The sequence below is a fragment of the Caretta caretta genome, chromosome 14, assembly GCF_965140235.1.
Source record: "Caretta caretta isolate rCarCar2 chromosome 14, rCarCar1.hap1, whole genome shotgun sequence".
NCBI classification, from domain to species: Eukaryota; Metazoa; Chordata; order Testudines; family Cheloniidae; genus Caretta; species Caretta caretta.
Genome location: NC_134219.1, coordinates 30440569 through 30582884, shown reverse-complemented (window position 1 = coordinate 30582884; position 142316 = coordinate 30440569). Strand labels below are relative to the sequence as shown.

The 142316-nt window shown below is 50.2% G+C and overlaps 2 protein-coding genes, 1 long non-coding RNA gene and 1 pseudogene across 7 annotated transcripts; 2 read left to right on the top strand and 2 right to left on the bottom strand.

Annotated features, from left to right (window-relative positions):
- Nucleotides 1-5211: 5211 nt before the first annotated feature.
- Nucleotides 5212-13075, bottom strand: LOC125621799 (zinc finger protein RFP-like; annotated as a pseudogene).
- A 54230-nt stretch (nt 13076-67305) lies between these two features.
- Nucleotides 67306-91423, bottom strand: LOC125621785 (E3 ubiquitin-protein ligase TRIM39). 4 transcript variants are annotated; one of them, XM_048819088.2, is made up of 9 exons: nt 91298-91423; nt 88692-88879; nt 86338-87015; nt 82341-82436; nt 75532-75762; nt 75278-75300; nt 74394-74509; nt 71839-71910; nt 67306-70475 (listed from the first exon to the last, which is right to left on the bottom strand). In XM_048819088.2, the coding sequence occupies exons 3-9, from the start codon at nt 86752-86754 to the stop codon at nt 69958-69960; spliced, it is 1473 nt and encodes a 490-aa protein (XP_048675045.1). In that variant the 5' UTR covers nt 86755-87015; nt 88692-88879; nt 91298-91423; the 3' UTR covers nt 67306-69957. The 4 variants fall into 4 exon arrangements, with proteins under 4 accessions (XP_048675045.1, XP_048675047.1, XP_048675046.1 ...); XM_048819090.2 differs by lacking the exon at nt 71839-71910; XM_048819089.2 differs by lacking the exon at nt 88692-88879.
- Nucleotides 91424-91997: 574 nt separating this feature from the next.
- LOC142069201 (maestro heat-like repeat-containing protein family member 7) lies at nt 91998-124344 on the top strand. The gene is made up of 7 exons (XM_075119715.1): nt 91998-92078; nt 121117-121239; nt 121735-121814; nt 122254-122359; nt 122817-122912; nt 123670-123774; nt 124165-124344. Exons 1-7 carry the CDS (start codon nt 91998-92000, stop codon nt 124342-124344), a joined length of 771 nt encoding a protein of 256 aa, XP_074975816.1.
- A 2356-nt stretch (nt 124345-126700) lies between these two features.
- Nucleotides 126701-130540, top strand: LOC142069232 (uncharacterized). Of its 2 annotated transcripts, none has more exons than XR_012665031.1 (4): nt 126701-126919; nt 127778-128370; nt 129036-129224; nt 129329-130540. It is a non-coding gene; the product is annotated as an uncharacterized LOC142069232 (long non-coding RNA). The 2 variants fall into 2 exon arrangements; XR_012665030.1 differs by lacking the exon at nt 126701-126919 and adding an exon at nt 127397-127498.
- The last annotated feature ends 11776 nt before the right edge of the window (nt 130541-142316 follow it).

Genomic DNA, 142316 nt, shown 5'->3' with positions numbered 1-142316 from the left:
TACTATGGTCATATCTTAATCATATAATGTCACAATTGGTCAGAGCTATGAAATATTTCACATCCTGTGCAATGTAGTTAGGTCGATCTAACCCCTGATGTAGGTGCAACTAGGTCAATAGAAGAATTCTTTGTCAACCTAACTACTGTGTTTTGCAGAGGTGGATTAACTACATTAACAGAGAAACCCCATCTATCGATGTAGGAAGTGTCTATGCTTGCCATTCATTTCTAGTGCATTTTAGGATGAATGCATAAAATAGATATGATTTGGTAACATTTTATTACTCACCACTGCACAATGGAGCCAGGAAGAGAACCCTGGACCTCTGATCCCTAATATTCTAATATGTCTAGTAAGCAATTGTGTACCTGCTGGCAGGGTGTGTCAAGCCCCCCTCCAGTGATTGGACTAAAAAATAATGACAATTCCTCCTGAAGTTCACAAGGTAGGGACGTATGCTGGGGACCTGGGAAGCCATGCTACAAAACCTGTTGCTATGGGAGTGGGAATTTGATGTACATTTTAATTTTCTTTTTTTAAGAATTTGTTTAAATCACATGATAGTTAAAACTGTTATAATATGTTGACTGTGGGGCAATGCGCCATAAAATTCAGGTTTGCCGGACTGCAAACATCAGTTACACATTTTGATTGCTGGCATCACACACTGGTAGGTTTGGAAGTTGAGAAGTAAAGTGACCCAACCAGCTCTCTCCAGAGCGCAGCTGAACAATTCCTGATGTACATGTTTATATAAAGTGCAGGACACAGAATGCAGGCTGGATAGTAACATATTACAGTAAGGTCCAGGCTATCATCATAGTGACATGCATATTTATCCTCACTGGTGCTAGGTTGACACAACTAATTTAGGGGGGGGAAAATTCCCATGTCTGCCTTCAAAAATCACAGCTAGGAAATTAAAGGGAAATAGACAAGAAGAATGTTTTATGTGTTCATTTACCTTAAGTAAATGTCAGGCTTAAAAGGATTGGAGAGGGAACTTTCATAACCAGAACACATGGTAAAAACATCCGCAAATTTGAAGTGTTCTGAAAAGTTACCAAACCATAGTCCATTAACTATGGGATTTGAATTAATGTTACAGTCTCACTTTCAGAAACATTTTATAGATCTCCCTCTCATGTTCTCTTTCCTTCATCTTTTTCTTTCATTTCGTCCAGTTTTACATATTATTTTCTCTAGCACTCATTTTCCATCTGTTTAGTTCTCTGAGTGTCCCTAATTATTCTCTAATCCATGTCACAGATCATTCCAACTCAGGTTCCCAGTTTTCGCCACAGAATTTATCCCCTTCCCTCTGAATGCCCAATAAACTTTCCCCTTCTTAGGATTGTTTTGCTTTCACTCTGTTTATTTCAGCTTACCCCCACTTTCCCCAAGCTTCTTTCCTTACTCTTGTTTTACTTTATTTTCACTATTTCCCATTTCATTTCTTCTCTCCCTTCTGGTTAAACCTGCCCCATACCTGACTCTCCATTCTGCACAGCCACCTCACCTTCATCCCAATGACATATCCCCCTCCCCCCGAACTCCTTCCCACAGCAGCATCCCTTCCCTGGTGCCCTGGAGGCCCCAATCCCCAGTCTCTGGGTCTCCCTCTCCCAGGCTCCCGGCTGGTATGGAGCCTCCAGCTTCTCCCCAAAACCCCAAATCCTAATTAATTAATTCTGTGTCCCTGCCACCCTACATCTACCTGTTCTCCAGCCCAGCCCAGCTGTTAATTCTAGCTCCTGCCCAGCCCCCACATATTCCCCTCAGGGCTTGTCAAGGTTCCTCCCCCACGCTGAACTCTAGGGTACAGATGTGGGGACCTGCATGAAAAACCTCCGAAGCTTATCTTTACCAGCTTAGGTCAAAACTTCCCCAAGGTACAAAATATTCCACCTTTGTCCTTGGATTGGCCGCTACCACCACCAAACTAATACTGGTTACTGGGGAAGAGTTGTTTGGACACGTCTTTCCCCCCAAAATACTTCCCAAAACCTTGCACCCCACTTCCTGGACAAGGTTTGGTAAAAAGCCTCACCAATTTGCCTAGGTGACTACAGACCCAGACCCTTGGATCTTAAGAACAATGAACAATCCTCCCAACACTTGCACCCCCCCTTTCCTGGGAAATGTTGGATAAAAAGCCTCACCAATTTGCATAGGTGACCACAAACCCAAACCCTTGGATCTGAGAACAATGAAAAAGCATTCAGTTTTCTTACAAGAAATCTTTTAATAAAAATAGAAGTAAATAGAAATAAAGAAATCCCCCCTGTAAAATCAGGATGGGAGATACTTTACAGGGTAATTAGATTCAAAAACATAGAGAACCCCTCTAGGCAAAACCTTAAGTTACAAAAAGGATACACAGACAGAAATAGTTATTTTATTCAGCACAGTTCTTTTCTCAGCCATTTAAAGAAATCATAATCTAACACGTACCTAGCTAGATTACTTACTAAAAGTCCTAAGACTCCATTCCTGGTCTATCCCCGGCAAAGACAGAATATAGACAGACACACAGACCCTTTGTTTCTCTCCCTCCTCCCAGCTTTTGAAAGTATCTTGTCTCCTCATTGGTCATTTTGGTCAGGTGCCAGCGAGGTTACCTTCAGCTTCTTAACCCTTTACAGGTGAGAGGAGCTTTCCCCTGGCCAGGAGGGATTTCAAAGGGGTTTACCCTTCCCTTTATATTTATGACAGGGCCCCTCTGCTCCTCCTGCCACTCTAGGAGTTCTTCACCTCCTCCCCCGATCCCTGGTGGTGCATAGATTGGGCTGGGGAGATGCTTCCAGGGGCCACAGAGATTATATATAGGGGGCTGGGTAGACAGGGGTACTCCAGGGGCATAAAGATGAGCCAGAATTCTGGGTAGATGGGAATCCTCCTGGTCATAGGGGCTACGACGACTGTGACTAGAGGAGCCCATTTTTTCATTTCCAGAGGGCTATTCCCCCCATATCTCAGTGACACTGTCTGACCCAGGATCCTGAGAGTCCTCCTGGCTCACAGAGGACAGTGGCAAACAGGCTGCACAGTCCCTGGGGCAATGAGATTAGCTTCTCTACCTTGATCATTCAATGCTCTCTACGGATTGTCAATCCAGACTTGAGACCCGAAGCAATCTCCAGGGTCACAGAGACTTCATGATAGGAAGTCCATAGGAAGAAGTCATACAGACTATATTGTATGAGGGTAGAGAGGCTGATTTCAGGGTCCCCAGTAAGGTATTCCCCCTGTGCCTCAGTGAAATCCTTGCTGATCTTAAACACAAAAAAGAAGCTTACAAGAAGTGGAAGATTGAACAAATGACCAGGGATGAGTATATAAATATTGCTCGGGCATGTAGGAATGAAATCAGAAAGGCTAAATCACACCTGGAGTTGCAGCTAGCAAGGGATCTTAAGAGTAACAAGAAGGGTTTCTTCAGGTATGTTGGCAATAAGAAGAAAGCCAAGGAAAGTGTGGGCCCCTTACTGAATGAGGGAGGCAACCTAGTGACAGAGGATGTGGAGAAAGCTAATGTACTCAATGCTTTTTTTGCCTCTGTCTTCACGAACAAGGTCAGCTCCCAGACTACTGCACTGGGCAGCACAGCATGGGGAGGAGGTGGCCAGCCCTCTGTGAAGGAAGAAGTGGTTTGAGACTATTTAGAAAAACTGGACGTGCACAAGTCCATGGGGCCGAATGCGTTGCATCCGAGAGTGCAAAAGGAATTGGCGGCTGTGATTGCAGAGCCATTGGCCGTTATCTTTGAAAACTCATGGCAATCAGGGGAAGTCCCGGAAGACTGGAAAAAGGCTAATGTAGTGCCAATCTTTAAAAAAGGGAAGAAGGAGGATCCTGGGAACTACAGGCCAGTCAGCCTCACCTCAGTTCCTGGAAAAATCATGGAGCATATCCTCAAGGAATCAATTCTGAAGCACTTAGAGGAGAGGAAAGTGATCAGGAACAGTCAGCATGGATTCACCAAGGGCAAGTCATGCCTGACTCATCTAATTGCCTTCTATGATGAGATAACTGGTTCTGTGGATGAAGGGAAAGCAGTGGACATGTTATTCCTCAACTTTAGCAAAGCCTTTGACATGGTCTCCCACAGTATTCTTGTCAGCAAGTTAAAGAAGTATGGGCTGGATGGATGCACTACAAGGTGGGTAGAAAGTTGGCTAGATTGTCGGGCTCAACGGGGAGTGATCAATGGCTCCATGTCTAGTTGGCAGCCGGTATCTAGCGGAGTGCCTCAAGGGTCGGTCCTGGGGCCGGTTTTGTTCAATATCTTCATAAATGATCTGGAGGATGGTGTGGATTGCACCCTCAGCAAGTTTGTGGATGACACTAAACTGGGAGGAGTGGTAGATACGCTGGAGGGTAGGGATAGGATACAGAGGGACCTAGACAAATTGGAGGATTGGGCCAAAAGAAATCTGATGAGGTTCAACAAGGACAAGTGCAGAGTCCTGCACTTAGGACGGAAGAATCCAATGCACTGCTACAGATTAGGGACCGAATGGCTCGGCAGCAGTTCTGCAGAGAAGGACCTAGGGGTGACAGTGGATGAGAAGCTGGATATGAGTCAACTGCCCTTGTTGCCAAGAAGGTCAATGGCATTTTGGGGTGTATAATTGTGGCATTGCCAGCAGATTGAGGGACGTGATCGTTCCCCTCTATTCGACATTGGTGAGGCCTCATCTGGAGTACTGTGTCCAGTTTTGGGCCCCACACCACAAGAAGGATGTGGAGAAATTGGAGAGAGTCCAGCGAAGGGCAACAAAAATGATTAGGGGTCTGGAACACATGACTTATGAGGAGAGGCTGAGGGAACTGGGATTGTTTAGTCTATGGAAGAGAAGAATGAGGGGGGATTTGATAGCTGCATTTAACTACTTGAAAGGTGGATCCAAAGAGGATGGATCTAGACTATTCTCAGTGATAGCAGATGACAGGACAAGGAGTAATGGTCTCAAGTTGCAGTGGGGGAGGTTTAGGTTGGATATTAGGAAAAACTTTTTCACTAGGAGGGTGGTGAAACACTGGAATGCGTTACCTAGAGAGGTGGTGGAATCCCCTTCCTTGGAAGTTTTTAAGGTCAGGCTTGACAAAGCCCTGGCTGGGATGATTTAGTTGGGATTGGTCCTGCTCTGGGCAGGGAGTTGGACTAGATGGCCTCCAGAGGTCCCTTCCAACTCTGTTATTCTATCATTCTATCATTCTATGACACAGCCTGAGCAGGGATCCACCCACCCAGAGCCAGGGGAAGATTCTCTCACCAGTGACAGACGCCGGCGGGAAAGTGAAGATCAGGGCTTCATTACCAGCATCGAAAAATTTCACCTGCCCCTGTTCACAGTCCAGAGAAACCCGGATCCTTCTGGCGACCTGACTCAGGGACAGGGATGTCACAGGGGCGGTGAGAGCCTGGTACTGACCCATCCACCGCTGCACAGCCCAGATCCCCCCCTCAGGGTTAAGGCTGATCCATCCCTTCCTCCTCACAGTCTCTCTGGCCACCCCCACAGCCCAGTATTTCGCATTCCCGACCTTCACCTCCCAGGAATGTCTTCCAGAGGTGAATCCCTCAGAGCCCAGGACACAGGTCTCAGTGTCAAACCTCTCCGCATTATTTGGAAGATCCTGCCATGTGCCTCCCCTTCTCACACTTTTCTGATCCTCAGACAGGATGAGTCGGGGATGAGCCGTGTGTGGATCTAGAGTCACATTCACTGGCATAAAGAGAATCAGAGCATTAGGGGCAGAGCTCAGCTCTGTGGCAGGCTGGGGCCATTTCTCACTCTCCCTGGCTGGGACAGTCCTTGATTCCAGGGAGATGCCTCTGTCCTGGGCACCTGAGACTCAGCAGAGATGTCACTGCAGTTCCTCAGTCTATTTAATTGGAGCCACTTCATTAGTTTCTTATTTGTTTGTACTCCCTGTGCTGGGGCTGCTCCATTCTCAGTGGCAGAGAGACAGCAAGGAAGGTATCAGAAGCTTTTAGTGAGGAGGGGGCATAAAAGGCCAGTAACAGCTTTAAACCCCAGAGGGAAGCTCCCTCCCCTAAATGCATCCTTCACTCCCAGTCTCCCAACGCAGGAAACAGAGAGGAAGATGCAGCCTGGGGAAAGAGCCAATACAGACCAGAGAGTAGGGGATGACAGTGGGTGGGTAGCCCAATCTCCAGCCCAGAGCGAAGGGAAGAGGGGCCAGCATCAGAGGGAGAGCATTTCCCCAGTCCCTGAAGCAGTGAGAAGCTCCAACTGGAGAGCCCAGCCCTGCCCACAGTAAAGGTAGGATGTTGGCGAAGAGTGATGGGGGGGACCCCCTCTGCCAGGATAAAGGAGAGGTATGTGTCAGCTCTCAGAGAAGAGAGAGCTCTCTGCTCATTACTCTCAATTTAATATTAAAAGACCTATGAATGGCTATGAAAACCCCAGGGTCAGAGTTAAGGATGTTTGGAAGCTGCTCAGTGAGAGTCTTTCTGTTTAACAGTATTAGGGTGACAAGGTGTCTTAATTTTATGGGTACAGTCCTGATATTCAGCTTTGTTTTTTATGGGCACCTATTACCCCCCACCTCTTGTCCCAATTTTTCACACTTGCTATCTGGTCATTCTAATCAGCATGGACATGAACTCAGCACTAAGGCTGGTGTCAGGATTATTTGTTTGACTTCAGCTTGGGATCTCCTTAGCATTTAAAAAAAAAAGCTAGATAAATTCATGGAGGATAGGCCCATCAATGGCCATTAGCCAGGTTGCACAGGGATGGTGTTCCTAGTCTCAGTTTGCCAGAAGCTGGGAATGGGCGACAGGGGATGGATCGCTTGATGATTACCTGTTCATTCCCTCTGGGGCACCTAGCATTGGAAACTGTCATAAAACAGGATACTGGGCTAGATGGACCATTGGTCTGATCCAGTATGGCCATTCTTAAGTTCTTAATGTTTTTATTTTTAAGGCTGGCTGTGTAATGGCTGGTGTTGGATTTTTAACTTTAGCTACAGTTTCGTGAAGATGTTTTCATGGGAATTTTCTAATAATTTAAAGATAATCTACACCTGAAATCTCACCATGTCTGTGTGCTCCTAGGGATTCCCCTCTTTTTGTCTCCAGTTCAGATGGCAGAGTGTCTGGAGGGGAAAAGGAGAAAAAAAGATGTGATTTCCTGCTTTCATATTTATAAAGACATCCCCACTCTTAACTGACTTAACTTGGTTTGCAATTTGACAGAGAAAGACAGAGAGGGACAAGACACACTCAGGCCTTTAATATAAACATTAATTAATCTGAAACCTTCTTTTCCTCTTTCATTCAGACATCTCCCAGCAATGGAATGAACAGCCATTAGGGCTCACAACCACCTTGGAGATAGAATTTGTAAGATACATTTACTTTCCCTTCAACATCTCCTCCCACCCTCCACACCCCAGCTGGTTTGTCTCATTCACCAATCACCTATTGCATTTTTTCCAGACCCTAGACCCAGATCTTGCAAAGACTTTAGTGTGAATGTAACTTTACACATTTTCGTCCCTTTGACATTAATGTGATGTTAAGAGTTTGCAGGGTCAGGGCTCTTAAATGTGAGCTCCTTGGGTTTATTTACTCAGCATCTCTACAGAGCTCAGCACAACAGGAGACTCATCCTCCATAGACTGATATACAAATAATAATAAAATCATGTTATAGGTGTGAAAATTCGAGCTGGGAGAGGGTTGACTCAATGAGCCAGATTCCTCCTGAACTGGCATAGGGATAGAGGGGAGCAGTTTGTGACTCCCCTATTCAGGGCTGCAGAGGCCTGTGCAGACCTTGGCACAGGCTAGGGAAGTCCTGAGATCCAGCCAGACTAGCACCCCTGTTTCTCTGTTACCCCCATGTTCTTTGCAAGTTCTGTAGCTGGGAGAGAAAATCAGGGTCCCAAAATGAGGCCATTTTGCTAAATTTTGGCCTCAATGTTGTGACCTTTGGGAAGTCAAGAATTAATGTGAGACGTCCTGACACCTGGGCCCCTCTTACACCTACTCAATTTTTCTACTTTCTACCTGTCATTCAATAGATATGTCATCTAATTATTGACCAGTTGGCCATAGCCCATCCCCTTCCACAGTCTCAGAGACTCATCCCAATTTCCCTTTCTAGATTCCTTCTCAATACCTTTGAATTTCCTTAGAGCCTCCATTAGAGCAATAGTTTTCTCGGAGACATTGCCAAGTCTCTTTTCCACTTCAGGAACAATCTCCACTGGCTGCTGGAACTTCTCTTCCCTGGACAGAAATATTTTCACATTCTTATATTTCATTTAGTGACACATTATAATTTGTTGTTAATGAAAGTTGCTGCTCTAATGGGCCTGGAGTTAAAATTCCTCTGCTTCTCCCAGCCTCAGAGCAAGTGCTGCACAGGCCCTGGCTGTGAAAACTTCCTGCTGACGGTCCCATTAATATTCTTTAACTCTGGCCTGGAGAGACCAGCTCTGGAGATAAAAAGGGAATTAATTCTCCATAGCCAATTCACTCCTTGGCCTCCATGCTCTGAGGGACAGGAGGTTCCCATGTTAAGTGTTGTAGAAATCTGTCGGCTAGGAACTAGATTAATACACCTACTCTCCCTTCCCCAACTCATTCCACACAGGTCTTCAAACAGTCCTCAGGTGGGAAAGACTCTTGATCACTGCTGGCCTGGGCTGAATGGTAACCAGTGCCCCCGCAGTAAAAGGCCCATGTTCTATCTTCACAATCCTGAGGCAGCCAGTCCCCCAAAAATGTGACATGTCTATAAAAAACTTTAGGTTAATCTTTCCCACTGAATAGATCATTCCAGAGTCTTCTATAAAAAGGTGAGAACCTCAGGATTAAGTTGATCAGAGAGATTTGTATCCAAAATGTGCCCCTGCCCCACACATGTAGCTGTAGAGCCCTGGCAAGATATGTTGTTAACATAGTTTAAAAGCTCTTTCCTAGCATGTGAAGTGTGTGTGGGAGTGAGGAGGAGCCACATACCTGCACAAAGTGCATCTGATGTCCTAGAGGGGAAAAAGAGAGAAAAAAAATCTCAGTCCCACCTGACAAACACTGGGGATCCCAGGGAAAGGATTTTGCTAATTTTGGAAAAAGAAGCTCTAGCCTGGACCCAGGACCATGGATTAGCTCAGCTAATGGGGCTTTCCCATCTCTCATATATCTATATGTCTCTAATTCTTCAAAGAAAAATAGTGATGTATATTTCAGGAATGCACACACTGAGTTTCGCTGACTGCTGGACTCCAGTGCCCATGATTTGGGAGCTCCCCTGTCCCTGTGGTGGTATCTGGGGTATTTCTAACTCAGTCTCACCTGCAGGAATTCGCTTGCTGGCTTCTGATACTTCCCCTCTATCTCACTGATCAGCTCACTGAGACGGGAAATCTCCTCAGAGAGTTTAGTGACATTTTCATTCTCTATCTTCATAATCTCCTTGTCCAGCTTTTCCAGTTGGGCCATCAGGAGTCGCTCTTGTTCCTCCAGGAACTGCTGCAGTAGCTGAAATTCAGATACAATCTTCTGCCTCTCAGTCTGTATCTTATTCTGTAAAAAAAAAAAAAAAAAAAAAAATAGGGAAAGGGCTCGTCAGGGACATTAATGGAGCCTGGGGTCCCTTCATGGAGTGTGAACTATGGAGGAGGGAGAATTTCTTTGCACATTCCAAGACATTTAAAACTTGCCCAGGACCTGTGGTTACTAGAAAGAGGATTTTCTCACACATTCCCATTTGGCCCCTCATGGGTGACAGGTATCAAAAGCCAGGGCAAGCTAAGCCTCCCGTAATCCAGGCTGTGGCCCCACCCATGTTCCACCTCAAGGCCCCGACTCTCTCCCCATCTCCCCTGAAGCTGGCAGGAGCTCAGCTCCTACTGGCGGCCTGGATCACATGTCCGCCAGGGGGTGGGACTGCCCAGGGCAGCTCAGGCCGGCCTGGGGGTCGGGCCAATGGCTCAGGCTGATGCTCGGGGTGGCCACCAGCCCAGTGCTTGGGCTGGCCGGTGGCCCAGGGCTCTGACCAGCTGGTGCAGCTGGGGTAGGCCAGCCAGTGGCTCAGGACAGCAGGGGTGGGCAGGCCAGGACTTCTCCATCAGCATGGGGGGACTCCTCTGGCCTCCGGCGGGGGGAGGGGGGGCTGAAGGGGTGGGCAGGTTTGCTTCACTGGGGGGGTTCACCCACCATCCATGTGGCCCCTGTATCTCTTAAAGAGATATTCCCATATAGGACATGGTTAGGATATCGCATTACCAGTGGCAAAAGAATGCAGATCCAAAGCAGCAGGAGGCAGGACTCACTACTAGAGCTGGGTGAATTTTTTGCACTAAACATTTTTGCAGGAAAAATGCAGATTTGTCAACTCTGAAATATTTCATGAGTTTCTGTCAATTTCACCCAATGTTTTGGGCAAATAAATGAATAAAAAATCCTGGGGGGAAAAATATTGTAATTATTTTTTCAACTTGAAATTAGTTTTTGTGTGAAAAATTTCCTTTTAAATGGGCAAAATTGAAGCCAAACATTTTACCCAAGAAAAAATGACATATTTGATTTGCTGAGTTTTTAAAAAAATATTTTTGGTTTGACCCATTTTTTCCCCCCAATTTCCTGCCAATGAAAAATTCTGCTATGTGCAGAGAGCTGTGCATTGGATGCTGTAGCTCACGAAAGCTCATGCTTAAATAAATTGGTTAGTCTCTAAGGTGCCACAAGTCCTCCTTTTCTTTTTGCGAATACAGACTAACACGGCTGTTACTCTAAAAGTTGGACATTAATTCATTACCAGAAATGAAAGCTTTGACTCTGAAGATGGAGAATAAGAGGATTTTTCAGGCCATCTGTATGGAGGTGAGCGCACATGTACACACAGACACACAAAGCATCCATGATCATGGAGTAACAGATAAAAGCCAACATTCCCCAAGGCCATAAAGGAATCTGCCTACAAATAGACCTCGCACCCCATGTCAATGCAGGTTAATAACAATGGGAACCTACCACATACTCATGGCTTCTCTTCTCTCTACTCAATTTAAATCCCAGGAGCATCTCTCTCTCTTCCCTCAGAATCTTCAAATGGATCTGGATTTTTTCCTGAATCAACAGAAATGATTTCGGTGGTTTGATTGTTATTTTTAGGGGTGAGGGTGGGGGATCTTTTTCAAGCAAAAAAAAAAAAAATGCAAAAAAAACCCCAAAACATAACTATACTGATGACTGGGAAACCTAGTGGGTTTATGATATCAGAGATAATAAGGAAGTGGAGTCATAATAATGGAGACTGAGTGTTTTATAGACAGACTGTGTAATTACTTGACCTTGTTTCTCCACTGATTTACACCAACATGAAACTGGGGTCACACCCTTGGCTTTTACTTTCACTGTGTGAAATAACCTGTTTTTGAAAAGGTTTAACTAACAAAGTGATTCAAATCCCAGCAGCCCCCAGGGTCAGAAATCTGGGCTGGGATTCTCAAAGGAGACCAACATGCATTGAATTTCAGCCCTGAACCCGTTAGGATGGGCCTGGCTGGACAGAACTGGTCTTAGCACTTGGACAAACCCCATTAAACATGCTGATTTTTGTAAAGAACAGTTGGGGTTTGCCCTAGTGCTGTCCTGAACCCTTCAAGTGGCAATGCCACCTCGGCAGCTATTCCACAGCTCCCAGCAAAGCTCCCAGCAGCAGCGGGTTCTGGGGATTTCAAAATGCCGCACTGTGGGAGAGCAGCATAAGGGCTAATGGAACCACTTTGCCTGTCCTTCACACTGGCGCAGGGCAGCACCACACAGGAGTTAGCTTTGCTGCAATCAAGTTCAATTCAAATGTACCTGACATGGAGCTGCGCTGCCTGGAGTGCAGTGAGCTCCTCTAGCACAGACCAGCATCTCAGTTTAACCCCTCATGGAGCAACATGGGAATTCAAAATCCTATGGAGAAACTTCATCTCCTTGCTGGACTTGGGGCCTTTCTCAAAGAGTCTTTCCCTTCTAACAGACCTCATCATTGCTAGGCACTGCCAGGCCAGCAGCAGCAGCATCTCATGGTTTGGGCACTGGCATGGGCCTTGAGAGACCTGGATGCTATTTTCCACCCTGCCACTGTCCTGCTGGGGGACCTTAGGCAATTCATTTCCCCACTCTGGGCCTCATCTGGGCTCTGTAGTGGCTACTGGGATGCAAATTACAACAATGATAATAAACAGTATGACACGAAATGGTAAGGACAACACCAGCTTTTTAACTCGATGTTCTCCAGCCTGAAGGTGACACTCTCACATAGACCAGCCTGCAGGTACTGTGATTTAAACCTCACTGATCATTTAACAACTTCTGTTATGTAGAAAGTTCCCTATTTCACCAGTGGGAGCTAGGTTTGAAAGAGTCAACTTCTCAGGTAAAAAGTTTCTCACATTAGACATCTGTAAAGTCTTTCTTGTTCACCCTTCCTGCCGCCCAGCTGTATCATTTTTTGCTGTTCTTGCCACCCAGACGCATTATTTACTTTTTATAATATTTTCCTTACAATGAAAGCTTTACAGAGCTGAATGATGCAGTCACCCCTGTGACAGGCAACTTGCACCTGTAATTCAAATCCAATGCTGTTACTCATTAAACATGACAGCAATTCCCTACCTTGTACTCCTGGGCAGCCTCCTCTATGGGAACCAGTGTGAGCTCGGTGAATCTGGGACAGATGGCAAACCACACAGATGGGGGTTTGATCCTCTTCACAGAATAGTTTGAGAGGCTCCTGGTGTTCCCCACACACCCTCTCCCCTCCTGCTGCCTTTGACGCCTGTAAACTCAGCCGTTTAGCTATTTCTATGACATTCGCTAGCTGCCTGTTTGGTCTGAGATTTCTCTGTTGCACAGCTTGTCTGAACTGAGGGCAGGAGACATCTGTGTTGGATCCCTTCCAGCACTGGCTGATGCAGGCTTGGCAGAAATTGTGCCCACACTCCAGAGTGACAGGTTCTCTGAAATACTCCAGACAGATGGGACAAGTAGCTTCATCCTGGAGACTTTCCACAGAGTTCCCTGCACCCATGGCTCCCTCTGGACAGTGTAACAGGCTGGGTAAGGTTCACTTCCCTGAGCTCAGAAATACGCCCCTCCTGCAGGAGCAACTGGGTGTTTCCCTTCCTGAAACTGACTCTGCTGGGTGCTGAGCTGTAATGAGCCCCCTGGTAACATTCTGGTAACTGTTCTGGAAGCTTTTGTGAAAATGATACCACTAGGCCGGACTTGGATCCTGCAATCAGCTCCCTGTGCTGGTGTGGAGAGTCACTGCGGCTTCACAGGGATGTAACCCTTCTGTCAGGTATAATCAGCAGCAACCCAGGCTGGGTTCAATATATAGGGGTTCCTCTTCAACAATACAACACAGAACGGACTTGCACCCCCACCCAGTAACCTAGGAAAATTACACACCACCCCTAGGTGCCTCTAAGATGCAATACTTCCCCACTTGCAAGCACAGAGTCTAGAAAAGAAACTTTTGATGAAAGGAGAGAAGTCATCCGACATTTATTAGGGAAAATGCCGCAAGCAGGATTCATAATAAAACTGTGAGCAGGACACTCACCCCAGAGCATCTGGGGCAGTGTCTTCTGCCTCATGTTCTTGAGTTCTACCACCAAAAGTTTCTTTACAGTGCCCCTCTCTGCTCCCTCTCCACACAACACTCACTGGGGTTGTCCTTGGTCAGTGAGGACCCAGGGTTCAGAGGTGCACCTGTGTGATTTTGCCTCCCACCCAGGAAAGAATGCCCTTGCTTGCTCCACTATCTTAGCACTTGCTCTGGCTGGCCACCTTGCCAGCTGCCATTCCACTCCACTGGCTGCCTTCGCCAGCCACCACTCTTGACAGCCACCTGCCTCTCTGCAAGTTAGGCCCTATCTACACTGGCAAGTTTCTGTGCAGTAAAGCAGCTTTCTGTGCTGTAACTTCCCAGGTGTACACACTGCCAAGCCACTTAGTGCGCAGAAACTCCGCAGATGCAGCATGTGAGGGGTTGGATCACAGAAACCCCTTTGGGACTGCCACCTGATGTGCCTAGACTACCTCTGAGCCTGTTTTTCCTGCCAGCTTGGGACTTCAGTACCTTGCCTTGTTTGAGCCAGACATGCTTGCCTGCTGCAAACACAAATCCAAGTCTGAACCACATCCCCCACAAGCTGCAGGCTTAACTGAAAACAGCTTAAGAAGTGCTCCTGTCTCCAGCACTCAGATACCCAGCTCCCAATGGGGTCCAAACCCCAAATAGATCTGTTTTACCCTGTATAAAGCTTATACAGGGTAAACTCATAAATTGTTCACCCTCTATAACACTGATAGAGAGATATGCACAGCTGTTTGCCCCCCCCCTCAGGTATTAATACATACTCTCAATTAATAAGTAAAAGGTGATTTCATTAAATACAAAAAGAAGGATTTAAGTGGTTCCAAGTAATGGCAGACATAACAAAGTGAATTACCAAGCAAAACAAAATAAAACACACAAGTCTAAGCCTAATAATAAACCTAAGTGCTAGAGGAGCCAACTAGGGGGAGAGCTTTTCTTGACCTGCTACTCACAAACTGGGAAGAATTAGTAGGGGAAACAAAAGTGGATGGGAATCTGAGAGGCAGTGACCATGAGTTGGTTGAGTTCAGGATCCTGACACAGGGAAGAAAGGTAAGCAGCAGGATACGGACCCTGGACTTCAGGAAAGCAGACTTCGACTCCCTCAGGGAACAGATGGGTAGGATCCCCTGGGGGACTAACATGAAGGGGAAAGGAGTCCAGGAGAGCTGGCTGTATTTCAAGGAATCCCTGTTGAGGTTACAGGGACAAACCATCCTGATGTGTCGAAAGAATAGTAAATATGGCAGGTGACCAGCTTGGCTTAATGGTGAAATCCTAGCGGATCTTAAACATAAAAAAGAAGCTTACAAGAAGTGGAAAGTTGGACATATGACCAGGGAAGAGTATAAAAATATTGCTCGGGCATGTAGGAATGAAATCTGGAGGGCCAAATAGCACCTGGAGCTGCAGCTAGTGAGAGATGTCAAGAGTAACAAAAAGGGTTTCTTCAGGTATGTTGGCAACAAGAAGAAAGCCAAGGAAAGTGTGGGCCCCTTAATGAATGAGGGAGGCAACCTAGTGACAGAGGATGTGGAAAAAGCTAATGTACTCAATACATTTTTTGCCTCTGTCTTCACGAACAAGGTCAGCTCCCAGACTGCTGCGCTGGGCATCACAACATGGGGAATAGATGGCCAGCCCTCTGTGGAGAAAGAGGTGGTTAGGGACTATTTAGAAAAGCTGGACGTGCACAAGTCCATGGGGCCGGACGAGTTGCATCCGAGAGTGCTAAAGGAATTGGCGGCTGTGATTGCAGAGCCATTGGCCATTATCTTTGAAAACTCGTGGCTAACGGGGGAAGTCCCGGATGACTGGAAAAAGGCTAATGTAGTGCCAATCTTTAAAAAGGGGAAGAAGGAGGATTCTGGGAACTACAGGCCAGTCAGCCTTACCTCAGTCCCCGGAAAAATCATGGAGCAGGTCCTCAAAGAATCAATCCTGAAGCACTTGCATGAGAGGAAAGTGATCAGGAACAGTCAGCATGGATTCACCAAGGGAAGGTCATGCCTGACTAATCTAATCGCCTTCTATGATGAGATCACTGGTTCTGCGGATGAAGGGAAAGCAGTGGATGTATTGTTTCTTGACTTTAGCAAAGCTTTTGACACGGTCTCCCACAGTATTCTTGTCAGCAAGTTAAAGAAGTATGGGCTGGATGAATGCACTATAAGGTGGGTAGAAAGTTGGCTAGATTGTCGGGCTCAACGGGTAGTGATCAATGGCTCCACGTCTAGTTGGCAGCCGGTGTCAAGTGGAGTGCCCCAGGGGTCGGTCCTGGGGCCGGTTTTGTTCAATATCTTCATAAATGATCTGGAGGATGGTGTGGATTGCACTCTCAGCAAATTTGCGGATGATACTAAACTGGGAGGAGTGGTAGATATGCTGGATGGCAGGGATAGGATACAGAGGGACCTAGACAAATTGGAGGATTGGGCCAAAAGAAATCTGATGAGGTTCAATAAGGATAAGTGCAGGGTCCTACAACTTAGGACGGAAGAATCCAATACACAGCTACAGAGTAGGGACCGAATGGCTAGGCAGCAGTTCTGCGGAAAAGGACCTAGGGGTGACAGTGGACGAGAAGCTGGATATGAGTCAACTGCCCTTGTTGCCAAGAAGGCCAATGGCATTTTGGGATGTATAAGTAGGGGCATAGCCAGCAGATCGAGGGACATGATCGTCCCCCTCTATTCGACATTGGTGAGGCCTCATCTGGAGTACTGTGTCCAGTTTTGGGCCCCACACTACAAGGATGTGGATAAATTGGAGAGAGTCCAGCGAAGGGCAACAAAAATGATTAGGGGTCTGGAACACATGACTTATGAGGAGAGGCTGAGGGAACTGGGATTGTTTAGTCTGCAGAAGAGAAGAATGAGGGGGGATTTGATAGCTGCTTTCAACTACCTCAGAGGTGGTTCCAGAGAGGATGGTTCTAGACTATTCTCAGTGGTAGAAGAGGACAGGACAAGGAGTAATAGTCTCAAGTTGCAGTGGGGGAGGTTTAGGTTGGATATTAGGAAAAACTTTTTCACTAGGAGGGTGGTGAAGCACTGGAATGTGTTACCTAGGGAGGTGGTAGAATCTCCTTCCTTAGAAGTTTTTAAGGTCAGGCTTGACAAAGCCCTGGCTGGGATGATTTAATTGGGGATTGGTCCTGCTTTGAGCAGGGGGTTGGACTAGATGACCTTCTGGGGTCCCTTCCAACCCTGATATTCTATGATTCTAATACAATTAGAAACTGAATACAGATAAAATCTCACCCTCAGAGATGTTTCAATAAGCTTTTTCCGCAGACTGGTTGCCTTTCTAGTCTGGGCCCAATCCTTTCCGCTGTACAGTCCTTGTTCCAGCTCAGGTGGTAGCTAGCAGATTTCTTATGACTGCAGCCCCCTTTGTTCTGTTCCACCCGTTATATAGCTTTGGCACAAAGTGGGAATATTTTTCTCTTTGCGTCCCCAGCCCTCCTTCTAAATGGAAAAGCCCCAGGTTTAAGATGGATTCCAGTACAGGTGACATGATCACATGTCACTGTAAGACTTCCTTACCCACTTGCCAGCACACAGGTATACAGGAAGACTACAAGTAAACAGAGCCATTTACAACCAATTGTCCTGGTTAATGGGAGCCATCAGGATTCCAAGCCACCATTAATGCATTTTGCATAATTACAATAGGACCTCAGAGTTATATTTCATATTTCTAGTTTCAGTTACAAGAGTGATACATTTATACAAATAGGATGAACACATGCAGTAGATTATAAGATTTGTAATGATACCTTACAAGAGACCTTTTTCATGAAGCATATTCCAGTTACATTATATTCACACTCATTAGCATATTTTCATATCATCTTATGGCGTGCACCATCACACAACGCTCTAAAAAACCATCCCAACAAGAGGTGTAGAGTTTTCTGTGCCGGGACTATAGTTCTGCGGTGCCAGTGTAGACACCATGGTGATTACAGCACTGCGATTGGCCTCCGGGAAGTGTCCCACAATGCCCATTCTCATCTCTCTGGCCATTGGTTTGAACTCTACTGATCTGCTCTCAGGTGACCAACCATCAGCCCCACCCCATACATTCCTTTGCAAATTTGAAAGTCCCCTTCCTGTTTGCTTGGTGATGCATGCAGTGGTCTCAGCGCATCTTTCCAGGTGGCCATGCCTGCTCCACGCACCAGGCTATCCCCCGCTTGGAGCAATGCCGAGCTGCTAGACCTCATCAGCATTTGGGGAGAGGAGGCTTTGCGGTCACAGCTGCGCTCCAGCCATAGGAATTATGATACCTAGATGCATGATAGATTTCTAGATGCATGATAGAAAAGGGCCATGACCAGGACACATGGCAGTGCAGGGTCAAAGTGAAGGAACTGCGTAACGCCTACCACAAGGTGCGGGAGGCAAACCGCCACTCCAGGGCTGCGCCTACAAGCTGCCGGTTCTACAAAGAGCTGGATGTGATACTCAGTGGCGACCCCACCTCCAGTGCAAAGGCCCCTGTGGATACTTCGTTGGCTTGCGTGCCAGTCGAGAGTGCACTGAGCCAGGAGGAGGAAATCTTGGATGAACAGAGGGAGGGGAACCCAGAGGCAGAGGATGACTTGGGGGCCAGAGATGCATGCAGTCAGGAGCTCTTTTCTACCCTGGAGGAGCCTAGCCAGTCACAGCTGTCGAATGTTGGCAAAGCACAAGCAGGAGAGGAGCCCCCTGATAAGTGGATCTGACTTAGGGAATTGCTGAAGTGAGTTGTTGGGGGCAGGGGGGTTGCAGAAAGCAGGCTTGTCTCCCACCTCATGCCTAGTCTGAGCGATGGAACAGGCTGTTGATTGACTCCCACGCTTCATGGGAATCTCCCTCAGAGATCTCCAGGAAACTCTCATGGAAATACTGGGCAATGCGCTGCCACAGGTTCCTCAGCAGAGCTGCTTTGTTTCTTGCCCCATTAACAGTAACTTTCCAGTGCCACTTTTACGTGGTGGGGGGGAGGGGCGGGCGGGCATTGCTGCACACAGACTAGCTGCATAGGGGCCAGAGCGGAAGCCACAGGCTTGGAGAAGACCCTCCCTTGATTCTCTGATCACCTTCAGCAGCGATATATCTTCCATAATGATCATATCCAGTGGAAAGTGTGGGGACAGGAATGATTATCAGCCCCACCCTACAGTGCTGGCTCTCCCCAAGTGCCCAAGGGCCACGTGCCCAGTGTACAGCAGGGTCCAGGAACAGTGATTTACCCCGCCCCTGTGGCTACTCACCATTTTGGGGGTCGTGTGGCTTATGTGTGCTTGCCTGGGGTCAGCCAGTTAGTGACAGGTGTGTGACTACTGGCTGTGTTTTAAAGCACTGAAACAGTGTCGTCTGTGTTGCAAACAATACTGCTTCTGTAAAATGTTGTATTTAAACTTCACAGAGATGACCTTGGGAGCACAGTCTCCCTCTTTGTTATCAGTGGGAGAACGGTTGCGAAGCATTAGGAAGCATCCAAGAAGAACTAAGGAGGACTTTATGCATGAGGTTATGATGCACTCTGCCGCCGAGAAAAAGGAATTGAAAGAGTGGTGGGACAGCGAGAAGAGGGAACGAAAGGAGAATACGGCACACCAGAAAGAAGCCATGGAGCGGCTCTTAACAGTTATGGAGCACCAAGCGGTCACGCTCCAGGCAATGCTAGCTCTTCAAAGCGAGCAGCTCATCGGCCACCCTCCCCTGTACCCACTGTCGCAAAACTCTTTCTCATGCCCACCCCCACCCCCCCACCCCCACCACACTCTTATCAACCTCCTTGCTCCACTCTCTACCCGCAGCATTCCACTCCTCCCTCCTCACAGTCCAGCACTGTGGACTCCCACTACCCACTGCACTCAACACCCATCCCTCTGCAGTTTGGCCCTGATGAAGTACAGCACCCGCTGCATCGTACTCCAAAGGAGAAGGTTGGGTATGATCCCTGGACATACACAACTCTGTAGCCATCCAGGGACCCCTCCTCCTCTTGAGACCTTCCCTTCCTTCATCCCCCTCCCTGCTGATGATATTTTTTCATTTGACTCTCTCCTCTGGTTGTTGTCTTTCAATAAAAGAATTGTGTTTGCTTGAAAGCAGTCTTTATTCTATTAAATGAAAGCAAAAAGAGCACTGCAAAGCAACATACAATTATATTAAGGCCCCTTCTTGCATCATGTGCACCAATCACCTCCTAGCATTACAAGCACTACAATCCCGAGCATAGAAACAAATATTAGTGGCTTTCAACTTCAAATTACTGCCTCAAAGCATCCCTGATCCCTGTGGCTCCATGCTGTGCCCCTCTAATAGCCCTGGTCTCTAGCTGTTCAAACTCAGCCTCCAGGCGCTGAGTCTCTGTGGTCCAGCAGCCTTTTAAATGGCCAAATGCACATGCCACAGTCATTCTGCATTTGCTCAGCCTGTTGTTGCTCCTTGCTGCTGTCAAATTGCCCTGTGTATGGCTTCATGAGCCATGGCATTAAGGGGTAGGTGGGGTCTCCCAGGATCACAATGGGCATTTCAACTTCCTCTACGGTGATCTTCTGGTCCAGGAAGAAAGTCCCTGCTTGCAGCTTCTTGAACAGGCCAGTGTTCCGAATGGTGGGTGCGTCATGCACCTTTCATCACACAGTCCCATGAATGTGGCTTTCCTCACGCGAAAGGTCTGCAGCCACTGCTCGTCATCCCAGATGTGCATGACGATGTGATCCCACCACTCAGTGCTTGTTTCCCCGAGCCCAAAAGCAGCATTCCACTGTGGTCAGCACCTCCATGAATGCCACAAGCAATCTCATGTCGTAGGTAGTATGAATGGCGAGATCAATGTCGCACTCCTCTTGCCTTTGTAGTTTAAGGAATAACTCCACTGCCACTCGTGATGTGTTGGTCAGAGCAAGCAGCATACTGGTCAACAGTAGGGGATCCATTCCTGCAGACCGAAGAGGCAGAGCGCACAGTACACAGACCTCTGAAAGATGGCACCAAATGTGGACGGAAGCACAGGGACTGCTGGGATGCGAAGCAATGCATCACGGGGCATTGGGACAGGACCCAGAATGCCCCGTGCCCCCTCTGCCTTCCCACAAGTCTTAGCAGCAAAAGAGACAGAGGTGCTCTGTGGGATAGTTGCCCAGAGTGCACTGCTCTGAATAGCGCTGCAACTGCCACAAGCGTGAAACGCTATTGCGCAGGCAGCTGTCAATGTGAACACAGAACAGCGGTTTTCCTTCTGCACTCTCTGAGTGGCACTTTAACTGCCGGTGCAGTAACTTTGCAAGTGTAGATGTGCCCTTAGTCTCTTATGGTTCCACCCAACTCTCAACCCTGGTCTACAATACGGGGTTAGGTCAAATTTAGCCGTGTTAGGTCAATTTTAAAATGGCTGCGTTTACACAATGAACCCCGTTCTGTCGACCTAAAGGACTGTTAAAAATTGACTTCTGTACTCCTCCCTGGCAAGGGGAGTAGCTCTAAAATTGACCTTGCTGGGTCGAATTTGGGGTAGTGCAGACGCAAATTGACAGTATTGGCCCCTGGGAGCTATCCCAGAGTGCTCCAATGTGACCACTCTGGACAGCACTTTGAACTCCGATGCACTAGCCAGGTACACAGGAAAAGCCCTGGGATCTTTTGAACTTCATTTTGTGTTTGGTCAGCGTGGCGAGCTCAGCAGCACAGATGACCATGCAGTCCCCCCAGAATCGCAAACAAGCTCCAGCATGGACCGAAAGGGAGACACTGGATCTGATTGCTGTATGGGGAGAAGAATCTGTGCAGGCCGAACTCCGATCAAAAAGAAGAAATGCTAATATATTTGCCAAAATCTCACAGGGCGTGTTGGATAGAGGCTACAACAGGGACACACAGCAGTGCCGCATGAAAGTTAAGGAGCTCAGGCAAGCCTACCAAAAGACAAAGGAGGCAAACGGTCGCTCTGGGTCACAGCCCCATAAATGCTGCTTCTATGATCAGCTGCTTGGCATTCTAGTGGGGGATCCTACCACTCCCCCACCACTGTCCGTGGACATGTGCAAGGGGGAAGTCTCATGCAACAGGGAGGAGGATTTTGTGGATGAGGAAGAGGAGGAGGAGGAGAATGCGCAGCAGGCAAGAGGTGAATCCATTCTCCCCGGCAGTCAGGACCTTTTCATCACCCTGGAGCCAATACCCTCCCAAGGCGGGATCCCCAACACTGAAGCCGGAGAAGGCACCTCTGGTGAGTGCACATTTGTAACTACAGTACAGGGTTTGAAAGCAATAGTGTTTAATGTTTGATTTGCCCTGAAGAATTGGGATGCATTCGCGGCCAGTACAGCTATTGGAAAAGTCTGTTCACATGTCTGGGGATGGAGACGGAATCCTCCAGGGATATCTCCATGAAGTTCTCCTGGAGGTACTCTGAAAGCCTTTGCAGAAGGTTTCTGGGGAGGGCTGCCTTACTTCGTCCTCCACAGTAGGACACTTTACCATGCCAAGCCAGTAGCAAGTAGTCTGGAATCATTGCAACACAAAGCATGGCAGCGAACAGTCCTGGGTTTTGATCACATTCAAGCAACATTTGGTCTATATCTTTCTGTGTTAGCCTCAGGAGACTGATATCATTCATGGTCACCTGGTTGAAATAGGGGCATTTTTGCAAGGGAACAGTAAAAGGATGCCGTTCATGATGGGCTGTTTGCACTTGGCTAAAAGGGATCATACCAGAGAATAGCCACGTGGTAGGGTTGGGGGAGGTGTGTGCTGCACATCCACCCCAAAACCGCAGCCCCTCCTTTTAAATGTGAAATCCATCTGGCATTGCTTGCTATGGGAAAGGAGGGCGCTGCAGTTTGAAATCATTCCCACATGTTATGAAAGCGGAAGAAGCCAACCCCACGTACCAAAAGGCTTTACCATGGCTGCCTGGAAACCGAATTCTGTTGCCCAGCCATTTGTGATGTGTCACCATACCGGCAGGCGCTCAATATAAAAGGCAAAATGCGACCTTGTACCTAAAACACATGTGCTGTCTGCTGTGAATTGCTTATTCACTGTGAAAGAGTCTCCCTTTTGTTCTCAGAAATGTATCATCTTAAATTTTACTCTCCCTTTTTATCTCCCCCCAGGTGCAAATGTTTCTATGCTCCCCCTGTCATCTCCATCCCTGAGGTTATTGCAGATTAGAAGGCGAAAAAACACACTTGCGATGACATGTTTTCCAAGCTCATGCAGTCCTCCTGCACTGATAGGGCACAGCTTAATGCTGGAGGAATTCAGTGGCAGAGGCCAGGAAAGCATTAAGTGAGCGCGAAGAGCAGAGGGAGGAGGCTATGCTGAGGCTAATGGGGGAGCAAACGGACATGATGAAGCATCTGTTGGAGCTGCAAGAAAGCCAACAAGAGCGCAGACCCCCGCTGCATCGGTTGTATAACCTCTTGCCCTCCTCCCCAAGTTCCATATCCTCCTCACCCAGATGCCCAAGAACGCGGGGGGAGGGGGGAGGCTCCAGGCACCCAGCCACTCCACTCCACAGGATGGCCCAACCAACAGAAGGCTGTCATTCAAACAGTTTTGATTTATAGTGTGGCTACAATAAGCAATGTGGCCTTGTCCTTCCCTTCTGCCCCACCCTACCCCACCCAGGCTACCTTGTCAGTTATCTCACTTTTTTTAATTAATAGAGAAAGAATGCATGTTTTCAAAACAATAGTTACTTTATTTCGAAGGGGGGAGGGTGGTTGGCTTACAGGGAATTAAAATCAACAAAGGGGGTGGGTTTCCTGTCAGGCAATTTGCCTCAACCTCCCACCCCGCCATAAACGTCTCCCCCTTAGTCTCACAGATATTATGGAGCACACAGCAAGCAGCAATAACAATGGGAATGTTGGCTGCACTGAGGTCTAACCTAGTCAGCAAACAGTGCCAGCGAGCTTTTAAACTTCCAAAGGCGCATTCTACCACCATTCTGCACTTGCTCAGCCTGTACTTGAACTGCTCCTTATTACTGTCCAGGCTGCCTGTGTACAACTTCATGAGCCATGGGAGCAAGGGGTAGGCTGGGTCCCCAAGTATAACTATTGGCATTTCAACATCCTCAATGGTAATTTTCTGGTCTGGGAAGTAAGTCTCTTCTTGCAGCTGCTCGAACAGCCCAGAGTTCCTAAAGATGCAAGTGTCATGCACCTTTCCCAGCCATCCCAAGTTGATGTCAGTGAAACGTCCCTTGTGATCCACCAGTGCTTGCAGCACCATTGAGAAGTACCCCTTGTGTACTGGTTGGTAAGGTGGTCTGGTGCCAAGATAGGGATATGCGTTCCGTCTATCACCCCACCACAGTTAGGGAACCCCATTGCAGCAAAGCCATCCACTATGACCGGCACATTTCCCAGAGTCCCTACCCTTGATAACAGAATGTCAGTGATTGCATTGCCTACTTGGATCACAGCAGTCCCCACAGTAGACTTGCCCACTCCAAATTGATTTCCGACTGACCAGTAGCTGTCAGGCATTGCAAGCTTCCACAGGGCTATTGCCACTCGCTTCTCAGCTGTCAGGGCAAGCTCTCATCTTGGTATTCCTGTGCTTCAGGGGAGGGGAAAGCAACTCACAAAGTTCAAGGAAAGTGGCCTTACGCATGTGAGTTTCACAGCCACTGTGAATCATCCCATACCTGCAATGCTATGCAGTCTCACAAGTCTGTGCTTGTTTGCCGGGCCCAGGATACGGGTTCCACTGTATCAACCGGCCCCACTGCCACCATGATGTCCCAATTGCCACAGCCTGTGCTTTCAGGAATGTCTGCGTCCATGTCTTCTCACAATCATCCTCGTGCTGGCGTCTCTTAGCCCAGTTCTGCACATACTCCAGGATAATGTGTGAGGTGTTTACAATACTCACAACAGCAGCGGTGAGCTGAGCGGGCTCCATGCTTGCCATGGTATGGCGTCTGCATGGGTAACCCAGGAAAAAAGGCATGAAACGATTGTCCGCCATTGCTTTCACAGAGGGAGGGGTGACTGAAGACATGTACCCAAAACCACCCACGACAATGTTTTTGCCCCATCAGGCATTGGGAGCTTAACCAAGAATTCCAATGGGCAGCGGAGACTGCGGGAACTGTGGGATAGCTACCCATAGTGCACCGCTCCGTAAGTCAATGCTAGCCACAGTATTGAGGATGTACTTCGCCGACTTAATGCGCTTAGTGGGGACGTACACAATTGACTGTATAAAATCAATTTCTAAAAATTAACTTCTGCAAAATTGACCTCATTTCATAGTGTAGACATAAAATGACTCCTAATGGAGCCTATCTTTGAACACTGAGGAGGAATAGGTCAAACCAGATCACGGACTCTTAGGCAGAGTCCACATCTCTTGGCAGAAACAGCTGCCCCCATCTCTGACTTTCAGAGGGTTCTGGCATTTGATCCCCTGACTTAGCGAGCTCCTTTCAGCTGCGGGTGACCCCCTCAATCAGGACATAATAAGCACAGTTCTGCTCCCCTTTACTCATACAATAAATAAACAACATTGATAACATTCCACTACCCCTGCATTCAGTACCAAAGTGATTTGTAATTCAACACTAGCCAAAGTAGATCACTTTGAGCAACACAGTTCTATCTCCTGGATACCTAGGCAGAATAGGTGTGTTCATGTAAATACAGTTTGCTCCTGAAGTCTCTCCCCATCCCCAGATAGCTGGCAGGAGAGAGCTCATTCAGACCCTGCTTACAGCGGCATCAGCATCCACCTGTGATTATGAGATTGCAGGAGCTGGGGATGTGTGATTAATGAGAGAAGTGAAATTCACAGGCTATAAAGTTGGTTAAACTGGAATCATTGTTTCAAAACCCTGATTCTCATTCACACTAAGGCTGCTCTGACAATGACCATCCTTGTCCTGAGGGATCTCCCTATTTCCATTCCTCATTTATTTTAAGAAATTCAATAATATTTTTAGAACATTCCATTGGGGGCACAGGCAAGAAACCTAGAATGGCTCTGAACAAATTACAGCTCCCCCTGTCTCTGGCAGGATTTCAATTTCCCAACTTGACTTATTATCCTATCTCCTTTTTGTTGAGGAGATAGGATAATCCATCTTCGTGGCTATTAGATATGGCTGCACCAACCCTACCATGGGTTCACATTGAATAAGAATTAGTTCTCACTTTCCCCATTAGTGACTCCCAAGCTCCAACAAGCTTGGTCACACTTAGTTAGAAAGTTCTGCTTCCATCCATTCTTCCATGTAGACACAGTTCTAAGGGGCAATCCAGTGTTTAAAATCAGTGGCAAAATTTGATGTGGAGGGTTTGGATGGATAGAGGAATTATCACCATATAACAGCTAATTGACAATCATAAAACTACCCACCTGCAAATTGAAGGAAGCTCACTGGAGCTATTTACAAGTAAATGTACTGAATTTGTGAATAATCATAGAATCGTAGGACTGGAAGGGACCTCGAGAGGTTATCTAGTCCAGTCCTCTGCACTCATGGCAGGACCAAGTAGTATCTAAACCATCCCTTACAGGTTTTTGTCTAACCTGCTTTTAAAGATCTCCAGTGAAGGAGATTCCACAATCTCCTTGGGCAATTTTCTCCAGTGCTTAACCACCCTAATGTTTTTCCTAATGTCCAACCTAAACCTCCCTTGCAGTAATTTAATCTCAGTGCTTCTTGTCCTATCCTTGGAGGTTAAGGAGAACAATTTTCACCCTTTTCCTTGTAACAACCTTTTATGTACTTGAAAACTGTTATCATGCCCCCCCCCCCCGTCTTCTCTTCCCCAGACTAAACAAACCAATTTTTTCAGTCTTTCCTCATAGATCACATTTTCTAGACCATTGATCATTTTTGTTGCTCTTCTCTGGACTTTCTCCAATTTGTCCACATCTTTCCTGAAATGTTGCACCCACAACTGGACACAATACTCCAGTTGAGGCCTAATCAGTGCGGAGTAGTGTGAAAGAATTACTTCTTATGTCTTGCTTGCAACACTCCTACTAATGCATCCCAGAATGTTGGCTTTTTTTTTTTTTGCAACGCTGTTGACTCATATTTAGCTTGTGATCCACTATAACCCCCAGATCCCTTTCTATAGTACTCTTTCTTAGGCAGTCATTTCCCATTTTGTATGTGTGCAATTGATTGTTCCTTCCTACATGGAATACTTTGCATTTGCCCTTATTGAATTTCATCCTATTTAGTTCAGAGCATTTCTCCAGTTTGTCGAGATCATTTTGAATTTTTAACCTATCCTCCAAAGCACTTGCTTGCTCTCATCCGCAAACCTTATAAGTGTACTCTCAATGCCATTATATAAATCACTGATAAAGATATTGAACAGAACCAGACCGAGAACTGATTCCTGCAGGACCCCACTTGATATGCCCCTCCAGCTTGACTATGAACCACCGATAACTACTCTCTGGGAATGGTTTTCCAACCTGTTATGCACCCAGATTATAGTAGCACCATCTAGGTTGTATTTCCCTAGTTTGTTTATGAGAAGGTAATGTGAGACCGTATAAAGAACCTTACTAAAGTCAAGATATACCACATCTACCACTTCCCCCTAGCCACAAGGCTTCTTACCCTGTCAAAGAAAGCTATTAGGTTGGTTTGACATGATTTGTTATTGACAAATCCATGCTGACTGTGGATAAACTTAAACCATTTATGGATCTTCAGCAACAATTTGGTTTACCCTGCTCTGGAGCATTTAAATAACTCCAGTTAAAGCACTGACTTACCAACGTATTTGGACTAGATGCATAGGGAGCTCCAGAACCTCCAGAACTTTTATTATTTTGTAGGGAACTTCCTGGATTTACTTAGCCAGTGGCATCCTTCTATGGTTTTATAATCTAAAAAACTCAGCCAACAATTGATAATTTGAGTTGTTGGAATAGAGATTGGGATACACAGCTATCTCTGACCCAAAGAACGATTGTATCTATTGTTAAAAAAGCAGCTACAGACCTGGAATTATAGTGTAACCCACACACCTCCTGGGTGTGGTGTTCTGTCCCATCTAGTGGCACTGAGACCACTTAGAGACAGAGAGAGCTTAATGAGTCTGCTCTACAACCTTAGCTAAAAGCCATACGGCTTGTGGCTCATGCACTAAGCTCTAGCGATCCCGGGTTCAAATCCTCCCGCCACCCACCATGGTCTGTTGGTGTTAAAATAGCTTATTCACCAAAAGACCGGGGCCCAAAGGAGGCCATGCTGAGATTGCTCAATTAGGGCAAACTGCAAAGAATGGGGCTGACAATCCCAAAAACTGGTGGTTATTCTAATACTTAGATTCACCAAGCCAGCCACAAAACAACTTCTACAATGGTTACCCAGAAGCCAAAAAACACAGTTCCCTTAAAGCAACCCATCCTTGGGCACCCACCCAGACAGCCAAATCAAATATGATGAGGATTACTGACAATCTTGTTCATCATATAAAAAGTTCTACCAATCCCAAAGGATTGGACACATTACCCACCAGGTCAATAAATATTTCAGATCTTACCCAAATACACATCACAGCCAATTCTTACTAACTAAACTTAAATTTGTTTTTTAAAAAAAGAAAGAGTATTGGTTAAAAGATCATTATACATACAGGTATGAATAGAGTTCTTAGGTCAGTTTAATAGTAGAGATGGTGAGCTTTAGAGCTGCAAACAGTCCTTTCATGAATTAGTTCAACATCCAAATAGCCAATATCAGGGCAATCCAGATGGGACTGGAGACCTCAGTCTTGCTACTTAAACTTTCCCTGAATGAAGCTTAAGCAGATCTGAGATGATAAGGTCAGGTCCCAAGAGCCCTTTATACAGTTCCTGGGCAGCCTCTTGACAGCATGCAGTCCTTGGGTGAACAATAGGCAATTATCCTAGCTTTGAAGTAGATTTCCTATTCCCTAAGCATCACCAGTAATTAGCTACATGGATTAACATCAGGCAATTGCCTCTCTCCCTCCATTTGCTACATATTTGAAAGAGAAATTAAGACAGTGATATCACTATATTCACCATTCATTTAAATGTTAACGTCCGCTTTTGATAGCTGAATTAACAGAATACAATGATAGACAGGAACTGTTTGGTTGAATAATTAACATCTAACAAGATATAAGTAAACAGATAGAATTAGTATTACCTCTAATTTTCTAACAATACAGATTTGCATTTCAAAACTCTAGTCTATCTAACGCGAAATGACCCTAATTACCATTTACATATTCTTTAATATATCTCTAAAGGTTGAATCTGTCTCAATTAGCCTGCTAGTTGTGTAACCATTTCTGGCCCTGTGCCACAGACACAGATACTGATCCTCCCAGAGGCTAATAGTAATGGGCCTCATAAATGCTGATCACTGTTAGAAATGTAACTCCCTTGGTGCTACATTAGTTCATACGTTTTGGTAGTGCCCCTGTATCAAGAATTTCTGGTATGAGGTGGATCAAAGGGCCAATTTGATATTAGATGCTAATTTAGAGCCCCCCCCACCCCGCCCCAAGTTTCACTCTTGGATATATTCCTGATACCTGGAAGTTTCCTGGTGAGAAGGGGGCATGGTTCTAGTGCACAGCTTTGGTTATTAAAAAATTAGTCCTGCAAAAATGGAAAGCTCAGTTCACATCAAACATTTCTGCCTGGCTCAATGATATGGCTAACTTCCCAGCTAACAAATGACTGAAATTCCACACAAGGGGAATGTCTGAAAAATTCAAAGCAATTTGGGCTGACTTTTTAGGGGTCTATCATAGAATCATAGAATATCCAGATTGGAAGGGACCTCAGGAGGTCATCTAGTCCAACCCCCTGCTCAAAACAGGACCAATCCCCAACAAAATTATCCCAGCCAGGGCTTTGTCAAGCCTGACCTTAAAAACCTCTAAGGAAGGAGATTCCACCACCTCCCTAGGTAACGCATTCCAGTGCTTCACCACCTGCCTAGTGAAATAGTTTTTCCTAATATCCAACCTAAACCTTCCCCACTGCAACTTGAGACCATTACTCCTTGTTCTGTCATCTGCTACCACTGAGAACAGTCTAGATCCATCCTCTTTGGAACCCCCTTTCAGGTAGCTGAAAGCAGCTATCAAATCCCCCCTCATTCTTCTCTTCTGCAGACTAAACAATCCCAGTTCCCTCAGCCTCTCCTCATAAATCATGTGCTCCAGACCCCTAATCATTTTTGTTGCCCTCCGCTGGACTCTTTCCAATTTATCCACATCCTTCTTGTAGTGTGGGGCCCAGAACTGGACACAGTACTCCAGATGAGGCCTCACCAATGTCGAATAGAGGGAAACGATCACGTCCCTCGATCTGCTGGTAATGCTTCTACTTATACAGCCCAAAATGCTGTTAGCCTTCTTGGCAACAAGGGCACACTGTTGACTCATATCCAGCTTCTCGTCCACTGTAACCCCTAGGTCCTTTTCTGCAGAACTGCTGCCTAGCCATTCGGTCCCTAATCTGTAGCAGTGGGTGGTATTCTTCCGTCCTAAGTGCAGGACTCTGCACTTGTCCTTGTTGAACCTCATCAGATTTCTTTTGGCCCAATCCTCTAATTTGTCTAGGTCCCTCTGTGTCCTATCCGTACCCTCCAGCGTATCTACCACTCCTCCTAGTTTAGTGTCATCTTCAAATTTGCTGAGGGTGCAATCCACACCATCCTCCAGATCATAAATGAAGATATTGAACAAAACTGGCCCCAGGACCAACCCTTGGGGCACTTCGCTTGATAACCGGCTGCCAACTAGACATGGAGCCATTGATCACTACCCGTTGAGCCCAATGATCTAGCCTGCTTTCTATCCACCTTATAGTCCATTCATCTAGACCATACTTCTTTAACTTGCTGGCAAGAATACTGTGGGAGACCATGTCAAAAGCTTTGCTAAAGTCAGGGAATAACACATCCACTGCTTTTCCCTCATCCACAGAGCCAGTTATCTCATCACAGAAGGCAATTAGATTAGTCAGGCATGACTTTCCCTTGGTGAATCCATGCTGAGTGTTCCTGATCACTTTTCTCTCCTCAAAGTATTTCAAGATTGATTCCTTGAGGACCTGCTCCATGATTTTTCCAGGGACTGAGATGAGGCTGACTGGCCTATAGTTACCTGGATCCTTTTTCTTCCCTTTTTTAAAGATGGGCACTACATTAGCCTTTTTCCAGTCATCCAGGACCTCCCTCAATCCCCATGAGTTTTCAAAGATAATGGCCAATGGCTCTGCAATCACATCCGCCAACTCCTTTAGCACCCTCGGATGCAGTGCATTTGGCCCCATGGACTTATTGGTCTATATTAATGTAGAGTCTGAAAGTGTCACTTCTCCTCCCCTCCCTCTATTCTCACCCTCTTTACTTATTTTGGGATAGATGGAAGGAAGAAAGAAAGGAGGAAAGGAGGAAAGAAAGAAGCAAGCTCTGGCTAAGTGTAATGAGGTGGCAGTATTGCTAATCCATAATTTTATCATGGGTTTCATTATATTTGTTTCCGAGTGGTAGCCGTATTAGTCTGTATCAGCAGAAAGAACGAGGAATACTTGTGGCACCTTAGAGACTAACAAATTTATTTGAGCATAAGCTTTCGTGGCCTAAAGCCCACTTCATCAGATGCATGCAGTGGAAAATACAGTAGGAAGATTTTATATATGTATATATATACATACACACAGACACACACACACACACAACATGAAAAAATTGGGGTTGCCATACCAACCCTTAATGAGACCAATCGATTAAGGTGGGCTATTATCAGCAGGAGAAAAAAAAACTTTTGTATTTATAATCAGGATGGCCCATTTCAAACAGTTGACAAGAAGGTGTGAGTAACAGTAGGGGGAAAATTAGTATGGGAAAATAGTTTTTAGTTCGTGTAATGACTCATCCACTCCCAGTCTTTATTCAAGCCTAATTAAATGGTGTCCAGTCTGTAGATTAATTCCAGTTCTGCTGTTTCTCGTTGGAATCTGTTTTTGAAGTTTTTTTGTTGAATAATTGCAACTTTTAGGTCTGTAATTGAGTGTCCAGGGAGGATGAAGTGTTCTTCGACTGGTTTTTTAATATTATAATTCTTGACGTCTGACATAAATATAAAGGGAAGGGTAAACACCTTTAAAATTCCTCCTGGCCAGAGGAAAAATCCTCTCACCTGTAAAGGGTTAAGATGCTAGGATGACCTCGCTGGCACCTGACCAAAATGACCAATGAGGAGACAAGATACTTTCAAAAGCTGGGGGGAGGGAAAAACAAAGGGTCTGTCTGGTGATGCTTTTGCCGGAGACAGAACAGGAATGGAGTCTTAGAATTTAGTAAGTAATCTAGCTAGATATGCATTAGATTATGATTTCTTTAAATGGCTGAGAAATTAAGTTGTGCTGAATAGAATGAATATTCCTGTCTGTGTGTCTTTATGTAACTTAAGGTTTCACCTAAAGGGATTCTCTATGTTTTGAATTTAATTACCTTGTAAGGTATTTACCATCCTGATTTTACAGAGGTGATTCTTTTTATTGTTACTTCTTTTTTACTGTTTCTTCAATTAAAATTCTTCTTGTAAGACCTGAATGCTTTTTTCATTGTTCTTAAGATCCAAGGGTTTGGGTCTGTGGTCACCTATGCAAATTGGTGAGGATTTTTACCAAACCTTCCCCAGGAAGTGGGGTGAAAGGATTGGGAGGATTTTGGGGGGAAAGACGTTTCCAAACAATGCTTTATTAATAAAATAAACCCGGTTAAATGTTTGATGGTAGCAGTGGAAGTCTAAGGGTAAAGGGTAAAATAGTTTGTACCTTGGGGAAGTTTTAACCTTAACTTAGGAGGTTTTCATGCAGGTCCCCACATCTGTACCCTAGAGTTCAGAGTGGGGAAGGAACATTGACAACGTCTGATTTGTGTCCATTTATTCTTTTGTGTAGAGACTGTCCGGTTTGGCCAATGTACATGGCAGAGGGGCATTGCTGGCACATGATGACATATATCACATTGGTAGATGTGCAGGTGAACGAGCCTCTGATAGTGTGGCTTATGTGATTAGGTCCTATGATGGTGTCCCCTGAATTGATATGTGGACAGAGTTGGCAACGGGCTTTGTTGCAAGGATAGGTTCCTGGGTTAGTGTTTTTGTTGTGTGGTATGTGGTTGCTGGTGAGTATTTGCTTCAGGTTGGGGGGCTGTCTGTAAGGGAGGACTGGCCTGTCTCCCAAGATCTGTGAGAGTGAGGGATCGTCCTTCAGAATAGGTTGTAGATGCATAACACACACCACACAGATGACATGATCACATGAACTGGCAGCATCAAAGCAACCATGAGTCAAAGGTTGTTTGCAGCATCCCAGGAAGCTTCTCACGAAGGTGGGCGATTAGCATCTTCAAAGTCCTATCCTCCTCAATAGCCCATCTAGGCTGATTGCATTCTGTCTGGTGGGCATTCCCCAGGTGTAAACACAATTGTAGTAGGTACATAGAAAATATTCCCAACGTCACATACAAAAATGATACATGGGTACAAATAGGATAATCACATTCAGTAAATCATAACCTTTCTAATGATATCTCACATGATCCATCTTGCATAAAACACATCTTAGTTATGTCATAATCATATTATAACAATATTTCTATGAGGAATATGGGTTGTTGCATCACAGAGTGCACACACGCTGATTACAAAGATAAAGGAGAATGTTCATTTTTATATTTAGGTCCTTAGATCCTTAGCTGGAGAAGACAGGCCTGAAAATGTAACCTGATCAATGCCAATGCCATTTCTGCCAGCACCAAGTGTTCAAAAAATCATGAGACTGGTTAAAGGAAACATGAGATTGTTTTTCCTCTAAAAAATTGCATTTTGGACTGTTTGTGTGTTTGTCTCTGAGCTATGAGGCTTCACTTTAGTCACATTCTCAAGCTTTTCTACTCAGCCATGAGAGAAAGAAATTAACTTGTTAAAAGGAGAGCTGAGATTCTCATGTAAACACAGGATTCTAAGGGCTGGGGCATTAAGAGAAACACCAGCTATTGAAAGAGTCAGGGTAAACTAAGGAAAGCTCCCTGAGACAACCCCAGTGTGATTTTAATGAAAGTTTGTCATGCTGAACATCTAGCCACTCACCTGGGACCAGCAGGGCTACAGGGGCTCCCTGGGTTAAGGTCAGATGCAGATTGTGACCTACTGACAAGGCACGAAAACTCAGCAACTCACTAATCAGGAGCAACCCTTGCACTGATAGGTGATTTTGTAATAAATTTTCTAAAATTTATGACTTTGCAGTCCAAAGTTTACAGTCCAGCCCATTCAAAACTCTAGATAAATGCATTTTAGTTTTAAACTTAATAAAACTCCACATACAGAAGGGAAAGTAACAATCCTTCACCTCTCCCCACTTCCAGTTGCCCCAGTCTCTGATAGTCATTTTTTTTCTCCTTGGACCAATACTAAGCTCAGGATTACTGTGTGGCTGGGTTTGCTGGGGGGAAATACAAGCCAGGGGTCCTGGGTTTGGTTTTGTCTGACAATAGGGAGAGGAGTGGCAGTATGGAAAGGAGGGAGAAGGGGAGTGTTCAGCACAGAAAGCTGGATATGCTGAAGTCTATAACTTACAACAATCTACTGTCCTGCAAAGGTTCTTTGTCAATGCGGCTCCCTGCAAATCATTCTCACAACGCATAGATCTAGATTCTCGCTCGCATTATATTGTTGACCTGAGCTGTTAGCCAGTATCTGGGGCCTGGGTGCCAGGTGTAATGAGCCAGGGGAGGCCTGTTGTTGAAATGGTTCTTACTGCTGTCCAGGTGTCCAATGTAAGCTTTCATTAGCCAGGGCTGTAAGGGGTAAGCTGGGTCCCAGTATCACTTTGGGCATTTACACATCCGCCACTGTAATCTTGTGATCTGGAAAGAAAGTCCCCATTTGCGGCTTTCTGTACAGACTGGTGTTCCTGAAGATGTGTGCGTCATGCACCTTTCCAGATCACCCCACACTGATGTCTGTGAAATGCCCCCGGTGATCCACAAGCACCTGCAACACCATGGAGAAGTGCCCCTTCCTATTGATGTACTCTGTTGCAAGGTATTCTGGTACTAAAATTGGAATGTGTGTGCCATCTATTGCCCCTCCACAGTTAGGGAAACCCATCTCTGCAAAGCCATCCACTATTTCATGCACATTTCCCAGAGTCACGGTCCTTTGAAGCAGGATGTGATTTATTGCCCTGCACACATGCATTAACGCAGCCCCAATGATCGACTTCCCCACTCCAAACTGATTTGCGACTGACCAGTAGCAGTCTGGAGTCACCAGCTTCCAGATAGAGATTGCCACATGCTTCTCTACCAAGAGGGCAGCTCTCATTCTGGTGTCCTTTCGCCTGGGGCCAAGTCCGGGGCCAGCTCTGCACACAGTTCCAGGATGGTAGCGTTCTACATCTGAAAGTTCTGTAGCCACTGTTCTTCATCCCACACCTTCATGACGATGCGATCTCACCATTCGTGCTGGTTTCCCTAGCCCCAAAGGGATGGTCTACCCTATGCAGCTGTTCTGTGAATGCCAAAAGCAATGTAAAGTTGCTCCTATCCATATCACACAGAATGTCGGGCACCTGCGAGTCTTCCTCTGTTAGGAACTTCACGATTAACTGCACTGCCATCTGCAATGTCTTCATGACATTTAACAGAACATAGGAGAGATGTGCGGGATCCATCCCTTCTCACTAAAGATGCCAGGGTGCACAGCAAAGAATGGCCATTGGAAAAATGGTGCAAAAGAAAGCCGGAAGCCAATGGAGGGCTGGGACAGAAAGCAATGCATCATGGGACATTTAGCATGGTCCCAAGATACGCCACGATCCGTTCCGCCTTCCCACAACACCTAGCGACAGACGGTGTCAACCTGCACTGTGGGATATATGCCCACAGTGCATTGCTCACACTGTCGATGATCCTGCCCCCAATGTGGACATGATCTGTCACCAGAGTGAGCTAGTTCGAGCAATGTATTCTGATTTTTATTATATTGACTTTTGGGTGTCGACATAAGTTTGGGCGACAAAACTTGGGAGTGTAGACAAAGCCTTAGGTTGACCTAGCAACATTGTTCAGGGCTGTGAAAAGTGTCATGCCCTGTGCTACATAGTTAGTACAATCAAACCGCTAATGTAGATGCTGTAATGTCAATGGAAGAATTCTCCTGTTAACCTAGCTACTGCCTCTTGGAGAGGTGAATTAACTACATCAATGCAAAGCCCCTTTCTATCAATGTAGGAAGTGTCCACACTACAGCACTACAGTGGCACACCGCTGCTGTAGTGTAGACATACCCTGACACTGCAATCCACAAAATAAAACATGCTAGCTGGAAAACCACCTAAGCTAGCCAATAGGAGATGCCAGTGAGGGGTATGTGCTAAGCCTCCCCCCATGGAGTTAGGCACCTGCTTAGCTGCACACAAAATGGATGGAGCAGGAGCTGGGTGTGGTGGTACTGCTCTCACCTCACTTCCCTTATAAAAATGGATCACTAGGGCTACTAGTGTTAAGGCTGAGACCAGCCTTCTGTTTAAAACTTGATTGTTTTAAGCGTTCTAAAGTCTGCCCAGTTCCTCAGATTGTCTTCACATTTGTACTGCCTTGTGGAGGAGCGAAGTAGAGCTAGCAGTCCGAATTGGAGGTCATTTGAAGAAGGATTCCCTAGATACAACCCCCTGAATAAAACAGCTTTTTCTGAAAGTGGATGATTTTTACCAATGTTTTCATGCTCACTGATAGGGGAAGGACTAGGGGTGCTGAGCATTGTGCACTAGTGTCTCATTCACTTGACCTCCAGAGAGTGCATGAGACCTGTTAGCCCTTTCTGGGAGCAGACATCACAACACTATTGTGATCACAGTTTGCTTCTCCTGACTAGACAAGCTCTGAGATTCCTATGGCTGCTGCACCAAAGGAATTACACTGAGCATGTGCAGAGAGAGCCCTAGAGGGTTGACTGCCTGCTCCATCTCACAGGATCTGGGTGCCCCTGCAGGATTGCTTTGGCAATTGAATCTGAGCATCAGCCAGATGCTGTGAGCTGAAATCCAACCCAGTGCAGAAATCACAAATTAAAAAGCAGAATGATCCTGTGCTACGAACTGCCTCTGAGAGAAGTTTGTTTATTTGATTTGATTGTGAGGGAGGAAATGTAATCTGAGCACAGAAGATTCAGAAGGTGCTCAAACTGTTTTTGAAAAGAAAAGAAATGACACATGCAAAGGATTGCTGGGAGAGGAAAGTGAAATTTGGGAGCAGAGGACTGGAATTGCGGGAGAAGGTTTTGGGGCTGCAGTAAGGGGAGAGGGTTTATGAAAAGGGGGATAAATGAGGATGGAGGCATGAGGAAGGGAGAGTGGTTGAGGGGCTCATGTGAGAGGGAGGAGTTGGGGATTAAGGTGGTGTGTGTGGGACACTGGGAGGGGTGACATGGGAATGTAAGAACATAAAAACACAAGAACTACCATACTGGGTCAGACCAAAGGTCCAAAGGTCCATCTAGCCCAGTATCCCCTGTTCCAACAGTGGCCAATCCAAGTGCGCTAGAGGGAATGAACAGAACAGGTAATCATCAAGTGATCCATCTCTTTTCGCCCATTTCCAGGGAAAGGAACTCAGACACCTGCAGGGGGGTAGGATTCCCCAAGATCCTATCACACACACAGAAAGGGAGACTACAGGGCTAACAGCCCCACCCAACTTCCTCTACCACTCAGTGTCATGTCACCCCTCACACGGTCTTTCACCCCTGATTCCACCCATCCTGCCACTGACTTCCCACACCCTAGCAGCCTCTGACCTGGTGAAACATTCAGCAAGTGGAACACTGATGAATACTTTTTAAAGATGATGTAGCACTCCTGTGGAGGAGCAAAGAGGAAGTGGAAGAAGATTTAGAGAGATGGCAATGCATATTTGAAAGAAATGGAATGAAAATATAGGGAATAAAACAGATTATATGTAGATTTGATTATTACTTGCAGGAAGACACCAAGACCTTAAGTCTGGGGATCCAATAACTATCAAATATTCAGAAATTCAAGTACCATGGTTCTGTAGTACTGGAATATGATGAACTGTACAATGACAAGCAGAACAGAAAAGGCATGGACTAAATGGAGAGAAGTGAGTGAAGTGTTCTGCGATAGGAGAATACCTACCAAATTGAAAAGTAAGATCTATAAGATGTAATTATGCCTGCACTTTTGTATGGCTCCAAATGCTGGGCACCGAGGAAGAGACAGGAGCAGATCTTGAATACAGTGGAAATGAAAATATTAAGATGGGGATTCTTGGAGTTACAAGGATCGATCATGTTTGGAATGAGCAGTTTAGGGTGAGTGCGAAGGTGTTGTCAATTATAGAAAAGCTGCGGAAATCCAGGCTCAGATGGTTTGTGTATGTGGAAAGATGACTGGAACAATATATAAGAAACAGAGTGTTAAACTTAGATGTGAGAGTAAGAGAAGGGTTGGATGGATGTCATACAAAAGACACTGATTAGCTGCAGAATTTATAAGGAACTGTTTCAAGACAGACTGGCATGACGCAAAAAGCCAACCCCATATACAGGGGACCAAGGCTATAAGAAAAAGAAGAAATGTAATCTAATTATGAACAAGTTGGCCAAAACCCATCACTTCCTATGGTCATGGTACCTTCTCAGTAACTTTGAATTTCCCTAGAATCTCTAAAAGCAAAGGAGTACTTGTGGCACCTTAGAGACTAACAAATTTATTTGAGCATAAGCTTTTGTGAGCTATGTTAGGATATAGATATTCAGGCCTGTCTGTAAATGCCAAACTCTAAGAATTAGGTGTATTCTTATCACTTGGCTAGTTATAGAGGTATAAAAGAAAGAATCAAAATCACTGTCTGCGGGTGTAAGGGCCTTTTCTTACTGTGACAGTCTGAGGCCCTGTGCTTAGGCTAAGGCCTTTGGCTAAGCAGCAGAGGCAGCCATAAACTGGGAAGCGACCGGTCGCATTCCAAACTAGTCACATTGAAATGAGGTGCTATTAAGCTATTAAAAATACAATCCTGTCCTGATAATGCCTGTGACAGGTTTCAATCGGTCCACCGAGCCACTAGGGGGCGATGGAGAGCTACTGTCCCACTGGCAGGCTTTAGTCACACCTTTCGGTCACTGGGGAATTAGCGGACAAGGTGTGCCGGCGCGAGCCTGCGGCGCCCCCCTCAGGCGAGCAAGCGCTGGCCACGGTCTGCGGCATGCCCCTGAGGCAGGCGAGCGCCAGCCCGAGTCTGCGGCGCACCCCTGAGGCAGGCAAGTGCCGGCCCGAGTCTGTGGCGCGCCCCTCAGGCAAGCGAACGCTGGCCACGGTCTGCGGCATGCCCCTGAGGCAGGCGAGCGCCAGCCCGAGTCAGCGGCGCACCCCACAGGCAAGTGAGCGCTAGCCACGGTCTGTGGCGCGCCCCTGAGGCAGGTGAGCGCCAGCCCGAGCCTGTGGTGTGCCCCTGAGACAGGCGAGCGCCAGCCCGAGCCTGTGGCGTGCCCCTGAGACAGGCGAGCGCCAGCCCGAGCCTGTGGCGTGCCCCTGAGACAGGCGAGTGCTGGCCCGAGTCAGCGGCGCGCCCCTGAGACAGGCGAGTGCCGGCCCGAGTCTGCGGCGCGCCCCTCAGGCAAGCGAGCGCTGGCCACGGTCTGCGGCGCGCCCCTGAGGCAGGTGAGTGCCAGCCCGAGCCTGTGGCGTGCCCCTGAGACAGGCGAGCGCCAGCCCGAGCCTGTGGCGTGCCCCTGAGACAGGCGAGCGCCAGCCCGAGCCTGTGGCGTGCCCCTGAGACAGGCGAGCGCCAGCCCGAATCTGTGGCGTGCCCCTGAGACAGGCGAGCGCCAGCCCGAGCCTGTGGCATGCCCCTGAGACAGGCGAGCGCCAGCCCGAGTCAGCGGCGCGCCCCTGAGACAGGCGAGTGCCGACCCGAGTCTGCGGCGCGCCCCTCAGGCAAGCGAGCGCTGGCCACGGTCTGTGGCGTGCCCCTGAGGCAGGTGAGCGCCAGCCCGAGCCTGTGGCGTGCCCCTGAGACAGGCGAGTGCCAGCCTGAGTCTGCGGCGCGCCCCTGAGACAGGCGAGCGCCGGCCTGAGTCTGCGGCGCGCCCCTGAGGCAGGTGAGCGCCAGCCCGAGCCTGTGGCGTGCCCCTGAGACAGGCGAGCGCCAGCCCGAGTCTGTGGCGTGCCCCTGAGACAGGCGAGCGCCAGCCCGAGTCTGCGGCGCGCCCCTGAGACAGGCGAGCGCCGGCCTGAGTCTGCGGCGTGCCCCTGAGGCAGGTGAGCGCCAGCCCGAGCCTGTGGCGTGCCCCTGAGACAGGCGAGCGCCAGCCCGAGTCTGTGGCGTGCCCCTGAGACAGGCGAGCACCAGCCTGAGTCTGCGGCGCGCCCCTGAGACAGGCGAGCGCCGGCCTGAGTCTGCGGCGCGCCCCTCAGGCAAGCGAGCGCTGGTCACGGTCTGCGGCATGCCCCTGAGGCAGGTGAGCGCCAGCCCGAGCCTGTGGAGTGCCCCTGAGGCAGGCGAGCGCCAGCTCGAGTCTGCGGCGCGCCCCTCAGTGTTTGTTGCTAAGAGCAGGTCGGTGCCACCCCCACAAACACTGCCCTAGGGGACACAGCTAGGACTCTCCATGCCTGCCAGTGCCACAGACATCCCCTTTCTTCCAGGCAAACCCCACAGCCAGCCCTTCGTCTCGTCCGGCCCAGTCCCTTCCCAGGACAGAGGCAGTGTGTCAGGTCTGGGCTCAGTGGGTGGGGGATGGGCAGTGGGGCATGCTGGAGGGTGTAACTGAGTACTGGGGGGAATCAGGAGCTGTTGCTAATGAGACCGGGGAAGTGGGGAGGGGAGGGGGTATTTTCCCAGTTCCTGCCCCTTCCATCTGGGATAAGCTTCACTGGGTGCCAGTCCTAGTCACACCTGCGCAGCACGTCTGCACTGGGTGTTTGCATTGGGGCACCAACATGCCTGAGACACCACTGTGCCAGGCGCTGTAACCTCACAGACAGAGCAGAGTACAGGCACAGACCATTTGGCAGACATTTGGCCATTTGCTGGGATATTGCAGTGTAAAGCTGGGAGCTGTGCAGTCTTAAAACCACCCAGTCAGAAGGGAGTGAGACATGGGTCCTGCCCAGAGACAGAGGATGGCTGGAGACTTGAGACCTGACTGGGCACTGCTGGAGTGATCTATGGAAAGGCAGGATACAGGTGCAGTTACCCTGAAACTGGGACAGACTCCCCTTCCCCCATGACCAGAGAGGGCTATGGGGTTCACTTCCACCCTCCAGAGTTCAGTGGCTGTGGAGCTCATGCCCCACCCCTGGTTCATGGGTGCTGCAGAGTTCACTTCCCCTCTCCCAGGTGCAGGGGGGTTGTGGGGTTCACTCCCCATCAGTGTAAATTTCTCTCTCCATCTTCAGTCTCAGGACTCTTTGTTTCTGAAGTTAATAATTTTCACCCATAAAGTGCAGGGGGCACCAGATCTGAGAGGGTGCAGGGAGCTCTGACACTGAGATGAGTGACAGGAATGAGGGGCACCCTTGAAGTGCAGCAGTGAGGTAAGGGGAACAGAGAAGTAGCCAGATCCTGGACCCCAGGATGGCTGCTTTGTTTTTCTCCTTAAACACACAGATCTGCCTCCCTCCTGAGGCATCACATGTCCAGCGAATTGCTAGGGGCTGCAGGGCTGGAGCTGGGCTCAGTGTTCTGAAACTTCAACTTAACTCCAGCATCCCTGAGACAGTTCTGAGAGCAGCAGCCGAGTAGGAAGAGTCTCCCCTGGGATCAGCATCTCGGCAAGATGATGTCCCAGGCCCTGCAACTCCTGGCTTTGTTATTACAATGTGTATTTCACACAAGGCTGGACTGAAGCAACCCAGGGCCCCAGATACCATTCCCTGACATGGGGCCCTGCTGTGACCCTGCCCAATGAGAGTGGCTGTGGAAGGGGCCAACCACCCAAGGGCTCTCTGCTGGGGATGGGGCCTGAAAACCTCTTTGGACAGGGGGAGCAGCTGCTGGGCTCAGTCCCCTTCGGACCCTGGGACCAGGGGCAGGGCACTGACCCCAGCAGCTGGGTGTCTCTGTTTGGGTGGGGGGGACAGAATAACTGTGTTTTCCTCTTCCTGTCACATAGACCCTTATGCTGGGGGGCGGTTGGTAGGCTAACACCTCACAGAGACACATGACAATTCCCTCTCAGGGTGATTGGCTCAGGCTCTCTGCAGACTCAGGCAGGCATTGCTATGTCTTGTTACACTGTTTCAGTATTTTCTTTGCAGCCCTAAGGATCTGAAACATGCTCTTTTTCATGGAAGCCAAGAGGCTGATGTAATCACATGACTCCAGGAGCGGGGGTTTAGACATGTGTCTGTAGCACCTCTGTTTCATCTGACCCTGGGCCCTCTGAGGTAGGAGCTGGGGAAGACCCTGGAGCTAATGTTTGAACAGGAGGAAAAACCACAGAGTGGCAGGTGGTGTCTGGGTTTATCTTTCCCTGAGCCCTTCCCCCTGCAGTGTTACCAGGGATAAGGGCTGTAAAGCTGCAGGCTGGAGTTATAACCTGCTCTAGCTATTTGCCCAGGTTGGTGCCATGGTGCCAGTGTAGGCATATTCCAATATTTGTGATTCTGTTCGTAATAAATTGTAAACCTGCAATATTGATTTATAATATTTATTAAATCTGCATTTATAATTCTTCTATTTGACATAATTGTAAATCTGCAATATTGATTTACAATTCTGTATTAAAGCTTCAGAGTAACAGCCGTGTTAGTCTGTATTTGCAAAAAGAAAAGGAGTACTTGTGGCACCTTAGAGACTAACCAATTTATTTGAGCATGAGCTTAAGTGAGCTGTAGCTCACGAAAGCTCATGCTCAAATAAATTGGTTAGTCTCTAAAGTGCCACAAGTACTCCTTTTCTTTTTGTATTAAAGCTTGCAAACCGTACCTTGCAAACTGCTCAGTTGGCTTTGCTTTCTCTAAATTGATACTTTCTCTCACCTGTTATTAAGATGGACGCTTGTAAAACCAAACCGCTCATATTGGCTCTAAATTGATACTTTCTCTCACTTGTTATTAAGATGGACGCTTGTAAAACTAAACCGCCCAATTTGACTCTGAATTGATACCTTCTCACTTGTTATTAAGATTGACGCTTGTAAAACTAAACCTTCCAATTTGACTCTGAATTGATACTTTCTCACTTGTTATTAAGATTGACGCTTGTAAAACTAAACGGCTTAATTGACTCTGCTTTCTCTGTATTGGCGCTTTCCATTGATTGTAATTGAGATTGACGCTTATAAATGTAAACCAATCAATTAACGTTACTCTCTCAAATGGTTATGTTCAAATGGCTCTACTTTGCAAAGGGATACTTTGTAATGGAGATTGACATGCTTGTTTGTAACACCCATGAAGAACCGCGAATTGGAGCGGCACTCATAGAAATGTCACATAGAGACTCCCACCCTCTATAGTTTGGATCAGGAATGTTAAAAAACGGGGAGTCTCAAATAAATAACACCTTTGTATAATAAAAGAAAGGCAATACCGAAGGAATGTTAAGAGACAGGGAGTCTCAAATAAAATAACAACAGTCGGTGAAATGAGAAATGTGTTTTTATTAAAGTAAGGAATGTATGTGAATGAATGGTGGGTTTTGAATAATCAGGGAAGTGCCAGTCTAGGAATTTAACATCAATTGGCTGAAGAAGACGCCAGGTGGAGACAACCAGAGAACCCCACCGGAGGGCAAACTGGGATCCACCCGACCAATTCAAAGGATGAAGAAAGCTGATGAGCACCTGACAGCCGTCCTGGAGCAGTCATGACTAACAATATGACAAAGCAAATTCCACAGACTGGCATAGGAAGAAATTCCTACAAAAATGGACACTAAGGACTGAGAACTTTGAGTCTCCAGTTCTGCCACTACCCTTCAGGAGCATGGGATGCGCATCTGACACGGACTCGGCTCCACTCTCCTGTACAGGTTACCTGGCCAGGACTCTGTCACGAGCAACTTCTAGGCTGGTAACTATAAACCCCTATGCAGAACTGGTATGAATGAATGAAAGAAATATATATATATATATATTTCTTTCATTCATACCATATATATTATATATTATATATGTATACCATAATACTATATATTCATATATATAGTTAAGTAAGGAATAAGTAACGATAGGACAGTGTGAGTTTTATATTTCTTTATTATATTTACAATAAATGTGGCATTTTGCCTTGTCCCTTTAATAAGATCCTTCTGGTTTTTATTTTATTGGTATAACACCAGGAGCAGGAAACATCTCTGGTGGGGATCCCAGGGCAGCATCCCTGGGGGGAGGGGCAGTTCCTGGCCTGAGGGCAGGGGCACAGACTCATACCAGGGCTCTCCATACACCCAACCCACACTCATTGCATTGCCACTGTCACTTCACCTGACCTCTGCAACCACCCACCTGTACTGCACACACCCTGCCCAGACACATCCCATGTTGCACCCACCCCAACTCATCATGCTACTGCTAGCCACTATCCTGTACACACATACTCACTAGCTCCTCATGCAGCCAGACCTGCCCCCAGAGCAGCCAACTCTGGGAGTGTTCAGACCCTTCTTATAGGTGGCCTGGGAACTCCCCTTATTTTGGGAAAAATCCCCTCTGATTGGCTGCTTTTCCCCTGCCTGGTTGAGCAGCCAATCAGAGATACAACGTGTATTGATGAACAGCTTGGTCCCTCTGCCTCGGTAGCAGGTAGAGCTCCTGCTTCCTGGCTGTGCAAATAAAGGGCTCCCCCTGCCCCTTATTTTCCCAAGTACCACTGCCTCCATATGCTAACCCCTGTCCTTCTCTGATCTGTCCCTGCACCTAGCCCACAGGTCTCAACTCCCGCTTACTACAGGGGTCTTCTGAGGAGCTTCTGGTTTCAGGGAGTGGCCAGATGCTCCTACCCCAGCTTAAGTGTCTGAGAGGCACCAAGGTGGCCACTGTCTGCTGCCAATCCATGGAGAGCAGCAGGATCTTCAGGAGAGGGTCACAGCCCTCAGACCCTCCGCACAGAGCAGGGGAGGGGCTGGGGCTGGGGATAGAAGGGCAGTGGTTGGGGTGTGACCCCATTACTTTTTGCCAGAAGGACTTTTTTAAGTTCCTTTACCATGATCCATTACTCTAAAAACTCGTCTGGGTTCACGATCCTCCCTGCAGCCCATGACTAGCAGCCCTGCTTCCCGATCCATAAGGCAGACTCAGCACAGCATGTGCTCAACTCTGGGTTTGTTCCCTCTCCATTTTTTACTGAAGGAAAAAGTAGAGAATCGTAGATGGTCGCTCGCACGTAAATTTAAGAAACTGCTTCCTCTGTGTCATCGGCTGGAGCCAGCACATCCCTGCTCCCCTCCCCCATCACTATCCCCAGCCCAGTGCAGTCTGTGTCCATTGGGCCTTGGGCTCACCTGGGCACTGGACCATTTCATTCCCCGCTCATGAGCCTATTGGGATCCTGAACCTGTCACCTCGGTGCCTCACTCTAGGGACTCACCAGCCCCTGAGGAGCCTCCTGCCTCCCCAGTTGCCCCGCCCCAGACAGGGTCTCAGACCCTTAGAGACTCTTTGGCTGCTGCAGGTTGGCCAGGCCCAGGGTATCCAGCAGGGCCATTGATGCTGGTGCCGCACTCGCTACCAGAGCTCCCAGCCCCTGATCCAGCCCGGCCCGTTGTCCCAGTGCTGACCCCTCCCCTGCAGGTGGGGACCCTGCTGCTCTAACTGGCTGACCCCCCTCTCTCTGCCACTGCCCCTCCTGCTGTGCTCGCAGGCTCAGCCCGTGCCAGGGCCAATGCGGCTCTGCTGGGGCTGCTCCTTCCCTTGGCACCTGGATTATCTATGTCTGGGACAAATGGCCAGGATGAGTGGGCAGCACAGGGCTCAGAGACACACGCCCTGTGCCGCACCCAGAGGGCAAAGACCAGCCAGGGCCAGGCAGCAAAGTGCCAGCATGCTGGGATTAACCCTTTCCTTTCACCTACCCCACTAATCCCCGATCAGTCAGTGCCACTTGACTCCCCATGCTCTGATCCCAGGGGCTGGTATCCAGCAGCCTGGGGGAGTCACTGGGTGAATGTGTGAGGCAGAGTAACCAAGGTTCCCTGTGCCCCAGAGTCCCCGTGTTCAGTGGGGAAGGCCGTATGCTATCACACAGCCCTTAGGGTTTGCACTAGCACCAAATGGCACTTTGGCGCTGGGCCCACACTGGGAAGGGACCCATAGAATCATAGAATATCAGGGTTGGAAGGGACCTCAGGAGGTCATCTAGTCCAACCCCCTGCTCAAAGCAGGACCAATCCCCAATTAAATCATCCCAGCCAGGGCTTTGTCAAGCCTGACTTTAAAAACTTCTCAGGAAGGAGATTCTACCACCTCCCTAGGTAACACATTCCAGTGTTTCACCACCCTCCTAGTGAAAAAGTTTTTCCTAATATCCAACCTAAACCTCCCCCACTGCAACTTGAGACCATTACTCCTTGTCCTGTCCTCTTCTACCACTGAGAATAGTCTAGAACCATCCTCTCTGGAACCACCTCTCAGGTAGTTGAAAGCAGCTATCAAATCCCCCCTCATTCTTCTCTTCTGCAGACTAAACAATCCCAGTTCCCTCAGCCTCTCCTCATAAGTCATGTGTTCCAGACCCCTAATCATTTTTGTTGCTCTTCCCTGGACTCTCTCCAATTTATCCACATCCTTCTTGTAGTGTGGGGCCCGAAACTGGACACAGTACTCCAGATGAGGCCTCACCAATGTTGAATAGAGGGGGACGATCATGTCCCTCGATCTGCTCGCTATGCCCCTACTTATACCCATTATGGACCCGTCTAACCCATCCACATGGTTGGATCTGTCTCCTTGCCCAGGGCAGTCCAGAGCCCAGGCCTTGCTGCGTGAGCAACTCCCAGCCAGCAGGTCTTGTTTTCCTGAAGTTTCTAGTCTGTAGGGGGCTCACTGCCCAGCAGCTGGACTCTCACATGCAGGCTCGGCAGGGCAGCTGTCCGCAGGGCCGGCGGGCATGGCTGGGTCTGGTGGACTCTTGGGGGTCACGTCCGAGGGGTTTGCCCCACTCCCCAGTGCAGCTTTGACTCTGAGCAGTCTCTGCTGCCCACCACCTCACTCCCTTCCCCAGGGCCAAGCCACCTGGGACTGGTGCAGAGATTGGGCAGTGGGTGGGAGCAGCATGGGAGGCTTGGCTGGGCCCTACCAGGCAAGTGGGTCCTGAGAGAGCCTGGCCCAGGCAGTTCCCCCTCCCCCCCCCCCCGCACACACACACACACACACACACCCCGCTCCAGGTCCAGCCTGGCTGATCACACCACTCCTGAGGGGCTGGAGCAATCCCTGTCCTGGGACCATCCCTGGTATGCTGCTGGCTCAGCCTGGAGGACACAGTCACCTCCCAGTGTGGCTGGGGGGCAGGGCACAGGGGAGTGGGTCTTTGGGTAGCTTGTGGGGAGCTGGGCAGTGGGGAGTGGGAGATGTCTGTGTGTGTTGGGGCGCTGTTCAGTGGGAGGTCTGTGTGGGGCACTGTGCAGTTGTGGAGGTGGGGCTGTGGATGGGGTGCACTGGGCAGGGGATGTGGTGTTGCAGGCACTGTGCAGTTGTGGTGGGAGGTCTGTTGGGGGCTGTCTCTGGGCAGGGGCATGTTGGGCATAGCGGGTCGGGGGGGATGCTGGGCATAGGGGGAAGGGATTGTTGGGTGGGGGAGTAAACAGGGGCATGGACCCACCCCGGGGGGAAGGGGCACACTAGCTGTGCAGGGCTGGGTGGGCCAGTGTGTGCCTGGTGGCTGATGGTTTGGAAACAGTGCCCTCATGCTGGGCTTCACGGAGCAGGGCCACACCCGGCTCACCATGCCTCATTGCCCCGGCCAGCTTCTTGTTCTGGAGATTGCCCCCACCTGCACCATGCCTCAGTGCCCCCTTGGGGCCCATAAATATGTTTGGTGCCAGGCCACAAAAGGTTAATCCAGCCCTGCTGGGCAGTGAGCATTGTTATTGAGTGAGTCAGGAGCTGCAGAGACAGAACAAGGGGCTGCCAGCCCCAAAGGGCTCCCGCTGTGAGCGCAGACAAGGTCCAGTGAGGGAGCAGCAAACACTGGGGAGGGGAGTGAGGGTCCCAGTGTGGGGCTAGCCACAGGCACAGTCCTGTGCCTGTCTGGTGGGGTGTGGCAAAGAGTATTGTACTGACCCTGCGGGCTCTATACTGGGCCCTGGGTCACCTCCAGTTCAGCATCCAGCCAGCAAGGGGCTTTATGCTCCCAGGACATAGAGCAGGGGCAGCCTGAGTTAAGTGGGGAGCAGGCTCTGGGGCAGCTGGAGGCTGTGGGGAAGCAGGAGCAGACGGGACTCTGAGATGCATTATCTGCTCTGGGAGACACCCAGGGGCAGCTGCAGAGGGTCTGTGCTGCTTGCAGAGTCCATGGGACAAATCGCTCTGGGCAGAGAGTTCAGGCTGGAGCTGAATCTAAATTTTCAGCCTGATTTTGGGGGTGAGATCGGGGCCTCCAAGGGGGAATTTTCTACCAAGGGCAAATTTAACGGAAGCACTGGAGTGTTTCATAGCTGATGTCCTGAGCCTGGCCTGCCCCTAACTGTATGTTTCTGAGGATGTTGACAGTCACTCACTGAAAGTCACTGGGATTTGGACTCCTAAGTTGCTCAGACAGGTTTGAAGTGGAGCTGGGGGAAATGTTTTGGACAAATAGTTTATTTGCTGCAAAATTATATTTTGCGTCAACTGAAACTATCCATGAACCCATGTGGAGTTTGCTGAGTAGTTTCAATGAACAGAAAAAGGAGCCATCACTTCCCTCCTACCCTTTAGCCACCTGGCCGGGCCCTCACATGGGAGCCCCCGGTTCAATCCCCCCATGTGACATGGGCCAGGAACTGGAATGTGGGTCTCCCCCATCAGGTGAGGGCTGGAACCACTGGGCTCTGGGGTATCTGATGTGGGGCTCCCTCAATCTCTCCTACAAAGATGCACCCTGTGTCTAAATACTGACATGGGAAATTGATGAATAGCATAAGGCCCCACTAATTTGAATCCATTCAAATTGTTCAGAAGATCTGATGTGTTTTTTACTTATTCCGAACTGCATCCCTTCCCCTTTATTGTCTATGGTAACTTCACTAGTCACCCTTTTGGGAGAAGACTGAAACAAAGTAGGCATTCAGCAGCTCTGCCTTCCTATCATTTTCCGTTACCAGCTCACCTTCTCCATCGAGCAGCTGACCCACACGATTCCTAATCTTTCATTTTTGTCTGACATATTTGAAGAACCACTTCCTGTTGTCTGTACCATTTCTTGCCAGCTGTAACTGAGACTTATTCTTTGCCTTGGCTTTTCTGTTTTTGTCCCTATACACTCATGCTATCCCCATGTATACTTCCTTGGTGACATGCCCCTCCGTCCATTCCCTGTATTTATCCCTTGGGGGTTACAGTTGCTAAAAAGCTCCTTGTGCTGCCACATTGGCCTCCTGTGGCTCCTCTTATCTTTCCTCTTCATGAGACTAGCTTGAAGTTGAACCTCTAGTACTACACTTTTTAGGAACTGCCAGCCCCCTTCAACATCCTTACTTGCTCCCTCGCCCCTCACTCTACCCCTTGGTGCCTGCCCCTCCCCTTCTACCCTCCTTGCATCTTCCCTCAACCTTCCTGGTGCCTACCACTTCCATCTCCCCCACCCCTTGTGCCCCTGGCACCCATCCCATATCCTTCCTTCTCCCCTTTGACAGTTGCCTCTTACCTTGCTCCCCTGGTGCACCCTGGAGTCTACCCCTCCTCTTGCTCCCCCCTCTGCTCCCCTGATACCTGCCCCTCCCCTTCCCTCCTTTGCCCCCCGTCACCTGTGCCTTTCCCCATTCCCCCTTTTAGCCCTCCTGGCGTCTGTCACTCCCCTTGTGAACCCTCTGCCCCTGATGCCCACCCCTTCCCTCACTCCCTCTAACCTCCTGGTGCCAGCCCCTCCTTTTGCTCTCCCTGGGGCCCACCTGCTCCTCTTCCCCATTAGCCCCTCTGGCAACTACCCCTCCCATCTCCCTTATCTGCCTCCCTGGCATCCTTTATGCCCCAGTTCCACCCCTTCTTTCCCCCACTTTGGCCCCTGGTGCCCAACCCTCCCCTCACTCCCTTCTACCTTCTAGGTCCTGCCTATACCCTCACCCTCCCTCTGCCCCCTAGTACCCAAACCTCCCTTCACTCCCTTCTGCTCCACTAGGGCCTGCCCATTTCCACACCCTCTCTGCCCCCCTTCTGCTCACATTCTTCTTCACCCCCCACTCTGCTCCCTGGCACCCACCCCTCTACTTCTGCCCTCCTTGCATCTGCCCCTCCACTCAACCCCTGCTCCTGGTGCCTACCCCTTGTATCCCCATGGCAAGCACCCCGACCATCCTCCCCTTCTCACTCTTGATCACTGCCACTTTCTTGCTCCTCCATGTTCCTCTTGGTGCCTGCCCCTCCCCTCTCTCCTCCCATGCCCATATGGTGCCTGCTCCACCCCTCACCCCCGCTTTGTCCCCTTGTCACTTGCATTTACCCCTGCCCTATCCTTTGCCCACCTGGTGTCTGCCACTCCCCTCCCAAACACTCTGCCCCGGTGCCTGCCACTTCCTCATCCTCTTCTACCTCCCTTATGTCCACTGGTTAAGCCCCTTCCCTCTCCACTCCTTTGTGCCCCATTGCATGCCCCTTCTCTTGCCCCCCTTTGGCCATCTTGTGCCCACCCCTCCCCTTATCATAGAATCATAGAATATAAGGGTTGGAAGGGACCCCAGAAGGTCATCTAGTCCAACCCCCTGCTCGAAGCAGGACCAATTCCCAGTTAAATCACCCTTGCCCCTCCTTGCCCTTTGCTCCAGCCCCTCCCCTCACTCAACTTCTGCCCCATGATGACTGCCCCTCTTCCTCCTTAGCCCCTGGCACCTGGGCCTCCCATCACCCCACTCTGTCCCCCTGGCATCAACCCCTCCTCTTGCCCTGATCTGACCTCTGGTGACCACTCCTGTCCTAGCCATCCCTTCTGCTCCTGGGGTCCTGACTCACTGTGTCCCCCTGGTGCCTGCCCATTCCCTTCCCCCCTCCCATAATCCTGTTGCCTGCCCACTGCTCATCCCCCTGCCACCTGACCTTCCACTCAATTCCCCTGTGCCACTCTGGAGCCCACCCATTCCCACACACCCCTCTGCCCCCTGGTGACCACCCCTTCCCTCTTACCCCTGGAGTCTGTCCTCTTCTCCCTGGGCCCCACTCCTCCCCTGACTCCCCTCATACACCTAGAACCTGTCCTTCCTTTCACCCCTCCTCTGTGCTCCTGGTGCCTGCTGCTTCCCTTACCCCCACCCATTGCCCTTCTGTCTGCCCCTGTCCTCACTCCCCCCCATCCCCTCTATCCCTATCGCCTGCCCCTCCCCTTTCCTCTCCCAGCATCAGCCTGTCCCCTCCGCATCCCTCTGCTACCCACCTCTTCCCCACCCCCACTGACACCTTCCAATCTCTTCCTCAGCCACTTCGTCTGTCATTCCCCTCAAATTCGCTTTCTTGGGCAGACGGGCCCTGACTCCCCTTAGCAGGCAACAATCCCCCGACGTAGCTTAAGAAGTGCTCCTGTCTCTAGCACCCAGACACCCAGCTCCCAATGGGATCCAAACCCCAAATAAATCAATGTTACTCTGGATAAAGCTTATACAGGGTAAACTCATAAACTGTCCGCCCTCTATAACATTGATAGAGAGATATGCACAGCAGTTTGCTCCCCCAGGTATTAATTACTTACTCTGGGTTAATTAATGAGGAAAAGTGATTTTATTAAATATAAAAAGTAGGATTTAAGTGGTCCCAAGTAATAACAGACAGAACAAAGTAAGTTAACAAGCAAAATAAAACAAAACAAGCAAGTCTGAGTCTAATACATTAAGAAACTGATTACAGATGAAATCTCACCCCCAGAGATGTTCCAATAAGCTTCTTTCACAGATTGGACTCCTTCCTAGTCTGGGTCCAGCAATCACTCACACCCCTGCAGTTACTGTCCTTTGTTCCAGTTTCTTTCAGGCATCTCTTGGGGTTGGAGAGGCCATCTCTTGAGCCAGCTGAAGACCAAATGGAGGGGGTTCATATTCTTGGTCTCATTTCATGGAGATCTTTTATATTCTCTCATGGGCAGAACCCCCTTTGTTCTCCTGTGCAAAATCACAGCAACAAGATGGAGTTTGTAGCCACCTGGGCAAGTCACGTGTCCATGAATGATTCAGCTTTTTGCAGGCTGATGCCATTGTTTACATGTTAGTTTGAATGTTCCCAGGAAACCTCAGATGTGGATGGTGTCTCCCAAAGTCCATTGTCAGTTAAGTGTTTCTTGATTGGGCACTTACTGAGAATAGTCCTTTCTCAAGAAGCTGACCAAATGCTTCACTGAGGCTACTTAGAATCAAACACATTGAGATACAAGTACATAGCCAATATTCATAACTTCAAATACAAAAATGATACACACATACAAACAGCATAATCATAACCAGCAAACTACAATCTTTCCACAGACATCCCACTTCACCTCCTCTGTACAAGATCTGGTGCAACCATAGGACCCTGTTTGCAACAATGATCTATATGATCACAGTTCATGTCAATAACATCACACCGGGGACTTCTTGTAACTTTCCACTGGAAGGGAAGGGGGGGTCAAGTTCGGGAAACAAAAGATTCCTGCCTTATGTAAATCCAGTGTAAGAAGGTAGACAGGAAGGCAAACGGGACTCTTCCTCTCCCTGGCCTGTCTGCCCAAGAAGAAAGACTGTTAAAGCCACCAGAAGGGAATGCAGGGGGTGAGGGTCCAGACTGAGACAGGGGTCCAGTCTGAAAAGAAATATAACTGGAACTCTGAACCACAAAAACTTTGCAACCTGCTTACAATAAATTTAGAGTAAAAATTTACATTTTGTAACCCGTTTCTTAAGTATATTGAGCTTAGCTTGCTTATTTTGTTTTATTTGGTCAGTAATCTCTTATATTCACTTAAAATTCTCCTATTGTAGTTACTAAATGTATTTCTTGTTTATAATATAACGCAGTTTATGCCATTTCTAACTGGGGGGGGGGGGGAGAGAGAATTTGTGCATATCATCCTCCACATTGAAGGAGGAGGCAAATTTCATAAAAACTTTGTACCCCTTAAAGGGAGTGGCACCAGAGTGTTGGGGCAAGCCCCTCAGGCTGAATCTTTCCAGAGGAAATCTCTGTCTCTCTGTGAAGCTGGGTGTGGCCCTGCCAGTGTGCTTGGCTGGAAAAGGCTTGTGAGCCTAGCCCAACAAGACCAGGTAAAAGGATGCCAAGGCTGGAGTAACAGGCAGGCTTACTAGTATCTCAGCACATCAAGTGACACCCCAAAGGGCCCAAACCAGTCACACTCTGAAGGGCAGATGTGGGTATTGGGGGGCAGAATTTACAGCTGGGCTGGGGACAGGCAGATGTGGGGGTGGTAGGGACACAGGATTAATCAACCAGGCAGTTGAGGGGAAGCTGGAAGCTCTGTAGCAGCAGGGAGCATTTTGTACAAATCTGTGTCATTAGATCTCACTGGGGTCTCCTAGCCAGAGCTCCTGCCACAGGGGCCAAAGTCACCTTCCCCTATAACCATGGGGGAGCTGGTAACATGGTAATTGTCACACACCTGGGGGATGGGCAGGGGTGCATATTGACCCAAAATGATGGGGGGGTTTCAAGATTATATAATCATTTTTGGTTGGTCTCATGATTAAAAAAAGCAAAAACACCTGAGACTGGCAATATGGGAGAGGCATGGACAGGATGGGTTTAACCAGAGGGAACAGAAGCAAGAAGAAAATGTGAATTAAAATAAAACAAGAACAAACAGAATCCTGGAGAAATAGTGAAGAACAGAAATGAAAAGAATGAAAGGAAAATATCCATGACAGGGGAACCAGCCAAGGGGCAGCAATAGGGGAAGGGATAAAATCAGGGAAAAGAATGGAGAAGCAAAGAGGGATGATCTGTAACAGGGAGGAGAGAAGAGTGGGAGAGACACAGGAAAACAAACAGGGAAGGGAAGTGAGGGCTAGAAAAATTGTGAGTAGAAAAGGACAGTATGAAAGAAAGGGAGGGAGAAAGGGAATGTGACAAGGGCAGATAGCAGTATTAAATGTTACTGAAAAGTGAGACTCACTCATTATTTCCCTATATGAATTCCTGGACATTGTTGCTAATATAGTGCCATTAAGAAAACTGTACTCAGTAGCTGTGGATCTCCTTTCCATACGTTGTGATTATTAAAGCTCCTTCTCAGCTCCTTTTACTTTCCTGCTTTCCAGTTACTTACTGTAAATAAAACATTATAAATGATTCTTCTTGGTCATTCCACTTAAATGTCCCAGCTGCATTTGTTGGGGGCAGAGTCATGGGATTTGCTTCCTGACTTGGTTGTGTCTCTCCAGCACCCAAAGGGAATATTGTGCCTCTAGGAAGAGAATTTGGGTTTTACTGTGATGTTTCACTAGCCAACCTGTGCTCTGTCTTTTGCCCTGTACATCAGAAATTCCTCAGCTGTGCTCTGCAAAGAGCTGACTGGTTACACAGGGTGCAAACCATGAAGGGACTTAGGCATTGCAATGCTGAGCATCATGGGGCCTAATTTTTAGGCAGCTAGAAAATCACAAGAACAATAGTATGATCCGCAATGCTGAGCAAGGTGCCTAAACTCCCTATACAATGCATGGGCGACATAGGCACCTTACAATGAGATTCATAAAAGCCAACTCAGTAGGCAGGGAGACATCTAAACTAGTCAATGGGAGTGGCTGACAAGGGGAGAGGGGTATCCTAATCCCTTTCCTCGCTCACACAGAGGTGCCTAAATTTGGCCTGCAAAGGAGCATCAATCTCCACTTAGCAATTCAATACTAACACACAGGTGACCCAGACTGATATCCGGCCATGCATTTGTCAGTGAGGCCTATGGGTCTGGGCATGAGCTGGTGCTGAGTCTGCCAGCATCACATCCACCACTGCTTGTGAGGGAGAAAGGATCAGAAGAAGTGCCCCCTGCTCCCCTTCAGGCAAGCATGCTGTCATTAAACTTTGGAATATTCTGATTTGAGGTTCCTTCCATCTCTCCTTTTGTAGTTGTTCAACTGTGGCTAAATAATGAAAGACTGATTGAAGCAGTGGTTTGGATGCCCGCGGTGTCCTACCTCCTAGATGGGTTCCCTAACCACTGGACACTCATAAAAATAACATTATTACAAATAAATAATTAAAAAGTGTGGAACTACATTTCCAGGGGATTTCATGAAACAGAGGCCAATTCAGGCAAGCAGAGCAGATAAGACAAATTTGTGAGCTGCTATTGATACCCAAGAAACTCCATTTTAAAGTCCCAGATTCCATTTTGTATCCCTGGCTTCCATCTGAGAGAAAGATATTAGCAGAAGTGACTAGAAAGTTCTGACAGAACTGTATAAAGGTCTACGTGTCAGCTGACAGTTGAGAGGGGGCAGTTGAGAGAAGACAGACAGATGAGAACCAATGGTTGAGAGTGCTCACAGAGAGAGAAGAACAGCAGCAGAGGGAGCCCTGCCCTGTCACTTGAGCAGAGGGAGAAGAGACAGAGAGAGTGCGTGCATAGGAGAAACAAAAAGAAAAGGAGTACTTGTGGCACCTTAGAGACTAACCAATTTATTTGAGCATGAGCTTTTGTGAGCTACAGCTCACTTCATCGGATGCATACTGTGGAAACTGCAGAAGGCATTATATACACAGAGACCTTGAAACAATACCTCCTCCCACCCCACTCTCCTGCTGGTAATAGCTTATCTAAAGTGATCATCAAATTGGGCCATTTCCAGCACAAATCCAGGTTTTCTCACCCTCCGCGCCCCCCCCCCCACAAACTCACTCTCCTGCTGGTAATAGCCCATCCAAAGTGACCACTCTCTTTAAAATGTGTATGATAATCAAGGTGGGCCATTTCCAGCACAAATCCAGGTTTTCTCACCCCCCCCCCCAAACTCACTCTCCTGCTGGCAATAGCTCATCCAAACTGACCACTCTCCTTACAATGTGCATGATAATCAAGGTGGGCCATTTCCAGCATAAATCCAAGTTTAACCAGAACATCGGGGGGGAGAAAAAAACAAGGGGAAATAGGCTATCTTGCATAATGACTTAGCCACTCCCAGTCTCTATTTAAGCCTAAATTAATAGTATCCAATTTGCAAATGAATTCCAATTCAGCAGATCTGATGTCAAGAATTATAACATTCATAAACCAGTCGGAGAACACTTCAATCTCTCTGGTCACGCAATCACAGACATGAAGGTCGCTATTTTACAACAAAAAAAACTTCAAATCCAGACTCCAGCGAGAAACTGCTGAATTGGAATTCATTTGCAAATTGGATACTATGAGAGCAAGTGGAGACAGCTGAGGAAGGGAGAGCTAGAGAGTGGGGAGAAGGGAGAGGGATGGTGAGAGATACAATGGCAGGTCCACCAGCCCATGGGGTAGGAGAGGGAGAGGGGGCTCCCCTACCCAGCAGCCAGTGGGGAATCTTTTCCCCTAGAAATGGTCAAACAAGCATTGGAGATGGCTGGGCAGGGGAATTCCCCTTAAGGGCTCAGAATTTACAAGGCAAATATCCCCCCTCCCCATCATACACACCCTACTCCTAGTTTAGTCTTTGATATTTTTAAGACAGTGTTGTTATTTGGGGGTCTGACTCCTGAATGTTAAATGTTTGGGGTTGACAGGACTGAACTGGGCCCTGCTCTGATTGCTCTGCAGGATTCTGGGTCATACCAGCGTCACTGAGAGCAACAGCAGGCAAGGAGTCCAACTGGTATTTAATTTGGGTTTTTTTCTGTTCAGTTCAGGTTCAGTCAGTAAAACAAAACTTTGGTTCAGGTTTGGTTCCGGGTCACATACGAAATCCCTGTTTGAACTGGTTCTCTGGTTCCAGCGTGAGTCCAGATAGCAAATGAGATCAGCATCGGCCTGACTGCCCCTGGGGGCTGCAGGGGCAGCACAGGGAGGCTCAGTCATTAGCTGCCCCCAGCAGAGGGTTCTGGTAATTGCTAAGGCAGAGGAGGCTGGTGTCAGTCTCTCTTTGTGCTCAGGATACTGGAGCCCTGGAGCTAGCTAGGCTTGTAGTGAAAAAGTTTTTCTTAATATCCAACCTAAATCTCCCCCACTGCAACTTGAGACCATTACTCCTTGTTCTGTCATCTGCTACCACTGAAAACAGTCTAGAGCCATCCTCTTTGGAGCCCCCTTTCAGGTAGTTGAAAGCAGCTATCAAATCCCCCCTCATTCTTCTCTTCTGCAGACTAAACAGCAGCAGCTGTTGACAGCTGACCTTTCACTACCAGAGTTGCTACATTTCCCTGGGCCACTTCCCCACAGCTCCCCCGCTTCTCTCTCTCAATACCTTCTTCACCCTTTCCAGTAGCTTGAGGGTGTCTTCATTACCCAGACCTTCTGCCCCACTTCCTCTCCTCTAGCTCCCTTTGGCTATACTATCAGAGGGCCTTAATTAGAGTTGGGTGTTTGCATTAGCTTAACAGCATCACCTGACTCTTTGCAGGTTAATTGGAGTCAGGTGTTCTCATTTGCCTAACGGCTTCAACTGACTCTTTCAAGGCTCATTGGAGTCACATGTCCACCCTAGCCTAGAGCAGCTCCTGCTCTGGTCAGTCATGGAACAGAACCCTACTGCTTCTCCAGTGGCCAGTAGCTCTGCCCTCGCTCCTCTCCTGGAGCCCTCTGGCTTGGAGGAAGGTGGGAGACTACTGCTTTTGCTGCTGGGGGGAGGCTACTCGCCTCACTATGAGGATTGCTTGGTCTTGCTCTGGTTGCCCTGCTGACTGGAGCTCCCCCACTCCCTAAAGAACTACTGCTGGCTGGCTGGTGGAAGCTCCTCTCTCTGGAGAACTATGGCTGTCTGTCGCTGCTCGTGTGGGGAATGGGGGGGCCCTGCTGGCCTGCTCCCCCCATCCCTCTGGAGGGAGAGCTGAGGACCCAAACACCACTCCCACCTTCCTTGCCTGGGTCCTTGCCTGGCTGGCTGCCGCCTACTTCCAGCTGCTGACTGCTGCTCCTGAGCCTGCTGCCTCATGGAGGAGGAGGAAGATTGCTGTGGGACACTGTGGAGGGGGTTGGTTGGCATTATTGGACTGAGTGACTCTAAGAACTGTGGTCCTGGGGTGGTGGTAGCCTTGGCTGCTGTGGAGGGCTGGGGGAGAGGCATGGGGCCCTCCCCCTAGCCCAGCTGCCCCCCTCCTCACTTTCCACCACCACCACTGCTGCCCCCTCCACCAACCCAGCGGACCATTGACAGCTGCTGCTCGCCCCTCAACGGGGCCGTTTGCTCCTCCCCTCACCACCATTGGGGACCGTACCTAGCAGCAAACAAGGACTGGAGTGAGTCTCACAAGCGCTCATGGGTGCACTCCCCCACCCCCTTGGACTTGGCTCCCCTGCCCCAGTTGCATTGGGCTGGGGTCCTCCCCACTACTCCCCCTTCAGCCCAGTTTTCCCTCCCTCCCTACCATAGCCCCGAGAAGTGTCCCCCCACTCCCGCCCTGTTGTTTGCCTGCCCTACCCTAACCCAGCCCTAGGTTCCTGAGTTTGTCGCTTTGCCTGCCTCACCCTTTCCAGCAGTTAGTTTTTCCCATTCTACCTGCCCCGCCCACAGCTATTTCACCAAATGTTCCTACTCCCCTGCCTCCCGTTGCCCCGCCCCCCCCCCGCCACAGGACCGCACTGTGTGCCTGTGTCCTTACCCTGAGCATTTGTGCCCCCACCCCTTTAAGTTGTATACCCTGATCACTGCCCCCCCCCCGATACCACTGTAGCCCTTCCCCACCGAAGTGCAGCCGGAGGAGCTGGTACCCTGCCTTGCGCCTGTGATTGTGCCCCCCTTTTGCCCCTATGTCCCCCCACTGCTGGCACCCTCCTCCCCTACCCGCAGCCTAGCGGGGAGGAGCAGTTGCTTCTTCCCTTACTTCTGGTGCCCCTTCCCTCGGCCGGTACCCTCTTTCCCTGCGTATAGCCTAGCAGGGAGGAGTGGTTAGCCTAGTTCCCTCTCCCCCATCCTCCTGCCCCTCCCACTGGACCCTCCTCCCCTGTGTGTTGCTTAGTGGTGAGGAGTGGTTCCCTGTCGCTCCACTCCCATACTAGGGCCTCCTCCTGTCTCTTGGTACCATGGAGGAGGACCCTGCTCCTGCTGACCCTGTGGCCCCCACTTTGCCACCATCCCTGCCTGCCCCTGCAGCTCACCTCTCCACCTCCACTGGTCTGAACTCCGCCGCTGCCATGACCCCCCCCCCATAAGCAAAAAGGGCCAGAGGAACAGGAAGGGCGAGGGCCCCACCTGGAAAACAAAATCTCCTGGGGGTAGGGCCGCCCTCCCTGCTATGGTTTCTGCACCTGCCACGGCCCCTCCTTCCCCTCCTGTTCCTTCCACCAGCTCTGGGGGCACTCCATTCAGAGCATATGCCCAGGGGGCCGCCACCCCCCCCCCCCACGTGCCACCACCCCAACCGCTACCTCCGATACCATCCCTGGCAGCCGGGGTCCCTTCCCCTCACTGACCAGGAGGCACAGCATCCTTTGCCTCCTGGCACCTGCCTTGCCCCACGTCGAAATGTATGTGCGGGCATTGGCACGGGTGGTGAGTCCCACGGCCGTCGTGGCAGCCTCCAAAATGTATGGGAAGGTTGTGTTCTTCCTGGTGTCAGAGGCCGCTGCTCCGGAGGCGGTGGAGAAGGGCCTGGTGGTGGGGGGCGTGTTCGTCCCCCTAGAACACCTGGAGGACATGGGCGTATGGGTGGTGTTGACCTCCGTCCCGCCCTTCCTGCCCAACACTGCCCTGTTACCTGCCCTTTCCACCCTGGGGAAGCCCATTTTGATCATCAGCTCTCTCCTGCTGGGCTGTAAGGATCCCGCCCTCTGTCACGTCCTATCCTTCTGCCGGCAAGTCGAACTCCAACTGCCGCCGGCGGCACATGACGGAGTGGCGCTCAAGGGGTCCTTCCTGGTGCCTTACCAGGGGGCCCACTACCGGGTCCACTACATGATGGGGGAGTCCTGGTGCTTCCTCTACCGGGTGATGGGGCATGTTCGGAGGGACTGACCCCTGGTCAGGCAAGGAGGGGTGCCCGGGACCCCCAAGACCTGGGAGGGCGCCGGCCCTGTCATCGCCAGTGACCCTGGTGGCCCGGCTACCTCTGCAGCCTCCCCTCCTGCTCCTGCCATAGCCCCCGCTCAGGCCGTGGGGACAGACCCCCCCACCATCATGCCCGGGGGCGGGGGGGCCTCGCCTCCATCAGCTGAAGTTCAGCGGGGCCCATGGAGGAGTGGGCGGCAAGACCCTCGCTGGCCAAGGGAGAGGGCCCACCCCAGGGGGAGGTTTCCCTTTCCCCCGCCCCCGCTGTCCCACCCCAAGCCCCGGAACCATTGACCTTGCCCCCTGGCCCTACCCCTGCTGACCGGCCCTCCACCTCGGGGCCTGCAAATCCAACAAGGAGGGAGTCGAGGCCCCCAAAAGATGCTGCGGCGGGCTGATGCTGCTAAATCTTCAGTCGTGCCCCCGGATGGAGCCCAGCAGGAGGCGCGGACCATGGAAGCTGTGGCAGCGGACGGAGGCAATCCTGCCCCCTTGTTGAGTCCCCCCCGAGGAAGCCTCTGCAGGAGTTCCCCCAGCCCCTGTGCCACCTGCCGCTGCTGATGCGGTTATTGGCGGGGAGGACTCTGGGGCTGTGGGGATTGATTTTACTTCTATCTTTGAGGAGATCAAGGCCCTGGGTCTGACCCCAGTCACCCAGGGGGAAGACGACCCCTCACCAGCGGGCCTCAATCTTGGCAGCAGCTTAGTCCCGCCGTCCCCTCCTCCTGTCGATAAATCTCTCCATTAAGCATCTTCACATAACTTTCATATGACTTTGTATTATGCCTCTATTTTCATACAACTTTGTATCAGATCCTTATATAGAAAACATTGAGCCTTGGTATAATGTTAAAAAAAATGTCTTTTTGCTAGGAGTAGCATAAAGTGGGGGGAGGGATAGCTCAGTGGTTTGAGCTTTGGCCTGCTAAACCCAGGGTTGTGAGTTCAATCCTTGAGGGGGCCATTTAGAGATATGGGGCAAAAATTGGGGATTGGTCCTGCTTTGAGCAGGGGGTTGGACTAGATGACCTCCTGAGGTCCCTTCCAACCCTGATATTCTATGATTCTATAAGATTTCCACCGCCCCCCTTTTAATCAATTGCCCTGTTGAATGAACGAGGCGTGAATGAGTAAAGGCTTGGAAGGCAAGCACCTCCAGACAGCTGCAACAGTTGGAGAGGGGATGGAAGCCAGACCCAAGAACAATAAAACTTGTCAAGTGGGCTCACTGAAGAAGAGCAGACATATTGACGGCCTTTGGGGTTAGAAGCAAGCACCTTCTTTTGAAAACACCCTCTTTGAACAGCATTGGGACCACACCCAGAAGGAAGCAACACAAAGGACCAATGGACACAGATACAGATTTTGAATCTGGTATAGATTTGCATGAGACGGAAGCTCATGTGAGGTATCTTGCAGAGGACCCTGGGTCTCATCTTGTCAACATGGGAGCATCGATCTGGATCGGCAGAAGCCCGGCTCCACCCTTCCCCCATCTAACTCACCTGGCTAGTGAAGTTAAGGGGAGCAACTAATTGGTAACAACAACATGACGGAGTGTGTTTGTGTGTGTGTATGTGAGTGCATGAGTATAAAATATATCATACGCATATGATACAGTGTTGATTGATACATGTAGTACCAATAAATGTGGTACTTTGCCTAATTCCCCCTCAAAAGATCCTGTGCCGTACTTTAAGTACAACACTCCTCCCTGCCCCTCACCCCAAGCTGTTGCCCCTGCTCTGGTCCTTGGGGCACCCCTGGCCTTACCTATCTGCCCAGCCACAGATGGCATTACATCTGAGGCCACTGAGCCCCTCGGGGCAACGGCTGAGTGGCCAGGCCGCGAGCCTGTGGGCGCACCCTCTACCACCCGGACAGAGCGGCTAGCCTCCCTCAGGAGGGGGGCCCCACTGTTGACTCCACCTTGCCTACCGCTGTGGCTGTGGGTGACGCACTTCCCATAACCGCTGTGCCCGGCGTAGGTGAAGGCCCCACTCCCGCCCCCTTGGCCCTGAGCCCTGGTCGAGAGGAGCCGCACCCCAGCAGCCGAGCTGCTGGGGACCATGAACCCACCTCTGACCCTGCTCCCACTCCTATCCCTGCCCTGCTCCTGGCCCCTCTCCTGCCCCAGCCTCAGTCCCCGTTCCTGCTTTAGTCCCTGTTCATGACCCTGTTCCTGCTTCTGGCCCCAATCCTGCCCCCAAAGCACCGCTCTCCCCTCCATCTCCCGTGCTATTGCCGCCCCCAAAGTTGTCTCATTTCCGCTACCCACGGACAACCCTCAGCGGGGCGGTTTGTGTCTCTCCTTTTTCTGACACCCTGGGGGCTGCAATATTCCCGCCACTGCTTCCTCCCTTGCCGGGAATGGGGACGGGCTGTGCCAGGGCTTGGCCCCCTGTTTGCCCATCTCCGCAGGCCTTGAGGATCTCTCAGAGGCCCCACCAGAGGACAGCAGCGGGTTGGCTGCCACATCCCCCTCTGCACTGAGGGAAGAGCTGTGCCGTTTCCTAACGGACACCCATGGCTCGAAGGGCAAGGTGCAGCTCACCCGCCAGTGCTGGAGGGACTTCCATTGTGTCCTCCAGGCCGTGAAGGCCCTTTTGGGGGAGGGGAGCAGGACCAGGAGGCAGGACATTGTGGCCTACCAGTGGGCCTGCAAGTTCCGTGACTCCCTATTGACCTTTGGGGTCAAGACCAGGTTATTGTGGGGCCCGCTGGAAGCTCTCCATCACCCGGCCTGTGAGGACCCACCCCAGCCCTCGCTATGACAATTACCATCTTTGCCACATTAAACACCTGGGGCTGTAGGGTGGGTCTCCGCAGGAGCTGGGTGCTCTCCTTCCTTTGGGAGGGGAGGTACTCTGTGATCTTCCTGCAGGAGACCCAAACGGCTCCAGCCACCGAGGCTAGCTGGTGGCTGGAATGGGGGGATGGGGTTTATTTTAGCCACCTCAGCACCCATTCAGCTGGGGTGGCTACCCTGTTCTCCCCAGAGCTATAGCCCGAGGTGCTGAGGGTCACTGAGGTCATGCCAAGCCGCCTGCTGCACGTCCAGGCCTGTGTGGAGGGGCTGATCTTAAACCTAGTCAACGTTTACGCCCCAAACACGGGCCCAGACCGGGTGCGCTTTTACTGGCAGGCGTTGGCCTTCCTCGGCACCCTGGATCCTCATGAGTGCCTGGTCCTGGGCGGAGACTTCAACACCACCCTCGAGGACCAGGACCGCTCAGGACTCAAGAGTTCCCCGGCCACCACGAGCATCCTCAGGGAGATCATGGACCATCACTCCCTGGTAGACGTCTGGCACGACCACCACCTGGACGACGATACTGCCTTCATCTATGTCTGGGTAGAGGATGATCGGTCACACCACTCCCAGTTGGACCGCATTTACTTCTCACGTTTCCATCTGGCATGGGCCCACGCCTCCGGCATCTGGCCGGCCCCATTCATGGATCACCACTTGGTGACTGGGACAGCATCTCTCAGTTCAGAGAGGTCGGGGCAGGCCTATTGGCATTTTAATAACAACTTGCTGGAAGATGTGGGCTTTGTGGCATCCTTCCGGGAGTTCTGGCTGGCCTGGCGGGGGCAGTGATGTGCCTTTCCCTTGGCACGGTGGTGGTGGGATGTGGGGAAGGTACATGTATGGCTCTTCTGCCAAGACTACACCTGGGGCACCAGCTGGCAGAGGGATGCGGTGATAGGGCAGTTGGAGCGGGAGGTCTTAGAGCTAGAGAGGCGTCTGGCCTCCAGCCCCAAGGATGCACCCCTCTGTGCAGCATTCCAGGAGAAGCGGGAGGAGCTCCAGGCCCTGGAGGACCATTGGGCCCAAGGTGCCTTTGTTTGATCCAGCATCCATCTCTTTCGGGAGATGGATCACGGCTCCCACTTCTTCCATGCCCTGGAGAAAAAGAGGGGAGCCAAAAAGCTTGTCACCTGCCTCCGGGCGGAGGATGGCGCCCCCCTCACGGATCCGGAGGAGATGCATGGAAGGGCTGGGGCCTTCTACACTAACCTTTTCTCCCTGGATCTGACTGACGCCGAAGCATCTAGGGTGCTCTGGACCGAACTCCTGACAGTCAGCGCGGGTGACCGAGACCAGCTGGAGCTGGCTCTCTGGCCAAGTTCTCGGAAGCCCTCCGTCTCATGCCCACCAACAAATCTCTGGGCATAGACCCTCTCGGGCTGACCGTGGAGTTCTACCATGTGTTCTGGGACATCCTTGGCCCAGACTTCATCACCGCCTGGGCCGAGTCCTTGAAAAGCGGGGTTTTCCCTCTCTCATGCAGATGAGCTGTGCCTTATTGCCGAAGAAGGGGGACCTCTGTGACTTACGGAACTGGTACTTCATCTCGCTCCTCAGCACGGACTACAAGGTCATAGCGAAGGCCATCTCGCTGTGGCTGGGGAATGTGCTGGTGGACGTGGTCCACTCCGATCAGACCTACACCGTTCTGGGCCGGACCATCTTCGATAACTTGTACTTGGTCTGGGACCTCTTAGAGCTGGGGCGTAGGGATGGTCTGTCATTCGCCCTCCTGTCCCTGGACCAGGAGAAGGCATTCGACAGTATGGACCACAGGTATCTCCTGGGCACCCTGCGGGTGTTCGGCTTTGAGCCCCAGTTTGCGGGCTTTCTCTAGGTGCTGTACGCCGAGGCGGAATGTCTGGTCAGGCTCAACTGGACCCTGACCGAGCCAGTCAGCTTCGGGTGGGGAGTACGGCAGAGGTGCCCCCTCTCGGGCCAGCTGTATGCTCTGGCAATTGAGCCCTTCCTCTGTCTCCTCCGCCAGAGGTTGACGGGGTTGGTGCTTCGGGAGCCGGAGCTGTGGCTGGTCCTGTTGGCGTACGCCGATGACGTGCTCCTCATGGTCCAGGACCCAGGTGACCTGGTGCAGGTGGAGGCCTACTAGGCCATTTACATCAGTGGCCTGGGTCAACTGGGTCAAGAGCTCTAGTCTGGTGGTAGGGGATGGGTGGCAGGCGAGCTCCTTCCCACCCGTGCTTCAAGCCATCCAGTGGAGCGTGGGTCCACTGCTCTATCTCGGCGTTTACCTTTCTGCCATGCATCCTTCTCCACCAGACAACTGGCAGGATGTGGAAGCCAAGGTGAGTGAGTGGCTGTGGAGAATGACAGGACTGCTCCGGTGTCTCTCCCTGCTAGGGAGGGCGCTGGTGCTGAACCAGCTAGTCTTGTCCATGCTCTGGCACCGACCTAACACCCTGAGCCCGGCCCTGGGGATCCTGGCCAGGCTCCAGAGGACAGCCCTGGAGTTTTACTGGCCAGCACTGCGCTGGGTTTCTGCAGGGGTTCTGAGTCTTCTCCTGGAGGAGGGAGGACAGGACCTGGTCTGCCTTTTTACCCAGGTCCATGTCTTCTGCCTCCAGGCCCTGCAGAGACTCCTTTATGGTGCAGGTAGTCTGGCGTGGAGCACTCTGGTGCATGCCTTCCTCCGCCGCTTCCGAGGGCTCCAATACGACTGGCAGCTCTTTTTTCTTCACCCAAGAGGTCTTCCGCAAGACCTCTCAGAGCTGCCGGTCTTCTACCAGGATGTCCTTCAGACCTGGAAGCTCTTTTCGGCAACCAGGTCCGTTGTGGCCACCAAGGAAGCAAACCTCCTCGTGGAGCCCCTGCTACACAATCCCGAGCTACATGTACAGGTGGTGGAGTCTCCCTCAGTGCGCCGGAGGTTGGTCCTGGCAGAAATCACGAGGGTCGGAGACCTCCTGGACTACGACAGGGGGGATTGGGTGGATCCCCTTTGTTTGGTCAGCCCATGGGGATCTCCACCCTTCCAACCCCCCTGTGCGTACTCCGAGAGGTGGGCACTGCCTTGTCACCCCTTCTCTTGTCTTCCTGCTGCAGGCCCTGCGAGAGGGTGCTCCCTGCCCACCCCTCAGCCCGGGCCCTCTGGACCTTTTTATCGGGCCTAACAGCACCACCTATTGGAGAACCCAGGAGGTGAGTGGGCACAAGCCTGCCCACTTCTAAAGGCCCCTCCCCCAGCCTAGCGGGAGGGACCACTGGACCCAGGAACCAGTGCAAGCGGAAGGCTTGATCTCTGCTCTTTCCATCCGATGCAGAGGCCCCCTGGAAAACCAGGAAGGGGGCCACCGACACCGAGCCTTCCGTCTTGCCCTCGTGTGTACTCCATCCACCGGTGCCGGCTGGGGAAGACATGGCATCACTGGAGGGTAGCCCGACTGAGAAGGGCCATCTCCTAGCGGCCCGGCTACTGGGGCCCAGGATCCTGCATCTGCCCCTCTCCCCGACCCTACTCCTGACCCCTGCCCTTCCCCTGCTGCCAACCCTGTCCCTATCCCCTCCACCTCCCGCGATGCTATTGCTGCCCCTGGGGCCATCTCCTTCCCTTTCCTGGAGGATGACCACCAGGGAGTGATCTTCGTGTTTCCCTGTCCTGACCCACTAGGGGCTGCTATTTTCCCTCCACTCCCCCCTACTGAGCCAGGGTCTGAGGTGGGCCGTGTGGTGCCAGTCCATCAGGGGCCAAGTCGGGGGTCCACCCCTTGCCTGCCCATCTCGGTGGGCCACGGGGCTGTGCCAGGGAGCTGCGGGAGTTTCTCGAAGATGTCCGTGGCTCCCGCAATAAGGTGCAGCTCGCTCTCCAGCGATGGGGGGATTTTCATTAAATCCTCTGGGCCACAAGGGCCCTCATGGGGGAGGGTAAAAGGACCAGGAAGCAGGCTGCCTCAGCCTACCAGTGGCTCCGTGGCTTCTGTGTCTCCTTGCTCACCTATGGGGTAGGTGAGCTTCCTTCTGCCAGTTGTGTGCATCCTGACCAGCAGTGCTTCCATTGACTTAAGAGTGGAGCGCGGCTACACAGCACTGAGAGCCTGGGCTCCCAGCTCTCTGCGGACCTTGCAGCTGGGAGCTTCACGAATAGAGACAGAGAGACCTCCCCGCATCACAACATCCCCTAGCCCAGTGGGTAGGGCACTCACCTGTCAGGTGGTCGATCCCTCCTCCCCCTGAGGTGAAGGAGGGACTTGAACTGGGGGTCTCCTACCATGAGGCCTCCTGTGGGTGCCCAGCGTTGTAAGGCAACTCACTACCCGCTGTCCTTGGTGTGAGGCAGTCTTGGCTGTGCCTGCCGGGGGTCAGCTCCCTGACTCAGCCAGCCTCTGGCAGTACAAGCAATTCCTCACAGACCCTGCTCTCTCGGTACAGGCTAGCGATAGGCACACTCCAAGCATCTGCTGCAGCCTCCAGCCCCTGATCGGCTAGGCACCCACATAATTCCCAGATCCTCTGTTCCGAAATGAACACACACCCCAGCTTGCCAATTTCACCTCAGGATGATCACTCCGCTCCACACACAGCACTTAGATTTGTTTATAGGGAAAGCAAGCACAAGTTTATTTACCAAAGAACAGAGACTCCAATGACAGCAAGCAGAAATACTGGAAACAAAGGGTTACATATAAAATTAAAACACTCTGTCTAAAACAACCAACAAGACATGGTCATGTCATATAGAGCAAAAGCTCTCCTCAGATCCTTCCAGCGTATTACAGCCAGGCTTGGCTGTGATCTTCCATTCATGAGACAAGTCCTGCTGCCCTCATGCCACCTCAGTGGAAAGATGCAGAGTTTGTCTCTGTCCCTATAGCTATGGTCCCTAAATTCACTGTCTTCCCTTGCAGAGAGCATAACCCCTGCTGCTTGTGATCTCCTGTCTAGGGTCTCGCCTGGAGACTTACAATCACTTGATTAGCATTTGGCTCAGACTGGGAATGGGCATTGAGTGAGAAGTATACATCAGTGTACAGGAAGACAGACTGATAGGAAAACATCCTCTGCCTGAAAGACACTTGGTTATTAACTTCTCATGACTGGCCCCAACTCACAGACCTTAAGAGCATAATTTTTGGTAACTATACACATAACTTCTCACTTATTTTCCATACATACATCTCACAAGGATCATGAGGACCAGCATGACACAGGCTTTCAGTGGAGACCTTGCGTGAAGCTCTTTGGTGAACTAATCAGTAGATACCAGACCCTGCGGGTCCCTCTAACACTTATGCAACTTTGTGTCCTCTGCCAGCTGGCACCAAGAGGTCCCTGGGTCATACCCACATCCCAAGTGAGTACCTTAATCACTGGGTGAACAGTTAAGAGCAGGGGGTCTTCCCCACAGGAGTGTGCTGGGCTTTGTGAATCCCATTCTTAGGTACCCATCTCCCTCCATTCATTGTACAGGAAACCTGAGCATGTAACTCAGACTTTACAAGTCCCAGGGATTTTCTAGGAGCCACTGAGCATCCCAACATCTCTGTCCATTTATGAATCTAGCCCCAGGGAAGAGCTGCTGTACATTCTCTACCATTTAAATTAGTGAGCAGAAAGTTTATGCCAGATCACTGGAGGGCAAGGACCTAGGTGTTTAATGTTACAAACGCTGAATGCGCTGTGGCAGGACCCTTCCAATCCACCCAAAACTTTGAAAGCAGGGAAATAAGAATTTAAGGGGAAAGTCTCCTACGTTTACATTGTTTACAGGACTTTTGATAACACCCTCCAACACTCCAGAAACTTTCACTAATATCTGACACAGATCTCAAAACACACTGCACACCCAAACTTCACCATATCAACCCTCTCATGCAAAGTCTTAACATGGATCTCATGGGCTTTTACATCACTTGTATCAACAGGTCGCAAACCTAGCCATCCCCCATTCCATGCATTTGGGGATGTATCCAGTCATACCCCTGCTGAAGTCACTGTCATTACCAGATTGGAGTCCATACTAATATCACCCCCTCAGACTTTTTCATTCACATGCAAGGGCTCACTCACACCAGCTCCTCTTTCCATTGTGTCCCTTGAAGGAGAATGGACACAGCTGCCTGGACTGGTGCTGGGGAAATGATGTTACCAGTGGCAGCCACTCCCCTCCTCCCCTGGTTCTGCTCTATGCACGGCCCCGTGTTCTAATCCCACATCACTGCATGACTGGTAGGTCTGTCAATGAGTCACAGCCAGGGACTCAAAGCAACCAGAGACTCTTTGGTTGTCCATCTTCCTCTGCTCCCATCACTTTAAGTGTCCATTTCACCTTTTCTCTTCTTCTTCTTAACCAGGAGACCCATCCACTGGTCCCTCACTTCCCCTGAGCTCTTCGCTGTGTCTGCCAATCCCATCCTCATGGCCAGGGCTCGCACAGCATTGTCCTAATTCACCAAGAACGTCAAAGGGACTTGTTCTTAAATAAAGGCCAAGAGATGACAACAGTAAAGTTGCTGTAAAAGCTGCACACTGGGCCCTCTGTGTCTAACCAGACACAAGAAGGTGGTAGCCCTCCAGCAGGAAGCAGAGGCCTTGACAGCAAGGGCACACAGAAAACAGAAGCGCTGCTGACACCAGCAGATCTCAGTGGTTCCCCACAGTGTACACCCACCCCAATAGATATAGTGACTCACAGACCATCTCCTCTCCCAGACATGACTGCAGGGCCCGCTTCCCCTCACCTCAACATCCCTGGGAAAACCACAGCAATCCTTCATCTGGGGAAGGAATCCTAAGAAGATGCCTAAGGCTATTTTAAAGCAACACAGGAGCTGAAAACAAGAGGGAGGAGCCAGACAGCTCTCTGTAGGCCACAGTCTGAGCAATGAATTACAGCCATGACTAGGTTCCCTTCACATGATAAGCATGTTCTCTTTCGTGGGACCATGGAGTCATACAAGTCTTGGGGATCCTGGAAACCCTCCTGCCCCCTTCAGAGACAGGCAGGCTGTGAACACCCATTTTCCAGTCCTTGTGGGAGGTCATGGTCCCTCAGAAGAAGAGAGACAGAGACAAGCAGGAGAGACCCACGATGGGGCAGAGACAGTGGCTTCTCTGGTCTGTTCACTTTGCATTTAAACGTCTCTGCAGGAATATAGGAGTCATGCAGGGTCAGAGAGACTAGGATATCAGAGGCCGGAGAAGCTCATTTCATGAGACCCGAAGCCATGTGCCACCTGGCGTCTCAGGAATAGAGAGTGAGTTGGGAACCTACACCCCAGACCCAGAAGAAAGGGTAGATTCTCTCCCCCGTGAATGAGGTTGGTGGGAAAGTGAAGATCGGGGCCTCGCTATCAGCATTGAAAAATGCCACCTGCCCCTGTTCACAGTCCAGAGACACCCGGATCCTGCTGGGCACGCAGCTCAGAGAGAGGGGGTTTGGAGGGGAGGTGAGAGCCTGGAACTGGAACCCCCACCTCTGCACAGCCCAGATCCCCCGCTCAGGTGCCGCACTGAGCTCCTCCTTTCTCTTTACAGACTCTCGGGCCACCCCCACAGCCCAAGCTGTCCCATTCCCCACCTCTACCTCCCAGAAATGTCTCCCTGTGGTGAATCCCTCACAGCCTAGCACACAAGGAGATGAATCAAATCTCTGAGGATGTTCAGGGCGGTTCAGCCGTATGATGTTCCAGGTCAAAATTTTCCGATCCACAGACAGGAGGAGCCGGGGATGAGCCGTGTCTCGATCCAGAGTCACACTCGCTGGGGAGAGAAGCAGAGCACTTCAGGCAGAGCTCAGCTCCCCCAGGAGAGCCCAGCCCAGAGGAAAGGTTTTGGGGGGACAGCCCCTCAAACCAGGGGAAGGGGAAAAGGTGAGACAGTTCTGAGCGGCCCGTCCGCTCCATTTTTTCTCATTAAATATGAAAAAGGAACCTGGGGTGGGATTTTCAGGAACACCTAAGGGAGTTAGGAGCACAAGGCCCATTGGCACTTGACTTGTGCTCCTGACTCCCTTAGATGCTCCTGACAATCCCACCCAGAAATATCCATGAGCACTGCCGGGGCAGAGTAAAGGGTGTTTGGGGGCCAGTCAGTGAGACTGTTTCTGTGTATTGGGTGTGTGTGAACTGGCTGCTTAGGCTGATGTCAGGATCTGTGGGGCACAAGGAAGCCAGGCCCCCACTCAACTCGATGAGGTATTTCTGCCCTGTCACTCAACGGCTTTGGACAACACCTGATCGGTTCCAGACCAGATGGGCCTAGTTGAGTCACAAATGGGCAGAATCCTGCTGACTTTGGGGACAATCAGAAAACTGGAAAAGTCCAGTTTCCACTAAAATCAGGCCCTCAGAGGCCCAGGGTGATGTGGGCAGAGGAATCTCTCTGGCTCCCCCTGCTGCCACCTATGACAGGTAGCTGCTAGGGGGTCGCACACTGCATTGCTTATGTAGGCTGAGCTGTATGTCCAGCTGGGCCCCTCTCCCCCAGTACAGCCCATTCCCACAGGGAGGCCCCTTACCCTCACTCTACCCAGCCCCCAAGAAGGACCTCCTGCTTGCCCACTCCAGTCAGTCCCCCCATGACCCCCAAGCTGGTACCCTCACCCCCCATCCCATCCCAAATTTCCATCCATGCCTTTCACTCCCACTCTGACCAGCCACCCCAGCCATGCCCCTAACTCCCCACTCCAATCAACACCCACCACATAGGTGGGTCTCACCTCACGCTGTCCAGGGCCCCTAGCTGGAGTCTTCATTCCCTCCCCATGCTGGCCAGACCCCACTAGCTGGGCCCCTAACCTCCTCTGCACCCCAGCCAGCCTTCCTAGCCATTCTGGCTAGCTCCAATAGTCAAGCCTCCATCTGCACGGAAAAACTGGATAAAAAAAACAGAGCTCAGCCTACATGAGCAAACGTGTGACAAACTAGTGATGTAATCGTACCTTGTGGTTTCCTTAGAATCTAATCATTTTTATATTGTTTTAGTGTGCTGTGTAATTTTCTCTTTCTTTCTTTCTTTCTTTCTTTCTACTTTAACAACAAGTAAACAAAGATATTTTGGGGGGAAAGTGTCTTTCCTTCTAATTTAGTAATGAATAAATAAATAACAATAATAGCAACTCCACCTGGAAATGTACCCTTTCCATCTGATCCCATGGATTTCCCCTTTCCTGTCTTCAGTTCCAATGGCAGAGAGTCTAATGGAAGGAACAGGTGAAAGAGACAAGACTTCAAGCTGTCGTGTTTATGGGGCGTCCCTGCTCTTCGTTAACATAACTGCATTTTGGTTATGAGAGAAAAACTGATGGAGCCAGACATAAAGACAGACAAAGCAGTGCAGAAAGAGCCACATTCATTTTTCCAGTGTGACTAAGTTAAAACTGATCAGAAACTTTGCCTTTTCCCTCTGATGGCAGTGTAACCCAGCAGTCAGTGTGTTTTGTCTCTGTATGTGCCCAATCGACAGAGAATGCAAGTCTGTGACAGCCGCACCAAGTTCCTTAGTTCAAGCTGTCGAGGCTCCTGTGCTCAGCTGGGAGGGTGCTTAGTTCCATCCCTATGTCCTTGGTTTGATTCCTAGGGTTGGCCATGATAGTGGCTTTCACGTAAGAAGGGACTTATCTGGCTTTGAAGCATTGGGGACCTCAGCTGTTTGGGATGCGCTTTGTCTGTCAGCAGAAGTATATAACCCACTGGCAAAAGTGGTGTGTCCCACCTCTGATCTACAGATGATGTGACTTTGTTATAACACTCAGGTAGGAAGCTTGGCTCCAGGTAAAGTTCTCGACACTCATGATTTTAGCTCTGAAGCCCTAGTTCAATCCCTGCTGTGTTGGCCAAGCTAGCAGCTGTCACAACAGCATGTCAGTGCACTTTACTGTCACTCAGCAAGTTACATCACCATCCAGAGAGACAGCATCTACGTTTGTAAAGACAGGGAAAGTGAGGCTCACAGAGATCAAGGACTAGATTTTTTTCCTTCAAGCATGGCTGCTTCTTTATGGTGTATAAAGAACTGATATTTTCTTTTATAAATTCCCTCAATTGTTTCATCTCACTGCTGTCCCCACTGTGGGACAGAATTATCTCTAGGACTGAGCAGAGACTAGTTTTCCCATCTCTTAAATATTTTAGAAAGTTCAAAAATTTTCTCCATCTCAAACTGGGACAAAAAATTGAAGTCTTAAAAATATTTGGTAACTCAAAACAGGGGAAAAAATCAGTTTAGGTGAATGAAAATGTTTCATTTTGAAAGTTCCCAAACAATTCCTTTTTAATTTTCACCTTCTTTCTAACTTTTTTTAAAGTCTAAATCAGCTGAAATTTTACAACAAAAAGGTCATTTCAAATTTTCCTTTAAAAAATGTCAACATGAAACATTTTGACAACTATGATACTTATTTTCCCCCACAACATTTATTTGTGTTGGGACATTTGTTGAAACTGATCCTGGCTCATGAACAGTTTCAGTTTTGACATAGCAGCATTTTTCAATGAAAAAATGTTTGATCAAAACCTTCCCTATCAGTTCTAATGATCCCCATTTTAAAGATGGGGAAACTGAGGCACAATGCATGACACATTTTTTAAAAGTGAATACTTAAAGTTAGGAGATGAGCCTTTAAATGCAGGGGTATTGGACAAATACATTCACTCCCCAATATCCATTACCGCTGTGGAAGGAACCAGGATTTGCCCAGTTAGTTCGTAGTTAGCTTCTGTCTGTAACTATTGCCCAAGGAGTTAGCAGTGGACTCACAGCCCTTTGGACCAGCCCACAGTGGGGCCTGCTGGCCCTGGGGAACACAGGGCTGTTTGGGAACAGTGGAAAACCCATCTGTGAAGGGATTCTCCTTTCCACTGGGGCCCATATACACTGCATTGTAAATAGGCCAAGAACTGCCTCAGTGCAGGCACTGGCTGAGACAGTCACACACATAGGCGCCAACCTCTGCTCACACCGGTGGGTGCTCGACCCCCCTCTGCTCCTGGCCCCACCCCGACTCCACCCCTGCCCCGCCCCCATACCAACCCCTTCCCCGAAGTCCCTGCCCCAACTCCGCCCCCATTCTGACTTCTTCTCCAAATCCCAGCCCCAGCCCCACCTCTTCACCTGAGCGCACCATGTTCCCGCTCCTCCCTCTCCCTCCCAGACCTTGCTACGCCACCAAGCAGCTGTTTGGCGGCAGAAAGCGCTGGGAGGTAGGCGAAGGAGCAGGGACATGGCGCGCTCAGGGGAGGGGGAGGAGGCAGAGGTGAGGTGGGGAGGTGAGGTGAGGGGAGCTTGGCTGCCAAACCCACAAATTTTTCCCCATGGGTGCTCCAGCCCTGGAGAATCCACAGAGTCAGCACCTATGGTCACACAGCCCAGCAGAAGGGGCAGGCCCAGGCCAAAGGGAACTCTGCTGCACTGACTCTGGCCAGGGCTGCTACACATAGGCAGCAGCTCTTTAGACAGCCCCCTGTCCACTGGGGATTCTCTTAGCCCTAATCCAAGAGGCACAGCAACCTCAGCCTGTAGTTTTGACCTGCGGGAGAAGGGCTAAGCGTCCCTCTCCATAGAATGTCGCTGAGTAACTCATTTGGGGTTATTCTGCTGGCTGCTGTGAGGTGGCTGCTGTCTCCTCCTCCAGTCACAGAGACTCCTCTCAATGTCCCCTCCTAGCTCCCTTCCTGGTACCTTTCAGTTTGTTCAGGGTCAGCTTTACAGCAATATTTTTCTGACAGAAATGGCTGAGGCTCCTTTCCAGATCAGAAGAAGCCTCCAACCGCTGCTGGAACTTCTCCTCCTCAGACCTAGAGAGAAAAAAAAACATTTCTTTGTGCGATTTAGTGACAGCAGCTGGCCTGAGGACCTGGAGTCTAAGGGCCTGTATCTGTGGGGAATTTTCTAGCAGAAGTATATGCCTATGGTTATATCACTGGAGCTCTGCCAGGAAACCCCCTGGGTCGACAATCTTATCCAGCCTCTGAGCAGGCACAGCCCAGGCAATGGCAGCACAAGCTTTCTACATAGTGGCCACTGATGTGCTTCAGCACTGACCTGGAGACCAGCTCTAGGGTCGAGAAGGGAGTTGTCTCCACGGCTAGTTCAGTCCTTGGCCTTTATCTTCTATGAGCCAGGATAGTCCCATGTTCTTGTATTTATTACATGGTGGGCATCTGCCCCCTAGGAACTGGTCTGAGAGCCCCACTTGCCCATTCCTGAAATGACTTCACCCGTGTCACCAAACAATAAATTAGGTGGTAAGTGTTCTGATCACTGCTGACCTGGGCAAAAGAGAAGCCAATGACTGTGAAAGGTGTTGAAAGACCCATATTCCATCCCCAGACTCCTGAGGCAGCCAGTCCCCTAGAGATGGATGTTACCATGTTTAGGGTAATAACCCTTCCCCTAGGACTCCAGTCCTAATACCCCAGGGTTAAGGGTCAACACAGGGTCTCTGAAATGTGACCCTGCCCCACACATTGTGCTGTTGTGCCCTGGGAAGATGTACTAATAAAATTCCCGAGCCCCTTTCCAGTGCTGAGAAGCATGAGGGGGAGTGAGAAGGAGCCACTTACCTGTTCATGGTGCTTCTGATATCCTAGAGGGGAGAGAGAGAAAAAAGGGAGCTCAGTCCCGCTTGCCCCACACTGGGCATCCCTCCTGCTCTGGAGGGGACTCACTGTACCGTTACCACTTCTGTTCCAGAGGGAATTTTTAGGAGAAAGTTTGCAGCTTTAAACAATTTGATACATTTATTTTCCAAGGCTCATGATTCAGGAACCTGCCTCTCCCTGTTTAGGGATCTGAGGGGGGTTTATAATGTCCTCACCTGCAGGAATTCACTGGCTGGTTGCCTGCACTTCCCCTCCAGCTCACTGATCTGCTCACTGAGATGGGAAATCTCCTTGGAGAGTTTGGTGACATTTTCATCCTGCAGCTTCACAATCTCCTGGTCCAGCTCTGCCAGCCGGGCCAGCAGGAGTCGCTCTTGTTCCCTCAGGAACTGATGCAGCTGCTCAAACTCAGACATAATCTTCAGTCTCTCAGCTTCTGTCTGTTTCTGTAATAGACAAAAAGAAACAGAGAGAGGCTGGTCAGGGTCCTAGAGAGGAGTCCTGGGTCAGGTCATAAAGCCCTGGGTGTGAGGGAAGGAGCATTTCTCTGCAACCCCTGAGAATTCAATACCTAACACTTGAATGTGCCCTGTGGTCACAAGGGAGAAGATTTTCCCACAGGTTCCCATTTGGACCCTATCTCCCTTCGAAGGGAGGTTTTTGTGTCTCACATGAGGAGGAATTTCTGTGTCCATTGCCTTCTGGAGATCCAGGTCCATGGCAGCAAGGAGTGCAGTTCAGCCAATATTGGCAGGGACTTCGGAGAGAGGCCAGGGGAGAAAGAAAAACCAATAGAACAAACAGATGAAAAAGCAGCAATATTGTAACTTGGAAGACAGGATCTCCACAAACTGTATTGAGACACAAAGAGAGAATTCCACCAAACACACAGAAATTGATTCTCTACCCCCTCCCCCCCACACAGAAAAACCCACAAAGAACAGACAGCTATTCTACATTTCTCTTATCTTGCTCTCTGCTGCAACTGCGGGGTGGACAGCAGGGGAAGGTGCTTGGTCCTCACTCTGCTCTCTGGCCCCCTGGAGCTGTGTGGGTCCCAGGCCAAAATGCACTTTCAGAGTGGTGAGCTCCAAAACTTCCACACAGCCTCCCGGGGATTGTAGAACTGATCAATGAAATTGTTTCTAATTGTTCACTTTATTAATATAACTTCATAAGTAAAGTTTTATGAATGAAACTACATTCATTCATAAAACCAGGTACCCCAATAACTGGCTAATTGAGTTTCACTTTCAATCCAATTGCTGCTTAAATCGCTGAAACTTATACTGTTTCAACATTGTAACTTCTGCTCACTGTTTGTCATTCCTTACACTTGTCCATGTTGTAACCCAAACTCCATTTTAACTTGTCCCAAACTCCATTTTAAAATGCTCACTTCATTTTTGCAAAACCCTGCTGTAATTTTATTAGTGTAGTTTAAATGTGTCAATGAGGTATGTATGGATGATGAAATCAACCTCCAGCCCCAGACTGTCCTGATGAAATAAAGAGTAAACACCAAGGGCTGAAGATGCAGACAACAGCCCTGACAAAGTAAGGGGAGTCCATCCTCCGAAGAAAAGAACAAAAGTACAATTGAAGAAACATCAAAGCCAGGTCCTAGGCTGAAAGTCATGTCTGCAATTGACAGGTGATCAATCACACTGAACCCAGAGGCAGCGTGACACAGCAAGACCTATAGACTCTGGATTCAAACTAAAGCCTACAAAAAGGATGGGTGAGATGGAAGACTTTGGAGAGTAACATTCTGCTGCCAACATGGAAGGGCATCGGTGCATGCCCACCAGAGACCCCGCTCTTCCTTGTGCCCGGCTTTCCTGGCCAGTTAGCAGCCACAAGCTACGAACCAAAGCCACGAACTCAAGCTACATTCAGGAATGGTAATTATACAGCAGCTGCAGAACATTTGGGGTGTGTGTGTGTGTGTGTGTGTATGTGCGTGTGTATATACATATGTGTTAGATATGGTCTTAAATCAAATTGTGTTATTCTAATAAACATGACATCTTGTCTTGTCCCCTGAAACGATCCTGTGCAGTTTTGTCTGTATAACAGGATCCCTTATCCCTGCATCCCAAGGTGCGCCGGGGCAGGGATAAGGGGTTCCTGAGGTGCTGGAGTACACTGGACCCGAAGCCCTGGGGATGCACTTCACTGCTCTGCAGCCAGCAGCAGCCAGGCTGGGGTGGGGGTGTGTGTGTTTTTCCTCAGATACCTTCATTTTATGTCAAACTTCAAAACAAACAGAGAAAAATAAATAAAAACCCAACCAAACAAAAACATTTCACTGGACAGCCCACTTTAAACATTAAGAATTGCAAAGTTTCATGTTACTAGTTTGATGGCCTTGGAGCCTGATGTCCTAATTAGCCTCAGAACAGGGGCACATGGGCATTTTCCTGCCAGCGTGACTCTGCCTAGAGCTGGGGAGCCCAATTCTCAGATTAGATGGTAGTCAGTACCGGATTTGCCATAGCGCTGGGTCCAAGCTCAGAAGGGGGCCTATAGCACTTGCATCCTCCCCTCTCGCAGCGCTGCAGAAGTTGAGGCTCTGAGGGCGAGCCTTGGAGCAGCAGGGATCGGGCATGGGAACTGAGAACCCAAGGGGCCCTGGGAGCTGTAGGTCCTTGGCCAGCTCCCTGCCTAGAGAGCCAGCCCTGGAGCAGGGAGGGAACTACATTTCCCAACATTCCCTTGGCTGCTATCAACAGGAAAGGAAGGGGGAAAGAGTGGGGAAGCTGTGAGACCCCATGTGCTGCAGCTTGCTGTAGATGGGGAGCTGGCTGCTAGAAGGGGGTGGCATTGTGCATGGGGAACAAATATGCCCAAGGAGTAGAAGGTTTTGGCCCAGATATCACCCTTAGAAGACTTTCCCAGACTGGCTTAGGGATGCTGGTGTGACCTCACCTTGCAGCCCCCAAAGAAGAAACTGGGTGGAATGAATGGACAGTGCACCTCTCTATCTGAAGCCTAGCAGAGGAGGTCTGTGGACCCCATCAGGAGAAGTTAAAATGAAAAGTAAGGGAGGGGAGGCTCTACTAGAGGACCTGGGCAGCTTTAGGTACAGTACCAGGCACGCAGGAGGATCTCCCCTTCTGAGCCATGAAAGTGGCAATTGACTTTTCCTTTCCAGATTTATCCAATATTCAGAAAGGGAATCTAGCACATGCCTTCCAGATTTGAATACCCTCAAAATTCAGGAGTGCTCAAACTCAATCTGGGCAGCTGTTACTTCATTTCTCCCAAATCAAATGTACTGATCCGCTGTAATTTGCTGTAGAAAAAGTAGGATAAAATTGAGCAACAAATGCTGGGATCTTCCCAGTGCTAACTAGGACTGGAATTGCTATTTTCAATAGCCATTGCCATTTTTTTAGTTTTTGTTTGTTTAAACAGAAGACCATGATATTGCATAGGCAAATTCCCCACTGAAATGAAGAGTGGAAGAAAAGAATAACAAAGGCACCTCAGCTTTTCCTCATTTACGCAGGACAGGCTTACAATATGGATCAGATATCCTCCAATCACACAAGCCGAAAATTGTTCCACTTGACTGCAGTTCTATAACCATGCGGGAACCAGTCCTGTCTGTGTTCTGTGCACATCCAAAATTCCTGCTGAATTCAGAAGGGCTGGCTTTGGTGACCTCATGTCCTGATGTTTTTAGCCCTGGTAAGCTAAGCAGGAGGCCTCTCAGCAAAAGTTAGGTGCTGTAGGAAGTGTTGCTTATTCACTAGGTAATGCCCTTCCTGTTACAATAGTAAACCAGTGCAGCACAGAATGCACTTTGCTCCTGGAGTCTAGAACGGGGTCCTTTGCTTCTATACACAGCCCATTAAAGACAATGAAAAGACTCCCACTTACTTCAACAGGCTTTGGACAGAACTGGTTATACACAGGGTAACTCCACTGTCTTCACAGGGTCCTGGTCCCACAGCAGAGGGGGGCCATGTGAGCTTATTGCAGAGCTGCTGCTCAGGGATGGGAACCTCCTGGCACTCCAGCCTCCAAAATCATTCAGGCTGCATTTTCTGCATGACTATGTGCTAACTGAGAGGTGCGTGGGAATTGGTGGCCTCTGCTGCAGGTGATGGGCATCTCAGGTACTTAAAGCCATGGCCTAGAGGAGGGAAGCGCCTAACTCCAAATTCTGCAGCTGCCTAGGGCCAGCGCTGAGAATTTAGAACCCCTAGTGCTGCCATTGCAAGGTTCAAGCATGCTCAGCCTTGGAATTGTCACCCCACCCTTGCTAGCAGCTGCAGCTATCTAGACAAGGAGTAATGGTCTCAAGTTGAAGTGGGGGAGATTTAGGTTGGATATTAGGAAAACTTTTTCACTAGGAGCATGGTGAAACATTGGAATGCATTACCTAGGGAGGTGGTGGAATCCCCTTCCTTAGAAGTTTTTAAGGTCAGGCTTGACAAAGCCCTGGCTGGGTTGATTTAGTTGGGGATTGGTCCTGCTCTGGGCAGGGAGTTGGACCAGAGGTCCCTTCCAACTCTGATATTCTATGATTCTAAGGCTGGCCTCTGGCAATTGGCCCCATGGCTGTAGCCAGAGAAGCTGCAGGTGGCTCTGTGACTACTGGGGGCCATTAAGCTAGGAGCAGATAAAGAAACTGGAGTTAACCTCAAGGAAAAGAGGTCACCAGTAGGAAAGGAATGTCAAGGGGGTGGTGGTGACCAAGTAGTAGACTAGCATGTAGATGGGAGCAGAGGGAGAAAGGCTGGTGACTTCAGGTTCCCAGGTGCTAAGTCCTCACTTTGGGGAAATGGTGTTTGCAATGGACAGTGCCCCTCTCTATCTGAAGCCTAGCAGGGGAGGTCTGTGGTCTGGCAGGATGAGTGCTGAGGGAGGGATTTTTCAGAATTGATCAGGTTGTGAAACTGGCTGTGAAACTTCTTTGAGCTGAGACCAAAACCACTTACAGTGACAGGTGACATAGGGTGGTACTGGAGACATGGCTATAGAAGGTCTGAATGAGGAAGGAGACAAATCTGTGGGGAGTTTGCCCCGCTCCCTGTGGACACTGGTAAACCCACACGGGTGTACAGCTCAATGAGAAAAACCGGGGGCTGAGGGAGCTGTGTACGGCAATGCATGTGGTCACGCAGAGCTGTGTGATCAAAATGAAAAATGTCCCCGAGATTCAGCACCGGGTGTACTGGGGCACCAATGGCCCTGCCACTCCAGGCCCACACTCGGGGCCCACAAATATGTTTTGGCTCCAGGGCCCACAAAAGGTTAATCCGACCCTGACGGTAGTTCAGTATAAAACCTTCTCCCACTGCAGCCATTCTACTGAGACAGCCGTCAAAGTAGCCAATTATGCCATGTACGTACTCATGAGCTCCTTGTGGGGAGTCCCCAGCACTGCCACACCTAGGAAACAGGACGGGCAGTAGAGTTTTCCCAGTATGTACCACGTTCCTCGGCTAGAGTGATGACTCAGGGAGGGGGTGCTAGGCACTCTGGGATAGGGTTACTTTGACTCGGGTCTGTGCACAGCAGTGCGGATGCCAGAACCCTACATTCAAGCATGAGTCAGAAAATCGTTAGCCTAGGGGTAAAGTGCTGTGTAGACACTTGTTGGGCTATGTTAGGGTTAACTAACAGACATGGGAAGCTGCTAATGTGCTGACATGGCATTAGGGGACAAAGGCAAAAGGAGGCAGTATTTCTTTGTTTAATACATAAGTTGCCATATTTTCCCCTTCCCTGTTGCTTGTAAGAATTAATAAGAATGCAGCTGCATGAGAAATGTAGCTGTTGAATATTGCCCTATGTGTGAAAGAAGGTAAAAGAAATGTTATCTCCCCCTCCCTTCCTTTCCCAGCAACATAAACAAGCCCTGGCTTATGGCCCCTTCCTCCCTCCCCTGAGAATTGCTGACCAGGGAGATTTGTGGCAACAAATTGTTGCAAAGAAATATACTTTCACGGTAAAAATGCCTGTGTGATATGCATAATGCTGTGCACAATAGATAGGGTTTACTCACAGACTGGGTGTTTTTATTACTTAATAAGGGGTTTTGGGGTGTTGTAATGGATATAGGCATGTACATACCAACTTAGACAAAAAGAAGTGTGCTGTAACTAATTTGGTGCTTACTGGATAATTGGGTCCAGGGGAACAAGTATCGCAATAAAGAAGCCTGTACTCATATCTGGCTCTCGGTCAACCTGCTTCATTTCTTCTAACACTCAAGCATGTGGTTAGAATCATAGAATATCAGGGTTGGAAGGGACCTCAGGAGGTCATCTAGTCCAACCCCTGCTCAAAGCACTGATACATTGCCTGATACAGGTCAGCTGACTCGAGTCTCACTAACCCTTGGCCTACATTGCTGCATAGACATACCCTTTGGGGTTATGCCAGCATATCTGGCATATGCATATGCCAGCTGCTATAATATACTTTCAGTTCAGGTTGATATTCCAGTGGACAGGGCACTGGATAGGGAGTCAGAAAAACTGGGTTCTGTTCCTAGCTCTGCTCCTTGGTGACCTTGGCAAGTCACTTACCCGCCTCATGCCAAAATGAGAATAATGATATTGACCTCCTTTGTAAAGAGCTTTGAGAGCTACTGATGAAAAATGCTATGTAAGACCTAGGTATTAACTATTAATATTGGGGTGCATCTCCCCTGTTGCACTGTGGTCTCCCCTCTGGCTGAGCTGTGGTGTATCTAGGGAGATAAACGTTGGCCTGTAAGAGAGACTGGAGACATGACACACAACTCCCTTGGGGCTCTGTGGTAGCTCAAGTGGATACAGATTAATTTGGAACTGACCCAGAACTAAACATTTTCATTCAGTTTGATAAACTGAATTGAAACATTTCAGTATTTCTGAATCAAACCTTTTCTGAACTATCTCCAAGAGAAGTTTTGATGTTTTGTCCTGGATCCAAATGAAAATAAATATTGAAATATCAGAATTTCCCATGGAATGGAAATTCCATTTTCCAGTCAGATCTATTAATAACTATTGGCACCTACCAGATATTCCCAGCTTCTCTGTGTATCCGTCACTTTAATTTCCTGTAGTTTTTCTCTCTCTTTCTTCAGAGACATCAAATGGATCTGAATCTTTTTCTGAGTAGAAAAAAAAAGTTTTAATTATTTGAGAGTTTATTTATTTACTGTGGGAGGGCTGATTTGAGGAACAAAATCTATGTGTATTGTCATACTGGAGAGGGGTGGTAGCTGCCAGCAAGTGTGTTTTGATCTATGGGTATTTGTAGAGTTTTTTTGAAGTTTATGGCTGTGCTAGCCCACTTTCATTCATGCTAAACAAGGGAGCAGTTCAGTGTCCATTTGTTTAGTGATAGCTGAAACAATAGATGCTACCACCCAAGTCCTGGGCCAGCATGGCGGCATGAGGCTGGAGTAGAAGCTGACCCACATGGACTGAGGAGTTTCCTGGGACCGACTGCAACCACAGGGGCTATGGATTGATTGGATGGCAGCTTTGTCAGTGTGTGTGTAGCAGATGCAGGTGGGGGGAACAGGAGAAAAGTAGCCAGAATAGCCAGGAGACAACCAAAGAAACATGGATAGTGTGGCCCAGAGTGGAAGACAAAAGAGGGAGTTTGTTTTGGGCAGAGTGCTGGCTGGAAAATCAGGCTTGGACTTCTGAGCAAGGAAACTGCCTTCTGTTGTTTGTGTCTGGTGTGTTCAGGGAAACAGAATTTTGTGTACATTGTTGAAAAATGAACATGATTGCATGCATCTAATACTCCATCAATTTCTCCTCCTAATGGAAATGACCTGCAAGGCCCTAAATTTTGTCTAATAGGTCAGGCCAAAAGGGATGACATTTTAAACACTTGTTGATCAGACAGACATTGAATGGAAACCAAGTTCCTTTTCCGTAACCTATTGGCATTACTGTAACCATCAGAATACAATAGAGCAAAATGGATACATTGGAGAAAGGTCTGATGTGTGAATTAAAGCTGGGTGACATTTTTTTCAGTAAATAATTTATTCATTGAAAAATTCAGTTTGGGGCCAACTGAAACTGTTTGTGAATTTGGGTCACATTTGGCGAACAGTTTCAGAGCAGAGGAGGGGAGGGAAAATACAGAAAGTCAAAATGTTTCAATATAACATTTTCAAAACAAATGTTACAAGTTTTTCATTTTAAAATTATGTTTGTTTTAAATTTAGTTAGATTTAACTTTTTTTTTTAAAGGGGGAGAAGAAAAGGGGAAAGAGAGCTCAAAAATTAATTGAAACATTTAGTTTCAGATTGAACAAAATATTTCATTTCAGATTAAACAAAATATTTTGTTTGACCCAAAATGATTTGTTTTCCCAGTTTTCATTTTGGTGAAGGGAAAAATGCTGTTCTGTGTCAATCTAAAACTATTACTTTTTCCAGTTTCTCAGGTCAGTCACTGAACTGCAAAATCAATTATTTCCCCAGCTCTAGTATAGTTGTCATTTAAAAGTTTCTGTTCTCCAGAAAACTTCTTTTATTTAATCTTTCATGCAATCAGTATGTTACAGAGTTGGGAAATTCTGTTACAATAACAGCAGATAAAGAGGAATTAAGTGTTACCAACAAATTGCAATGAAATTGAATTGTCTTTAAAATGAAAGGGAGTACTTGTGGCACCTTAGAGACTAACCAATTTATTTGAGCATAAGCTTTCGTGAGCTACAGCTCACTTCATCGGAGGCATTCAGTGGAAAATACAATGAGGAGATTTATATACACACAGAACATGAAAAAATGGGTGTTTATCTTGCGCACTGTAAGGAGAGTGATCACTTAAGATGAGCTATTACCAGCAAGGAGGGGGGGGAACCCTTTGTAATGATAATCAAGGTGGGCCATTTCCAGCAGTTAACAAGAACGTCTGAGGAACGAGGGCAGGGGGAATAAACAAGGGGAAATAGTTTTACTTTGTGTAATGACTCAACCACTCCCAGTCTCTATTCAAGCCTAAGTTAATTTTATCCAATTTGCAAATTAATTCCAATTCAGCAGTCTCCCGTTAGAGTCTGTTTTTGAAGTCTTTTTATTGAAGAATTGCCACTTTTAGGTCTGAGATTGAGTGACCAGACTCCTCGTTCTGTCATCTGCTACCATTGAGAACAGTCTAGAGCCATCCTCTTTGGAACCCCCTTTCAGGTAGTTGAAAGCAGCTATCAAATCCCCCCTCATTCTTCTCTTCTGCAGGCTAAACAATCCCAGCTCCCACAGCCTCTCCTCATAAGTCATGTGTTCTAGACCCCTAATCATTTTTGTTGCCCTTCGCTGGACTCTCCCCAATTTATCCACATCCTTCTTGTAGTGTGGGGCCCAAAACTGGACACAGTACTCCAGATGAGGCCTCACCAATGTCGAATAGAGGGGAACGATCACATCCCTCGATCTGCTCGCTATGCCCCTACTTATACATCCCAAAATGCCATTGGCCTTCTTGGCAACAAGGGCACACTGCTGACTCATATCCAGCTTCTCATCCACTGTCACCCCTAGGTCCTTTTCCGCAGAACTGCTGCCTAGCCATTCGGTCCCTAGTCTGTAGCGGTGCATTGGGTTCTTCCGTCCTAAGTGCAGGACCCTGCACTGATCCTTATTGAACCTCATCAGATTTCTTTTGGCCCAATCCTCCAATTTGTCTAGGTCCTTCTGTATCCTATCCCTCCCCTCCAGCGTATCTACCACTCCTCCCAGTTTAGTATCATCCGCAAATTTGCTGAGAGTGCAATCCACACCATCCTCCAGATCATTTATGAAGATATTGAACAAAACCGGCCCCAGGACCGACCCTTGGGGCACTCCACTTGATACCGGCTGCCAACTAGACATGGAGCCATTGATCAATACCCGTTGAGCCCGACAATCTAGCCAGCTTTCTACCCACCTTGTAGTGCATTCATCCAGCCCATACTTCCTTAACTTGCTGACAAGAATACTGTGGGAGACCATGTCAAAAGCTTTGCTAAAGTCAAGAAACAATACATCCACTGCTTTCCCTTCATCCACAGAACCAGTAATCTCGTCATAAAAGGCGATTAGATTAGTCAGGCATGACCTTCCCTTGGTGAATCCATGCTGGCTGTTCCTGATCACTTTCCTCTCATGCAAGTGCATCAGGATTGATTCTTTGAGGACCTGCTCCATGATTTTTCCAGGGACTGAGGTGAGGCTGACTGGCCTGTAGTTCCCAGGATCCTCCTTCTTCCCTTTTTTAAAGATTGGCACTACATTAGCCTTTTTCCAGTCATCCGGGATTTCCCCGGTTCGCCACGAGTTTTCAAAGATAATGGCCAATGGCTCTGCAATCACAGCCGCCAATTCCTTCAGCACTCTCAGATGCAACTTGTCCAGCCCCATGGACTTGTGCACGTCCAGCTTTTCTAAATAGTCCCCAACCACCTCTATCTCCACCGAGGGCTGGCCATCTCTTCCCCATTTTGTGATGCCCAGCGCAGCAGTCTGGGAGCTGACCTTGTTAGTGAAAACAGAGGCAAAAAAAGCATTGAGTACATTAGCTTTTTCCACATCCTTGATTATCCACCTTGATTTTCCACCTTGATTATCACTACAAAGGGTTTTCTCACCCACCCACCCCCACTCTCCTGCTGGTAATAGCTCATCTTAAGTGATCACTCTCCTTACAGTGTGCATGATAAACACCCATTTTTTCATGTTCTGTGTGTATATAAATCCCCTCACTGTATTTTCCACTGAATGCATCCAATGAAGTGAGCTGTAGCTCACGAAAGCTTATGCTCAATTCATTGGTTAGTCTCCAGGGTGCCACAAGTACTCCTTTTCTTTTTGCGAATACAGACTAACACGGCTGCTATTCTGAAACCTGTCTTTAAAATCTAGACCTGAAGAAGAGCTCTGTGTAAGCTTGGAAGCTTGTCTTTTTCACAAACATAAGTTGGTCCAATAAAAGATATTACCTCACTCACTTGTCTCTTTAAAATCCAAAACTGTTAACTATCACACTACATGATGGTGTCCTACCTTGTACTCCTGGGCAGCCTCCTCTATGGGAACCACAGTGTGAGCTCTGTGCTCCTTGGATCTGTCACACACCAAGCAGATGGGGGTCTGATCCTCCTCACAGAACAGTTTCAGTTCCTCCCCATGTGTCTCACACACTCTCTCCCCTTCGGCTCCTTTTGCTGCCTGTAATCTCAGCTGTTTGGCAAGTTCTACAACATTTGCCAGCTGCCTATTGGGCCTGAAGTTTCTGTGTTGAAGGATTTCTCTGCACTGAGGACAGGAGAAGTTTGCATCGGATCCCTGCCAGCACTGGGTGACACAGAGCCGGCAGAAATTGTGCCCACAGTCTAGAATCACTGGGGCTTTAAAATACTCCAGGCAGATGGGACAAGTAGCTTCCTCCTGAAGGCTTTCTACAGGGTTCTCTGTAGCCATGATTCTCTGTGGGGGAGTGTGACTCGGTAGCTGTGCAGTGTTTTCCTGAGCTCAGTCAGGTTTCCGGCTCCTCCTGCACCAGGAAGTGGGCGGGCTCTCTCGTAAAACTGACTCATGATGTCTTGCTTTGCTGGAAGGAGTCCATTGTTCAAGAGATAGCCCAAGGCAGTGGCTCTCAACCTTTGCAGACTACTGTACCTCTTTCAGGAGTCTGATTTGTCTTAAGTACCCCAAGTTTCACCTCACTTAAAAACTACTTCCCTGCAAAATCAGACATAAAAATACAAAAGTGTCACAGTTTCACTGTTACTGAAAAATTGCTTCCTTTCTCATTTTTACCATATAATTTAAAATAAGTCAGTTGGAATATAAATATTGTACTTACATTTCAGTGCATAGTATTTAGTACATTATAAACAAGTCATAGTTGTATGAAATTTTAGTTTGTACTGACTGTACTAGTTCTTTTTATGCAGCCTGTTGTAAAACTAGGCAAATATCTAGATGAGTTGATGTTCCCCCAGAAGACCTCTGCGTACCCCCAGGGGTATGTGTACGCCTGGTTGCAAACCATTGGCTAGAGGAACACTGATGAGGAATGGAATATTTTCTGTCTAAGGAGTGACACTGCTATTAAGTTCATGGTAAATAAATTGGGAATGTTGTGAATATCTGTCCATTGCTTATAGAGATATAGGATGATGTAGTTTTATCAAACAGTTAAACAGTACAATGCAAGGAAATGCAGTTAAGGTCCAAAATCCTTATTCCTGTGCCCATCCTCCACCAGACTCCTGGAGCTTTGCATATAATATGAGGCAGAACTTTTGTTTAGGAAACTTTAGATATGAATTATGTTTATTATGGTAGTGTTTAAGGATCAACCAAAAATGGGACATCCATTGTGCTAGGCACACAGACCAACATTTTCTATTTAATTTCAGGGACATTTGTAGTGTTAACTTGCTAATACACTGAATACACACACAATATAAGTTCCTTTATTTTATTTTGCTAAATAATAACATAGAAACACAGATTTACCCTATTAATGATCGTGCTGAAGTACAGTGAACATTGCACTCTTTCCTGTCATTAGCATCCCTTATTCAGACTGAGCTGGCATCAGTCCTGTTGCAGAAACAGATTAACTTTGCTGGAAGTATACCCCTTAGTTTTGCCTCATAGCAATGCTGGCTGTGACAGGATTTTCGGCATTTGTGCAAAAATTCACACACAGCAAAGAAGTGCTAGCCAAGACCCCCTTGCCATTTACCAACACGTGAAGGAAAGGGTGGGCATATGTTAGTGAATCCCCAGATTGAAAGTCTATGGAATAGCAGATCCTCTCTGCTTATTTTTCACTAATGTCCATACCCTGTCAGGTCTTGATCCAGCCCAGCTATAACAGCACCCCTTCTGCCCAGGAGGAGGGACCTGCAATTAAATTCCCGGTCAGTCTCAGCAGAGAGGCTGCTGCCTGGGACATAGAGGTAGAAAATCAGGGGCTATCCCAGCCAGAATGGTGCTGCTGGGGAGTGTGAGAAATGGTCCCTGCCTCCCCAGAGCTGAGCTCTGCCTCTAATGCTCTGATTTTCTGTCTCCCCAGTGAATGTGACTCTGGATCCAGACACAGCAAATCTCCACCTCATCATTTCTGCAAATCACAAAAGTGTGAGATGGGAACATGCAGGGCACAATCTGCCTGACAGTCCTGAGATATCTGATCCTGTTCCCTACCTGCTGGGCTATGAGGAGTTCATTTCAGGGACACATCCCCGGGAGGTGGCAGTCAGGGTTGTGAATGTTGGTGGACCCCTGGGGCTGCCAGCAAGTCTGTGAGGAGAAAGGGGGGGGGGGGGGAATTCACCTTTAAACTGGAAGGGGGGGGGGATCTGGGCTGTGCAACAATGTCAGGGTCAATATTGGGCTCTCACCTCCCTTGTGACCTTCCCTGCCCTTGACTGCAAGGCCCAGGAAGATCTGGGTCTCTCTGGACTATGAACAGGGGAAGGTAACATTTTACAGTGCTGATAAGAAGGTCCCGATCTTCACTTTCACCAAAGCTTCCTTCACTGCTGAGCAAATCATCCCTGCATTCTAGCTCTTTTTTTGCACACACGGCCTGTCAAAAATTAGAGGAACCATTGGTCTCTTCTCATCCCTGCTCTGCCCCCAAGCCACCGCACCCCCAAGCCACCCCTTTCCCCAAGCCCCTGCCCCGCCTCTTCCCTCCCCAGAGCACACCCCATCCCTACTCCTCTCCCTCCCAGTCCCTCCCGCAAAACAGCTGTTCACAGCAGGAGGGAGGCGCTGGGAGGGGAGGAGTTGATTAGCAGGGACGCCAGCTAATTAGCCCATTAGCCAAGTAATTAGCACCCACTAATTTTTCTCCATGGGTGTTCCAGCCCCGAGCACCCACAGAGTCAGCGCCTATGCTCCAACTGACTCAATGCATGACACTGACCGCTCTGGTCACAATTGTGAACACCATTTCCCAGGGGTCACAGGGACCAGAAGCCCACCCCCCTCTAAAGACCCACATGAATTTTTGAAAAAAGAAAAGGAGTACTTGTGGCACCTTAGAGACTAACCAATTTATTTGAGCATAAGCTTTCGTGAGCTACAGCTCACTTCATCGGATGCATACTGTGGAAAATACAGTGAGCGTGTTTTTATACACAGAGACCATGAAAAAATGGGTGTTTATCACTTCAAAAGGTTTTCTCTCCCCCCACCCCACTCTCCTGCTGGTAATAGCTTATCTAAAGTGATCACTCTCCTTACAATGTGTATGATGATCAAGCTGGGCCATTTCTCACCCCCCCCAACCCGTATCTCTCACCACCCCGCTCCCTTCCCCCAACCTTCTGGCTCTCCCTTCCCCAGCCGATCTCCGTTTGTGTGGGGGGGGGATGAGAAAACCTGGATTTGTGCTGGAAATGGCCCAACTTGATTATCATACACATTGTAAGGAGAGTGATCACTTTAGATAAGCTATTACCAGCAGGAGAGTGGGGTGGGAGGAGGTATTTTTTCATGCTTTGTGTGTATATAAAAAGATCTTCTACACTTTCCACAGTATGCATCCGATGAAGTGAGCTGTAGCTCACGAAAGCTTCTGCTCAAATAAATTGGTTAGTCTCTGAGGTGCCACAAGTCCTCCTTTTCTTTTTGCGGATACAGACTAACACGGCTGTTACTCTGAAACCATGAATTTTTTAAATGTCTTTTCCTGATTGTCTAGCTGGGCGAGTGCACCTAGCAGCTCTCCATTGTTGTGTGCAATTGCCCACATGACCTTGCTGGCTATACACTCAAACCTGCTCCTTCCTGGAGCAGACAGGAGATACTGGATCTCCTGGTCCTGTGGGAAGAAAGGCTGTGCAGGTACAGCTCTGATCCAACAGTCAAAAAGTCGACATCTACAAGCAGATTGCTTGGGGGATACAGGAGAAGGTCGACAACAGAGAACAGTAGCATGGGCTGGGGGAGCTGCCACTGTATCTCTCACCACCCCGCTCCCTTCCCCCGACCTTCTGGCTCTCCCTTCCCCAGCCTGTCTCCCTCCAGCCTCCCCACAGCCCCCCCTTAATCCCCCCACTCCCATTTCCCTCTAGTCATAGAATCATAGAATATCAGGGTTGGAAGGGACCTCAGGAGGTCATCTAGTCCAACCCCCTGCTCAAAGCAGGACCCATCCCCAATTAAATCATCCCAGCCAGGGCTTTGTCAAGCCTGACCTTAAAAACTTCTAAGGAAGGAGATTCCACCACCTCCCTAGGCAACGCATTCCAGTGCTTCACCACCCTCCTAGTGAAAAAGTTTTTCCTAATATCCAACCTAAACCTCCCCCACTGCAACTTGAGACCATTACTCCTTGTCCTGTCCTCTTCCACCACTGAGAATAGTCTAGAACCATCCTCTCTGGAACCACCTCTCAGGTAGTTGAAAGCAGCTATCAAATCCCCCCTCATTCTTCTCTTCTGCAGACTAAACAATCCCAGTTCCCTCAGCCTCTCCTCATAAGTCATGTGTTCTAGACCCCTAATCATTTTTGTCGCTGGACTCTCCAATTTATCCACATTCTTCTTGTAGTGTGGGGCCCAAAACTGGACACAGTACTCCAGATGAGGCCTCACCAATGTCGAATAGAGGGGGACGATCACGTCCCTCAATCTGCTCGCTATGCCCCTACTTATACATCCCAAAATGCCATTGGCCTTCTTGGCAACAAGGGCACACTGCTGACTCATATCCAGCTTCTCGTCCACTGTCACCCCAGGTCCTTTTCTGCAGAGTCCAGCTCTGTTCCCCTGAGCTCCAGAATTCTCCCCCTGCCCCTCGATTCCTGTGTATTCCCTCAGCCTCCCTTCGGGGGCCCCACATCCCCATGGCCCCATCCCGCGCCCTGCATCCCTGTCCCCCCCCTCAGTGCCCTCTGGCTCTCAGAGGCCACTGTCCCTCTTCAGCCCCCTTCCAGCTCCCAGCCCCCTCTGGCTTCCCACCTGTCTCTGTCCCACCCACAATCCCTCCCACTCACTGCAAACCATGGGAGCTGGCAGCCAGCTTTCCTCTGCCCAGTGCAGGGGCTCGCAGCCAGCCCAGCAACCCAGGCTCCGGGGTCCTGCAAGGAAGGTGGGTTGCACCGTAACAGAGTCACTGCAGTCACTGCAGCGACTGCAATTCGCTTCCTGCTGCCAGGCTGCGTGATCCCGGGAATGGCTCCTCTCGGCGCCTCCGGGGTCCTAGCGAGACCGAAAGCGGTCTGACCTCTCTGTGTCTGTTACTGTTATTATTTATTGTATCGTCACACACACACACACACACACACCAGCATGTTCTGTCTGTGTGATAGTGTCTGAGTTTGCGTACTCTGGTTTGGCAGCTTTGCAAAGTCGTAAAGTTGTGTGAGTGGATAAGGTTACTGGCTATTCTGTGAGACGTGTGGTTTCGGTAACAGTCAAACTCTCAGTTATTTCTTTTTGTGTGTTTATTGTTTCTTTCTTTATGAAAATTAATCAAGTAAATAAAAAGGATTTCACAGCAGCCGCCCTGCCCCAGACCCTCCCTCTCCAAGGATCCACATTCCCTAGGAGCAGGCAGCTCCTCTCAGCATTAAGGAGGCATCAGGCACAGAGGGCAGCCTGTCAATGGGAGGACAGAAAGGGGACATCCAGATTGCACGTCTGTAGAGACTTCACTTGGGGGTTTTCCCGAGAGTTCCCAGTATTAACCGAGACATGGGGGTGACGGGTCCTCGTCCACAGAAGCTGCGGGGGACATGTTTCCCGGTGACACTGACTGTGGTGGGATTCACTCTGGTAAGAGATTGATCCAGGGAGCAATTTGTAAGATGTGGTGTCTTTTCTCCACAGCATGTTCACTGTCTGCTAGCTCAGGGCTGAGCTGCAAGGTCTGCTCCCCTCGTTCAGGTCATGTAGTTGTCAGTGCTATGCCACCAGGTCAAATTAACCCACCACTGGGCTGTAGGGGGAAAAACTCCAGTTCTCCCCCCTTCCCCCGCAGGGCTACCTGCTGCTCCTCACCATGCCAGTGTAACTTGCCTGCACAATCTGCCACCGGTAGCAGTTATTAACATCTGTGTATCCTCTCCTTTGCTGCCCTGTCACAATTTGCTGCCTCTGCCTTTCCCGATCCTACAGTCCCAGGGCAGTAAATTGTGATGGATGGAGGCATTCCCACCACAGTTTGGTACCTCTCACCTTTCCCCACTTTCTGGTCTATGAGTAACAGACTGTGATGGATGGGGTTCGTCTATCATAGTTTTCCCACCTCTGCCTTCCTCCATCCTTCGGTCCAGAGCTGGTAAATTCTGATGGATGGGGACATTCCCAGCACAATTTGCTGCCTCTTCTATTTCCCTTCCTCTCTGCCTTTCGCTGTCTCCTCGTCCAGGGGCAGAAAGTTGTGATGGATACAGGGCATGTCTGTCACACTCTGCGGCCTCTACCTTTGCCCATCAATGCAGTATTGCCAACTTTGGGAGAGCAAAAATCCTGAGCCCGATCCCAAAAAATCATGAGATTGGCCCCCAAATTATGATATTTTAATAAAAGATTATGGTGTGTTTGTAGGCCAGTCTTGTGGTGTTTGAACTCCCCCTGTCTGTCACCGGTGTCACTCACTCTCCTGTGTACTGGGTAGGGTGATCCTGGCACTTGTTACAGGAACTCTCAGCCCCATATCTGCCCACCTCCGCTCAGCAATTAATCCCGTCCCTCAGTCCCTCATCAGTTCTGCCCCACCCAGCCCCCCTCAGTTCAGCCCCCCCAGTGGGTGATGTGTGAGCCCCCCCTTTGGGGAGACTAGCCACACAGCCCAACCCCTTGCACCTGAGCCCCCCTACACCCGCTAGAGCCCCCAACCCTCCCAATGCAACCCCCAGCCCCGAGCCTCCCCAAAATCCCCACTAGCCTCCACCGGACACCGGAGCCCCGAGCCCTCCCCCCCACGGCTGAAGGAGTCCCAGATGAACGGCCCTAGGCCACCGGCCAGCCTCAAAGCCAGCTCACCTGCCGGCCAGCCTCAGTGCCTGCCTGCCCGCCGGCCCCCGCGCCTGCCTGCCCGCCGGCCCCAGCACTGGCCCCAGCACTGGGCTGCCCACTGGCCCCAGCATCAGATTGCTGGCTAGCCCCAGTGCCGGCCCCAGTACTGACTGAGTCACTGGCTGGCCCAGTCCCAGTGCCAGGTCACCTGCTGACTGCAGCACCGGTCTGCCCACTGACCCCAGAGCTGGGTCGCTAGCCAGCCTCAGCACCAGCCCCAGCCCCGGGTCACCGGCTGGGAGCTGAGCTGCTGCTGGATTGGAGAAGAGGGTGCAGCATGGGCAGGGTCAGGCCTTGGCTTTGGGGATTGTTTGCCATTGCTTTCGGGGAGGGAGGGAAGGAGGGAGGGAGGGAAGACTGATAACATGTACCCAAAACCACCTGCGACAATGTTTTTGCCCCATCAGGCATTGGGAACTTAACCCAGAATTCCAATGGGCACAGTACATCACTCCATGAGTCAATGCTAGCCATGGTATTGAGGACGCTCTCCACCGACCTACTGTGCTTAGTGGGGAAATACACAATCAACTGTATAAAATTGCTTTCTAAAGAGTGACTTCTGTGGAACTTGGGGAGGAGGGCAGGCAGTTATACAATGGATGCAGCGGGGGTCTGTGCTCTAGTTGCTTTTCCTGCAGCTCCACCAGATGCCTGATCATGTCCATTTGTTCTCCCATTAGCCTCAGGATCTCCTCCTGTGTGTTCTGATCACACTCACTGTATGCTTTCTTGGCCTCTGCCACCGAATGCCTCCATGCATTTAGCTGTGCCCTATCAGTGTGGGAGGACTGCATGAGCTCAGAAAACATGTCATCGCAAGTGCAGTTTTTTTGCCTTCTAATCTGCAATAACCTCAGGGACAGAGTTGATACGGGGAACATAGAAACATTTGCACCTACAGGAGGGATAAAAAGGGAGAGTAAAATTTAAGAAGATACATTTCTGAGAACAAAAGGGAGACTCTTTCACAGTGAATCGAGCGATTCACAGCAGACAGCACATGTGTTTTAGGTACAAGGTCGCATTTTGCCTTTTATATTGAGCGCCTGCTGGTGTGGTGATACATCACACATGACTGGGAAACAGAGTTCAGTTTCCAGGCAGCCATGGTAAGCCAAAAGGTATGTGGGATTGGCTTCTTCTGCCTTCGTAACATGTGGGAATGGTTTCAAACTGCAGTGCCCTCCTTTCCCATAGCAAGCAATGCCGGTTGAGTTTACCGTTTAAAAGGAGGGGCTGCGGTTTTGGGGTGGATGTGCAGCACACCCCTCCCACCACCACATGGCTATTCTCCAGGATGATCGCTTTTAGCCAAGCGCAAACAGCCCAGCATGAACGGGGTCCTTTTACTGTTCCCTTACAAAAATTCCCCTATTTCAACCAGGTGACCATGAATGATATCTCTCTCCTGAGGCTGACACAGAAAGATAAAGACTGAATGTTGCATGAATGCAACCAAAACCCAGGACCATTTGCTGCCATGCTTTGTGCTACAGTGATTCCAGACTACTTGCTACTGGCTTGGCAAGGTAAAGTGTCCTACCGTAGAGGACAAAATAAGGCAGCCCTCCCCAGAAACCTTCTGCAAAGGCTTTCAGAGTACCTCCAGGAGAGCTTCATGGAGGATTCCGGCTCCATCCCCAGATACGTTAATAGACTTTTCCCATTGCTGTGCTGGCCGTGAATGCATCCAAATTCTTCAGGGCAAATCAAACGTTAAACACAATTGCTTTTAACCCCTGTTGTGTAGTTACAAATGTCCACTCTCCAAGGTGCCTTCTCTGCCTTCAGGGTCCAGGAACCTGCCTTGGGGGGTATTGGCTCCAGGGTGATGGAAAGGTCTTGGCTGCCGGGGAGAACAGATTCTCCACTTGCCTGCTGCACATTCTCCTCCTCCTCTTCCTCATCCACAAAATCCTCCTCCGTGTTGCATGAGACTCCCCCCTTGCAGGTGTCCTCGGACAGTGGTTGGGTAGTGGTAGGGTCCCCCCCTAGAATGGCATGCAGCAAAGGTGCTGACTCCGTGGGTGCTCCGGGGCTGGAGCACCCACGGGGAAAAATTGGTGGGTGCTGTCCACCCACCGGCAGCTCCCCGTCCTGCCCCCTTGCCCCAGCTCACTTCTGCCTCCGCTCCACCTCTGCCTCCTCCCCTGAGTGCGCCACCATGTCCTGCTTCTCCCCCTGGCTCCCAGCACTTGCACCATGAAACAGCTGTTTCGTGGCAGCAAGTGCTGGGAGGGAGGGCAGAGGAGGAGGAACATGGCACACTCAGGGGAGGAGGCAGGAATTTGGGGAGGGGTCCAATAGGGGCATGGAGGGAGCGGAGTTAGGGCGGGGACTTTGGGGAAGGGGTTGGAACGGGGGCAGGGCAGGGGTGGGGGCAGGGGTGGAGTTGGGGCAAGGCCGGGGGGGTGGGGGTGCAAGCACCCACCAGCGCTGGGAAAGTTGGCGCCTGTGGCATGCAGCTGATCGTAGAAGCGGCATGTATGGGGCTCTGATCCAGAGCGACTGTTTGCCTCCTTTGTCTTTTGGTAGGCTTGCCTGAGCTCCTTAACTTTCATGCAGCAGTGCTGTGTGTCCCTGGTGTAGCCTCTCCACCATGCCCTCTGCAATTTTGGCATATCTATCAGCATTTCTTCTGCTGGTTCGTAGTTCTGCCTGCACAGATTCTTCTCGCTGCACACCAATCAGATCCAGTGTCTCCTGTTCGCTCCGTGCTGGAGCTCGTTTGCGATTCTGGGACTGCATAGTCACCTGTGCTGCTGAGCTCGCCACGCTGACCGAACAGGATATCAAATTCAAAAGTTCCCGGGGCTTTTCTTGTGAACCTGGCTAGTGCATGGGAGTTGAAAGCGCTGTCCAGTGCAGTTACATTGGAGCACTCTGGGATAGCTCCCAGAGGCCAATACCATCGAATTGCACAGCGCTGTGTCTGCACTATCCCAAATTCGACCCAGGAAGGTTGATTTTAGCACTAATCCCCTCGTTGGGGAGGAGTACAGCAGTCGATTTTAAGAGCCCTTTAGGTCGGCGGAGCGGGGTTGGTTGTGTAGCCGCATTGCTTATAAAATCGACCTAACGCTGCTAAATTCAACCTAACCTCATAATGTAGACCAGACCTTAGTTGTATTACTTACAAAAGTTTTAGCATAATTATACTGAAAGAAAGAGAAAGAAAGACACCCACCCCACCCCATCCGCCTAAAAAAACCCTTTCCATTTACAAATGATCTGGTCTAGCCTAGAAAGAGCCTGGAAAGAATTTTACCAATAGATGGAAACTGGGCTATAAGATTGGACAGGTCATACTGTGCTTTGAGGTTCACTGAGATTTTCCTGCCCACTCCCAGGTCTGTGACACTTTCTTTTCCAGCCCTTAGGAGACCGACCTAGGATCATAGAAACCAAACTGTGGTACCTAAGCATGGAGAGCCAAAGCCACTGTGGTAAGTGACCCTTTGGGAGCTGGAGGGGTAGAATGGGGAGAGGATAAAACTCTCCATTACTGCGGCAGAGGTTACTGTGTCAAGGATGGAGTGTGACTGTGATGGGGGAAGGAGGGAATCCCTAAGACTCACCCCATTGCCCTCCAATAGCACAGGAGGTAAAACACCACATTTTACTGTCCCTGCTCCCACTTTTTTTAGCACTTAGTTAATTCTGGCCCATAGAGGAGAAAACGTACAGACAGTAAATGGCTTTCACCATGGCCTGGAATAATGTGAGAGTATCTGGGAATGAGACAATCCAGCCCCAAAGGGGGAAACTCAGGGACTAGCAATCACTCTGCTAATGGGGGGGATCAGAACATTTAAGATGCTCAGGATCAGTTTACACTAGGAAATCTGGTGGAGGGTCAAAGGGGTGTGCTGGCTAATCCCAACCACATTTCCTACCATAGAGAGAACCTCCGAGGCTGATGCTGCAGATGCAGAAGTGGGATCTCTGAACTTCCTACAAAAGGGCCTGTGGAAATCAGTCCCTCATTGGTGCTGTCTGAATGCAGAGTGGGCAGGGAGAAGGTAGAGAGGGAGTGAATGATCAGTGGCAACACCTCTCCACCCCCGTGCTCCCCCTCTCTTCTTATCCCATGATCCTCAAATATGATCCCTTAGCCCCAGCACCCACCTTGTTCTACTTCCTAGTTCCAGCAGCCCCAACCATTCAATCCCCAGTTTCAGCCACAAAACCATCCTCCTGGCCCCTCAATATTTCAACCCACAGAACCCAGCACCTTGAGGGATTTGGGGATGGAAGGAGATACCAGCCTTAAGAGACACTCCCCTTCCAGGGAACGGCTCCAGGTAAATAGGGGACCCCAGCCCAGGGACTGGTGGAAGATGGAGGGTGAGGAATAAAGTCGGGGCCTGGCCCAAGTATCCTTCTCCTAATCTCCATGGAAGGATCATTATGTCTGGGAAGGGAAGGGAGAGGGGGGGAACTTCAGCCAGGTAGGAAGAGTGCCTGGAGGAGTTTCTCTCTCTTCCTTCCCCTTGACGGACCATGAGAATGTATTTACATCTTGCTTAAACAGACCCCTCAAGCTAAGCAGAGGTGCAGTGACCCCATCAATTGCACCCTCGGGGGCAGGAACGAAATGATTTGCATTTTAGCTGAGAGCTCCTGTCCCAGAGAAGGGGAATTGGGGGCGGGGGTGAGCAAGACATGGCCTTCAAGACAGACCCTCTGTAGCCTGCCTCACAGCTGGAAATAGACTTTTGTGTGGAGGTCACCCTCAGAAGATTCCATTGCAAAGGTTCACTGGATTCCAGGTCTGCGTTTAAACTGAACTCTTCTGTGAAATTAACAAACTGTTGCACATTGACTTCTTACAGAGAGAACAACCCTTAGCATTCGTCTGACTGTTCCAGGACAGGGCTGGATGTTTCAGATCCCACCCTTCCTGGGAACCTTTGGGGCTGGGCAGGGTGTGAATTCACCTCACCAGTTGTTGAGCCAGGCTGGGGGAGGCAGGTGGAAGTCCAGGGTATTGCAGGCAAGCACCAGGATCCAGAGTATTGGGCCAGGGCTGCCCAATACACAGAGTGCATGTTTGGTGCTGACTGTGGGGGTCCCAGATAGAGAGTCCCAGAGGCTAAGCACTGTGAGGCAGTCAGAGTTTCAGGGTTAAAGCTGACCCAGCACTTCATCTGTCTGGATTGCAACCCAGGATGTGGCAGAGCCTTACTGAAGAGGGATTTTATCTTTCATGGGAAATCCAAGTGTTACTATTTCCGAGTCTGCAGTTCACATCTCAGCCCAGTCAAGGCTCCAGAGAAGCCCTGGAAAATGGATTTCAGTTTTAAAGGTTCCAACACCACGAACAGAAGGAAAAGGAACAATTTGTGGAACAGAGAAAATATAACTACCACCACACATGGTTTGTCTGAGGGAGTCAGGATGTTTTGCCCAGACTAATTAAGACAAAGCGGAGAGGGTGTGTCATAAATATAAAGGGAAGGGTAAACCCCTTTGAAATCCCTCCTGGCCAGGGGGAAGCTCCTCTCACCTGTAAAGGGTTAAGAAGCTAAAGGTAACCTCGCTGGCACCTGACCAAAATGACCAATGAGGAGACAAGATACTTTCAAAAGCTGGGAGGAGGGAGAGAAACAAAGGGTCTGTGTGTCTGTCTATATGCTGGTTTCTGCCGGGAATAGACCAGGAATGGAGTCTTAGAACTTTTAGTAAGTAACCTAGCTAGGTATGTGTTAGATTATGATTTCTTTAAATGGCTGAGAAAAGAATTGTGCTGAATAGAATAACTATTTCTGTCTGTGTATCTTTTTTGTAACTTAAGGTTTTGCCTAGAGGGGTTCTCTATGTTTTTGAATCTTTTTACCCTGTAAGATATCTACCATCCTGATTTTACAGGGGGGATTTCTTTATTTCTATTTACTTCTATTTTTATTAAAAGTCTTCTTGTAAGAAAACTGAATGCTTTTTCATTGTTCTCAGATCCAAGGATTTGGGTCTGTGGTCACCTATGCAAATTGGTGAGACTTTTTATCCAACATTTCCCAGGAAAGGGGGGTTGCAAGTGTTGGGAGAATTGTTCATTGTTCTTAAGATCCAAGGGTCTGGGTCTGTAGTCACCTAGGCAAATTGGTGAGGCTTTTTACCAAACCTTGTCCAGGAAGTGGGGTGCAAGGTTTTGGGAAGTATTTTGGGGGAAAAGACGTGTCCAAACAGCTCTTCCCCAGTAACCAGTATTAGTTTGGTGGTGGTAGCGGCCAATCCAAGGACAAAGGGTGGAATATTTTGTACCTTGGGGAAGTTTTGACCTAAGCTGGTAAAGATAAGCTTAGGAGGTTTTTCATGCAAGTCCCCACATCTGTACCCTAGAGTTCAGAGTGGGGGAGGAACCTTGACAGGGTGACACAGAGGAGAGCGGAGAGTGTTTGTTATGGGGGTGATTAGCCATTTACAAATCTAACCCCATTACTGCCCCTGGGACAAGCCAGGGGGTGCCACTGAATTGCACAGAGATGGGTAAGGGACATGTGTGCTCTGTCAGAGACCCCAGAGTTTAGAAAGATTGATACGTTTGCACTGTAAATAAAGACCCAGGACAATAAATCTGATTGCCCAGAGCAATTGACTTGGCTTTGAGGCTAAAATAGCAATGTCGATGTTTGATTTTGGGCTGTAGCCTGGGCTTCAAATCCTGGTAAGGGAGATCCTCAGGCTCCAGCCCCAGCCTCTAAACTGCTAGTTTTAGCCCTGAAGCCTGAGCCCCTGCAGGACCCTGAGTCAGCAGCTCCCAGGGTCTGAGACTGGCTGCAGTGGTATTTGTTTTGGTTTGAGGCTGAGTTTTTGTTGTTGTTCCCCCCCCACCCCAGCTTCGACATACTCTGAAAGAGGCAGGTCTTGTGTTAATGAGTGCTGCAGTGTGTGATCCTGTGTCACTAAAGATTATATAGCAAGGCACAGACACAAGGAGGCTGAATTAACAGGGCCTAGACATCCTTCATTCTGTCAATGCCTAACTGAGCGTTCTCAACTTTGCACCCTTAAGAACATGCTTTTACTGTAATGTTTTGAGGGTAAAGTTGTTATAAATCCCCTCAGTTTTCCTGCTCTACCATATAATTATTTAATTTGCAGATATTCTACCCTCTAATCTTTCTGCTTTCCTTTCCAATCATCAAATATTGCTGCACAGATTTCCCGCTTTCTTCACTTACTGAATTTTACTGCATCCCCCTCAGGGGCTGATCCCTTTCTCTCTGTAGATGGGTTACTAATATTATCTCTGCATAAAGATTGTGTTTTTCCTTTAAATACCCACTTGATATGAAACCTTTCAGATTTCGCTTTCCCCCTGTCTGCGTAGCCAATTTGTGTAAATCTTCTCAGGTTTGTCCTCATTTTCTCTTAATTATCAAATACTGCTATAAACTCTCCTCAACAGTCACGGATTTGTTCTGTCTCTAATTACTGAATAATGTAAGATTCCCTCAGTTTGGGAGGAGAACTGCTACCCTGAGTAATTCCCACAGCTGGGGGCATAGGCACTGATTCTGTGGGTGCTTCAGGGCTAGAGAACCCATAGGAAAAAAATGGTGAATGCTCAGCTCCTACTGCCAGTCCCCCCTCCTCATCAGCTCCTCCCCCTCTCCCCAGCACCTGTAAGTGACTCCACTGATCAGCACCTCCCTCTTTCCCCCCCAGTGCCTCCCACCCACCGCGACCAGCTGCTCCGCTGCATGCAGGAGGCACTGGGTGGAGGGGGCGGAGTGAAAGCAGGGTGCGCTCAGGGGAGGGGGTGAAATGGGGATAGGAAGAGGTGTGGCATGGTAGAGAGAGGATGGGAAGAGGCAGGGCAGAGTGGGGCCTTGCGGAAGGGGTAGAATGGGGGCAGGGCAGGGGGTGGTAGAAAGTCAGTGCCTCTGGGTGGGGGTGTAATAGAGAGAGCCTGGGGCACTGGCCTGGTGTGAGATCTGAGTCCTGAGCCAGAGGCTGTAAACCAAAGTCAGGCCATGTATCAAAGCAAATACAAGCTCACAAGTTCACTGCCCAGTACATGAACTCATCAAAGTTGTTGCTAATGTACTAGGCACTAGGGATTTACATAAATATATTCTAGGTAGTATAGATAGAACCCAATCTAGTACACGATAAGGGTTTACCAAAAACAATTGATGGGGATTTTTTGTTTGTTTCAGTCTATAAATGTCGGGGTACTTTGCCTTAATTCCCTGTTCAGCCGAGGGGGCAGTGGAAAGTCCTGCCACTGACTGAGCCGTTCCTGGCTGCTAGGCACTCGTGTGTCGGTGTGCCTGTAACCATGGAGCCAGGGCGCTGGGACTGTGTGTAGGAGGCAACAAACCTGGCCCATTGCCTTTGTCACTGAACCGGGATGGGGTCTTTTTGATGAGTAACACTGAAGGCTGCTGAATGAGCAGCCTGCCTGATCTGCTGTTAATAATAACCAGGGGCAGAAGCACCAGGCAGCCGGAGCAGCATTACAAAGTCAACCACGTTACAGCCTTCAGCACTTAGTACTTAGTGCTGTCAATGTCCGCTGAACCAGCTATCTGCGCAGAGCTGGACAGCACACTGAAACAACACACACAAGGGCAGCACTAGGGGATGTAGCCACCCCACAGTTTGCCTGAGACCCCCATAGCCACCCCTCCTAGCACAAAGGTCAAAGCAGCCACCGCTCTCCAGTCCCCCAGCTCTGAAGGCAGAGTGGAGAGAGCGGTGGCTGTTGGCAGTGGGTATAGGGGCTGGTACATACAACCTACTTCCACCCCCTGCACAGGGGCTGGGATGTTTCTGAGGATATGGCAAGGGATCCAGGACTCTCACCCCAGTGGCACAGCCTAGCAAGGAGGGGAGCTCCTGGTCTGGCTTCCAATCACAGCACCAGTTGTTCTTTGAATTAGCCAATCAGCAACCAGGGGATGCACATTTAAACACCCTTTGTGGGAGGAAGTTGCGCTGACTTGGATGGCTTAAGTGCAATACGGGGCGGTGGGAGGTTCCCTTGCACACCAGTCAGAGACCAGGGAGGTGTGATAGGCAAGTGGGAGCACCAGTCAGGCATGGAGAGAGGTTCAGTGTATCTCTTTGGAGCAGTTGGCTACACTGAGTCTCCGTGAGGTGGTCTCTCTTCAGAGGTGGTTGCTAAGGCAACTTTTATGGTACTTGTATTTAATCTTGAGTTTTGCTGCCTGTCAGATTAGCAAGGGAGATGTAGGTTAGATATTGGAAAAAACTTAAACACAGGAACAGGTTACCTAAGGAGGCTGTGGAGTCCCTGTCATTAGAGCGTTTTGAGAACAGTTAAGTCAGATCCCTGTCAGGGATGGTCTAGGTTGTACTTAGTCCATCCCCCTTTGCTGAGACAGGACCATGTGACCTCTCCAGGTCTCTTCCAGCCCTACATTTCTAGGATTCTATGTAAATCAGGAATTCCTCAGCTGTGCTCTGTAGAGAAATGACTGGTCATAGGGTGCCAACTCTCCTCTTTGTTTTAGATGCATTGAATTTTACTCACAGATTGCTAAAAATATGTGAAATATGTTATTTACATTTCTTCTGCCACCTGGCAATTACTGTGGTCACCACACGGGTGTTACTGGGAAGGAACCTTCTCCAAGAGACAGTCTCTGGGGGGGTTGTCTACTCTAGGAGGTAGTTTACTGTAAAATTCTCATGCAGACAAGGCACGTGGTCATTTCACCTCAGTGTAACTAGTTCAGAGGGATTCTATGGGATGAGGTTTGGGCAGGGAAGGGTTTGTGGTCACCCTGATCAGCAACATTGAGGGGAAGCTGTGCCTTGCTTCATCTCCACAAGGATTGTACAGTGAGATCACTCTCTCAAGTTCACTGTCACACTGTAAAAAATCCCACCCTTTCTTCTAGTGTGGACATGGACATGGATGTGGATATAAGATATGTCTGCTGAACTAGCTATCTGCACAGACCTGGACAGCACACTGAAACAATGCATACAATTTTGGTCCATGGATTTACAAGCCAGGCTTTCCCCTTTGATCAGCGCATCAGTCACTTGGTGGTGATGTCTGTAGATGGAGGTGGAAGAGAGAGGAAGAGCATGGTAAATGTGTCTCCCTTTTTATCATGTTCCTTCTTCCCTCTTGGCTTTCCCCCCTACATACAGGGTCAGGTTAGCATTACCTCACCATAGTCTCAAACTGACCAAGAGAAGGAGGGTGACTCACTCGAGAGTCCAACAGATCCTTTGTTGCTACCTAGGCCATTGTCCCTTTATTTGTGGGAGGCTGAGCTGTGTTTGTCCCATACATGTCCTGATGAGCTGTGAACTGCCCCTCTGTTCCTAGACAGTTTTGCCTGGGCTTGTTTTAAACCAGTGAGGACACATTTTCAGCCTCATAACTATATACATGAAATTACACCCTATAACATTACTATAACAACAATGCTCAGTGCATCATGAGCCTTCTGAAGACACCCAACATGTCAAACTTTGCATTGGATACCACACAATCATATTATAAGGATGAACATGGGGGTGTAGGGTGTTCCCCTAAGGTACAGAGCGTCACACCTGCCCCCTTAGTTTACTGCAAGAGTAGCTTGAAGGCAGTTTGTATTATAGTTCTCTTGGCACCCAGCCATCAAGGCCATGAGGTAGTATGCCTCAGTTTCCCCATTCACACACCGCAAACCAGGTTTATCTGCTGTGATCAGCTTTAAATCTGTTTACAGGTATTAACTGAGAACTAGTTTCAGAGTAGCAGCCATGTTAGTCTGTATTCGCAAAAAGAAAAGGAGCTGATCGGGGTGACCACCAGAGCTAATGCATCCAATGAAGTGAGCTGTAGCTCACGAAAGCTTATGCTCAGATAAATTTGTTAGTCTCTAAGGTGCCACAAGTACTCCTTTTCTTTTTGAGAATTAGTGTTACCATAAGGTTTAACATCAGTAACAAAATTCTTATCCCAAAACATAACATTAATACCAATTATTTTTTATCACAGATGGGTGTTGACAAGTATCTTTATGATACCATACCCTCTGTTCAGATAGTGTAGTTTGAGGTTAGTTTGTTCATTACCCATGGTGTCCTTTGACTCTCTCCCATTTAATCAGTCACTGGCTTTTCTTTCCCTCCAGTGTTCCCCTGTGTGTGGGCTCTTAATTTAATCATGTTTCTGGAATTTTGGTATCTCAGAGTCCAGCAAGATAAGGGTCCAGGGGGATCCTGCACATTGGCTGGCCCTTTGGGGAGTGGTCTCCCAACCCCAGGACTGTACATATACAGAAAATCCAGCTCCCTTTTTGCGGTTACCCGGTGCTCCCCGTCCCATCACTGAGTCCTTCCTTGCCCCCTTTTCCTAGAGGGCTGTGATCTGGGCTCTCTGGGCTAGCTGTGTTTACCCTTTGATCAGATTCACCTTTTCCCAGCAACTTTCCAATAACTGCTCTCTGTCTCACCAGCCTGGGGGAAAACGCCCCTTTCTCTGTCATTTAGGTCATTTGTATTCTGGCAGACTACCACCTGGCAATTTCCCGGTCCCAACTCCTCTGTTATCACAGGCATTGGAGCTGCATCTTGATTTAAAGAGACACAGTTACTTTCCAAAAACTTATCAGAAATAGCATCCTGAAAAATTTGGACGTGGATTGGGGTACTGTCTGCCACCCCTTTCTCTGTCCCTGAGAAGTCAGCTGTATGACTGCTCCCCTCCAGGAGGTCAGTGACACAGTTCTTCTCAAAACCTGGGTCACAGGCTGAGTGCCTGGGTGCACAGATGCTGACCCAGCCATCCTCCTAGTGTTCTGGGCATCCTGCCCCAAGTGACTAGTGAGGAGACATTCCTGTACCCCCACTATTCCTTCCCCAGTTTCCTCCTCTGGGCCCCCTGCTCAGACACATTTTCTCTGTGGTCCCTAGGAAGGGTTCTGTCTCTTTTTCATCTGAAAAACTCTGCCAGCTAACAACTGGGACAGTTTCTTTAATCACTGACAACACCCAATGGCCTGTGATGGGATGTTAGATGGGGTGGGATCTGAGTTACTACAGAAAATTCTTTCCTGGGTGTCTGGCTGGTGAATCTTGCCCATATGCTCAGGGTTTAGCTGATCACCATATTTGGGGTTGGGAAGGAATTTTCCTCCAGGGCAGATTGGAAGAGGCCCTGGAGGTTTTTTGCCTTCCTCTGTAGCATGGGGAACGGGTCACTTGCTGGAGGATTCTCTGCTCCTTGAAGTCTTTAAACCACAAATTTGAGGACTTCAATAGCTCAGACATAGGTGAGAGGTTTTTCACAGGAGTGGGTGGGTGGGGTTCTATGGCCTGCGTTGTGCAGGAGGTCGGACTAGATGATCGTAATGGTCCCTTCTGACCTTGGTCTCTATGAATTTACCTCTCCTGCCCTTGCTCGTAAGGCCATGTTGCCTTCATAGAGTCATAGAATATCAGGGTTGGAAGGGACCTCAGGAGGTCATCTAGTCCAACCCCCTGCTCAAAGCAGGACCAATCCCCAAATAAATCATCCCAGCCAGGGCTTTGTCAAGCCTGACCTTAAAAATATGTAAGGAAGGAGATGCCACCACCTCCCTAGGTAATGCATTCCAGTGTTTCACCACCCTCGTAGTGAAAAAGTTTTTCCTAATATCCAACCTAAACCTCCCCCACTGCAACTTGAGACCATTACTCCTTGTTCTGTCATCAGCTACCATTGAGAACAGTGAAGAAAGGAGAACAGCAGAATACGGACCCTGGACTTCAGAAAAGCAGACTTTGACTCCCTCAGGGAACTGATGGGCAGGATCCCCTGGGAGAATAACATGAAGGGGAAAGGAGTCCAGGAAAGCTGGCTGTATTTTAAATAATCCTTATTGAGGTTGCAGGAACAAACCATCCCGATGTGTAGAAAGAATAGTAAATATTTCAGGTGACCAGCTTGGCTTAACAGTGAAATCCTTGCTGATCTTAAACACAAAAAAGAATGGAGAAATGACCAGGGAGGTCATAAAAATATTGCTTAGGCATGCAGGAGTGAAATCAGGAAGGCCAAATCACACTTGGAGTAAGAACAAGGGTTTCTTCAGGTATATTAGCAACAAGAAGGTGGTCAAGGAAAGTGTGGGCCCCTTACTGAATGAGGGAGGCAACCTAGTGACAGAGGATGTGGAAAAAGCTAATGTAATCAATGCTTTTTTTGCCTCTGTCTTCACGAACAAGGTCAGCTCCCAGACTATTGCATTGGGCAGCACAGCATGGAGAGGAGGTGACCAGTCCTCTGTGGAGAAAGAAGTGGTTTAGGACTTTTTTAGAAAAGCTGGACAAGCACAAGTCCATGGGGCCAGATTCTCTGCATCCGAGGGTGCTAAAGGAGTTGGCAGATGTGATTGCAGAGCCGTTGGCCATTATCTTTGAAAACTCATGGCGATCTGGGGAGGTCCTAGATGTCTGGAAAAAGGCTAATGTAGTACCCATCTTTAAAAAAGGGAAGGAGGAGAATCCAGTGAACTACAGGCCAGTCAGCCTCACTTCAGTCCCCAGTAAAATCATGGAGCAGGTCCTCAAGGAATCAATTCTGAAGCACTTAGAGGAGAGAGAAATGATCAGGAACAGTCAGCATGGATTCACCAAGGGCAAGTCATGCCTGACTAATCTAATTGCCTTCTATGACGAGGTAACTTGTTCTGTGGATGAAGGGAAAGCAGTGGACGTGTTGTTCCTTGACTTTAGCAAAGCTTTTGACACGGTCTCCCACAGTATTCTTGTCAGCATGTTATAAAGAAGTATGGGCTGGATGAATGCACTATAAGGTGGGTAGAAAGTTGGCTAGATTGTCGGGCTCAACGGGTAGTGATCAATGGCTCCATGTCTAGTTGGCAGCCAGTATCAAGCGGAGTGCCCCAAGGGTCAGTCCTGGGGCCGGTTTTGTTCAATATCTTCATAAATGATCTGGAGGATGGTGTGGATTGCACTCTCAGCAAGTTTGCAGACAACACTAAACTGGGAGGAGTGATAGATACACTGGAGGGTAGGGATAGGATACAGAGGGACCTAGACAAATTAGAGGATTGGGCCAAAAGAAATCTGATGAGGTTCAACAAGGCCAAGTGCAGAGTCCTGCACTTAGGACGGAAGAATCCAATGCACTGCTACAGACTAGGGACCAAATGGCTCGGCAGCAGTTCTGCAGAAAAGGACCTAGGGGTTACAGTGGACGAGAAGCTGGATATGAATCAACAGTGTGCCGTTGTTGCCAAGAAGGCCAATGGCATTTTGGGATGTATAAGTAGGGGCATTGCCAGGAGATCGAGGGACATGATCGTTCCCCTCTATTTGACATTGGTGAGGCCTCATCTGGAGTACTGTGTCCAGTTTAGGGCCCCACACTACAAGAAGGATGTGGAAAAATTGGAAAGAGTCCAGCGGAGGGCAACAAAAATTATTAGAGGACTGGAACACATGACTTATGAGGAGAGGCTGAGGGAACTGGGATTGTTTAGTCTGCAGAAGAGAAGAATGAGGGGGATTTGATAGCTGCTTTCAATGACCTGAAAGGGGGCTCCAAAGAGAATGGATCTAGACTGTTCTCAATGGTAGCAGATGACAGAACAAGGAGTAATGGTCTCAAGTTGCAGTGGGGGAGGTTTAGGTTGGATATTAGGAAAAACTTTTTCACTAGGAGGGTGGTGAAACACTGGAATGCGTTACCTAGGGAGGTGGTGGAATCTCCTTCCTTAGATGTTTTTAAGGTCAGGCTTGACAAAGCCCTGGCTGGGATGATTTAATTGGGGATCGGTCCTGCTTTGAGCAGGCGGTTGGACTAGATGACCTCCTGACGTCCCTTCCAACCCTGATATGCTATGATTCTATGATTCCTGGTTTGTGAGCAGCAGGTCAAGAAGAGCTCTGCCCCTAGTTCGTTCCTCCAGCACTTGCACTAGGAAATTGTCCCCTACACTTTCCAAAAACTTCCTGGACTGTCTGTGCACCGCTGTATTGCTCTCCCAGCAGATATCGGGGTGATTGAAGTCTTCCATGAGAACCAGAGCCTGTGATCCATTAGTTTCTGGAAGAAAGCCTCGTCCACCTCATCCCCTTGGTCTGTTGGTCTATAGCAGACTCCCAGCACGACATCACCCTTGTTGCTCACACTTCTAAACTTAATCCAGAGACTCTCAGGTTTTTCTGCAGTTTCATACTTGAGCTCTGAGCGGTCATACTGATCTCTTACATACAATGCAACTCCCCCACCTTTTCTGCCTTTCCTGTCCTTCCTGAACAGTTTATATCCATCCATGACAGTATTCCAGTCATGTGAATTATCCCACCAAGTCTCCGTTATTCCAATCACATCATAATTCCTTGAGTGTGCCAGGACTTCCAGTTCTCCCTGCTTGTTTCTCAGGCTTCTTGCATTCGTGTATAGGCACTTAAGATAACTCGCTGATCATTCTGCTTTCTCAGTATGAGGCAGGAGTCCTCCCCTCTTGCGCTCTCCTGCTCATGCTTCCTCCTGGTATCCCACTTCCCTACTTACCTCAGGGCTTTGGTCTCCTTCCCCCGGTGAACCTAGTTTAAAGCCCTCCTCACTAGGTTAGCCAACCTTCTTGTGAAGATGCTCTTCCGTCTCTTAGTTAGGTGGAGCCCATCTCTGCCAAGCACTCCTTCTTCTTGGAACACCATCCCATAGTCAAAGAATCCAAAGCCTTCTCTCTGACACCACCTGCATAGCCATTCACTGACTTCCATGATCTCTACCTAGGCCTTTTCCTTCCACAGGGAGGATGAACAAGAACACCACTTGTGCCTCAAACTCCTTTATCCTTCTTCCCAGAGCCACGTAGTCTGCAGTGATCCGCTCAAGGTCATTCTTGGCAGTATCATTGTTGCCCACGTGGAGAAGCAGGAAGGGGAAGCGATTCGAGGGCTTGATGAGTCTCGGCAGTTTCTCCATCACATCGTGAATCCTCGCTCCTGGCAAGCAGCACACTTCTCGGTTTTCCTGGTCAGGATGGCAAATAGATGACTCAGTCCCCTTGAGGAGGGAGTCCCCGACCACCACCTCCTGCCTCCTCTTGGGAGCAGTGGTCATGGAACCCCCATCCCTAGGACAGTGCATCTCATGCCTTCCAATTGGTGGAGTCTCCTTCTTCTCCCTTCCCTCAGATGTATCATCTAGTCCACTGTCCACATTAGTACCTGTGGAGAAAACATGAAAACGGTTGCTCACCTGTATCTGCATTTCTGGTACATGGATGCTCCTCTTTCTTCTTCTGGAGGTCACATTGCCAAATTTCTTCACCATCCTTCTGTCCCCACTGCGCAGCCTGCTCCGATTCTTAAGAATGTTGTGCCCATAGAAGCATATCCTGATGTCTTTCCAGGAAATCTTCATTTTCTCTTATGCAACACAGGGTTGATACTTGTTTCTCCAGACCTTGAACCTTCTCTTCCAATATGGAGACCAGCTTGCACTTTGTACAGACAAAGTTACTTCTGTCCTGTGGAAAAAAGACAAACATGGCACATCCTTCTGCTGGAAAGGAGCTAGTCTCAGCCCCTCCCCTACTTGGAAATACACTGCTTCCCTGTGTTACAGAGTCACAGGAATACTCACCCACAACAGTGGTTTCTGAGATCCCCCAGCCCTTCTTTGGGCTCTCCTCTGGGACACGTTTCTCTATGCTCCTTAGAGTCGGGTTTATCTCTGGTTCAGCTGCAACCTGCTGCCAGCTAACAACCTGGACAGTTCTCTCCTTGGCAGGCATTACACCCCCTGTGATGTTGCACTCTATATGATTTTATGAAAATATGCTAATGAGTGTGAATATAATGTATAATATATGGAATATTATTCATGCAAAAGGTCTCTTGTAAGGTATCATTACAAAGCTTATAATCTACTGAGTGTGGTCATCCTAGTTGTAGAAATGTATCACTCTTGTGTCTGGAACTAGAAATACGAAATTTCTGAGGGCCTATTGTAATTATGCAAAGTGTGGGCCATTAATGGTGGTTTGGAATCTTGATGGCTCCCATCAGCCAGGACAATTGACTGTGGATGGCTCTGTTTGCTTGCAGGCCTTCCTGTGAGCCAAGGTGGAAGGAATGAAGGCTTGGGGTCTCACAGGACGTGACCATGGCACCTGGTACTGAAATCCATCTTAAACCTGGTGCTTTTCCATTTAGAACGGGGGTGGGGACCCAGAGAGGGATAAAGAATTCCCGCCTTATGCAAAAGATATATAAGTGGGTGGCCATCATGAGAAATCCCCTAACTACCATCTGAGCTAGAACAAGGGCTGTACCAGGGGAAAGGATTGTGCCCAGACTAGGAAGGCGTATAATCTGTGAAAGAAGTTTATTGAAACATCTCTGAGGGTGAGATTTTATTTGTATTCAGTTTTATTACTGTACTAGGCTCAGACTTGCGTGTTTTATTTTATTTTCCTTGGTAATTCATTTTGTTCTGTCTGTTACTACTTGGACCCACTTAAATCCGACTTTTTGTTGTTTAATAAAATCACTTTTTACTTATGGATTAACCCAGAATACGTATTAATACCGGGGGGGAAGGGGGCAAACAGCTGTGCATATCTCTCTATCACTGTTATAGATGGTGAACAATTTATGAGTTTACCCTGTACAAGCTTTATACAGGGTAAAATGGATTTATTTGGGGTTTGGGCCCCATTGGGAGTTGGGCATCTAAGTGTTAAAGACAGGAACACTACTTAAGTTGCTTTCAGTTAGGTCTGCAACTTTGGGGCATGTGGTTCAGACCCTGGGTCTGTGTTGGAGCACACTGCCGTGACTGGCACAACAAGACAAGGTGCTGGAGTCCCAAGCTGGCAGGGAAAGCAGGGGCAGAAGTAGTCTTGGCACATCAGTTAGCAGCCCCAAGGGGGTTACTGTGTGTTAGGATATAGATATTCAGGACTGTCTGTAAAGGCCTATACTCTAAGAATTTAGGTGTATTCTTATCGCTTGGCTAGTTCTAGAGGTATAAAAGAAAGAAATCACTATCTGCCGGTGTAAGGGCCTTCTCTTACTGTGACAGTTTGTGGCCCTGTTCTTAGGCTAAGGCCTTTGGCTAAGCAGCAGAGGCAGCCATAAGCTGGGAAGCGAACGGTCACATCCTCACATTCCAAACTAGTCACACTGAAATAAGGTGCTATTCGGCTGTTAGGAATACAATCCTGTCCTGATAGTTCCTATCACCTCCAGAGAAAGGGAAGTGCCTAGAAAATGTAAAAGGAAACTTAGTTTGATAGCATCCTGTCTGGCAAGAACTCACTTATCAATAGCTGGGATGTGAAATCCTCACTTCTGTATTGTCTTGTCATTATAGTTCCCACTTTGCTATTGTTTGTCTGTATAATCTCTGTCTGGTTCTGTGATTGTTCCTGTCTGCTGTATAATTAATTTTGCTGGGTGTAAACTAATTAAGGTGGTGGGATACAATTGGTTACATAATCATGTTACAATATGTTAGGATTGGTTAGTTAAATTTCAGGAAAATGATTGGTTAAGGTACAGCTAAGCAGAACTCAAGTTTTACTATATAATCTGTAGTCAATGAGGAAGTGAGTGGGTGGGGGAGGGAGATGGGAACAGGGAATGGGGGTAAGAAAGTTGGAATCATGTTTGGCTAAGGGTAGGAATGGGAATAGGGACACAGGTGTAAGGCTCTGTGGTGTCAGAGCTGGGAAGGAGGATACTAAGGAAGGAAACTGGAATCATGCTTGCTGGAAGTTCACCCCAATAAACATCAAATTGTTTGCACCTTTGGACTTCGGGTATTGTTGCTCTCTGTTCATGCGAGAAGGACCAGGAAAGTAAGTGGGTGAAGGAATAAGCCCCCTAACACTGTGATCCAACCTGTCACACCCCCATCCCTTCCTGATGTGGTGTTGCTTCCAGCTGCAGTGCAGGAGATGGTCTCAACCACCCTCCCACCTGGAAGCATGTGGCTTTCCCCTGCTGCAGAAGAATCAAGGAGACTCTCTCCCATTCTCTCAGCAGTTCCTGAGACCTTTCCCTTGGGGGTCCCAGCATAAAACTCCATCCTGCTGCAGGCAAATACTTTAACCTGAGCTACCTGGAAAAAAAACATTACCAAGGAGCAGGTCAAATAGGAGGTGTTCCATTACCCCCCCACTCAAAACATTTTCCAAACCTTCCACACCACATGGATTTTAGCTAGTGGTATGAAGAATCTGCTTTCACCCACCCTCACAATCTCTGCCATTTGGCCAGGTAGCATACTGGCGTTTGGGACCACATTCTGCTTAACCAGAGAGATCTAGGCCTCTGTATCCCTCTGCCCCAAGTACTCCCTGCCATTAATTTGGACAACCTTAACATGCTCCATAGCTGGTTCTGCAGAGGCTAATCTCACAAAACCAATATGATAGGTTTCAATTGCTTGGGGGGTTTCTGTGTTGAGGACAGCAGAACTAACATGAGCTATTGGTTCCTGCTTCCTCCTAGAACAGGACATTTATTCCTCAGGTTATCAGTGTAATTCCACTGATCGCACTTTTTGGCTCTTCTGCTTTTACAGGAGATTTTGGATGAGGGTTAGCAGTAGAGGGATGTTTTGGGGTAAGAGAATGTTTAGGCTCCCAACCCCCTTCTCTCTTCCCAGGGGCAAAATGGAATCCTCCCTTCCCACCAGTTTTAAACCCCTCTTTCTGTGGCCTGCCCTCAACAGACGCACGAGTCTGTTCAAAGGTATCAGCTAAAAAAGCCATCTCATCCACAATCTTTACATCTTTATCCCATAGACACTGCTTTACTTCAGCCTTACATATGCCTAGGAAATGGTCTTGAGCAACAAGATCAAGCATTCCTTCAAAACTTGCCACGTCTTTACCCCTCACCCATTTTCCCAACAAATTTTTTGTTTTGTTTACTTATTCTCCATTACTCATACCAATATCACTCTTAAGATTCCTAAATTTAACTCTATATGTTTCAGGGGTAATCTGAAAACTTCGCAAAACAGTTTGTTTAAATTTTCAATAGTCTAAAGCATCTTCAATAGGCGTTCCATTGAATACATTCCAAGCTTTACCAGTTAATTTCGCAAGAGGGTAGGAACTCTCTTATCAAGGATTTCATGTATTACACGCAGCCTTTTAAAGGTGGTCAGATATTCAGCAATATCATCCTCCTCAGTGTATGTAACCCTTCTGCCTGTCAGAGTTGGCAGCAACAAGGGCCGGGTTCAGTATCTAGGGGTTCCATTCCAATAACACAATGCAAAACCGGCTTGAGCCCCCACCCAGTGACCTGGGACAAATATATACCACCCCCCACTGGGCACCTCCCCTCTCGCAAGCACATAGTCTGAGTGTAGCAAAAAGCCTTTTAATAACAGAGAAACAATGTGGCATTATGTTGGGGAAACACCACCGACAGGATTCATAACACAACCCATGAGCAAAAAACCCACCCCAAGCAAATTGGGGCATGTCCTTTTCCTTTGGGTTCTTGAGTCCAGCAACCCAAAGTCCAATGACCCAAAAGACTCTGTCCCTGGTCAGGGCAACCCCAGAGTTCAAAAGTTTATCTGCAGAATTTTACCTCCCAACCTGCGTGGAGATTGGGGCGGGGGAGGAGTAAGGGGCACCTTATGTGGTCCAAAGCTGATGGCCCCACCTCGCCACGGGGCTCCACTCTGCCAGCGGCCCCATGAGCTGCTCTAGGCATCCAACAAACTGCTCTGCTCCACCAGCCGCTCTGCTCTGCGTCCCGCAAACTGATCCACCATATATCTTCAGGCTCCCCCACTACTTAACACAACACTCGGTGATTTCAGCTCTTTTGTGATTTCAGCTTGTAGTAGGGGAGCCTCAGTGCTGGTGCACCATTAGCCCCAAGTGAATTCAGCTCAGCAACCTGTAACTAGACTCCTAATGGAATCAAAATTAGCTCTGATATTCTACAGTGGAGAGAGGAGGAAGTGCAACTAGCATGTAAGACCCCCACCAGGGGGCCCATGCCACCAAGTATTAATACCTGTCCCCAGCCTCTCTCCATTCACAGAGTTTTCGAACCCATGTTCCTTGCCTAGCGAGTGCTACTTAGTTGATGGTGAGTCCCTCCATCATAACAAAAGGCCAAGTACAGTTCCACTGTCCTTGATTCCCCTAATCAGGGTAATAACAATTTATTCTTCCTGCCCCAATAACAGAGACATTGGGGATCCCACAGCAGCCAAAGTGACCACTTGGGCAGCTATGGCCTCATTCTAGGCGGGGTGGGTGTGCCTATGCAAATGAGGTCAGCCCCTGAAGTTCTTTTCCACAACTTGCCACACCTCACCACCAGATGTCAGGGTGGAGCTCATCCTGACTCTGCTTACATGTATGCAGGACATAAGTGTTCCCATTTGTGGATTTTTGGAGTGATGGGAGTCATTGGGGTTTGGGGGTTCTGGTTCTGCTTCTCTAGCAGGTCCAGCTGGTGTGTTCTCTCTTTCTTCTCTCTCTTTCTTCCATAATCCTTCTGTGTGCAGCCTCCTCTTCTTTGAGCCTCCATTCTGCCTGCTACATTTGAAACTCACGGTCCTTTTCCTTCTTTGTCATTTCCAGTCTGGCCAGCTCTAGTTTTGTAGCTGCCTCACTTTTAGTCATTTTTCTGCTTTCTTGTGCTTATTTCCCTCACCCGAAATAAACAAACAGAAAATAACAAAACTGTGATCTCCTCCTGACTGTTCTTAGCCACTGCGCTTAAGACTCACTTAAAACCACAAATATCAGTGCTTAAAATGTGAACTTCATTTGGAGTAACAAGCTGCACATACACCCTGCTCACTGCGCCACTATGATGTTCCCCTGATGTTATCTGGACTGGTGATCTGCTAGGTCACTCCAATCCTTGACTCTGGGAACCAGGTTTACCCTGCTCTGCTGGGAGAACCCCCACTCCTGGGATGTTCACGCCCAGCCTCTAGCATGTAAGCTGCTCCCGGGATTGTGCAACCGAATGACACCAGACAATATCTTGGCCCGTAAACACAACCCTAGGAACCTCTGTCTTGCAGTGTCCAGTTATGCCCACGGGATGCTTCAGGCTTATATTGGTTCGTTAATTTAACAAAGAAATTTATATACACCAGGCTTGTTATCCAAAGGGGAGTCTCTGACATGCTTCAAACCAAAGACACAGCTTCAGGTAGAATAAACAAACAAAATTATTAACTATAGAAGATAAATTTTAAGTGATTATAATTCAAGCACAATAGTCAGATTTGGTCAAATGAAATAAGAGTAAAACACATTCTAAACTGATCTTAACATTTTCAGTGCCCTTACAAACTTAGATACTTCTAACCACAGGCTGGCTGGTTGCCCTTCAGCCACCAGTCACTTGGTGGTGATGTCTGTAGATGGACATGAGAGAGAGGAAGTGCATGGCAAGCGTCTCTCCCTTTTATCATGTTCTTATTACCCTCTTGACTTTGCCCCCCGCCTTCATGGTCAGGTGAGCAATACCTCATTGTAGTCTCAAACTGACCAAGAGAATGGGGGTGACTCACTCAAGAGTCCAACAGATTCTTTGTTGCTGCCTAGGCCTGTGTCCTTTCTTCCTGTGAGACTGGGCTGGGTTTGTCCCATACATGCCCTAATGAGCTGTGAACTGCCCCCCTGTTCCTTATGAGTTTTGATTGTTTGAAGCCATGAAGACACATTTTCAGGCTCATAACTATATACATGAAATTACAACTGATAACATTATGGGTGATTTCCACAACGTCACAGAGGAGGCCTTGGAATGGCTCCTGGATCGACAAGGGCATCGACAGAACGCTGCTCCACAGACGCCCCGTGAGAGAGACTGTGTGAGCTTGTCCCGCCTCCCACAAGCTGAATTGCTGCCGCGGAAGAAAAGTCTCCGAGTGTCTGGGATGGGGACTGGGTCATGCTCTACAGAAAGCATGTGATATGCAGGGGGTCGGATGACATGCTCTAATTGTCTCTTCTGTCCATAAAGTCTCACCAATTGGACAGCATTGATGAGACTGATGTTGGAATGTTGAATCCAGTTCTTGTGTCCACATTTTGAATATTATGTTAAAACAATTGGAGAGGGTGCAGAAAAGATTCATAACTGAGTGATGGGGATGATGCCCTATAATGAGACATTGAAAAACCTCAATCTGTTTAGTATATACAAGAGAAGAATGAGAAGTGAGTTGCTTGATGAAACCCAGAATTGATGAAAAACTGAGCGTAGCATGGGGAGAAGCCTCTGATGTTTTACTGTGTTCGGCTTGAGCCCACAATGAACGCTCATTGAGAGGGGTGATCCAGGGGAAGCAGCTCAAACATCCAATGTAGCTGGACAGGGGCAGGACATCAGCACTGCAGGGGAGGGGTAGGTGTGGCAGTGACATCACAAGGGCCTTTGGCAGGACCTCAGCCTATTGGACAAAGGTGGTGGGGAGGTGATGACCTCACAGAGAGATCTTGACATCAGCCAGGCAGGACAGGGGTGCAGGACAGGGGCAACCTCGGAGATCCCTGTGGCTTTGCTTCAGCACGTCTCCTTCTCGAGGTCTCTCCTGGAGGACTGAGAGAGCATTCACTTGCACGTAAGTGAGCGCAAGGAGGACCCTCTTCGGAGTTTTCTCCTTTTCTTTTAGTGGTTTTTCTTGAAAAGAGACGTCCCTGTATAGAAGGTAAGAGCCTCGGAGAGGTTTGGAACCTGTTCAGTCTGATCCATCAGGTGCTGGCTGATTTTTAGGAAAGTAAAACATTAGATTGTGGGGGCAGTATTTTCTTTCCGACCTAGGATTTTGTCCCTTAGAATTACTGGGGACATTGGGGTTTCTCCTTTTTGTTTTCCCTTTTCCTCTGTCCCTCCTACCTTTCTCTTCTTGCTTCCTTTGTCCTTTTCCTCTGCTCTCCTCCCACCACCAGGAACTCTGTGGGTGGAGCGGGGGCCGGGGGGGGGGGGGGTGTGTGGGAGGCCCTCACAGAGAGGTGAGACTGGACTAGTGCTCTGAGAGTGATCCCCTCGGTGGTGACCAGGGCCATTCTTTGGGCTATTTGATGAGAACCCTTAGCCTCCCACCCGTCAAAGTCCCAACCTTGATTGGCTGAGGAGGGGGCTATTGACAGGGAGGAAACTCTGGTCTTTGTTGTTCTCTTTTATGATCAAGCAAATAAGTCAAACCACTTCTATGTTTGACCAATGTTGACGCTGCTCTCCATTCATTGTCTCGGAGCAGTTCATGATCCTCTCGAACATTCCAATTCTTCTGAAATAATTGCTGAATAATTACTAGGAACAATTGTTGGTCTGTAGCTCATTTGAGAGCAACTCTGCTACTGACTGGCTGCATCAGCTAAGACAAGTCACTGCTCCTTTCTCAGCCTTCGTTTCTCCTTCTGTCAAGTACGAATAACAATCCTCTCCCACCTACCTCGCCATGGGTGGATGCTGGGGATCCACTGAAGAGTGTCACTCGGAGCAGTGCAGACTAAGGGGTGTCCTATCACACTGAGCCACAGCAGATTATGACCTAATATTCAATCTCATTTGTATTTTATTGTTTTGAAATTGTGAAGAGCAGCAACTACTTAGCTCAGACTGAAGCATCTCATCTAATTTTCCAGAGCATAGTGTCTCCCCTTTGTGTATGATGAGACAGTTTAATGCACTGTGACGGACAGGAGATGCTCTTGTTTTGCAAACAAATATTTTTGCAAAGAATTTTCATCCTACTTGTTACGATTTCAAGAAACAAAGTGGTTTCGTCTGAATGGATTTTCTGACAGAAAACGGTTTCCATGCAAATGTTCACACCTGATTTCCTGGGCTTTATCCCTGCCTCTGGGGGGGGGTTGTTGTCTGTTAGTTAGAACAGGAGTCAGGACTGTTGTCTTCTCTTTCTGGCTCCGTCACCGCTTTGCTGTGTGACACCTTGGATAGGCCCAATGGGAACAGGGTCAATTCTCTAACTCCAGGCAGCAGTGAGCCTGGGTGAGATAAGGGATGTTAAGGCCGTCTGCGAAGGAGAAAGGGATGTTTCCAGGTGCTGAATGTCAAGAACTCTAAACTTTGCTAAAATGGCTAGTCTCGAGAAACAAGAACTAGTTGGGGCCAAACTTTAACCATTGTCTTTTTTAAAGCCCATTCAGGAATGTGAGTCCCAGAGAGCCATGGAGAGGGGGAGCAACTTTCCCAAAGTCCCACAGATCAAGAGGCAGCAATGGAAGCAGGAGTGACCCTCCCTCTCAAAGGCAGGGGGACCAGCCATTAGGGCCTGGTTGCAATTGCCAGCTGTGGGAGGGAGTGTGCGGCAGTGGTTAGTGAAGGGGTCCATCCATGGCTCTGACACTCAGTGTGACCCTGAGCTGGTAGCTGAGGCCCGTTTGCCGTCAGTCGGGTTGGGGTCCCATCGCTCCAGCCCAGCGGGGTTGGGAGACTCCAGGAAGGTGTGTAAAGTGCTGGGATGTCAGGATCCTGGAGGCGCTGTCACCTCCGCCCTAGGGCAGTGTTCGGCACCCCCTGCTGCTGGCTGAGTTTCTCCGTCCCTTGGCAATAAGACAGACTCTTGTTTTCACAGCCAGTCGATCGCCCTCGTGTCATCACCCTGCCTGCTGGCTGGGCAGGGTAACTCCTGAGGTCACCACCCTCTCCAGCCTGCCTTGGGCTTGGAGAGTGAGGAGGAGGGCAAGGGACGTCTGCTGACCCTGAACATCCGCCATCCATCATACCATCACTGAGAGCAAGTGAGTGGCATTCGGGTTCCTCGGTGTCTTCCCCTGTCTATCTGGGGAGAGAAGAAACAGGGGGAGAGACTATCTCCAAAGGGGGATTTCATTTGCAAACAGCCCCCAAGAGCCCCTCACTCTTAGACCGGGCAGGGGCTTCTCCAGAGCCGTCTCCAGTGTGTTTGGAAAGGTTCCAGCAATGGGGCACCCAGCCCTTTCCTTGTGGGACACTGTTCCCCAGGCTGAGAGTCTCTGAGCTGGGCCAGACCCTGTGAGCTGCTGAGCATGGAAATCAATGGGAACGAGGAGGGCCCTGGTCTTCCTGTGCTTAGGGTCTTTGTGACTTTGACGTGGAGAATGGTTTCGCAGGAGAAGTCCGGGCTCCTGGGTTCTGTTCCTTCTCTAGCCTGGGCGGGAGAGTGGCTTGGGATGACAGGAGGGGGCTGCTTGTCCAGAGTAACCGATGGTCTTTGGGACTGACCCCCTTGCTGGAAAAGGATGAGACTTCCTGGATATTGCAGCAGCCGGGATTACGAGGGGGAACGTTGGGAGCAGATCATGCAAGGAACTCCTGCCCGTGTGTGTAGATGGCACTCCCTGCACTCCTGTGGGGGCAGAGGGGGCTGCTGTGATTGGAGCAGGGAGGAGGAGGGACGGAAAAGGCCCAGGAGTGAAAGGCTGCCTTGAGCCCAGGCTCACCCCTGCTCCCCGCTCGGTTCCAGGATGGCCAGGCTCCTGCGGATGTTGCGGAGGAAGGCTCTGCAGGTGGCCCCAGAGCCTGAGGGAAGCAGCTGCCACCTTCCCAAGGGGCAGAGCAACCCCTGCGTCCCCACTGGCGGGGAAGCAGGTCCCGTCCAGGCCAGACGGCGGAAGTGCCCGGCCTTCTGGAAAAGGAACCCGGCTCCCGGCGCAGGCGCCGAGCTGGGAGAGGCCCCGATCAGGCCCCAGTGGAGCTGGCCCAGGCTGCGGCTTTGCAGACAGGACCCAGCCCAGGAGGGGCGCCGGGCAGGGTGGCTCTGGGGCTTGTTGTGTGGGCAGCAGCGGCCCCAGGAGCCCAGCCTTCCTTCCCATCAGGAGGCATCGCCCTGCCCGGTCTCTGAGGCCCTTCCAGCCCCCGCCGGCCAGGAGGGGGAAGGTCCCTGTCCCAGCACCGGCAGCTCAGCCTGGGACAGCGGCAGCACCTGGGCCTCTGGCAGCAGCCAGGCCGATGGAGGCCACTGCTTTGTTCCAGGTGAGGAGCCAGGCTGGGCTGAGGGAGGGCTGAGGATGGGATGTGAACACCCTGGGCCCAGAGGCTCTCCCAGGGATACGGGGGGTGGGGGTCCCCAGCCCAGGTGTCTGACCTGAGCCCCGCGAACCCCACGGACAGCAGCAGCCATCACACAGCTGCCCCTTCCGCACGGGGACCTGGGGGTGGGGGTGTGAAGAGCTGCTGCCACTCTGGTCCTTGCTGCTCCGGGCGGGGGGAACAGGCACCTCCCCTGGAGTCCTGGGCAGGGGAGGGGGGCTCTGCTCTGGGCTTCTGCAGCTGTTGGGGGCTGAAGGCATCCCTGAGTGGGAGGTTTGGGGCCCAATCTGCCCTGGGTGCCTGAGGTGGGAAGGGGGTCTTGAATCCTGCTCTGCCCACCATGCCTCTGTCCTTCCCTCCCTGGTGCAGGGACCCCCCTGGATTCGGAGCAGGAGGAAGGGGTGGACATGGCCAAAGATGAAGCTGCTCTCAAGGTCATCCGAGAGCAGCTCCAGTGCAGAGATAAGGTACAAATGTTCCCCACCTGGGCTGGAAGCAAGATTGCCCTGTCCCTTCCCAGCATCCCCACCCCCTGCCGAGGGTCTTGTCCCTCCTGATCCACCACCCCTAATGGGGCCCTTTTACACCCATGATGTGGGACCCCCAAGATGGGGGTGTTTGTCCCCCCACAGGAACTGTCCCAGTTCCTGATCCTGCTTGTGTAGGAGTGGTGGGGAATTTGGAGAATAGGCGGGTCCCCACAATCCCCCATTGAGGCCAGAGCCCTGGAGCTGGTGTGGGTGGGGCAGGAAGGTCCCTAGCTAACAGGTTCTCTCTCGCTATACCCCACTCCTGGTGGGTCCAGGATGAGGGGCAGCAGCTCCTGTTCCTTCAGGCCATCTACCCCGCATGTCTGGCTGCACGGGAGAGAGGGGAGGACACGCTGGAGCCGCGCTGCTGCAAGGCGGCTGTGGTGAAGAGGATCGTGGTGAGTGAGACACGCCATACGGCAGCTGGAGGGAGGAGAGAGAGATGGGATTGGCAGGGGTATGGCCGGGCTAATGGGTGGGAGCTGGATGGTGTTGGAGGGGGCATCAGAGGGCAGGGATTGCTGGGGCTCAAGACTTGGGAGAAGAGAAGGGAGAAATTCTGAGATTGGTCAGTAGTGGGGAGGGGGGGAATTGTGGGGCTGGAGGGCAGCTGAGAGTGGGGGCCAAGGAATCACATGGTCCCAGCTCGGTCGTCGGGATGGGGCTGAATGGGGGCAGTTTTGAGAGGGAGGAGGAGAGAAGGGGATTGGGAGTGAGCTGGGCAGGAATCCGGGAAGGGGGACGAGTCTGATGGGCAGGAAGGAATGGGAAGAGCGGGAGGTGGTGGGGGATTCTGCTGGCCATGTGGGGCACTGGCTGTGTCATCTCCTCACTGGGAGGTGTCAGTCAGGCCTGAATCTCACACGCTCCTTTGTCTCCTTCGCGTCTCACAGGAGCTCATCGAGGAGCTTCCCCATGACTCGTCACCCAGCGCCGTCCTCGCCCACTCCCTGGCTGCAGTGGGCAACCTCTGGTACCGAGACAGCCCCACCCCCCCACCCCGCCGGCTCCCCTCACCCCAGTGCTGCTCAGGCCCAAGGCTGGGAGTCACCGTCACTGTCCCGCCCAGGTCACCTACCAAGAGTGGCGCCTCTGGCAGAGATGGTGGGGTGGGAAGGGTCACTCTCTCCTGGCGGGGCTCTTCTTTTCACTCCCATAACATGACAGGGGCCTTGGGGAGGGGCTCACTCCCGGGCTCAGATACAGGATGGGCAGCAGGCTCCAGGGAACAGGAGCTATTCCTGTCCTGCCACTGTCTGTCTGGGACGCCTTGGCCTTGTCATTCCCTAGCTAAGTGCCTCAGTTTCCGTTCTCGCCAGCCTGTGCCTCTATCCCTGTGGCTTGGTGTCCGTGTTGGCGACAGTCCCACCCCCGTACTGCACAGTCTAATACCAGCTCCTCTCTCTTGGCAGCACCATGAAACCTGCCCTGGAGCCAGAGCTAGAGACCCACCTCTTGCGAGCTGCCCTTCACTCCGTCTTCACCCTGGGCACGGAGAAGGACACCACCGACATCCAGGTACCTCCTCTTCCTCCATCCTCTTACTTTTCCAGAGTGGTCCTTGGTCCCTGCTCCCTTGGTTCGCTGGAGCTCCAGATTTAGGGGTGGGGTAGCGGAGATGGAACAAGCTGCAGGGTTGGATCCTTCCCTCCAGCAGGGAAGAGATTACCCCTCCCTGGGGGATTTCTTTCTTTCTTCCATAAGCCGTGTTTTGCCCAGAAGCCCAGCTTCCATCCATAGCAACTTGGCTGTTTCATACTCTTCTGCCTACAAGGCCCTCTGCAGAGACCTGCTAAGCTCATGGATCAAAGGTCCAGGTGTCATCAATTCTTGCGAATTGCCTGCAGTGGGATGTGAAGGAGAGAGGCCAGGATATGTGTTTTTGGGAGTCTCCCCAGTGCTTCCCAGAGACCCCTCTTCCCATCCTGTGGCAGGTGTAGGCTCAGGTTCCCTAACTCTGACCCATGCTTTGCAGGCTCTGCACAAAGTCATCCCAGAGGTCCTGGATGCCATGCTGGGGAACCTGCTGGCAGAGTCCCCAGACACAGACAGGCTCCACTTCATCTTGGAGGTGAGCCCCATTTCACCTGACCTCTTTGGGGGACTGGTAAGGAGAGACTGGAAGATCCATTTTCTACTCTATCCTCCCAGCTGGGTCCCCAGTGGGCCGTCCTTGGTTGGGGAGGTCAGTGCAATGCAGTGTCAGGTCCTTCCTTCTTGAGGGACAGAGGAAGGAGCTGGGACTACAAGCCAGAGCTCTGCCTGGTTCTACTGAGCACTAACCACAGGGCTCCTGGCTGTCTTGGGGAGTGAGAGTCTGAAAACCCACCCTTTCCCCCACCCCTCCACCACACACACCCCATGAGATTTGGGAGATGGTTCTCAGAGAAGAGGCACACGCTCCTTCCTAGAGAAACAGGAGGAGCCCAGGGAATCAGCCCTTCCCTCTGATCTGCTCTGAAATTCCTGGGGGGATTGTGTTCTCAGTCACTCCCTACATCCCCCCTAAGGATTTGCGTAGCAGGGAAGGGCCGAGGGTTCAGTCTCCTTTCTGGTGAACTCTTCAGGAATCAGGAGTTCTGGGAGGATGGGACCAGCCCCGACCCCGAACATTGTCCCAATCTAGAGAGACGCTGACAAGTTGTGACCTGCAGGGTACAAGCTGCGTCCTGGGGGAAAGAATCCCCTTCTAAAGCTCTGCCACCAAGGACTCAGCTATTCCCCCCTACGCAGAATGTCTCAGGCCCCTGGGGCTGGGGGCGTGGGGGGCTCATTTGCAAAGCAGGTGCACCTGGCCACTGAGTCTGACCTGCCTCCTTTCCCCACAGGATATCAACTTGTGGGTCGTGTCCAGGGTGTCGCAGGAGCGAGCCAGGGCCATCGGGAGCAGCACAGCCCTGCTGAGATACACAGTCACCCTCCCTGAGTTTGACGTAAGTGAGCTCTGAGCCCAGCTTGCTGGCTCCAGGCGGAGGCGGGCTGGCTCCAGCGGGCTGCAGGATCTGCTGCTGCTGGGGCTGTGGCTTAGGAGGGTTCTTCATGGGGAGGCAGAGTCAGAGCAGGGACTGAGCTAGGCTTGAGTCAAGTTCTTCTTGTCCTGGTTCAGTGTTGTCCCTGGGCCTTTAAGGGGCCCACGCTCCAGCCCCTGCTTGGCATCCCAAAGCAGCTCCAGGCTCCCTTGGCAGCAGAGCAAATGAAGGGTCGATCTCAAGCTCCTCTCCCCCAGCATCTCCTGCAGAGGAGCTAAGGGGAAGGAGCCCTCTGGCCCAGGGGAGCTGACAGGAAAATGCTGATGGAGTCCCCTCTGCTCTCCCTTCCATTAGATCTCAGCCGAGTTCCCTAGGATGGGTCACCATGTGGCCCAGCTGGCTCTATTTGTCAGCGATCCAGACAAGGACATCAGCCGGCAGGCCAGGGAGGGGACTTACCGGCTCTACCAACTGCTGCTCCAACAGAGGGGTAAGGAACCCAGCTGGGACACGGAACCCAATAGGGGACTATGAGTGACCACAGGTGGATAATGGATCCCCAGACCATTTCTCTCCGACTGACCCCAGCTGGAGGACAAGTCTCTCTCTGCCTCTGTTCTTCTCCACTCCACTGTGCAGCCACCAATGGGATTGGAAGGACACAGAAACTGCAACCAGAAGGAGAAAAGTCTCTCTCTCTCTCTCTCTCTCTTCCAGGCCTGACCATACATGAGGCGGAAGATCTCTGGTGCTATGACTGGCACCAGGACAGCAGGCTCTTGGGCTACAAGAACACAGCCAGAGTGGGGGAGGTAAGGGCACTGTGCCAGGGCATGACTCAGCTCAGGGAGTGTGGCTGGTTGGGTTCCCTGCAGTGGATGCCTCCTGGAGACAGGAAAAGAGCCCACTCCTTATTTCCAGCTCAGAGTTCCTCATCCAGCAACCAGTGGGACAGGCTGGTGCTAAAGGTCCCACATTGGAACCTCGCTAGTTGCCGTGATTTGAGTGTCTTACATGGCTGCATTGCTACGTGGCATAAGGAGGATCCCCGGGTGGGTGAGTTAAGATAGGATTATGGCTCTGGGTGTCTCTCTGCTCCTTGTCCCCCTGGCTGATCCCCAAGTGTCTGAGAGGAGAGCAATGGGTCAGTCAGTCACGATTGCTTGATCAGACCCTTCTTTAATTCCCTGCACCCTGTAGAAGCAGAGAAAGGAGGTGGGCTTTGCCCAATTCCATTGCCGGTCAGGAAGCAGAATGCCCCAACCTGGGAACTGGGTAGGGGACATAGTGAGCTCCAGAGCCAATATGGACCACATGCGCCCCCCTCATGTCTCCAGACCCAGCCAGGGAATGGCAGAGTATCTGGACCTCAGCCACTGTTCCAAAGAAGCACATTGTCACTGAGCCAAGTTGCGGCTACTTGCTGCACAAGTAGAAAATCAAAGACACCCCCCCTGCCCCCATCTCCCAAGCTGCGGGGAAGAGACCTTTGGTCTGTCAGCTCCAACCCCCTTGCCCCCCACAACACACACACACACTCCTCTAGCCGCTGAGGTGGAGGAGATCTCTCTGCTGGAAGCAATACAGGGTCCCCTGTCGTCTCTGTGCCCTGCACAGCAGAGTGGGCCTGCTCGCACACATTAGAGATCCATTTCCAGCCCATCCTGGCCCCTGCCATAAATTCCCCTCCCAAAAGAGCCACTGGAGGCTTTGGTCCCTCAGCATCTGCGACCTTTTAATAAAGGGGCTTCCCTGAGCCCTGGGACCCTGAAAGCCTCCTGGGGAATGAAGTGCCTTGGCCACAGCAGCTCTCTTCCCCGCCCTTTGGGGCACTAGAGGCCATTGTACCGCCAGGACTTGGAGGCTGTCTGTGGGCAATCTGCTCGAGCCTTGTGTCCTCTTGGTTTTAGGTCTTTGGAAAATTCTTCTCCATTGGGCAGAAAAGATCCTTCCTGCAGACAGCAGTGCTGGCCATCCACGACCCCCTGCTGCGTGTCAGCCAGGCTGGGCTGGTGCTCGTCTACTCCCTCCTGGGGGAAGCCCAGCAACTGATGGGGGTCACGGTACGCAGCTGCAATCGACTCAGGAGCTTGGGGTGGGGGCCGGGGCCTCATTCCCATCCTATCGCCATTCACTGGCCTGGTGGCAAGGAGCCTAGTGAGGACTTCTGGACTTCATGGACTTCTCTTCTTAGGATGTGGTGCTCTGCTATCACTCCTGGGAAGGACAGGAGAGTCCCCTAAGTGCCCTCTGGGAACCTTTCCTGTCCCACAGAGCTGCACCCATTTCCCCATAGCCTAGTGTCCATGTCACCCGAGCCACCATCGAGAGTTACTCCCTTCCCTGGCAGCCTGGGAGGCCAAGGACTGACTGGTGCTGGCGATTGACCAGGAAGGGCTGAGGCACATGGGCGTGGGAAGCTGGTCTTGCTGCTGATAGGGCTGGACCCACTCTAGAGAGAACGGGAGGATTCAGTCAGCAGGGGCTGCTGACCTGCCCCGTTCACCAGGGCTGCCATCCTGTGGCTTCAGCTTTTGTCACTGGGGTGACTTGGGGAAAGGTCTCAACCTCTCCCCATCCCACTTCACTGCTGCCAGAATCCCTCCTGCCCCCCGCTACCCTGCTAGAGCCCCCTCCCTGCCCTACCAGGGTGGGGATGGAGGTAGGGGTGGAGGAGAGGGTTCTACGAACTTGAGCGGTGTCCCCAGGTGGGTTGGAAGTGGACCAGCTGTCAGGGGCAGATGGGGAGGTGGCAGAAGCTCACCCTACAAGGAGGGGGGTTGGCACTGGAGGTCACTAGAGAGGACAGCAAGCCTCCATCCTGGGGGTCGGGAGGGTGAATCCAGCACTCAGACATGAGCAGCTGCTGGGTGGAAATGATGGTGCTGATTCCAGGTGCCCTTCATCCTCCCTGCTTCCTGGGGAGTGTCTCAGTCTCTGCCATGTTCTCGTTCCCCTGCAGCACGAGGATGTCACAGCCAAGGTCATGTGCCAGCTTCACATCATCAGGCACTTGCACCAGATGCCCGAGGCGCTGCAAGGGCTGTGGCTCGTCTGATGCTCTGAAAGGTTCCCCTCCCTGTTCAGCAAGTCCCGCTCCCTGCTGCAGGTACTGCTCTGTCTCACTGTAAATGCGGGGCTAGTGGAAGCAGAAATGGAGGCCCCGGCACTCACAGAAATTCTCTCCCCTCTCTGTGGAGCTGGTCCTTCCCTCGGCCCCCCAAATTCCTTCATCTGGGGCAGGAGCTCTTTCCCTCGCACCCATACCCCTCCCCTCTTTCCTTGATCTGACCCCCATCCCATTCCCCGTGCTCCCAGGCAGAGATCTTCCTGCCCCATATGGCGCAGAAGGACCTTTGGGTCAGGGCGACAGACTGTCTGCCCAACTGAAGCTCAGGAAGCTCCACATTTGAGGAGGTGAGGATGGGACAGAAGCTCAGGGCTAGCTTCATCTCCTGCCCTTTATTCTTCCTTTGGCCCTTCTCTGGGCTCTCAGAGTCTGACATGAAGAGGAGCCTCCTCCCCACATGTCTTCTAGGCCCTGGGGTGTGTGACAGCCTCCCAGATGGGTGCAGTCAGAAGCTGAACCACCTCAGGGAGCAGTGGGGGCAGGTCCCCTTGTCCGAGGAAACCAAGCAGTGGTAGTTCTCAAAGAGGCTGAGAGGGAAGACCCCACTCCCTCCTGGAGGTAAGAGCCATTGACTTCTTTGGGCATCTGGGTTTCTTGGGGGAGAAATGGGATCCCTGCTGCATAGCCTGGCTGGGAGCTTCCCCCATCCCTGGGACAGAGACATCTCCATCAATGTGCCACCCTTGTTTTTTTCCTAGCAAGGGGCTCCCCAGAGAACTCCTCAAACCTGTTCTCCTGGGAGCGTTTGTGGGAGGAGGCTCCCATCCCTCAGTCTCCAACTCCATCATGCAGTCTCTTTCACCTAACATCTCCGCTCTCCATCTCCACTTCCCGCAGGAGGACAAATGGACCTTCAGCTCCTAGAGAACGGACTCTGACCTCCTTCTGATCAGCAATGGGGTTTCACGATCCCTGCAGCAAACCTGTCAGCCGGGCTGGACCGGATTTGAAGGAGAAGGGTATCTAACAGGGTGGCTTGGACTATGGCTGCCTAGCCTGGGGCTAGGGCAAATTGATGACCAAGTGAGCCCCACCTGAGAGGAAACAAGGGAAAACAGCAGCAAAAGTCCAGAAGCAGAGCGAGCTGTTCAGTCGACGGCCTTGGGCCAAAATCTGGAGTCCAGGGTAGGACTGGGTTCTCTCACCGTCCCTAAGGAAGGGGACATAGAAGACCATAGAGACCCAAGAAGGGCAGGCCGAGCCGAAATCAGGCTGAGGCAGAACTCCCCACGAGGGTGGAAGGCCTTGTTTCTGTTCAAGACATTTTTGGACTTTGTTTGCAAGGAGCACGACCCAGGAAGGAGTGGAGTGAAGGCCAGTCACCTGGTTGGAGGGCTGAGTTCCCAGCCAAGAAACTGCAAGAGTGAGTATCAGCGGGGTTGCTAGCCCAGCGAGAAAGCGGTGACACGAGGCCTGGCCAGCATCTAGCGGTGAGTGAACTCTGGTACGCACCTGCTTCCATTCTGGAAACAGCCTGGTATTGGAGAGTGGGTGGGGAGAGCAGGGAGGTGGGAGGGGTTCCTGAGGCTGGGGTGGGGAGGAAGCTGTGGGTCTGGGAGGGGAAGGACTTGGCCCAGCTTGTGGGAGGGATCCTGCTGGCTGTGTCTGGAGCCCTGTGTAGCCTCTTCTGTGGGAAGTTCCCATGGGTCAGTGGGGCCTGAATCTCTCCTGCTCCTTTGGTCTCTTTGGGCTTCACAGGAGACGTCTGGTGAACTGCCCTTGGACTCTGGGCCCAGCACCGCTCAGAAATTATTCGCTACCTTCAGAGAGACAGGGCACAGCTCAGCCTGTTAGGTAGGCTGGAGACTCACACTTCACTCGAACACACAACGCTGAGGTGCTTTGGGAAGCACAGTAACAAAGAAGAGATTTAAGTGAAACTAAGCAAGAGAAAGAGACAAATTTCAAACAGACAAAGAAAACAAAACACACTTTGTAGTGACTTAAACTGAACCTTAACAAGTCACAATCTTTGCCTTAGCAGTTTCCAGACTAACATCTCAGCTTTCCTAACAGGCCTTCTTTGAAGTGCCTGTAGGGTACAAAACGTCTCTGTCGAATCCGCTGATTTGATTGCTTCGCCTTCTGGTTTCAGACCCTCTGTTCTCCTTCTGGGCTGCCTGGACCCTGACTGTAACATCTCTCTGGCCCAGCCTCTTACACAGATGTGTGCTGCAGCCAGCCCAGCACAGGGAGCAGTGGGGACAGATGATCTCATCCTGTCAGACCAAGAAACAGGGGTCCCAATGAGGCTTAGATGGAAGATCCCAGGCATCTCCTGGAGGTAAGAACCGTCCACTCTTCTGGGCACTTGGGGCTGTTGCAACAAAGAGGGGACTCCTGTTCCATAGCCTATTTGTCCTCATGACTGTGTTTTTTTATTCTCAGAGGATGCGTCCGGGACCCTGGAGACTGTTTCGTGCAGGAGGTTTGAGCGGGGAGAGATCACTCACTGTCCTGACCCCTGGGTCATTAACCCGGGTCTGCAGGGTTCCTGGGAGCAGCCAGCCTCCAGCACGCCACCTGGAAGCCTACGAAAAACTGCTTACCTAGGACTGACGAAGTAGTTTGAGGCTCCTATTGGCAGAGTCCCAGAGCAGCTAATCGGCCCCCAGGACCTCCTTAAACCAGCAGCAGGAACAAGCTGTCTGAACACCCGAGCTCCCACCCGCCCCCTCTGGACCGTGTGTTGGCTGTTCCTGCTCCCGCTCCCCAGGCTTGATTTCCTGGCATCCGGACTCGGGGTGACTCATCTGACTTGAGGTGCTGAACACAATTTGGTCTTTTGCTTCTGCTCTTCCAGTGTCCTGACCCAGCTGACTCTCGACTCCTGTCTCGTGAGTGTGGACTCTGCCTCTGACCACTAGATCTGGCTGCCCATGACCCGGCCGTGACACTGACTTTTCTACAATTCCTCCAGTGCCCTTTTCTGCTCTCCAGCTCTGCTCTCCCAGCAAGACACACCGATCCCTTGGCTCCCAGAGTCCTGCTTGCCTGCTAGACAAGGGCTCAGGGGGACAGCCTGTCTTGCCCCCTCCCCTACCACAGCTGCTTTTCCTCGGGGACTCTCCCTAGCGCAGAAGAGAATCCGTCCTGGCAGCAATTCAGGAAGTCACGGAAGGGACGATCTGCTCAGCTCCCTCTGCAATGCCACTGCCCGAGACCATTACGAGTGGGTGCCCAGTGACTGCGCCGGCAGCTCCTTGAGACACTCCTGGGGGCAGGGTAGTCGTGTTTCAGGATGACCGTGGGAAGCCATGCAAAGAGTGCGGCATTGAGGAGACTCTCCTGCTGTCCCAAAGGGTTTCTGTTCTGCTGCACGGTCAGATCGCGGGGCCGGCTGGCAGAATGGGGAAGAGCTGGTTGGTGATGGGTCGGAGGAATCACCATAGAGGTGGCAGCAGCTGCAGATCCTGGAGTCCCTGTGGTCAGGTTACCATGCGTCCGGATTTTCCCGGACATGTCCGGCTTTTTGGGTTTTAAATCGCCCTCAGGGAGGAATTTGTAAAACTCTCCAGAGGGCCGGGATTTCCCTCCCAATGCAGCACTCTGGGGGCTGGGGGGGAGCTGCGCGCTCTGCAGGGGAGCACGGCACTGTGTCTGGCTCCGCACCCCAGACACAGTGCTCTGAGCAGCAGGGTACGGGGGCCGGGGGGGGCTGGAGAAGGGGCATGGGGTCCCAAGGGACAGTCAGGGGACAGGGAGCAGGAGGGATTGGATGGGTCAGGGGTTCTGGGGGGAGCCTGTTAGGGGGTGGGCATATGGAGAGGGGTCAGGGGAGTCAAGGGACAGGGAGCAGGGGGGGTTGGATGGGGCGGAGGTTCGGGGGGGGAAGTCAGGGGCAGGGAGCAGTGGGGGTTAGATGGGTTGGGGGTTCTCTGGGGGCAGTCGGGGGACAGGGAGTGGTTGGATAGGTGTGGGAGACCCAGGGGTCTGTCAGGGGGCGGGGGTGCAGATAGGGGGCAGGACAGTCAGGGGACAGGTAGGGGGGAAGTTCTAGGGGGCAGTTAGGGTGGGGGGGTCTAAGGAGGGGGCAGTTGGAGACAGGGAGAAGGAAGGCTTAGATAGAGGGCAGGGTCCTGGGAGGGGGCGATCAGGGGACAAGGAGCAGCGGGGGTTGGATGGGTTGGCTGTTCTGGGGGGGGCAGTCAGGGGGCAGGAAGTGGGAGGGAGTAGATAGGGGGCAGGGCTACAACTCCCCCCCCCCCCCCCCCCACCGGAGTGTCCTCTTTTTTGAAAATTCAAATATGGTAACCCTACCCTATGGGCCAAGCCTCCATTCCTGAGAGTTCAGGCGAACCTCCCCCTGTTCTCAGGGAGTCTTTGGCTTTCGCGGCTGGGCCTGCCTGCCGAGACAGAGGACTCAGTGTTTCCATCAGGCTGCTCAGTTGCAAATGCAGCCACCCAAAGACGTGAAGAATGGAAGCGAAAGAGCAAAGCTGGACCCTCCGCTGAGCTCCTGCCATCAAGTGAGCACAGCCTGGGAGAGACGAGGGAAAGCTCCAAGGTGGCTGGTGGCTGCAGGAATCCAGGGGAGGAGAAATAAATAGTTAATGATGAATCCTACGGGCTTTGTCTTGTGTGGTGAAGGGTTTAAAATGGGTCTAGTTACTATTACATTCAAAGTAACAGCCGTGTTAGTCTGTATTCGCAAAAAGAAAAGGAGTACTTGTGGCACCTTAGCGACTAACCAATTTATTTGAGGATGAGCTTTCGTGAGCTACAGCTCACAAAAGCTCATGCTCAAATAAATTGGTTAGTCTCTAAGGTGCCACAAGTACTCCTTTTCTTATTACATTCAACTTTACAATCGCTGTGTCTGACTGAAGGGCAGGTCTGGAAAGGTCAGAGGTCACTCTAGGAGCTTCAAGTCTCCGATTCTGTCCCTATTGCCTGCTTTGACCAGCTGATCTCACCCCAACACATCCCTCAGGTGGTTGCAGTGGTGAGCTCTTTCCCTCTTTTTCTGGCTTAGCCGCCAGCATGGGGACGGGATACATGTGGCCAAGGAAATGGAGAGGCATGGGGGTCACTTGCAGAGGCATGCAGAGAACTTGCAGAGTTGCCTGTGAATGCAGCTCCTATGGGGGAAGCACGGTAGGGCACCGTGCACTCAGGGGCACCATTTCCAATTTTGGTGGTGGCGGGGAGGATAATTTTACCATGATTCAAAGGGCTACTTAGGCTCCTGAAAACTCTAGTGTTTTGGCAGATAACTTAGCAAAGAGCTGACAGGACCACTTGCCAGACTGCTTTCCGGGGAAGACAGCTATAAGAATGGATCCAGGGAATGGTTCTGTATCTCTGAGCTGTTTGGACACTTTCAGGGAACATTCCAGGTGCAAGACAGAGATCCCCAAAGTTATCCTGGGTAACCCTGAGAGACTTATGGAAAACTAGCAGATACCTCATCTCTGCTGTCACTTTGCACTGACAAACTTGGACTGTCCCAACCTGTTCATGTATTTTACCTGCTTTAACCTCTCAATAACTTTCATCTATAAAAGAAAGAAAATTAAATAAATGACGTAGTTACACCGATATAGGGCCGTAGCATAAACCCGACCTCAGAGTTGTCCCATTGAAATGGAATTATTCACAGCAGTCATTAAAGTGAAACATGCACGTAAGGGTTTCCAGGGCCGAGATTAAGGCCACAGCGTAGGAGAGGTGCCGATGCAAGAAGAGAAGAGCTGTGCAAAAACTGAAATACCACTTGGAACCTGGCCCAAACAATGCAGCATGACAAATAAACTCCTCTTGTTATACAGTAATAGAGCTGGTTCAAAATGGTTTTACACTCACAATGCAACCTTTGAACTAGAAATGCCACTTTGGATTACATTGATCATTTGAAAAAGGTTCCCTTTTTAAAAAAATCATTTTGGATTTCTCTGCCCACTTGAGAGAGAACGTGGAGTTTTTCCCACCAAAACTAAACAAAAATTTGATCATGAAAAACATTTTCAAATAAGTTAGAAGAATATCGGGGGTGGGGGGGAAGTGGTTTCTTCTTCAATTTTCATGACCCTCTCCACCCCCGCTATTTTTGACCAGTTCTAATTATGAATAAATGTCTGTCTGTCCATGAATGATAAATATGTCTGCTTCTGAAACATTTACAAACAACGGCTCTCATCAAGAGCCCTGAGGTCACATTACGCAGAGAAACACCCAGGCCTGCGGGGTTCACATTCACAAAGACATAAACCGCCCCAGGATGGGAATGTCACACACAACACAGCGTGACTGGCCCAGGTTAGTGAGGTGCATGTTTTGCTATTGCTGGCAAATTGTGCTTTTGGGAGGTGGGAGGCGGGGGGGAGTTATATTTGCAAGGAGTTCTTCATCCTCTCCCACTCTCAGCCAGGGGTGCCAGAACAGCGGAGACCAGGGCTCACCACTTTTTACTGGCCATAAGTGTGAGCGACTGGATGAGGGGGGACAGACGGGAGCCGGGGGGGGCGGTGTTTTGGGGGCAAGGGGGGGCATGAAGTGGGAGCTCAGGGAGAAAGGAGGCATGAGGGGTGGCCTCGGAAAGGGGTGGTTTGAGGGGGCCGGACCTCGAGGAGAAGGGGTGGCACAGGGGCTGGGCCACGGTTTGGGTGTCAGAAGCCCCCCCCCTTTTAGGAAGCTTTTGCCCATCTTGCCCTCATCTCAAATAAATTTGTTACAGTAAGAAAACTTTGAGCAACAAGGAGACTCAAAGACCCACAATATAACCGCTAAAATCCTCACCCACCCCTAGAGCTGGGCAAACAGAATTTTTTGGTCGCTGACAATTCCAAAAAAAGAGATGGAAAAAAACTGGTTTCGGGTTGAACAAAAGTAACGTTTTTCCAAATTTTTGATGAACGAAAAAGCTTTAAAAAACAAAAACAAAAAGACCCAGGAACATTTCAAGGGTTGTAACTTTTTGAATTTTTTAAAAAAAACTAAAGGACATTTTTAAACAAAAAATTGTTTCAAGCTGAAAAATCAAAATGGTTTGTTTGGAAAGTGTCTAAACGAAATGCTTCTACTTTTTAACAACTGAGGGGAGGGGCTGGATGTGAACAATTCAGCAGAATGCATATGAATTCGGAAACTGCTGAATCTAAAATAGGTTTAGATGAAAGTTTCGCCCAGTTTAGTCCCCACCATTGAGGGGCATTGTAGGAGGGATCAGCTCTTCTAGCTGGTTCCCCAGCCCAAGTCTGTCTCCATTTAATGGGTCCCTCTCCCCCACTCCGGTTTAGGGTTGCCAATTGTAATTGGACCTATTCCTGAAGATTTTATCACATGAGATGATCTTTAATTAAAAATTAATCTTTAATTCCTGCAGACTCCCGGTCACCCTGGAGGATTGGCAATGCTACTCCAGTTTCCTGGGCCACACCCGTGTCCCCGCCTAATGGATTCCTTCCTCTGGGTTCCTGGGTGAAGCGTCTGTCCTCCATGAGCAGGTCTCCTTCCCCATTCTCCAGGGCTGGGTCTCGATTCCTGTTTCTAATTCCCTGGGCCTAGTCCCCGTCCCTGTCACACACTGCGGTGAGCTCATATTCCTGTGAATCCTGCGGACTTCCAGGCTGCTGGGAGGGATGAGTCAGCAGCTTCCTGAAGATGAGTCGCGGGTAAGCAAACACTTTCCCTCTACCTTTCCAAAACCCACATAGGTACAGTGAGACTAGCACCCCCACCACTGCCACCACTCCACGCACCAGGAGACGATTCCAGGACGCTGGCTCTGAAACAAAAGAGAGAGAAAGGCCCCATGACTAAGGGACTCCATTAAATCATCCCACTGCTGCCATGAGGGTCCCAGAAGATGAAGACGTTCCTGGGATACAGGAAGAGCTGAGTTGGGTCGTGTGCACATGGGCAGCACTCAGAGCAGCGGGAATGAGATCTCCAGGCTCATTATCCCCATCGGCCAACGTGACGGAGGGAGAAAGGTGAGCCTGGCAAAGCAGCCCCTGTTCCAGAGTCTGGGAACCGTGATTTTTAAGATGCTCCAGGTTGGGGTCCCTCAGGTCTTAAAGTTAGAGGGGAAGGTTACTCATGTACTCATCATGTACTCCAGCGTCTCCTGAAGCGTGGGGAAGGGCTAGCCATGGTGGGAAGGGTGGGGTTTGAAGACGAGTACATGAAAATGGGGGGGTGGGGTCGCTAACACATTGCTGACGGGTGAGGGGCACGATCAGTTTCTTTGCCTTGAGGAGGGGGCTCAGCTTTTAAAAGTTTTGGGAAGAATAATTTAGTCTGAGCCCTGGCATAACCCAGGCCAGAGAACGTCGCCTACTGATTCCTGCACCCAGTCCAGTGATTTATGGCACTGACTTGGCATTGAGAGGGATTTTATCATACGCTGAAATCCAGCTGCAGAAGGGAAAGGGCATTAGAAGCTGAAAGACCCCAGAAGTGGCTCTGGTTTTCTACTCGAAATAACGGGGGCTGATTTTTCAGCAATAGTGGCTGTGGCAACATTTGTATTTTTAGGTCTGATTTTAAACAGTGCAACTGAGGATCCACATTTGTGTATCTGTAAAGTGAAGTACCCCCCGTTTAGTCTCCTGGGTACGGCCCTACCAAATTCACAATCCAGTTTGGTAAATTTCATGGTCACAAGATTTTTAAAAGTCTTTCCCGGGCTCGAGGGGGCGGCCATTGTGACGATGTGACGCAGCAGGGAGCGGGGAGTGTTGACCTGGGGATGGGAGACCTGAGAGCCTGTCACCTGAGCCAGGAGGGGGAGGGGGAAGTAACACCTCTGCCAGCACTGTGGACAGAGGCGTGAGCAGGGAACCTGCTGGGTGGGTTTACTTTCAGTTTGGGGCTGGGTGGAGGAACACAGGGAACCCCAGGGCTGGGGTCTACGCTCCCTGCTCCCCCAGAAGGACTCGACTGAGGGGTCCTGGGTGTACCCACAAGCTCTGTTTTGGACTGTGTTCCTGTTGTCCAATAAACCTTCTGTTTTACTGGCTGGCTGAGAGTCTCAGTGAATCCCAAGAAGAGGGGTGCAGGGCCTGGACTCCCCCACACTCCCTGACAGCCATCTGTCCCCCCTCTCCCTTCCCCCCCTTTCCCGGGCTCGGGGGGAGCACTCTGTCCCCCTTCCCCACCTTTCCCGGGCTGGGGGGGCCCTCTGTCCCCCCTCTCCCTTCCCCCCCTTTCCTGGGCTGGGTGGGGCCCTGTGTCCCCCTTCCCCCCCTTTCCCGGGCTAGGGGGGCCCTCTGTCCCCCCTTTCCCTTCCCACCTTTCCTGGGCTCGGGGGGGGCCCTCTTTCCCCCCTCTCCCTTCCCGTGCTGGGGGGGCCCTGTGTCCCCTTTCCTCCCCTTTCCCATGCTGGGGGGGCCCTGTGTCCCTCTTCCACCCCTTTTCTGGGCTGGGAGGGGCCCTCTGTCCATCTTCCCCCGCTTTCCCGGGCTGGGGGGGTGGCCCTGTGTCCCCCTTCCCCCGCTTTCCCGGGCTGGGGTCGGGCCCTGTGTCCCCCCTTTCCCTTCCCCCCTTTCCCGGGGTGGGGGGGCCTGTGTCCACCTTCCCCCCTTTCCCGGGCTTGGGGGGCCCCTCTCTCCCCCCTCTCCCTTCTCCCCCTTTCCCGGATTGCGGTGGGCCCTCTGTCCCCCCTTTCCCTTCTCCCCTTTCCTGGGCTGGGGGGGCCCTGTGTCCCCCATCCCCCCCCTTCCTGGGCTGGGGGGGCCCTCTGTCCCCCTTCCCCCATTTTCCGGGCTTGGGGGGACCCTCTCTCCCCCCTCTCCCTTCCCCCACTTTCCCGGGCTGTGACCCCTCTCTCCCTTCCCCCCCTTTCCCGGGCTCTGGAGGGGCCCTGCGTTCCCCTTCCCCCCCTTTCCCAGGTTGGGGGGGGACCCTGTGGTCCCCCTTCAGCCACTTTTCCGGGCTGGGGGTGGCCCTGTGTCCCCCCTCTTCTTTTCTCCCCCTTTCCCCCCCTTTCCCAGGCTGGGGGGCCCTGTGTCCCCCTTCCCCCCCTTTCCTGGGCAGGAGGGATTCTGGCAGCAGTGAAGTGGGATGGGGAGAACTTGAGACATTTCCCCAAGTCACCCCAGTGACAAAAGCTGAAGCCACAGGATGGCAGCCCTGGTGAACGGGGCAGGTCAGCAGCAGTCAAGGGGCGGGGTTAGGGTTTGATTGATGGTAGGGCCCTTATACTACTAGGGACAGAGGGCCCCCCCAGCCCGAGAAGGGGGGTAAGATGGACAGAGGGCCCCCCCAGCCCGGGAAAGGGGGGAAGGGAAAGGGGGGACAGAGGGCCACCCCAGCCCGGAAAAGGGGGGGAAATGTGACACAGGGCCCCCCAGCCTGGAGCATCTTAAAAATCACGGTTCCCAGACTCTGGAACAGGGGCTGCTTTGCCAGGCTCACCTTTCTCCCTCCGTCACGTTGGCCGATGGGGATAATGAGCCTGGAGATCTCATTCCCGCTGCTCTGAGTGCTGCCCATGTGCACACGACCCAACTCAGCTCTTCCTGTATCCCAGGAACGTCTTCATCTTCTGGGACCCTCATGGCAGCAGTGGGATGATTTAATGGAGTCCCTTAGTCATGGGGCCTTTCTCTCTCTTTTGTTTCAGAGCCAGCATCCTGGAATCGTCTCCTGGTGCGTGGAGTGGTGGCAGTGGTGGGGGTGCTAGTCTCACTGTACCTATGTGGGTTTTGGAAAGGTAGAGGGAAAGTGTTTGCTTACCCGCGACTCATCTTCAGGAAGCTGCTGACTCATCCCTCCCAGCAGCCTGGAAGTCCGCAGGATTCACAGGAATATGAGCTCACCGCAGTGTGTGACAGGGACGGGGACTAGGCCCAGGGAATTAGAAACAGGAATCGAGACCCAGCCCTGGAGAATGGGGAAGGAGACCTGCTCATGGAGGACAGACGCTTCACCCAGGAACCCAGAGGAAGGAATCCATTAGGCGGGGACACGGGTGTGGCCCAGGAAACTGGAGTAGCATTGCCAATCCTCCAGGGTGACCGGGAGTCTGCAGGAATTAAAGATTAATTTTTAATTAAAGATCATCTCATGTGATAAAATCTTCAGGAATAGGTCCAATTACAATTGGCAACCCTAAACCGGAGTGGGGGAGAGGGACCCATTAAATGGAGACAGACTTGGGCTGGGGAACCAGCTAGAAGAGCTGATCCCTCCTACAATGCCCCTCAATGGTGGGGACTAAACTGGGCGAAACTTTCATCTAAACCTATTTTAGATTCAGCAGTTTCCGAATTCATATGCATTCTGCTGAATTGTTCACATCCAGCCCCTCCCCTCAGTTGTTAAAAAGTAGAAGCATTTCGTTTAGACACTTTCCAAACAAACCATTTTGATTTTTCAGCTTGAAACAATTTTTTGTTTAAAAATGTCCTTTAGTTTTTTTTAAAAAATTCAAAAAGTTACAACCCTTGAAATGTTCCTGGGTCTTTTTGTTTTTGTTTTTTAAAGCTTTTTCGTTCATCAAAAATTTGGAAAAACGTTACTTTTGTTCAACCCGAAACCAGTTTTTTTCCATCTCTTTTTTTGGAATTGTCAGCGACCAAAAAATTCTGTTTGCCCAGCTCTAGGGGTGGGTGAGGATTTTAGCGGTTATATTGTGGGTCTTTGAGTCTCCTTGTTGCTCAAAGTTTTCTTACTGTAACAAATTTATTTGAGATGAGGGCAAGATGGGCAAAAGCTTCCTAAAAGGGGGGGGGCTTCTGACACCCAAACCGTGGCCCAGCCCCTGTGCCACCCCTTCTCCTCGAGGTCCGGCCCCCTCAAACCACCCCTTTCCGAGGCCACCCCTCATGCCTCCTTTCTCCCTGAGCTCCCACTTCATGCCCCCCCTTGCCCCCAAAACACCGCCCCCCCCGGCTCCCGTCTGTCCCCCCTCATCCAGTCGCTCACACTTATGGCCAGTAAAAAGTGGTGAGCCCTGGTCTCCGCTGTTCTGGCACCCCTGGCTGAGAGTGGGAGAGGATGAAGAACTCCTTGCAAATATAACTCCCCCCCGCCTCCCACCTCCCAAAAGCACAATTTGCCAGCAATAGCAAAACATGCACCTCACTAACCTGGGCCAGTCACGCTGTGTTGTGTGTGACATTCCCATCCTGGGGCGGTTTATGTCTTTGTGAATGTGAACCCCGCAGGCCTGGGTGTTTCTCTGCGTAATGTGACCTCAGGGCTCTTGATGAGAGCCGTTGTTTGTAAATGTTTCAGAAGCAGACATATTTATCATTCATGGACAGACAGACATTTATTCATAATTAGAACTGGTCAAAAATAGCGGGGGTGGAGAGGGTCATGAAAATTGAAGAAGAAACCACTTCCCCCCCACCCCCGATATTCTTCTAACTTATTTGAAAATGTTTTTCATGATCAAATTTTTGTTTAGTTTTGGTGGGAAAAACTCCACGTTCTCTCTCAAGTGGGCAGAGAAATCCAAAATGATTTTTTTAAAAAGGGAACCTTTTTCAAATGATCAATGTAATCCAAAGTGGCATTTCTAGTTCAAAGGTTGCATTGTGAGTGTAAAACCATTTTGAACCAGCTCTATTACTGTATAACAAGAGGAGTTTATTTGTCATGCTGCATTGTTTGGGCCAGGTTCCAAGTGGTATTTCAGTTTTTGCACAGCTCTTCTCTTCTTGCATTGGCACCTCTCCTACGCTGTGGCCTTAATCTCGGCCCTGGAAACCCTTACGTGCATGTTTCACTTTAATGACTGCTGTGAATAATTCCATTTCAATGGGACAACTCTGAGGTCGGGTTTATGCTACGGCCCTATATCGGTGTAACTACGTCATTTATTTAATTTTCTTTCTTTTATAGATGAAAGTTATTGAGAGGTTAAAGCAGGTAAAATACATGAACAGGTTGGGACAGTCCAAGTTTGTCAGTGCAAAGTGACAGCAGAGATGAGGTATCTGCTAGTTTTCCATAAGTCTCTCAGGGTTACCCAGGATAACTTTGGGGATCTCTGTCTTGCACCTGGAATGTTCCCTGAAAGTGTCCAAACAGCTCAGAGATACAGAACCATTCCCTGGATCCATTCTTATAGCTGTCTTCCCCGGAAAGCAGTCTGGCAAGTGGTCCTGTCAGCTCTTTGCTAAGTTATCTGCCAAAACACTAGAGTTTTCAGGAGCCTAAGTAGCCCTTTGAATCATGGTAAAATTATCCTCCCCGCCACCACCAAAATTGGAAATGGTGCCCCTGAGTGCACGGTGCCCTACCGTGCTTCCCCCATAGGAGCTGCATTCACAGGCAACTCTGCAAGTTCTCTGCATGCCTCTGCAAGTGACCCCCATGCCTCTCCATTTCCTTGGCCACATGTATCCCGTCCCCATGCTGGCGGCTAAGCCAGAAAAAGAGGGAAAGAGCTCACCACTGCAACCACCTGAGGGATGTGTTGGGGTGAGATCAGCTGGTCAAAGCAGGCAATAGGGACAGAATCGGAGACTTGAAGCTCCTAGAGTGACCTCTGACCTTTCCAGACCTGCCCTTCAGTCAGACACAGCGATTGTAAAGTTGAATGTAATAAGAAAAGGAGTACTTGTGGCACCTTAGAGACTAACCAATTTATTTGAGCATGAGCTTTTGTGAGCTGTAGCTCACGAAAGCTCATCCTCAAATAAATTGGTTAGTCGCTAAGGTGCCACAAGTACTCCTTTTCTTTTTGCGAATACAGACTAACACGGCTGTTACTTTGAATGTAATAGTAACTAGACCCATTTTAAACCCTTCACCACACAAGACAAAGCCCGTAGGATTCATCATTAACTATTTATTTCTCCTCCCCTGGATTCCTGCAGCCACCAGCCACCTTGGAGCTTTCCCTCCTCTCCCAGGCTGTGCTCACTTGATGGCAGGAGCTCAGCGGAGGGTCCAGCTTTGCTCTTTCGCTTCCATTCTTCACGTCTTTGGGTGGCTGCATTTGCAACTGAGCAGCCTGATGGAAACACTGAGTCCTCTGTCTCGGCAGGCAGGCCCAGCCGCGAAAGCCAAAGACTCCCTGAGAACAGGGGGAGGTTCGCCTGAACTCTCAGGAATGGAGGCTTGGCCCATAGGGTAGGGTTACCATATTTGAATTTTCAAAAAAGAGGACACTCCGGTGGGGGGGGGGGGGAGTTGTAGCCCTGCCCCCTATCTACTCCCTCCCACTTCCTGCCCCCTGACTGCCCCCCCCAGAACAGCCAACCCATCCAACCCCCGCTGCTCCTTGTCCCCTGATCGCCCCCTCCCAGGACCCTGCCCTCTATCTAAGCCTTCCTTCTCCCTGTCTCCAACTGCCCCCTCCTTAGACCCCCCCACCCTAACTGCCCCCTAGAACTTCCCCCCTACCTGTCCCCTGACTGTCCTGCCCCCTATCTGCACCCCCGCCCCCTGACAGACCCCCGGGTCTCCCACACCTATCCAACCACTCCCTGTCCCCCGACTGCCCCCAGAGAACCCCCAACCCATCTAACCCCCACTGCTCCCTGCCCCTGACTTCCCCCCCCGAACCTCCGCCCCATCCAACCCCCCCTGCTCCCTGTCCCTTGACTCCCCTGACCCCTCTCCATATGCCCACCCCCTAACAGGCTCCCCCCAGAACCCCTGACCCATCCAATCCCTCCTGCTCCCTGTCCCCTGACTGTCCCTTGGGACCCCATGCCCCTTCTCCAGCCCCCCCCGGCCCCCGTACCCTGCTGCTCAGAGCACTGTGTCTGGGGTGCGGAGCCAGACACAGTGCCGTGCTCCCCTGCAGAGCGCGCAGCTCCCCCCCAGCCCCCAGAGTGCTGCATTGGGAGGGAAATCCCGGCCCTCTGGAGAGTTTTACAAATTCCTCCCTGAGGGCGATTTAAAACCCAAAAAGCCGGACATGTCCGGGAAAATCCGGACGCATGGTAACCTGACCACAGGGACTCCAGGATCTGCAGCTGCTGCCACCTCTATGGTGATTCCTCCGACCCATCACCAACCAGCTCTTCCCCATTCTGCCAGCCGGCCCCGCGATCTGACCGTGCAGCAGAACAGAAACCCTTTGGGACAGCAGGAGAGTCTCCTCAATGCCGCACTCTTTGCATGGCTTCCCACGGTCATCCTGAAACACGACTACCCTGCCCCCAGGAGTGTCTCAAGGAGCTGCCGGCGCAGTCACTGGGCACCCACTCGTAATGGTCTCGGGCAGTGGCATTGCAGAGGGAGCTGAGCAGATCGTCCCTTCCGTGACTTCCTGAATTGCTGCCAGGACGGATTCTCTTCTGCGCTAGGGAGAGTCCCCGAGGAAAAGCAGCTGTGGTAGGGGAGGGGGCAAGACAGGCTGTCCCCCTGAGCCCTTGTCTAGCAGGCAAGCAGGACTCTGGGAGCCAAGGGATCGGTGTGTCTTGCTGGGAGAGCAGAGCTGGAGAGCAGAAAAGGGCACTGGAGGAAT

Bases quoted from the DNA above. Each gene is read 5' to 3' on its own strand.
- LOC125621785 (XM_048819088.2), bottom strand. From the start codon at position 86,754: ATGGCTACAGAGAACCCTGTAGAAAGCCTTCAGGAGGAAGCTACTTGT. The intron at 75,301-75,531 runs GTGAGGACATTA...TCTCCCCTCTAG, and splicing joins CAGCCAGTGAATTCCTGCAG to GATATCAGAAGCACCATGAA. The intron at 74,510-75,277 runs GTAAGTGGCTCC...TTTTCTCTCTAG, and splicing joins ATCAGAAGCACCATGAACAG to GTCTGAGGAGGAGAAGTTCC.
- LOC142069201 (XM_075119715.1), top strand. From the start codon at position 91,998: ATGGGGGTGACGGGTCCTCGTCCACAGAAGCTGCGGGGGACATGTTTC. The intron at 92,079-121,116 runs GTAAGAGATTGA...TGGTGGGTCCAG, and splicing joins CTGTGGTGGGATTCACTCTG to GATGAGGGGCAGCAGCTCCT. The intron at 122,913-123,669 runs GTGAGCCCCATT...CTTTCCCCACAG, and splicing joins GGCTCCACTTCATCTTGGAG to GATATCAACTTGTGGGTCGT.